This window comes from Lampetra fluviatilis, chromosome 9 (genome assembly GCF_964198595.1).
Source record: "Lampetra fluviatilis chromosome 9, kcLamFluv1.1, whole genome shotgun sequence".
Lineage (NCBI taxonomy): Eukaryota > Metazoa > Chordata > Hyperoartia > Petromyzontiformes > Petromyzontidae > Lampetra > Lampetra fluviatilis.
The window spans coordinates 7,677,675-7,821,853 of record NC_136283.1 but is presented as its reverse complement, the minus strand read 5'-3'; the positions used below and the strand labels follow the sequence as shown (position 1 = coordinate 7,821,853).

The following is a 144,179-nucleotide window of genomic DNA, read 5'->3' as shown; positions in this document are numbered from 1 at the left end:
CTGGCACCAGACAGCCTCCACTCTACATCCTGGCACCAGACAACCTCCACTCTACATCCTGGCACCAGACAAACTCCACTCTATATCCTGGCACCAGACAACCTCTACTCTACATCCTGGCACCAGACAAACTCCACTCTACATCCTGGCACCAGACAAACTCCACTCTACATCCTGGCACCAGACCAACTCCACTCTACATTCTGGCACCAGACAACCTCCACTCTACATCCTGGCACCAGACAAACTCCACTCTATATCCTGGCACCAGACAACCTCCACTCCACATCCTGGCACCAGACAAACTCCACTCTACATCCTGGCACCAGACAAACTCCACACTACATCCTGGCACCAGACAACCTCCACTCTACATCCTGGCACCAGACAAACTCCACTCTACATCCTGGCACCAGACAAACTCCACTCTACATCCTGGCACCAGACAAACTCCACTCTACATCCTGGCACCATACAAACTCCACTCTACATCCTGGCACCAGACAAACTCCACTCAACATCCTGGTTGCGAGTGAAATTTAGACTGTGACGCTGGCACACAACGGCTGACTCTTCTTCGAGTGGCGTCACGGGATGTTTAATGTCCACTGCGTCAGAGTGGACGTAATTTTGTGGCTAATACACCTGGAGCATTAACCAGGGCGGCCTTCCGGATTCGCACCGTAAACCTCTGCAACAAGCGGAAAAAGCCCTCCCGCTCGATCACCACCAGGCTTCCCAAGCTTTCTACTGAAGCATAACACAAAAGGCAATGCATCAAATAGAGTACATATGTGGCATACACGCATTTTTGTTTGTTCATTTCGTTTGGATGTTTTAATTAACAAGATATCCGAAGGAAATGTTGATGCCACAATTTTGTTTGTTTTGAAGTCTGAGAAGCAACTTGTCATCTCTCTTCCTCGGCACTGCGCGCATATCTTTTCCCGCAAACAAATTATTAGTTTTTTTTGTGATCCAAACCCTTGTGATTTATTTTGTTGTACGGTTGCACTCCGTTGGAAAATTATTTTTTTCAGTAACAAAATAATATATCCCTATTTAATAAGCACAAAGCACATGAAAATGTACTGTGATTATTCTGATCATCAAACTAACCAGCTAAGTAGAAAGATCACATTGGAAATAAATAAACGTATACATTACAACTTTGTACTAAAAAGGCTGGAAAAAATTGCCAATCGCTACTCAAAGCATCACAGCAGTGACCCCAATTAGTTTGTGTAACCCTGTGGCTTAGTGGACATGCACCCATCTAAAATTAGAAGAGCTATGCCTCCAATGTAGATGTGGTGCAACAATTAACTGCTAAATCTATACCAGACAGAGATATTGGTAATTAATGCCGACCAGCAGTCTTAGTTTTATGTGTTAAAGTCCCTTGCTTATCCAGATGACAGACCATTGAGTTGTATTATCACTTTTGCGACCACAACAGTCGAGGAACCACATGCCGTGGTTGTGTGACACGGTTGCAAGGTTCCGAATTCAAATCCCAGTAATTGGAGCCCCACAAATTCTGAAGACGTAACCCCTCTATAGGAATGTGGAATTTTCACCACTGACTGCCTCTACCATGTAAAAAAAATAGACTAAAACCACCACCAAACCTATTGGCCTCATCTTGTCACGAGACAGACATTCCCAATTGAAACTCTCAGAGCAAATAGTGGTTTTACCCAAAAGTCAGAGATATTTTCGAGTTCAAATCTCGGCCGGAGGTTGACCCTGCCCTTTTTCTGCCCGAGGTCGATACAATAAAGTATTGCGTTGTGTGGAAGTTAACAGCGGTTGTCCTGTGGATAGAGGAATGAGGAATTTCCACCACTAGCTCAGGACTCTTAACAGGAAATAACCACAGCCTCATGGACAAGTCCCCTGGTATCTATAATGACCACAAACATCTCATCTTATTTAATCATAAATACATCTCCTGTAAGCATGGTGCCACGACAATGCATTTAACTCTGGTTGGGCGAGAGCTCTCATTCATCATTCATGGCTACATAATATATACTGGATTGTGCCCATGAAAGTAATCACCAGGACCCACTTTGCTGAGGTTTTGAGATCCTGCGACAGGCCTGCATGGATGGCTACCATAGGCAATACAGTATTTATTGCTTCCAGATAATATGACAGTGCTGACACAGTGGGAGAGTGTGTGGAACATGGTGTCTTAAAAACACTCATAGCAATTAACGTTTATGTGTCCACTGCCACAAAGGAAATACTAAAAATGGCAAAGTTGTAAAGGCTGATGTCAACTTTTTTATGTTTATAGTCTCTGCCATGATATGCAAACAATGGGGTTCTACTCGAAAGGCATGAAGACAATAACATGTTCTGGACAATGCATGTTTACGCTGATGCGGGTTACACTAACCTAATTGGGGCCACACAAATTCTGTGTCAAACAAACCTATATAATGCTGTCAGAGACATTAAAAATGGAGATTGGTAGCTGTGAAAAAGTGGGTTGTGTTTTGGAGCTCTGTCTGGTCCGAAAGTACTGTATGTTATCAGTTTGCCTTTGTAGCACAGTTAATTGGTTTACAGAAAGCTATTAGGCAAGAACAATTGTGTGGAATTGGCTAAACACTTGTCACGTGATTTGCTTTTTTAAAGATAATATTGATTACAGCCAATCAATTTACAGTACTCGCATTTTGAGTGAAACAATGTAAACGTGTAAAGATAAAAGGAATAAAATGTGACGAAAGTGATTGATGAGATCACAAAGCATGCCCGTACATGTTGTTTTCCAGTTTTCATGTTCAAGCCTACATGAAAACATAGCTTTTTCAAAGCAGCGTTCATGGTGCATCACAAATAGATATGAAGCGTGTGCTATATTGGCATCAGACCGTTGGTAATTGCACCTCCAATGCAATCAACCGCTGTTGCATTTCATGCCCATTTTATTTCTTCTGACATCTTCGCTTTTAAACAAAGCCACGTCGAGACAACATTTATGGAACACTGGTGAAAGTACTCATGCGTGCATGTGTAACGATGTAAATAGTGCAGGAGACGGTTGACGGAGGCAACACGTATTTATTTATAACACTCTACAGTAACAGTCAGCTATACAGCCTAGGAACACAGCCTACGGCTACGCGTGCCTGACACCGGCTACGCTAGGTCCTCCGGCTATGTACTTCCTAGAGGAGGCTATCTGACCCGACCTAGCCAGGGTACGGGTCCCAACCACTGGCCCATCGGACCCGGCCCTGATAAGGACGTCGGGCCGGGGGTTCCCAGGGTCTCACCACTGAGCCACACAGAGTCCCGGCCCTGATAAGGGCGGCAGGGCTAGGGGTCCCAAGGTCCTACCTAGCTTGCTCCGTCTTCCTTCTTCACTGGCTCCTCTGCTCCAACGACTCCCTGAGCTCTCTCGCGCACCGCCTTATATACCCAACTGCCCCCCGAGGGGCGGACCTGTATGCGGACGTCGATGTAGCCACCCCACGCACGGACCGTGATGTAGACACCGCAACGTAATGGCTTGCTACACCCCGGTACTTACCACCTCTACATCTGTGCAAACGCTCTCTTACTCGCACTCTCTCACACACAGACATAAAGTAGCATAACGCTGGGCACGACGGCCCATTTTGTACCAATTCAATCATAGCAAATTCTCTCAACAAATGTGCCTCTTGATTGTCCAGACATTCTCAAAGATCGCCTCGACCCATGTGCATCACTGTGACTCACGCTTGCATTGCACAGGCATCAGCATTTAGCCACCATACATGCAGTATAACTTGAGATCATTGTTGTTTGCACAGTGGCATGATACTGCACTTGCTTTCAACGATACTTGTGAAAAGTATGTGCATTGCAACTCAGAATTAACATCGACTCTATGCCCAAGTGGTTTTCGTTACCATTAATTGTGCCTGGCATAGGGACCTTGAATGGCACACTTATGTGCGGAACTTTAGATAATAGCAGATGCAACACATATCTATTCATTTGGGTATAAGGATGAAAAGATTACAAATTTACATTTGTAAGCCTGGATAATAGAGTATTCTAAAGCTTTACATTTGGGCACCACTCTTATTTTCCCCTGCTAAAGATGTGAGGTCCATAAACAAACACTAAAGCATTGCATTATAATCACGTGACCGTATGTCGTGCATACAAATACTCACCAGGAGGATTATAGCAACATATATCGGCTTCATTGACTGAATTACGGATGAACTATTGTGGTGGTGTGGTCACATGGCGTTTCACACACTGTGCTACGACCCATCCACCCCAGCATTACACAATGCGCACGTGTGAAAGGGTGTGGTGAAGTTATATCCCGCGTATATACGCGGGCCGTGCAAATTTTGCACAATCATTGTTTCTCAACTACAGTCCATTCCCCACGGTACAGCGTTCCATGATTACCAACCATCAAATACATGCAGTGTGCAGTGGCTTTAATTGGGGGGTATCACAGGAAGGATTTGTAACCATGGAAATTGTGGACTGTGGGGGGTCGTGGGGACTAAAGTGAAGAAAGCCCGAGGCTTCTTAATACCAAGTTTTATTTCACAAGTAAAATGAAGCATTTCTAAACTTTAAGCTGGATTGCTCAGCGTAATTTAATTTATGGACATGTAAAACGATGCGATTTACTTCAGCCATAGTAATTTGCTATATATTTTTTTTTTATAATAGACGTGTATGAATGTATATGTTGAATTATAAATGGCATGGAAGGGATACTTTTAATCCTGTGATGATCGTAACAATGAGCCCACTAAAAAATGTACATAATGTTCCCCAAAAACGTGTGGCTTTGGTTATTACATTAATTGTAATCTCATATAAAACAATCAACCATTTAATTGGACCACTAAAAAACGAAATAACCCAATTTGCAAATATGAGCTGTCGTAATTCAACTGACACCTGCTCTCTTTTCAGTGGTTGGAGACAGAACGGTGCAATTGCCGTCACTTTTGAAATTCAATTTTTTTTTATCTTCATGAAGGCAGACCTGCATGTGCTGTTCGACTTATGAATCTCGTCTTTACATTCACGTGCTCTCGTAGAGCACGTAAGCGATTCAACAGATACGCCGAGAGGGAGAATTTATTTTACTGCACAATAACGACTGCAATAATCAGAGCAGTCGATATAATACATGGAGAGTGGTGTACCCCGTCCATTAAGCAGCAGTGCAGTAGGAATTTTGCATCATATAGCTGCCCTTCACTTTCACAGCTTCACATAATTTATTTTAATGTGATATATACATTAACATTTATTTTAATGTGATATATAGCTTAACATGTGTATATATACATGCGTGTGCATATCCTTTAGAGAGGTTCCTTTGAGTTATCTCTAGTGGAGGCCTAAGCAATTGTGGGTCTGTGCCTTCACATCATTATATATTTGTATGCATACACCACACACACTACATATTTGCATGCAGTTTATTATTCTTTGTGTGCATCTGTAGTGACTAACTCGGAGACAGTAAGACTCGGAAGCACTTCTTTTACTTAACGAGCACCATCGGGATAATACACACACTACGTGGGTACACGCTATTACTGTTGCTAGCCTACACACAACACTCTAACCGTCTAACACTGACGGCGCTGAACGGAGACAGCCAACAACTATCTAGCACCATTGGTACCTCATTTGCCAGTAAAAAAAATATGATAATTGTTTTTTTATCCTTTTATCTGCTTACCCCGAGCTCTCATACTCTGATGGTGCATTGTCTTTGAGTTGTGCGTCTTTTGGCGTCATCTGGTCCAACACCATGTGAGACTAGGCTCTAAGGAAAGCTGTCTCGGGTGTGGACCAATCAACTTCAAGGACAGTGCATACATTATCAGAGTTATGTTTTTTGTTTGCATTATGACGGCAGGTATTGTGGTCTATGCAAGCATGACTCCTCGTAACAAGGTGTCAGTTTTGTTGCCAGATAAAAGGGTAAAAAAAGGGCAATTATCAACTATCTAGCAGCGCAATGTCGAGTGAAGACGACAGCGACGATCGCGATGAAACGACAGCGACGATGGTGACGACGAGATGGTGACGACGACGTTCTTGAACAGAACGATGGGGATCTCACTTCCAGCAACAGCCACGAGCTCCCCCACAGGGACCCCTCTTATACTCCCCACGTGACCTCGCTCCGCCCTGACTACGCCCCCTATCCGCCCTGGCCACGCCCCTCTCCACCCAGGCCACGCCCCCTTTCCGCCCTGGCCACACCCCCTTTCTGTAACCTAGCGGGTTCCCGAGGATTCCTGATGGGCCCTCCTCTGTGACCTTTCCCCCCTAGGTGCCCCCCTCTCGCGTCTATCGTGGCCTGCTGAGGTGGGTAAGGCCATACACCGCAGTTACACTTTTCCGCCAGCAGCCAGCGCTATGCCACTACACATCTATGCAGAGAATATTGACTATTAACCTGAATGTGAACAGTGGTAGATGGGTAATGCGCATTAAATAATCCCAGCAAGGTTGAATGTCCTATCATGCATTCAGTGCTAATTGGTATTTGAATGTGACAAGGGGAATCCTTTATGTCGGCTTAGCCTAAAATGAGTACTATGCCTGTATGGGTATCGTCAGCAATATCGCTAGATAAATGTGGCTGGGTGTATGTGATGCTGTCCACACCACCCTCTCCATGTTCCCTCTTTCCCTTAATTGATACCAACAGCATTGGCTCAACATCACTGGTGAGTTATATATGAGCCAGTTCTTAGCGTTTTCCTGGGTTGCCTAAAATGAGCACCTGGTGCATTGTGTAAACATCAACACTGGGGAGAGAAAAGTGGCTGGGTATGGTGCTGGCCGCACCACCTGGACGGGCAATGTGATTGGCCTTAAAAGGTGAATGTTCGTTAACAGCATTCCCCCATTAGTTAGCATGTCAAAGGCTATATGGGGGACCATTGCCTTTGTGCGCATGTGTCCGTCATTTCCATCACCTCATTCTTCAGAAACCATGCATTTCCTATTAACTGTAACGATAACTGTGTGCCGTACCAGCCATGCTGGCTTCCATCTCTTGCGTGGAATGGATCCACGCTCACAGGTATGCGTTTATAATGGGAAGCACATGACGGTTTCACGCCATATGTTTAATGCCATACCTCTTCTGAGCCAGGTCTTGTCAGATCTCAGACGATTTTTGCGTTTCATGTGGTAAGCAGCACTGTACCTCTCTCTGCGAGGCACGATGCACGTAAAATTGGAGGGGGTTTTTTTTCTTCCACCTTCAGACAAGATGTTTCTCATGAGCGACACTCTTTTCTCTTGACATACTGAAGTGCAGGCTATTTGAAGAGGTGCTCCTTTGAAATGTTGAAGCAAGGTCTTGCCTGTTCTGAGAATGTACGGTATCTGGAGAGAGCAAAGTGATTTCCTTCGCCACATGGTTGTAAAATATTCACGTGCCTTTTATACTATCACCCAAAGATGTCAATTGGGATTTGTGGACCCAAGTTTATACCTCCCCTTATCCCTTGCATTTCCATAACGGTTACCTATAACTGAGTTGTATCAGCATTTGTTCTCTTCTTTGCGAAATAAGCATTCATAATGTAGCTATGCTGGCAACAGAATAATAATAATTACAGTCGAGTTCACTTCATCATCATATGAGAATTGAGGGGACACTAGTTTCTGTTGGTGGCTCTGAACCAGTGTTAGAAATTCCACATTCTCATGGTGGGAGCCAGTCTCTCCACATGAATTCATACTCTTAGTTCTTTCGGTAAAGTCACGTAGGTAAAAAATGTAATTAAAATTAATAAAAAATAAAAACAATAGTTTTCATTTCATTTTTTACCTACGTGACTTTAACGAAAGAACTAAGAGTAGGAATCCTTGCAGTCACGAAAGCCTCAAATCTAGAATCTCCACATGAACATAAAAAGGAGTTTATCTAGATAGAGACTGTAGCTCAATAAATGCCAAATGCTTCTGAGGAAGGGGAAATATTTAATTTGCTGTTGTAATTTTAACAACTGAAGAAGAGGGATGATGTTAACTGAATTATCCCATATATGTTTGTGCTACAGAGAAATAAAGTGAAGTGTCTCATGATCTGATACAATTTTATAAACCTTCCTTAGCAACGGGCAGAAATATTTCTAAAATGCTAAACCTTTTTTTGGACGATTGTGCAGGACCAGGGGCAAGGTTTAAATTAGTAATTAAATAGACAGACCAAGTCCATCTCTGCAGTAGATACAAATGATGTACTTTTATGACATTCACATATTCAGGGTGGCACAGGGGTAACACTCGTGCTCCACAGAAAGAAGGTACTGGGTTTAATTCCTGCCACGGGTGCCTTGCCATTGGAAGTTTGTATGTTCTCCCCCAGTTCTGCACGGGTTTCCTCAAGGTTCTTGTATTTTTTCCCCATAGGTCATATGAAACGTACAATGTAATTGATATTGACTAGACATCACAATGCTGAAAAATTACCTGCAAATTACTCAATTGGGATCACACAGCAGCAACAGCAACATTGCCTCCGATTGCGAAAACTTGGCAGGACCCTCCTGAAAAAAGAAGTCTTAAGACTTTGCGAGACCTTTCTGGGTAAATAAGCAAAATAATAAAACAAAACGAACAAACTAAACCCAGTGATTTATATGTGGACCAAATTTATGTGTGCCATCTCCTGGAACTTCGCAGTGATTTGTTGACAAAACCTGGTAGATGCAAAAGAGCAGAGTGCTTTCAGGGTTATTTGGATGCAGGCAAAAATATAAACATTCTTTATGATCTTGATTTGAAGTTTTCGTGACTGCAGGAATCTATACAGGTGGGACGGACGCTTGTGTTGCGCCCGAAACGTCGTGATTTAATTTATTTTATACCTACGTGACTTTACCGAAAGAACCAAAGAGTATTCTTTATGATGGTAAAACATTCGAATACAGCTGTGTCACCCGAGAAGTTTAACAATGTTAGTGGGAAACATGGGAGGTGGTGGAACATCTGCTATTCATTAGATACGTTGTACCAAACTATGAAGTTAGAATCTCTCTGACCCTACATGTTGGTACTCAAATATGGATCAGAAATATGTTCTTCTTCAGTGCAATACTCTATGAATGTATCATGAGCATAGGGACAGATTGTTATTGATTAATATATTGTTATATATCTAGTCAACATCAGCTATGGTCAATCCACTGCTGGATGAAGGCCTCCCCAAAGGCTCCGCCATCTCTAATGATCATGCGACTAAGAGTCCACCTTGCACTTGCACACAAGCTAATTTAATCGTTTGAAAATATACTAATTCATCAAGGCCAGTCGGTGTTTCTCTGTGAAGCTTCAGTCTTTTCGATCACCACATTATATTAAAGTTATTCTTGGCAAAATGTAAATTTCTATTTTAAGATTCAGAGGAAATCTTGATTTTAAAATGTCAAACTATGCAAGTTAATGAGACTAAATTGGACGACAGAAGCTCATGTTACGATATTTAAATGCACATCAGAGAATTACATTGTCAAATTCATAAAAACCTACGTAGTGTTTTTAAAACATGCTAACATAGAGACATCAACATTTAACACGTAGGCTTTCGCGACCAATATTATCCATAATATAGCTTTTTAGGTTTGATCGTGTACATATGAATGTGTCGTTATTTAAGACAGAAACAGAAGGACTTCTTCACAAATCTGGCTATCGCCTGATGATGCTCGTTGTAATTACTGGTTAAACGTCGTACTCTGATTGTAAATGTTGTGGGTTTACTCTCCAACACGCCGGTGTGCTGTACTCATAACGAATTAGCACGTTATGTTTACGTGACAAACCTTACTAATAGGCTGTGTTGGGTGGTGGCGGGTTTAACGACACATTTATATTTACGTGATCTAACCCAAAAAAACTCTATTATGAAGACATCAACATTCCTTATTTCAGAGCAGATAGTTGCGTAAACCTCACAGTAAATTGCACAAATTCATGGTGGCATGTGTGGTTACCTACTATCACCCTTTGCACAAAATATCTCCTTAGAGTTAATCGCGAGTCTGGTGAATGTGATCACGAGTTACATGTAGCAGCACGCACAAGCCCTTGTGAAGGCCAGCCTGGCTGTTGATAGCTATACTAATGAGCAGCCTTATGACATGCCTCCAATACTCCTGACGTTAGCACTGCCAGTTAAAAAAGAAAATGCTCCCACTGGGATAAGTGCACAGCTGCCATTTTGCAAAAGGTTTCTTTAGCTTTTGTTTTCCAACAGATTTATTTTTGCCCCTTGAGAGTGACAGACCTAATAAGCCTGCGGTGGGTCTGCTGCAGATAAACTGTGACCTTTTTTTCCTTTAACAAAATGTTACGAATGTTTGCTTATTGATTCTTAACAAAATATTATATCAGTACTGTCAGCATATAAGGCACATAAAGCTGAATCCTGGGCTCTAAGAACCACTTGTGAAGACGTTCTTGACTCTGGCAGTGGTGAGGCTGATTGTATTTGTAAAAATTGTATATGTATAAAACTAGTCTTAGCTTTGGATGATATAAACAACCATACGCATGCATTGTGCATGTATTTCACCTCGTAGATTGAGTCATTCTGCAGAAGGCCACGAGCATTAAATATTTCATTTTAGTTTCCTTAAAGTGCCAAAGAAAATCTAGTTTTTACCTGTCAAACTGCTTGTGCAGCAACTGCAAATTGGCTACCATCATAAGAGAGCCTGGTAACACAGTAATGTTTTACACATTTTAAAGGGTCATGTTCAAGCACATCCATAATTCATAATATGCAAATTTCGCTGCTGCTAAACCACAGAATGTATGTCATAATAGTAAAGCATCTCTAAGCATCTGTTTGAATGCCGATTTAAAATGTGATAATAACTACTCAAAGATGCAACCCTTGTTGATTGAATATATTTGGACGTGATTTTAGAACCAAGACCAGATGTTGAATAGAAATTAGCGAGCCTAATTACTAAATGTTTACATATAAATGAAATACCTAAATCATGGAATGCTTCAATGATTGCTATACTCGTAAAAGGTGACAACAATGATTCAAAGAATTACATAACTGGTGGCCTCTCATAACAAATATACACTGTTTCCTTTATGATCTCAAAGCACCACATCTTTTAGAGGCCAACTAACAATGAAAGCAAACTTGTTTGGAATTTTAAAAAAATCTGCCATTCACGAAATGCATACTGTCAATCAGATCCCATACTTATAAAAATATATATCATATTTCATGCATAGGAAACTGATGCAAACATTCAAACCCTTACTAACCAGTGTCCTAATACAAATATATATGTAGAATTTTTAAAAAACCATTTATACATATTCAACAGCACGACTGAGATGAAAGCAATGCAATAAAATTAATGAATACATTCCCACCAAGATTATGATGCAAGAAGATGCCTTCCAAAATTTGTATTGGAAATATAATCATAAGAGAGATACATGGTGAAAGTTCTAAGAGCAAGCCTAGTGACAGAAAGAGCAAGCCTAGTGACAGAATGGTGGCTAATAGCAGGACCACATCTTAGAGAATGTTCATGGAAAAACAAACTGATGAGATTAGTTCATCCATGGGGAGGCCTTCATGCAGCAGTGAGTAGAGAGCATGGCTGCTGATGATGAAGGCATGTAGTATGCCGTAACAGATACTCAAACACGTACTCTAAAAATATATGCCTTTAAACACATTTAGGATTAAGCCACATATCTAATATACGCACCCGTGTATATTTAAATTACAAGAATATGTACATTTAGAAAATTAGTGAACTATATTTAAAATTGTGCAGGTTTTGTGGAAGAGTGAACCTTTGCGTAATGGAATAAAGTATGCAATTTTAATTATAATCAGCATGCATGGTCAGAGATATTCAAATGGAAAAGCCATAAAAGGAAACTTAAGTTTTCCAAAGGAATATTTTAAATAGCTTTCTGGCTTAGCTTAGCCAAATATTATGCTTGTATATTGGATGATCAAACTAGCAATTTGTTCGTTTTGTCTAATTGTCTTTGGTCCGTCAAATTTTATGATAATCCACTCTCTATCACGGCAGCCACCATAAGTATTACTTGGTTAAATTAGGACCCAAACTGAGTTCCCTTCCTCCAAAAATTATCACCTCGCCACAGGAACCTCTGTGAGCAAATCACTGTTTTATATAAAACAGGCAACTGTGACTATTTTCAAACGAGTGTATTATTCTTATTTTTCGGTTTAAAGCTTTCGTGACTGCAGGGATTCATATTCTTGGTTCTTTCGGTAAAGTCACGACTGTATTATTATTTATTACTAGAAACAAACTTATGCTTCATCAGACTTTTTCCAAGATCACAGAGTAATTCCGGACAGCATTTGAAATCGTTTCGCTGAGAACCGAAGTTGTAATTTACATATCGAGTCCAAACTTCACATGTATTTTTTTTTGCAATTCCCCACTCCAGACGTTAAGTATGGGCTATGACATTTTCACGTCAGGTGCACAGAATTAATAACACGTATTGGGATTTGATAACTCACAGTATGTTGAGAGGGTACCACAGATTAATTCACCTTGCTGTTGACGTGCATCTTTGTCGTACACACATGTACCAAGCAGAATTCGACCCGTTTCACGATTTAGATCAATGTCTATCCTTCCCACATTGGCGCTTCGACTAGTTATGGATAATGCTTTTTATGATCTAATTTATGATCTAATTTATGATCTAATTTTCTGAGGCCCAGAAATGTCATTGCTTCAGAATTATTAGAGCAATGGAATATATTTAAAGATATTGAGCAGGTTTTGATGTAGGCCATTTCCCAGTTACATTATTTTGCATATAAGAATAAAATATAACATAACGCAGTGCACATTTGTGTTTGAAGCACTCAATTTATATTTCAATTGTGTAACTTACAGTTAAATCGAAATATAAATTACAGTTGCTTAGCAATGATTTGTCATAGCATTAGTAGTCACAACAAAAGTTTCAGGTGTTTGATATTATAGATTAATTACTACCCGGTTGTAAAACGAAATTTTGTCACGTAGGTGAAAATAAAAATAATAATAATAATAAATAATCATAAAAATAAAATAAAAATCACTTTTCAGACATATTCGAAAAACACTCTTAAATTCATGCCACACATAGTGGTAGTTTTCTTCAACTACTTTACTTCACTTGACTCCTGTGTCGTGTTCAAATCTTGTAATCAAAATTTAGTCTACTTCCTGTTGTCCAATCAATTCAAAATGTTGCACACCGCACTCAGATCCGGTGACAATGAATGTCTGTATCAAAATTGGCTTCAATTAATCAATTCATTCGCTACTATTATTTTTATATATATATTTGTGCAGGTAAAAAACGCCGTGGTCCCTAAACTCTCGAAACGCCTGGTCCGTGTGAACGAGTTACGGAAGTGATCAATTAATTCCAGTCAGCGTTGATGTGGGAGCAGGCGCTGCATCATTGACGTACTTCTCGACCGCGAGTTGAACTAAGTTGTGAATAAAACAGTCGTTTTTTTTTCATTCATTTTTAAAGGAGTTTTTATGTTGTTTATTCATAGTTCAAATGTACACCTGGGCAGTGACAAACACGTCAATGAGAAAATGCTCAGAATGTCCCTCTATGCTAACCACAATGTCCCCTGGCTCCTGCATATTGACAAATGGGGTCCACATGTTGGCTCTCTTTTGAAATGGGGAACAGATCATTACATTGGGGGAACCGGGTGTGTGGAATGTTGGGTAAGAAAGGCTCTCGAACCCACAGTGAGCCCAGAGGTACGCAGCCGGCAATGGAAGTCTTTGAGGGAGTTGGTGTGGCCCACTGGATGAGGCTATGTATGTTCTTTTACAAAATTAGGAACGATGAATAACATTTCAAATTAGCAGAGTAGCTTAACTCAGCCGAGTGATCACAATGGTCGTCTCGACTTAAGCGACAAAGAGCGTTATCCACTGACAGTCTGGTTTGTGTAGAGTATCTGCAAACCAGACTTTAATTGCATCAACTCCCTACAAATCACATTTGAAACTAAAATAGAGCGAATTATGCCGCACTACGCTGGGCGAAAACAGTCTTTAAAGTGTAAGCTTAAAATAGATGTTTTTTTTTATTTCAAAGTGCTTTGAAACTACACAACAGAAGGAACTCGGAAAATTGTGCTGAGATGTGGGCAGCTGCATTGTTTTACCCATTGATTTGCATTCTATTTGGGCTCATTAACATGTTAAAACATATCAACATCACTCCTTTTTTTTGTATGCAACTGCATGTGTTTGATTTTTGTACCACAAATGTCACCATGGGAATCTTGAGAACCAAAAGAGTCTCATGCCCGATGGTTTATGGATTGAAAATCCCCCCTCGTTTGAAATATAATAGAATAACAGATGAATGAAAAATAATAACAGGTGTTTCATACTGTCACTGAGAGAAAGGAAGATATTGACATTTTGGTTGACACACCTTCAGGAAATATCGATTTTTTTTTTTTACAAAGAAAGAGGGCCTGATTCATGTAGGGTTTGTTTGACACTTTACCAGAAGTTTTGCTTGAAGGGAAAATTTAACAAAAGCGAATTTGCCAAATTTACGTAACGGTTTTTCTCTGATTTGCCATGTTAAACGGGTGGACCCCATTCTGCAAAAAAGCCCTGAAGCCAATCAGGAGTTAGGGATACCCTAGTTGATATCAGCATGCTCACCCCAAGTGACAGGCTAAGCATAACCAATCAGGCTCCGTCTGTTTCACACATGTGCTCAAGTGTGTATGTGAGACTTGCTTTGCCTTTCCGCCAAGGTGCTAATTACGCACAATGATGATGATGACAACGATGTTGCTGAAGACATCGCCATGCCATGTCGGTCGTGGGGTTGTTGGAGCATACTTCACTCCACTGGATCTATGTTGGTTGGTGAAGAGTGGAGACCCGGGATCAATTTAAATTTAAATAGCTACTTGTATTAGCTATGGTCAGTAAACAAAGTTAAGTCAATAGCCCATAAGGTTGCACAGGGGGTCATTTGAATATGTGTACGCATGCATGCTTGAATGTGTCTGTATATGGGGGAGTGGTAGTGTAGCCTTTACTGCACTTCACTGCGAACCCGACGGCCCAAGTTCGATTCCCGCTCACGGCCAACACCAGTGACAATTATCTCAACCGGCTCTGGGCTTCCCCGAGGTCGATTCAGCCTCAAATCAGTACCTGGTGCGGTATGTAAACATCACCACTGGGGAGACAAAGGTGGCCGGGCGTGGCGCCGGGCACCCACCCCCTCGCGTGCCGTGCCGGCCTGTCATAGGTGCTGCTCGCTGTTGGGTGTTTGTGTAACGTGGGAGCCCGGTGTCCGTGCTCCTCCAACCTGAGCACGTGGTTCATAGTGCAGTGCTGCGCCCTTCTGCCACCACACTGATTCGTGTCTAAAAAAAGAAAAAAAAGAAAATCTGTGTTTTTGTACGAATGTGAGTTTCTAAGTGTGTGTTTGTGTATGTGTAGTGAGTCACTTTGGAGACACTAGTTAGGAGGCAGCAGCGTTTATTCTACACTATATAACACCGTTACACACGGGACTACAATATGCCTATCTATTACACACCGTTACACACGGGATAACTATGAACGGGTCAGAGCAGCCAACGTGCTGTCTCACCCACGACGTTGGACTTGGAGACGTAACACTTAAGTTCCACTTCACCTGTAGACAGCCCCGATATGCGATCGGGGCTTCCCTTTTATCGTACTTGGCGCGGCCTAGCTCCGCCCTCGGCCGCGCCCCCTTCTGGAACGTTTCCGAAGGTTCCAGGCTACCTTGCACGTGCCACCGACCCGGCTCCGCCCTTAACCACGCCCCCTTCAGGATCTCTCCAGAAGATTCCCGGCTACACTTCCCGTGTTCCCTCGGTCACCTTTGACCCCACATTCCTCACCCCGGCCCATCACGTGGTTCACCCGAGGCCGGTGTGACTCGTCCTCAAATGCCCCCTTCCGCCAGCAGCCCGCACCACGCTCCCGAGTGACCAATCACGTGGCATTCACTCGCTGTGCTGGCGGAGTGGCTGCTATCCCCTACTCTGTCGGTAGGACTCATCAGCCTCTCTCTCTGCTAGCACCCAGTACCACGCACCCTAGCGACCCACTGTGTGGTACTTGCATGGTGTGCGAGCCTCTATACCCATACTGTATTTCCTCATTCTACCGTACTTAGCGCTACGCGCCATCGTGATCCATTCTATATCACTACATGCGGATGGAGCAGTGGCGCACTGCCCTATGGATCTGGTGACTTGAGTTTGAAATCTCCTGCTTTTTGGGTCAGGTGACAGAATGGCGTTAGGACATGCCATTATGTGACCGAGCCCAATAATCAATTGTGAATCATAATATTGACGGTGAAAACCTACGTGCTAAGATAAGATTATTTGAAGACTCTCCAAACGTAATTTTTTTCCCTCAAGATGGTCAATTGGCTGAAATATCAAGATCTTACTTTCCCCTCAGCGACTGTTGAATATTTTTTTTAAAATATTAACCTGTTATTTTATAGGTTTAGAAAATCAGCGACTTCATGAATATGATTATCAAAGTAAACATCAAAGGTATCTTCGTGAAGGTGAACGATGCACGGTGACAGGCACATCACTTCGCGTGAGTGTCACCACTCAGCTAATAAACTGCCGCGTTCACCCCCTGTTACCATTAAATCCAGTGTCTGAGAATAGTTTCAATTCCACATGATCTAGCTTTAACATCATAATTTAGTACAGCAACCACGCAATTGATACTTTTTCCTTTGGAAAAATTGGCGCATTTAAGCGTTGGTTTTTTTGGTATTGGAAATATCGATCCCTTCACCATGGATCCCTGTGCGTAGAGTGCACTGCAAAACATTTAACCAGGCAGATAGTTTTTTTGTATAATATATTTAAGAAATAGTACAGGAAAATACATATACATTATTTAACTCAATTAGCAGTATGCATCTGCAAATTTGCAAATACATTTTCGATCGGTACTTTGGGAGAAATAAAATTTCCAAAAAAATTCAAAGCACTAATTTAATGGGTAATAAGTATGCATAATTATACTGGTAGGAACGAAGTGGACCAGACCACCAATAGATTAATGTGTCCGTCCGTCCGTCCATCTGTCCGTCTGTCCGACAAGATGGCCGCCCGCTCCCCCTGCGATCTGTGAACTAAACAAGATGGCCGTCGCTTCTGGCGCCTCACGGCAAAACTTTAAACTTCGCTTCAAATTTACTTTACTGAAACGCAGCACGTTTTTTTAACACAGATACATGTATTAACACAGAGACGAGATACATTTAATCGCCTTATTTGTGCACGAAAAGCACGGCGCGAGGCCTAATGCGGCAGGCTTCGCGAGGCCTAGTGCGGCAGGCTTTGCGAGGCCTACTGCGGAAAAGGCATCGCGAGGCCTACTGCAGAGAAGGCTTCGCGAGGCCTACTGCAGGGAAGGCTTCGCGAGGCCTACTGCAGAGAAGGCTTCGCGAGGCCTAGTGCAGAAGGCTTTGCTAGGTCTACTGCAGAGAAGGCTTCGCGAGGCCTAGTGCGGCAGGCTTCGCGAGGCCTACTGCAGAGAAGGCATCGCGAGGCCTACTGCAGAGAAGGCTTCGCGAGGCCTACTGCAGAGAAGGCTTCGCGAGGTCTACTGCAGGGAAGGCTTCGCGAGGCCTAGTGCAGAAGGCTTTGCGAGGCCTAGTGCAGCAGGCTTCACGAGGCCTAGTGCGGCAGGCTTCGCGAGGCCTACTGCAGAGAAGGCATCGCGAGGCCTACTGCAGAGAAGGCATCGCGAGGCCTACTGCAGAGAAGGATTTGCGAGGCCTACTGCACGGAAGGCTTCGCGAGGCCTACTGCAGAGGCTTCGCGAGGCCTAGTGCATAAGGCTTCGCTAAGTCTACTGCAGAGAAGGCTTCGCGAGGCCTAGTGCACCAGGCTTCACGAGGCCTAGTGCGGCAGGCTTCGCGAGGCCTAGTGCGGGAGGCTTCGCGAGGCCTAGTGCAGAAGGTGGTGGTGGGGGGTGGTGGGGTGGTGGTGGTGGGGTTGGGTGGTGGTGGAGGGTGGTGGGGGGGTGGTGAGGGCTGGTGGGAGGGGTGGTGTTGAGGGTGGTGTTGGGGGGTGTTGGGGGGGGGGCTGTCAACTGCGCGTCAAACAAACACCTTTAATTAACGTTACACTAGAACACAGTAATTTTTTCTTTAACTCCTCTATACCCGGTCGATATCCCTGTACCAGCCCACCCCGCAGGGTCCTGTTAATTGTTAAAGCTTGATTTGAAGCTTTCGTGACTGCAGGAATCCATACTCTTTGGTTCTTTCGGTAATTTATTTTTATTTTATACCTACGTAGAACCAAAGAGTATAATTGTTAAGTGTCATTTCATGAATATCTCTTGTGAGGAAATACATATATATTTTTAAGAGAATGATAACCACGATATCACAATACAAGGTATTTTAAAATGATGGACCCGATTTGAAATCGCTATATATCTCTGCAACCACGAACTGCCCATGAATGAAACTCTTACCACTTGAAAGTTCGAGGAATAGAGTTTCAAATGATTACCGCCAGATGCCTCTCCCAGCACAGAAACAGCCCTAGCCTCAGTCATTCGCAAGACGGTGACCCCGCAAGGGGCGTTTTGCGTTCTGCAGTTAAGCAAGACTAAATCCGTAATTGCGGTGCAGCGTGCGTTGCAACGGCGTTTTGGCATTGATCCGCCAATGTCAAAGAGCATTCGTCGTTGGTACCGACAATTTGAGGAAACAGGCTGTTTATGTAAGAGGAAGAGCACAGGGCGACCACGCACCACAGAGGAAAACGTGAGAAGAGAGGCGTTTGGTACGAATTAAACTATCGTCTCGATGTTGTCCGTACAGCCGGTGGAGGGCACATAGAGCATTTATAAAATGGTTAGTAAAACTTGATAACTCATTAAACCGTTTGTATCTTTTTGTGTAATTGTAACATGTTGCCATCGTGAAATATACTGCTTTGAAATTGTGCCCATAGTTTTTAAACACCCTGTATTTTCTTAAACAGGTCATATAATTATCATCAATTGCTATATCTTAGTATTGAACCGATGACAGCAACCAAATTAATTGATTGTGAATTCCAACTTTTTTTTATGAACGACATAACAGAACGCAGACAGGACACAGACAGAACGCAGACAGGACACAGACAGAACGCAGACAGGAAAAAACACACACGAGTCAATAACCCTGCCTTAAAAGAATAAAAGCAGAGCATCGGTGATGTTTTGGGCAATCGGCCTTCACAGCACGTAACCGGTTTTACAGACTGGTAATAAAGTAGTGAAATACCTGTGAATCTGTATACACATCGAGAAACTATGTATTATTGTGATGCCACATTATGCACTTGGGTATGTAATTCTATTTTTGTTTCTTAAACATGCGCAATTCTACTGATGCAGGTTTTACCCTGCTACCTGTTAGGCCTCTATACAGTACCGCATATTGTGTGCAAGAGTTAGTTACACTCGCCAGCATTTCTACAAAAGCCATAGATAGCCATTTAAAATTGCCAACAACCAGAGAGCCACAGCCACAGCTCTGCCGTTCACTGTGTTGTGCCATTGCGTGGCAATGAACCCGTTCGCGGCAGTGCCTCGGTATCCAGCAGTGCAGAAAAAGTGATAAAAATTGTACTGGTAAGAACCTCCTGGTTACACCAGCCCACAGGGGATTATTGTGTCCGACGTGCAGGGAGGGGAGGGAGGGGCTGGGTGGGGAGGGGAGGGTGGGGCTGGGTGGGGAGGGGAGGGGAGGGTGGGGCTGGGTGGGGGGTGGGAGGGGTGGGGCTGGGTGGGGAGGGACTGGTCACCCCGTGGTGCTCTTATAAAACTCAACGTTTAATCTACTCACGCCGGCTTGTGCCCGCCCTCACAGTCGGCCATATTTGCGGAATACACCACGCCACCGTTGACCCTGGACATTGACCGAGCAACCCAACGTTCCTACCAGCTCCCTCCGCAGGAATGTGTTTATTTTGTACGTGCAGCGCCTGACGCATTCTCCACGATGGGCCAGACACGTGGGTTCCATTAAGCACATCTGAGCACGTGTGCACTTGCCAAATAGTCTGAAACAAGACCGGTATTTTGTGAGGGCGTTGCTTTCACCATCCCTATATGGTTGGTGCTCAGGATTTTTGTTGGACACAAATGCAAGCGTGCTTAGTACAGTTTAACTTTGAAATGCGTTAAACAGAAAATGTGCCACTAACATTTCAACAAAAACATTGATGTGTGATTAATACCTTGGAATTAGATGACCAAACACCTTTACGGGGATTGTATATCCAATTAAAGTAAGTTAACCACCTAATTAATATCTCGACTTACTCGGGAAGGAGCCAAATAGATTAATTAGTTACAATTTACAATCTGTTTTTGTAAATAATTTTTGTATGTATTGAGACATAATTTCCACCATCATCATGATAAGTCCACTGCTGAATGAAGACTTCAAGCAGCTGCCTTCTCTCATAATCCTGTGATGAATTAACCCAACTAACACTTGCAAACAAGCTGATTGTGTTGCTCCATCTCTTTGGCCATCGTCCTCTTGGGTGGCACTCTTCCATTATTCTTGACAAGCAGTTTTCATCTCTGTTCGTGACTTGTACTGCCAAACCCCATTTACTTTTGTTAACAGTTAGAAATATGTCTTTAACCTGTACGGTTTTTTTTCATCCAAATGTTCCTTTCTGTCTCTCAATGTTATTCTGAGCATGTGTAGTAACATCGCGGAATGTCACTCTGCAGTGCCGGCCCTAGAGAGGCACGGCCTGCGGTGTAACGACATTGCGGATACCACGATGATGTGGGTGTAGTACTGGCCCTAGAGGGGCCTGGTGAGCACTGATGGATAGCGCTCGATGGCACCACGCTTGGTGTACAGTGCCAACCCTACAGGACTGGGTATGGGAGTGCCGGCCATAGAAATGAGGTTACTAAAGGGCATGGCACTCTGGTTGACCCGAGAGGACACGTGACTGGTTAAGTCTAGAAAGGGGCCCAAGTGCAGGCTAGCGGTGGTCACGTGGTTAGCATCCAGATCCTTCCTGAGGATTCTGGAAGGTGGTCGTGGCCAAGGGCGCAGCCAGCCACGCCGCAGAGAATGTAAGCCGGTTGTTGTTCATCCTGAAGAAACCTTCGTCTACGTTCTCCGTTCAACGAGTCTCCAATACGTGGACCTGGACCCATGCTGTGGTCCCGGTCCGTAGTAGCAGTTACGTTGTAATTAGTGTAGTTAGCCTAGTGGTCACCACCATTGGTTGTTATTCTGTTAAGGGGAAGTTACCCCGTGTGTTGGAGTTAAATAAATGTGTTTCCTCCAAGTATACGTCTGCGACTCAGTTGAACTCACTACACATGTAACGCACGGTGATTTTTTATACATGTTTAGGGGTTTTTTTCTGTTCATCAATGTCCATGTTTTTGATCCATATGTCATAGCATCCACAATGAAGTTGGTGAAGTTAGCCCCTTGACTTCCAAGGTGAAGATATGAAGTCGGAAACTCACACAGATGCCACTAGTTAACACGATCAACCCTTGCCATGATGATGCAAATCACTTAAATACCTATATCTTGATGAGTTACATTATTTACAGTGAATGTGGGATTGCTCGTAAAACGTGTTTTGCCAACAAATGGAAAGTCATATGACTTGAAAATTTACACCAATGGCAACAGGCCCATGTACATTTTGTTGAATGAGTCGAAGCTGTGGTGCATGGGTTCAAAGTTCCCAATATAATAAGTATGTAACGCCTTTGCAAGGCATGCTGGTCTGAATGATTGTACTGTCACAGTCTAACGGGCTAATAGATATGCAGTGTAGGTTGAGCTCACAATCTATCACAGGCTGATTTAGTTCAGGTTAACTATAACATTAGTGTTATCATGATGTAGACTATAATTGTACTAATTTCAATGTGGCTTTGCTCTGGTCAGTGAAGCAATTATTAACTCAACCGCAAGACGTGCTGTATATCACTCCAGTTTATTGGCAGATGAAATATGCATGTGAGTTTGTAGCCATGTAGGTTGTATTCTTTCATGTATATGCAATAATCACTTTTCAAGTTTCACAAACCTTGTATCATGCTATTTTGGAAGTGGCATAATTTAAATATTCCTAAACGTGAAGAAAATCTGAATTTCAAAATACTCAAAACCTTGGCTAGAAAGGTCCCAAATGGGACACAACAAATGCCATGGCCATGAGCGAGGCTGAGAATACCACGTGCATCAATATTGCATTCACAACATGTACAGAATAATTGAACCAAAGCTGAAGGTCTACAGGGGAAAATAACTATAACGGTACTTATTTTTCAGACCTAAGAAGTATTTTATTTAGCATTTATAATTCTGATTGTAATTTTAATAACCTGACTTTGAAATGATTTAATACCTTCCCAAAAAAAGGAGGTGCTCGTGAAACAGGTCACGTGACCTTCAGTGATTACAGGCTAACACCTGGAGCAACGTTTTTATTGTTCAGTGACGATGGATAGACATTAAAATGTTATTGTATGGACGAGCCTTTTGCCTGGCCAAGGACAGGTGTATTTCAGTAAATCTGAAACTTGCAAGCAAAAAGCAGACTGCGACGTGATATTCATTGCATCAATTCGTGTGCAATTTGTAAGGCCGCGGTGACACAGACCTATTTCATTTTAAGGTTATAATCCCTTGTTCATCACGACGTCCGTTTTACTTCTATGTCTCAATAGCGTTATGGAGATTGCGTGACGTGAGGGTCCTGCCTTTGTAATGAGGGTTGTAAGTTGACGCTAAGGAGGGGGGAGGAGGCGCCTCACCCCCCAATGTGGTGACGTCACCCGCTTATTAATATTAATGATGGGGGTGTCCATTAGGAAGACGTCACCTCTTCATGATTATTAATGTGGGAGGGGCTGTTTGATGTGTAGTGACGTCACCTGCTTATGATTATTAGTGAGGGGGGGGTGCCACATGTAGAGTGACGTCACCTGTTCATGATTATTAATGAGGGGGGCTGGCCAACGTGAAGTGATGTCACGTGCGGGACACACAGACAGTCTTGGCTCATTATAATAGGAAATAATGTGTGCAGCATCCTGGTAGCATGCTTTGTGGACAAAATGGCGGGTTTTTTCTTTATTAAGTCAATCATGAAAGCACGTTTTTATTCTTTTCCGCAATTTTATTCCGCTCAGTGTCATGCCATGAGAATCACCAATTTAGATCTTCAGCGAAGCAATGCAACCCGTCGAGATAGAGGATGGCCCACATACGTGGATATCACAGAGCTACCTCTGAGATACCTCCAAGTGAGCTCTGGCACGTACAATAGAGGCCAGCACTGTACATATGGACAGTTGATTAGATGATGGCATATGTGTTAATCGGAGCTGAAATTTCAGCCAAAATTTGGTTAAAAACTGAAACAAATTTACGTGATGGGTTTTTTGTGTGGACAGTCATTGGTGACTCGGCTGAGACCACTGGCTCACTGCGCTGGAGAATCCCAGTGTAATCACAGGCAGGTGCCTCAATGCACCAGTCAGTTCTGTACCCTGACCTCTGAGCCACCTCACCACCTCCGCATTGATGCATTTTTTAAAAGCAACCAGTTTTGGTTTTTATGTTTTTTTTATACAACATGGCCTCGGATCAAATTTGTAATATTCAACTCTGTTTGAAGCCATTCTGGTTCATGATTCCATGCACTATGTGAGAATTGGTCACAAGATAGAATCCAGCATGGTTCGGATCGGATTTAATACAAATAAAAATTAACTAAATCAAGCCGATAATTGACTACAAATACAATATACAACTCCTAACAGACATTTTATAAACTGTCCCATTAACAATGTAATTCTACATTTTCAAACCATTGAAGAGATAACATATTTCCCTGAAAGTACTGCACATTCCCGGGTAATAAACCACAATACATGCAACTCCCATGATGCTTGCATGGCAATAGGCTTGGCTTGACTCGTTCACGATAATTAGTTGAATTATGTATGCATATAATCGAGTGTCTTAGAATTATATACAGTCCTATATATATGATGAATTCAAGTCGTGTATGTTGCATGAAGGCGAATGAAAATATGGAGAGATAAGAAGAAGACTAGATTTAATAAGATGGTAAACATGAGGCAAAAATAATAGATTCTTGAATTGATTGGTGATCCTAAATTGTGCAAAATCAATGTTTTGTGAGTAGGATGCACCGTTACATGATTAGCGTCATATTTAACCATTTGGCTTCTCAGTGTTCTGCAAGCCAGGACAAGGTAAAGTCCCGTTTGCTCTTCTATATTAACTGTTTTAGTACTGCAGTTACTATATTTAGCTTTCTACTTTTCAACAATTTAATTATAATGATAATCATGATCCATTTGTTTTAAATGTATCGTGTGATTAAAAACGTTTTAATATTGAAATTACTGCAGTTAAATTCATTTTCTAATACGTTCACTGTATCCCTGAGAGAAAAATCAATATCACTTTTTTTATTAGAAAGGACATAATCCGATGCGATGACTACGTTAGAATCCGATTTTTATTCCGATCAATTAAAATTGTGGCATTGTTAAGACAATCTCCTGAACCAGCATATTTGATGGGTCTGGGGATCATGCAATTAAATCCGATGGTACACCCCGAGCGTACATACAGCTGTATGTATATATACATACATATACAGCTGTATGTATATATACATACAGCTGTATGTATATATACATACAGCTGTATGTATATATACATACATATACACAATCATAGGATGGAGCAGTAGTGTAGCGGTCATCGCGCTGCCCTACGAACTCGGCGACCCGAGTTTAATTCCTGCTCATGGCCAACAAGAAGTGACGATTATCTGAACTGGTCCTGGGCCTCTCCTTGGTCGACTCGGCCTCAAATGAGTACCTGGTGCAGTATGTTAGCATCACCGCTAGGGAGACAAAGGCGGCTGGGCGTGGTGCCAGCGACCCACCCCCTCGTGTGCCGTGTCAGCCTTCATAGGTGCTCGCTAACAGGACTTGGCCCAACAGTTTGCTAAGGATATACGGGTAATCTTTATCTTTATATATACAACTTATACATATATGTATATAACAATTGGCATGGCTGTTGCTTTAGTTACCATAGCCTGTCGTGGCTTAGTGCACCCAGCACTGGGGCAAGATCAAGAACGTGTGTGCAGAGTGTTTGGCCAGCCCTGGCTGCTGGTGTGTGAAGCCAGAGCCAAAGAGCATGCCACAAGAGACTAAAGTCCTGTGCCAGCTTCGTGTCTGGAGTTCCTTCCACTATCACGCACCATACATTTATATTGATAAATAAATCCGCTGCCATCAGTATCGTACATTTGGACAATTACCAACCAATGTTTTTATCGCACGTAATCATTCTCGCATGCATCTACAGGGCACGGTGTTCTCATTACACGTCTGGATGTCACAACACTCCTACAAGAAAAATACATGATTATGATGGGACGCATAATCTCTTGATCCTGCATAGTGCGTGGGCATGGTATGGGACGCAAATTGTTGTATTCAGCAGAATGTCTTGCTTCAGGGTTAATTCCGTGCAGGTCCAATTAAAGGCATCACCTGCTCACAGTGACGCACAGTCTGGCCGACTGCAGCGCTCACACCACAGACCTGTTTTGGGCAGAGCCTAATAGTGACTGTAAACAAGGCAGTAAGCACATGTCTTTGAAAGGAGTTAATTATTGTTATTCAGAGTTTCTGCCAGCTTTTCAGATGAAACCATTGATGACTTTCCAGCAATTAGGAAGGTACGCCATAAGTACCAACTAAATGTGTTTTTATAAGGCTTTTCAGCTTTTGAACAATGTAATAAACTGGATATTTACGTGGAAATGCAACCTCTTACGTAATTGATTTTTAAGAAGACAACCTATACAAATGGTGTGTGAGTCTCAAGCTCTCCATGAGCATCATCACTTTCATAATTATTCTCTGGCATTATCATACACCTCCATAATAATAATCACAATTATAGTCATTATAAATGTAATCGGTCCAGTATTCAGCTCAATTCACAAGGGTCTTGAATCATAATCTGAGTCAGCTTATCTTTTTAGTTTGTTTTGGTTTTTTGCCAATAACATTTTCCATTGTGTATTACAACAAAGACAGCTCTTACTAAATAAATAAACTACAGAGATTGAGGACAACCTCATTAATGAGCTGATAAATATCTGGACCCACGTCAAAAAAATGCCCTTTACATTATGCATGATGTTGCAATTCAGACGGTGGGGGGGGGGGGCAGTTAAGAGCCTTGAAGTGTGTTACCGCATCCTTTTTTTCTCAGCAAAGTGTTTCTCTTTTGTGTGATTTCGCATGGTTTTTTTTCCTCTCTCTCTCTCCGTGCAGAGCTGAGCAACAGACGCGCGCAGCAGAGTGGCTCCCGCAATCCGGCGGCGGCCAGCGCTCAATCCTCGCAGGACACGTGAACGCCCGAGTGGGCACCGCAGCCGTCGCCGTCAACGCGGATCCGAAGCGTGCCACCGGCACGGGAGATGCGCAAAAACACGCGTCCCGTCCGTATTTTTTTTTTACGAGCGACGAAGCCGTAGAAATTAAAGTGTGAATCGTTCCCCTTCACGAGGAACAGGGCGAGAGAGAGAGAAGCTGACAGCATTTTGCGCCGTTTTGAATCCCACTGTGGAACAAAGAGAGGACAACACCAGAAAAAGGCATCACTCTGCGGGAAGCTGCACATCGCGAGCTGGAGCGCTAATTATTATTCATGACAAAAAAATGCAACGTGAAGGGGGGGCGCCTGCCTAGGCGTGCAGCCTTTGTGCGGGAAGGTGTGTCTCCACGTACGTGACCGACTGACTGACCGACCTACGCGTGGCAAGCGGTGACAGTCGCCAGGCGGAGTGAGCAGCGGAGGAGGAGGAGGCTGTGTTTGAGCGATGGTTGTTTCACCTCGCGGAGAGTCATTCGTCTCGCTGTGACCCGAAAGCAACTCGGTACGCGATGCCTCTCCATCAGATATCCGTCATTCCTGCACGGGACACAGCCGCTTCCGCAAAGCCCAAAGACAAGGAGAGCCAGGTGAGTGCCGGCTACCTGTACACAGAGAGCTCGGTCTATGTATCTCGTCTGTGATGTTGCACAAAAGCGCGCGCGTGTGTGTGTGTGTGTCTGCATGCGTATATACGTGCACATTAAATATAAACCTAGCGGTCGACTGCTTGCAAGTTCTGCAGAGTGCAATTCCATTGCCACATTAAACAACTGTGTACAAATACTTTTGACTAAATGTTTGTATGCAAGTGAAGTATATTGAAGAACATGTTTTTGTACAAGTTTCATTTTTGGACATTCCATCAGTTGCACATGAATGGATGAGCCAAATGGATTGAAAACCGTTTCATCATTTGTTTAACTTTACATGTACCACGGTGGAGAGATGTTAACTACCTCGCCTCGTATGCAGGAGGACGTAGGTTCGATTCGGATCCTGGCACCTGGAAATTTGGAGTTTCATGTTCTTCCCATGGTCGTGTGAATTTGTGTCAGGGTCCTCCGGGTTTTCCCTACACATTTATAAACGTGTATTTATAGTATTTGGCTGCGGTAAATTTGCACGCAATAAGACACTTCGTTGAGCTATCAATTGTGGATAAGTTGCTTCTGAAAAATAGCTATATAGCTCAGTGGGCCTTACCTGGTAAAATAAAATAAAATGTTTATTTTTTTTATAGTGTACTATTAGTATTGTTATTCAGAAATGGGATCAATTAGCCCAGGCTTCATCAATGTTACAAGTTGGGTGATGCCTCGGTATATAAGGTGTGTTCATCACGGTAACTTACCTGCCAGTCATGGGCTGGTGTGGGGCTCTGATTACAACAGCAAACTTGACAATCAGAGCTGCCTTAATTTGCAAAAACTCAAAAGTATCGTTCAGACAATCATAAGTCTCTGACAAAGACAGGTTGCAGTAAGAGCACGGTGACTTGATTGTGCATTCTTAATGTAGTCTTCTTCTTCCACGTGTTTGGTCCCACTCAGGTGGGGTCTGATATCCTTGCCAACCTTCTTCATGCTGCCCTGTCCTGTGCCATCTCCATTTGTGCTCCTCGGTCCACCATCTCCGATCGCACCACATCACCCCCCCCCCCCCCACCTTTTCTGCCTTCCTCTTAATCTCTTTCCTTCCACTTGCATCACTTGAACCTTCTGACCCACGTCATTTTCCTGTCGTCTCACAACATGACCGAGCCACCACCAGCCGTTTCTCTCGCATCTTCTCTGAGATTTCTACCACCTTCAGTCTTCCTCTCACTTCTTCATTTCTCACCCTGTCCTTCCTTGTTAAACCCAACATACGTACTCTGTATGCAAATGTTTAACCCACCGTAGTGTCTAACATCAGTTTCTTGTATACCAATTTTAAAATAGTCTTATTCCCACAGCAGTGTGGATAAAATAAGAAACTGTTTATATAACGGTATACCGTGGAATATTTGCAAACTATTTCATTTACCCTCTTCACTGGTGTCCGTCTTTGGTATGGCATTGGGGGGGAAGGGGGTAGCAACAGTTTGTATATACGCCATAGTTGAATGTTTAGATTAATTACACTGGTCAACAAAAAAACATTTTTTTCTGGCCTGGACTTTTGCAGCTGTTTTAGACTAATTTCAGGGTGCTGATTCCAAATATGATCTCAGATTTGCTGTATCACATCTCATTTTTATGCTTTCGGCATACCCCATTTTCATTGATTTTACCCGAAATTAACTCTGTCACTTATGATTGCAAGTTGTTGCGAGTTAGTGACTGCTTTAGTGTTAAAATATGGTGCTGTATTTTTAGGATAGTGTGTTTATAATATAATTTTATGTAAATATCCACATTTATTTAATATTTTTCTTCTGAAGTTTTTATTGAAAATGCAATATTTAATATCTCAAAAACCTGATGTGATAGACAAAAACTGATGCCAGATTTGGAATAAGCACCCCAAAATTACCTTAAACCCGTTGGAATACCTTATGCCAGAAAGAGCGTGTTGACCAGTGTTACTTAACCAATCCAAGGTGGCAGTAGATTGCTGTATGGATTGCAGCTAGGATGTGCGTGGATGGCGGTGATGTGTGCTAATACCATAGATTCAGCCACGTGTTTGATCATTACTATACTTAAGCCTTTCAATGCACTCATATGATCTTGTGTTTGGTTCAAGGCAATGCAGAGTATACGATGTGTGCAATAAACACGTGATGTTTTACGAAAAAAGGTCACAGGCAAGCGCATGCTGACATGTTGCGATTATGTTTATTGCACATTTCGCCGTGGGTATCACCTGCATACAACATAGCCTCCAGGTCGTGAAGGCTGCTATTTAAACATTTGCCAAATTGTTGTTCCGTAAACAGCAGGGACGAATGTTTCCTTTTGAATACAATTGAATGTTTTTCGTATTATTATAGTGGTGCAGAATAAAAGTGTGCTTAGGCAATGTAAGCATGTATTGTGTCATTAGAACGGTATTCCAATTACTTTGTCACCAAGTAAAACAGTGACCATAGTTTTTCGAAAATATATTCATGAGTGTGGTGAAATCTATCCCAGGGTTAACTTTTTGTCGTCCTCACTTTTATAACACACAAAATACTTTGCCAATCACCGATACCAGCATTGACATTTCACTTCTGTTTACGATTAAAATCTTGACTTTTTATGGTTAGAGGTTGAATCTGCTGCTGAATACACACAATATATAAATGCACTGGGTCCAGTGTTCCATTTTTCTGATGTATATTAAATTTGGGCATGGAGATGTACGAATGTGGACCCAATTTGCCCATGAGCCAGTGCTGTCAGCCTAACATCGATTTGACCAAATATTGCAAACCATCTCCATGGCTTCCGTAGCACGTGGGAACATCCCTGGAGCGACAAAAGTGTCAAAAGGCATGAAGACACAATGTCTACCCCTGTGGTGTTACCTGAATTGGAGGCCTTGATGATGAGCCAATTAAATGTATTTTTTTATTCTTTGGGTCTTTGGGTAAAGCCACATAGACGTGACTTTACCGAAAGACCCAGAGAATATGAATTCCTGCAGTCACGAAAGCTTTAAATCAAGATTTAAATGTCTTTTGTATTGTTTTCTCTTCTGAGGGTACTGAATATGTCTTGGATGCAAATGTTTTCTCTTAATCTCTCCTGCGATGTATAATGTCCTTTCACTTACCATAAAATATACTCCCAGTGTCACCTAATTTATATTGATCGGTTGCTTGTTTAGCAAATCCTATAGCATTGGTCATCACCTTATCATAAACCGAGAAACTGTCCCGAGTGTTTTAGTTCTAGTTGTCCGGATGTGCTTTCGAGTTGTTTCACATCTTGTTCGGAACGATGTATTCGGTTTCCGGAAGAAGCTTCCAACACGTGGAGCGAAACGTCGGACATCGTGCCGAACTAAAAAGCGCAGTACAACCCGGAAACTCACCAGAGAGCGATGCAGCACAGTCGTGAGAACGAGTTGTTGTTGTTGTTATTTCAGTTCCTTCCGGTTAATTTGTTGCAATGTATCACATTTTAGCACGGTTGGCTACGTACGGTGCAAAGTAAGTTTAACATACATACATTTTTAATAAGAGTCCACATTTTTTTAACGAGTTTTTACTTTTTTTGGGATGGGGCAGGGTAAGAGTAAATTATGATATGATTTTAATGGTGCTGAAATGTAAAACAAAACCTAATCAACATTGTTTGGGAAAAGATACGTTTAAAGGATATCTAATTGTTTACATTAATTTTTAAAACTCAACAGTTTTGCAATACTGTATATAGATTTATATAACATCTAGAGACACTGTACGGATGCAGTGGGCATATTGATTTAATACAAAGAAAGAAGCAGTTGGTCATAGGCAGAATAAATATGGAATGTTTGAGCATGGACTTGAACCGGGCTGTGGAGTTGAAAGCACAGATGGCTAGGGGGAAGGGAGTTCCAGACTATGGGGTCAGTGGAGGAGATAGAGTGACCTCCCACTAAGAGAGGGTTGACTTGGGACTTTGACAGACAGACTTGGTTGCTTGAGTGGAGCAGGCATGGAGGGGAGCAGAGTGAGATGGTAAGGGAGACTAAGCAGGGGTAAGTCCATGAAAGATCTTGATGACTGAGAGTGCGTTATTGATATTAACCTGGATTTAGATTAGTCGCTTGTGGAGGGATCTTAGTATTGGGATGATATAGTCTCATTTGCATGTAGATATATTTTTATGTATATTGCCAGAAAGGGTAAGACCTATTCTTACTTTTTCATAGATAGACATGTATGTTGAACTTCTTTCGCACTGTACATAGTGAACCGTGCTAATCTGAGGTTCCGGCAATGTATGAGTGAAAATCCTGGCAGTGGTATTACATCTGAAATTTGCAGGTGAGAGATTTGATAAGGCAGTAGAGGAGAGAGTTGCAATCGTCGAGTTGGGATATGATTAAGGATGAGGTTCTCAGTGGTTGCTAAGGTAACGGCATTGTGTCCTGCAGAGTTGAGATGTATGGGAAGATAAAGAGACCTTGGGTTCAAAGAAAACTCCAAGGTTTCGTGCACGCTTTACCAGTGGAATGTCAGAACTTAGGAGGTGTATGCTCAAACTGGAGGCTGTGTTTATACGCTTTCATACATATTTATTCAGTTGATTAGATTCCAGACATATTGAACCTTCATGGGCGTGATCCCAGTAATGGTGCCAACTTGTTTTTAACTTTATGCCAAGCCTATGGTAATCTTCAAAAAAGCCTGTAGGTGCCTCGCTCAATGCACACTTTCTTTACAATTCGTTATATGTTCAGAAACCTGCTCGCAGTCATACCAAAACCAGTCATGCTGTAAACAACTTTCCCCATGTTTTCTATGCTGCGTATCTGCTTAGTGTTATCGTAATATAGTTACCATTATACAGTACAATACTGCAAGTAAATGCATTTTTATTCAATATTATATTCACGTAGCAAGGCATGTAATAATAAGAGTGTCTTGTGTTGTGGCTCATATTTCCCATCTCAGAGCTTGTAAATTTGATTTAAATACAGTGTAACTTTTTAGTAATGAAGAAAATAAACTTTACACTTTGTGTTACATAATTACATTCTAATGGTGTCTCATTTTCCATAATCAAATTCTGACATCTGGGGTATTTTGCCTCCATTTACAATACAGCAATTCTATCAGAATGACTTTAATAAGTATGTGTTTAACAATTATGTAAGTTATGTACCGTGTGATTTCAGGAGAAAAGAATGCATCATGAATGGTGCATGACCCTGATACTCAGGTGTCATTTTTCTTTTGCCACATTCTGCCCTTCGATGTCAGGCGAATCAGATGGCAGTGTGCTTGTGCAACTGTGCATGATAAGAGCAGCCAGCTCTTATGCGTTTTTGTCGTTGTTGTCAGGCGGTATGGAGAGACAAGTTGCATTTTTGTGAGAATGATCCATAAAAATGTTTTTTTTTTAAATTGTAGACCACATTTACAAATGCATGAAACCACTTCAATCAAGGCGAGATCTTGTTTTTTGGTGACAACACAAGTGGTGGTAGCCCAGCCAATGTTGCTTGTGTTGTTGACAGATTTTTGGATGACGAACGATTAGGAATTAAGCACATGTCATCAGTCAAATTAATAATTGTGTGAACTGTTAATCCAACACTCATGACAAGATATTGTTCATTATTCCATGTTTTAAAAGAAAGTTCTACGTTCGAATAAAAATGTTCTGTCCTGTCTTGTGAGCGCAAGGATTAAGCGAGTCATGCATCGCATAATCCACGTGTTAATATACAACATGCAGGACATTACATGAAATTAGCACTTTATTGTTTGTCGATGAACGAATATTGTTGCTGCATTCAAACATGTATTGAGTCTTGTTCATCGCTCTTGGCAGTCCTGAGCCAGTGGTGTGTAATGTTCACATTGCTATGCCAGGGAAGTCTGTCTATTGCCATTCAGCCCAGTGGCACTGTGGCAGAGCACTCGTTTGCATTTCAGAAGATGAGTTACAACCCCCATTTTAACTCACCATCCCTCCCTCCAGGATGAATATAATAAGTATAAACTTTGTGAAAAGTCAATAGCAGCAACAACAAAGCAGTGTCAACCATACAGTAATCATTAATGCGAGTTGGCCTGTGGCCGCATCTGCGGCACTAAAGGTATGCTGCTGCTGCCTCCTGCTGCATGTATTTGAGTCGATGCTTTTATGCATTAAATCAATATGGAAGTTCAACCTTCATGCTCCTTCCTGATTAAGCCCCGCCCCCTTCTTACTTAGGCCCCACCCTCTTCCTGATTAAGCCCCACCCTCTTTCGACTCTGTGCCTTTCCTTTTTAGGAGCCACCTTTTCCTCTTTAGGCCCCAACTCACCGGCATGGGATTGGGCTGGTTTGGGTCGTGCCAGTGATGAGGACAGCAGGTGGTGGTCGACAGGGGCAGTAGGTGTGGGTAGGATGACTTGACAACAACGACTAATATCATTCTTATAGAAATATAATAATACTTTATAATATTGCACATGAGACATACACCTACCAATTCTAATACAATAACTATGATGTAGTTATGACTTGACGTGGTTGAGACTGCAACTTTTCCTGTTAAAAATGTGCACTGTACTCTATAGTTATTGATAATATGAAAACAACACGGATACTTTTGCAATCATTGTTGCACTCATGTTGACTCGTGGACATTTTAATAAAATGAGACTCGCAACAAGGAAATACAAAAATACAAATAAATAAATTGGAATACATATCACAAGCAATACACATTATAGTGTATAAATCATAAACCCCATGTATGGGAAACTAAACTTTGATATGCATACAACATGGACGATGACTGCAAAACATATAAACATTGTAAAAGGATAACTTAGTGGTTTGATCATCTATGAGATTCATTTTCAAATTCAGTCGACATGATACCTTTCCAGCATTTCCAGTTGGTAAAAGCATTTTAGTATTCATTGATGTACCGTGCAACACATTTCCTCAACATTAAAGAACATTAAGAGTGGTTGGCATGCAAAAGATGCCCTTGGGTGTTTGTCCTTGAAAGTTACTGGTTCGGGCATTGTTCCACCGATGGCACTGTATCAGCTGTAGGCAAAGGGCCTGCGCTTTTCTGAGTGTCTTGTACTGCGTGTTTGCGTGTCGTCTCCATGGTGTGAGGGACCTACGGTGTGTAAAACCTCATAGCATGAATCCTGGCTACAAGTGCGTTATTACAATTCGTCAGCGGCTTAGGTAAAGGTTGAGAATTTTAACGTCCTTCTTTATTTGAAGACTTTTTTTAAATGTGTCATTTCATGAACAATGTTTCAATTAGTGTTTTTCATTAGTTCCGAGTTTTATTTTATGTCTTTTTTCATTGCCACTAATTGGCACAGTCGTAGCCATCCACAATCACAGCAGACAATTACCTCATTGGTTTATACTTTCTTCCATCATCACGAGCAATTAAAAAGTGCACGAGAGTGGGAAAAAAATAGGTCTGTAACGCGGCTGGAAATGTGTCATATCCACCAGGTATACATGACCCTTCTTTACCTCCATCGCCTTTTAATAATGTGTAGCTTTGCTCTGCCCATTGCTCTCTGATGTGTTTTTTCAGGTTGTACCGAATGTTATTCGGCACAGTATCTGACATTTCGTGTAATGCGTTGGCAGCTTCTTCAGGAAGTGAATTGAGCAGCTCACGTTCTCATTGATTATGTAGTAATGCTTATATAGTAATGATTATATAGTATGCATTATGTAGTATTTCTGGCTGGTGGTGTGTTATTTGCTTCATCTGAAACACGTGACCCTGATTGGTGGCCATTTCTGCAAAGTGGTCAGCAAATGTTTTGTATTTGACACTTTGTTGGCTTTCGAGGTACATATTGTGCGGTAAAGTGAATGAGTTTTACTTGAAAATATTCTCACCATAGTACCACCGTGACATTGTTGGCCAGGTTCTTGATGATACAGCTGAAACATATCATTACCAGTCATGTTCTATCTACTGCTAGGTGAAGGCGTCCCAAAGTCTTCAATTATGTCCCCCTTTATTGTAAATAGTCGCGTTTTCGCCAGTCACAAAACGCACATGTTGGGCCATATATCTTTAAATCCAGTCATATATTATGGTTACCGGAAAATGCAAAAACACTCCACATAAATATAATTTATGTCAGCACATCGCAAAAGTGGTTTATTGTCACGTTAGTCTGTGATTCGTTTTAATTGTGCATTTTTTTACATGTTTTAAACAGCTCTCAGATTTATTTCAACACTTCGTTAAAAATCAAAATTTAATAAGTATCATTTATGGGGTTTTAATTGGGTGTCTTTTAATGCGCGTGTGTGGTGAGACATTTCGTACAGGACAGAATAATTAATTGGAAATTCTGTAAATCTACATTGCGGAATATCTAGGCCATCGCAGATGGCATTGCTTTCTCACTGTTGAAGGACGCGTGTCAGGGATTCAGGGTACACGAATTGGGTGAAAGGCAGAGGCTCAAAGAGAACTGGCTGATCAATACCTTTATTCTGCGAGGTTTACACGTGCTTTACTGGGCATGTGGTTGAGAGCCAGTGTGGCCGGGAAAGTATAATCATGCTCAGCCAAGCTTCCTCTATCATAAAAGTAAACTATTGATAATTTATCTCGTAACACCTACGGCTTCATTTCATATTTATCTATTTTTGACTAGGGCATTCAAGAAGGGTTCAGCCATGCTCTCTGGTGATAATTATCTGTGGACCATAGCGTGTTTTCAATTAGGCAAGTGTTGGTCAGAATTCATGACTAATCTCGATTTTGTTAAAGGCGAAAGGATAAAATTGCAATTAAGATCCACTGAAAGGCAAATTTTAATAAGTGTTTTATTAGCATATCACATTGGTCCATGATTTTCTTATGCGTGTTTCACTTTTACAATAATTGAATGTTCACGTCAACATTTTCCAGCGAGTGAGCACCATGTGCGAAAAGCCACCGATATCATTGGGGTTTTATGCTTCATGCTGCATCATATTATGTAGACTATCATTCGGATTGTTACGTTACAGAGGACCATGAGAGATGGTAATTGCTTGGAGAGTCTTTCATCCAGCGGTGGAATGATCACAGCTGATGATGGTGACGGTGTTTCAAAATAAGGCCCAATCCTTCCTCCATGGTAATAGCAAGTGTAGCCACCTGCTGGAATGTAGATGTTACACCTAATGAGAATGGTTTGCGAAAATTATTTGTGTTTCAAGTGTATTTTTCCTAAAACTAACTCCACGCATCCTTTGGACGTGACTATCCATCCCACCCAGTCAACAAGGCAACACAACGTTTTATCTTATATCAAGCCCTGTCTCTCTCCACCCTTCTCTCGCCTTCTCTATGCTGCAAATCCACATTGATGTTGATGTCCTGCTTTGTCTCTGTTTATTTGTCTCTATTTTTCGATCCCCTCCTCTACCTCTCCCTCCCTCTATATTCCTCTCCCCCCTCCCCTCTATCTCTGCACCTGTATGGTGTGAAAGAGGATCAACATACATACATCTCACGACTTCCTTCCCGTGTCGGAGAGTGATGGCAGACACAAGTCTGTTCGCTATGACTCCTACGTCCGCGTGTACGTTTTCGCAATCCCCTTGCGTAAATGTGGTGGGGAATCGGAAATGTGACAAATCATGGTCTACGCAAGTTTTACAATTGTGGAAGCCTTGTGTGTACTCGGGCCCCTGGGTCTTACAGACTCAGATTCGTTATTATAACAGCCTGGCTTAATCAAATATGTGGCAATGATGGTGGTATAATAAAAAAAACATAAAAACGCTTACCTTAATGTGTTAGATATTGTACGATACTACAGTTGTGTTTTTTTGCACACAATATAATTGTCATAAATGCGGTATGAAATTAGATTGCGTCTAATTTACCATGCAAATCGGTGCTAAAATTCAGTGGAGTTTCACTCTATGAAACCATTGCTTAAGAAAGTAAGGACTGTGAGTGCAGCTGTGGCAGACTGAGAAGAACACTGTGGCCCAGAGGTCGCAAACGGGTTTTGATTCCTTACCCGGCTACCCGTACCTGGCCGGGTACGGGTAGCCGGGTATCGGGTAGGGTACGGGTATCGGGTACCCGATTGCGACCTATGCCATGGCCACAAGATATTGCCGGCTTCAGGTGGATTCCTGGCCATGTGCGTCACCAGTAACAAACACCATCTGAATGAACATGGTTTTGGTCTACCGTAGGTTTGACTCGGCATACATTTATTGCTTCCCGTATGTCTTACATGGTGCAACACTGAGGAGACTAAACTTGGTGTCGGCCACACCACTTACGAGTGTATCCTTTGGGCCCTTAAAAGATGCTCGCTAACATTACTTTGCCCGGGCAGTCTGCAAGGGTGAACAGTGGCTCTTTCTCTTTTTTATGGCGTGGTTTATATGGCGAGACAGTGACGCAGTGGTTTGCCCACTGCACCACAAACACGGCTACCTGGGTTCGATCCCCAGCTGTGGCTAACATCAGCGGCTACGCACTGACCAGCATGGTTAAATATGGTCACACAACCGCAATCCAGCAGTGGATTGACATAGCATATTGACATTGTGCACATGGCCTCAGTGCGCACACATTGCCATTTCTGAGTACGAAATACGGAAATGAGGGACAATAACGACGATAATGTAGATGATAATGACATCGTTGTGATTGTATTCATGTGATGATTAATGCACGTGGGGATGAGAAGTCCCTGGAGATGCGCAACGTGACCTGTTTTTCGTGCACTCAATTTATCATCCACACCTCGTGCGATCGCGGGCTACTGGGAACGAACGCGGCCCCGTCGTTGAACGTCTGCCACGGTGTCTCAGGATAGCGGCGGAGTTTAACGAGACATTAGCGATGCATTCAAGGGCCCGGGCTCTCTCTCTCTCTGCTTGCGGCAGGGCTCAGGGCGTGACACTCGCGAGCCACGGGGCTCTCCACCAGGCGGGCACAAGGTGACACGTGGTTCCCATTGGCACTGCCATGTGCAGCTTGGCACATAGGTAATTTGTGGTGATGCGGTTTTTTTTTGGAAGCTGGTTTTGCCACTAGTCAGATGATGTTCCCACAAGTTGCTTGGCTTACAATTCCACCACTGTCATGATACTTGCATCATTATTCTGTGCGTATATTTTTGCTTTATCATGTTGTATAGTATTATTTCTGAACAAAGCAGAAAACATCATGACTATACAGTACGTGCATGACCTTATGATTGCGTTCTATGCACATACATTTACAAGTACAGTCATTTTGTAGAATTGTTTTCCATCTCTTGAGGGAAAAAATAGAATTTCAATGGCCTGTTATGGTTTTACATTTGATCAAAATGTGTACTTTGAAATGTCACTACTGTTCTAAATATCAAGTGAAAGCTTTAACTGGGTGGGGGGGGGGAGAAATAAACCTATTCTATGAACTCATCTGCATCTTAGCACAAGTTCTATTGATTTTGAACATAGATAGAGATATATAACAATAAGCCTCCCAGGACCAATACCGTCCTTTTTATCACGGGCCCCATTGCCATTGAACGCTTTGACCCACCAGCATGAGATATGGTGTGTTTTAATTCATCTGCGCACCTGCTTAAATATCATTGATTTTTAGATAGTGTGATGTGTAACAATAGACCACCTGAGGCCAACATGAATTACAATGACAGTATACATGCTGACCCACTGCATGTTTTACCGTTGTGGCCAATAGCTGTACACTTTGAAACGGAGCATGATGTTTTGGTGGGAAGAGGCACGAAAGCAAAAGAACGAGAGCTAACACATTCCAAATGTTATAACGTTGTTAAGTTGAATATTTTTACCAACAGCATGCATTTTAATACACTTACAAAAAATTGCAGCATGCATTTCAAATGTCATATTCTAGCAATTTCAAAAGGTACCTCTTTTTTAAATCACGTGTGAAACCCATATAACTTACAGGATAATTACAAATAAAATGGATTTGTACAGCATTCAAATGCAACCGGATCGTATGGAACTGTTCAAAACAGTGGCACGTACGTCGCAGAGAGAAGTGAGGTAAGTGTATGCACACTTTCTCAAAGAGGACAGTCATACGTTATACAAAAAATAATGCCCATCATACCTATCGTGAGGTCATTCTTTATTTTTGGTCGTCCTTTTGCACTCGATTAAAACCAAACTGGATGGGAGTATCTTGTTTGAGAATAGAAAATTATAAAATATGTTCTGTAAATATTCAACATTCACCCCTGCTGATTTTGAGATAATTCTTAATTAGCATGTTAAAGAATGCATTTTAAAAGAAAGCGAACCTGATTTCGAAAATATGAAAGTGCTCGGGTATGAATCCTTTTGTTTCTGGTAAAAAAACTGCTTTTAAGATTACGATAATTCAACTTCAACTGTATTACAATAAATGGATGGATTACAATAGCTTAAACAGAAACACAATAAAAATGGAATTTGAGAGATTGCCACCATTATACGACATTTTCAAGTATTGAGTCTTTAGATTGTGTAAAAATATTCACTCTTATTACTGCTCTTGCACATTGTGTGCTTTTAATCGATTTCGCAGTGGAAGCTAAAATGTGCACAGCAGGCAGTGAGCGATTTTCCGCTGTTTCCTCGACTGGCATAAGTATTTCGGATTTTCAGTGACAATTATGCCCACTTAAGCTACATATAAACAGTAAATGTATACACTCAAATTGTTTTGTTAACAGGAAATATATCACCTTATTCTGGCTGAATTACTATTATGATTATCTGGTGTGGTGCTAACTCGCCCTCATTTAACTTTCAGGTCCTTTATTCTAAAACCATATCATCAATTCCTCAGCCTGCCTCTTGTGCCATACCTGTTCAGGTTTCCATTTACGATAGAAGGCTCCAGCTGAGCAAAGGGGATATTTCCATTTTAAATTACCCATTTTAAAGCATGCTCTGCATCATCCCCAGGACCCTACAAAATGAAAGATGTGTGTACGTGAGGGGACATCAGACGTTCTTGTTATGGAATGCCTGTGAATGAGAAGGGGAGGCTTTACCAGACGTGCAGCTGCCCAATGTGTAACTCTGTGGCTCATATCAAAATTACTGTTCAAAAAGTCTCACAGAGCTGCACCATATAGGCCACCAAAATGCAAGTGTTATCTTTATTAATCTGCTTACCTACTGGCAAACATTCAGTGCTTCCTTAATTTAAAGCTTCTTAAAGAATAATAGTTTTACTTTGTCAACCCTTAGCCGTTACTGTAATACAACAACTCTATTATAAACATATTAAGCGTGCATTGTGAGCACTTGAGGGTTTTAGAGGGAATTATATAATTTTGGTTGGGTGAGGAGGTCCTCCATTTTATGTATTCGTTTCATATGAAAGTTCATTTAAACTTTTCTCTTGGCATTGCTTCACAAAACAGATAAAAATAATAGTGAAATTGCGGCACATTTAAGAATGTACTTAGATTGTATTGCCAGAGGTTAGCGTTCGGTGTGAATTGTCACACTTCCCACGAGGCAGCTCCAGTACATTCTTGAACCCTTTAACCCTTGGGTCCGTTACACTAAAGTTGTACATTTATACGGGATTATAGGTTCGGTAGTAGGGTTTTACCTTTTTAAACTGGTACAAAACTGACACCTTTATTCAAGGCATCATTGAATAAAGGTGTCAGTTTTGTACAAGTTTAAAAGGGTAAAAGGGTAAAAACCTACTACTATATTTTGCCACTGGTAAAAGAGATCTCATAGGATTATAGGTTTGTTTCATCAAGGATCACTTGAGTGTCTTCTTCTCTTTGTCCTGCCATCAGGGGGTTGGGTGACTGCGCAATTGCGTACAGCACCATCTTCACCTGTCCCAGGACTGTGCCGAGCCCAGGCTGACAGAGCCCACAGTTGTTTTGCCACTGCAGAAGCTGATCCGTGCCACTTGACCGTCACGCTCAGTGAAGGAGCGTGTAGATGACACGGTGTTACTGAGTCCTCCTCGAGTGGTACTGGACCGTTGTCACAATGCGCCACACACCTGCTTGGACCCTGGTTTTAAAGTTACGCCAATCACATCATTATTTCGGAACAAACGAAAAAATATCGCGAATAACACAACCTTAAAACAAGTACACGTAACTTGTTTTGTTGACAATGGCCCTTCTTCACAGCACGTAGAGTGACTCTTTCTCTCTTGCCTCTCTGTTTGCTGTGGCAGTGTTATTGACAAATGTGCAGAGGGTTTTTTTGTATTTGTGCACTACAGCCAACGCAAAATCGCCAAATAAGATGTTGAGTTGGTTAAGAGGTAAGAAATCAATAAATGATTAAACCTTATGCCAGATGACATGCAGCTTGAAATAAACGTGAGGGGCTCTCGCATTCGCTCGAGGGCTTTATTTCTTGCCTCACTTCTAGGAGAGGCTTGCATAGCACTTTGATATTTAATTGAACAGATTAACAGAAGTAGAAGCATAAGCAACCAAATAATCAATAAATTATGAATTTCACATTGGCAGTATCTCACGAACAGGGTGTTTTGCGCTTGTAAATTAAAAGTTGATGCGATGTAAAGCATTACTCATGAAATAAATATATTGATTTAATTTATCGTTGGCTTTTCGGGAATTTTAGTTGCTCATATACATCAATGGAATGTGCATTACTTGGCAAACCTCAATGAGTTTGAGATCTCTATTTGTGTTTGGAATATTATGTGTGGGCAGAGCCCAGACACGTAGGTTTATCAAGCGGCATATATTTTTGAAGACTAACAACATCTGGATTTTAATGCGATTGTAAACAAAAAAATGTGTACTCCTTAAAAACATAAATGATGACAAAAAAGTGCAAGATACCATACTCTTGTCCTTTACATCACAATGCAAGCAAATCGGACCCTGTTTGAATCATTGTAGCACCAAGAAGAGGATTTAACGTCAAATACCAGTTTGGGTATTCCATCATCATCACCATAATAATAAGCAAATTTATTTGTTCAGCGACATATTTCAGAGACACTGTCGTGAGGCTGAGGCCTGCGGTAATGCTCGAGTGTGGACGTGCGGGTGAATATAATTGTCCATCAATAACTTCGCTCTGATTTCTTGTCCTAATGGATATGCAGTTTCTCCATGATTCAATGATATTTCACCGCATCCCAGGCAAACAGCAAATTGTGGAAACATCATCCATTGCCCGTCCATAAACAACTGCGTGTGTGTGCGCTGTTTGTGTTTTGTATTCGCGTGTTGTCTCAAAAGCGGTTCATGCAAGCCGTGTAGAACGTGTGCAATAACTGTGGCTCTTTGCAAAATCATTACCATGCTTTCTCGGAGTTGGTGTTTTTTTATGACATTGCAGCACCCTGCTGTGATGCAGACAATACGCTAAGCTGCACCTACAACCGTGAGTGCAGAAAAAACTGCACCTCGCAAGTTGAGTGTCGTTTGTATGCTCCCTGGCTCACCAAGAGTTGCTCCAACTTACATCATTTATTCTCATTGTATCTCCACTAGCAATCCATTGGCCCGGTGCATTGCCATTAATTCAACCACGACAGTGAATATTGCTCTTTTTTGCCAGACGAAGAGAGTGCACACCCCTTTCTGAACTATGTTACCGTCAGGACCCCGTAATCTGCAGGCATGCCTATTGAAATGGCAAGGGCTCATACCTCTCGAGTAAATCAAGTGATTACGGCATTGCATTACTACAATAATGTACGATCCACTGTTTTGCATTCCACATGGCACTGAGCCCTGAGGAGCTCCTCGAGGTGGGGTTTGCACTCTCTCGTGTGCACGGTTGCAAAGGAAAATGTGGACAACAAATAACATCCGTCGTATATTTAACATAGCTCCATCCTAATCAACGTAAATTTGAAGAACTAAAACGATAAATATAGATTTCTATTAACATCGTTTTTTTGAATTATATTAGAATACATTTTCCGATAATAATATTTATTTTAACCATTGTTATGCAGGGCAGCATGGAAGAGTAGGCCAAATACCCTCTAGGGAGGCTCTCTAGAGGCCACTCTGACAGAGACTCTTCTGCCAGCAGTGGCAATGAGCATTACATTGCAAGGCTGAACCTTTACCACGTGTTTGTTTGTAATGTAGGGACAGTTTTTATTTATTTCTGCACATTATTTTTGAGTGAAATGATTTTAGATTTGGCGCACACTCTCCTGCTCCTGCAAATAGCATCTGTTTTACCTTTAAAAGTGTCATGTGATGGGAATCAATCCATCGACTTTAATGCAAAATAAATCTCAGAGCCTAGCACACTGGCCAATAGGCCAATCAGCTATCCCCTAAGGCAGCATGCGCTGGCTTAGACCCAAGTAAGGCTTTGTAATTTCCTTTGATTTACGTTGTGAAAGATTGAAAGCAAATCTCGATTGAGACTTGCCACAGGACATGACTGGCACGGACCACTGCCTCAAGGTTGCCGCCTGCAAGGACATTTCACCCTCTGTAATCTTCGCCGCACTCGTGAATCACCTCCACGTGATTTGCAGGAGTGTGTTGCTGCAGTCAGAGAAAATTACGTACGCATTTTGCATGATACTATACGTAAAACTACCTCATGACATTATGGTATCGTGGCCTACTTCAACATTCGATGGGATAAACACAGGTTTTGAGAGGATGATCAAAAAAGGGAATCTAGAGCAGAATTGTATAAGTGATGCCACTGGTGGAATTTTAGAAGCAGTGTTCTTACATCATAATATTGCACGCAAGATAGGCAATACACCTAGATGTGTATATACCCAAGAAACATGATGAACAATTTCTGAATTGTTTACTTAAACTGCCATTTTCATCAAGTGCATTGTACCAGTCATTTCCCATCCCTGTCTCCAAACCCACTTGCTTTCACGACACATACTGTATCATTTTAATGAGCAACCTATTATGGCAATGATTGGCAAATTACAGGGCAACTCTGCTGCATACTGCATAGCTCTTAACCGAATCCTTGACAACAAGCTGATGGTTTAGTTGCTCTTGTCATCCTGGTAATTTGTGTTTCTCTGGGATTCTTGAATTACATTTAAGATAATGAGGAGTAATTGTATTTAGTTTTCCGATATATCTTGTGGAATTTTAACAGGCGCAAGTGCAGCCTCAAGATGGTGGGGGGCATCAAATGGGAAATGTAAGAATGGGGAAATGTAAGATATCAAAAGGAATTCAATAAAATGTAATCTCTGCTTTAGTCCTTGTCCAGGCGGTTTGAATGAAAGCAATTGACTGTTTAAAATAGATTTGAGGCTTTGTGCCAGATTTATAATCAATGGCTATCTGGAAAAGGTTTATATGTAGAACAAATATGTAATATAGTATAAACGTCCATTACAATATGTTCTGCTAATTATTTGTCAGTATATTAGTTTTTCAATAGGGTTTTAGTACTGGTATATTGTATGATATAGTAACAACATATAATACATGTCTGTTGCAATTATACATGAAAGGTTTATTTTATCTTTTAGCAACATGCAAAATGAAATATATTATGGATGTGCCTCTGATATTTAGATTTATCTGGAAAATCCAAAAATCGGATCAATATTAAAACAAATGCTGGGCGATCTTCAAAACGTTTATTTCAGTTAAATCCAAAAGTTTAACGTCACAGGAAGTAGTCACACATTACATCACTTCCGTGTTTTCCTACCAGGAGAGGTGTGATAATGGCATTGGTATATGTTAGCACGAAGACAAGTAACATTTTTACGTAATATAACGTTTAAAAACTCTGAAAACATATCCTAACTTGTCATTAGAAATATTTAAATCCGAATCTCATCCATTTACAGTAAATCATATAATTTATGATAAAAGATATCTAAAATATGTGTACATTGTCAGGAGAAAAGAGTACAATGACCAGTCTTAAAATCAACCCAATATACTCTCCTTGCCTTATATTCGTGGCCAACATGCAAAACTTCACTCCACATTGGCAAAGATGCATTACTTAAAAATCACAACACATTTACATTTCGATTTAAAGCTTTCGTGACTGCAGGGATTCATCTTCTTGGTTCTTTTGGTAAAGTCACGTAGAATTGAAATAATAAAATAATAAAAATAAAACATAATAAAATATTATTAATAAAATATTATTTTATTATTTTTATTTTTATTCTTAATAAAATATTATTTTATTATGTTTTATTTTTATTCTTAATAAAATATCATTTTATTATGTTTTATTTTTATTCTTTTATTATTTCCATTCTGCGTGACTTTACCGAAAGAACCAAGAAGATGAACACATTTACAGTTTACAACAGAGCTCACATAATCCAGGGTGATGTAAACCGTGGTGAAAAATGTCATGCCATCACAGTGCGCTGCGGATATTGGGAGGAATTAGCCGTACCATCTCCATTCACCTGATAAAGAATTGCAGATTTAAGGGGAAGTTTGGCACATTACTAAGGGCTCTGTTCATCCGTGAGAAATTCAGTTTTTTTCATGGCGTGCATATTATCGGTTCTGAATACACAATTAAGATACCATTACAGCTGAATGGTCCCTAATGCAGTACAGCTCTGCCTAATTCTGTTCCTATCATCCACAAATCCTGTTATCCACAATGGGGGTTTCCACCTCTCTTGGGGTACACAAACCGGGGAATATGGAAAAGAAATATTATTTCTCAGAGTCTCAGAAGAGGAAGGAACTACTCCGATATGCATTGTCTTAGTGGTATTATTATTATGCAATGGGCAAAAACAGGGACTTTGAATGTCCCAGCATGGCTTACAGATTTCTCTGGAAGAGGTGCCTGAAAAAGAGAACAGAAAACCAGGACAGCTGTCAACCCTAATCCGTCACCAGAATCTATCTACAGAAATCCCTCTTAGCTGCGAACAGATTGCCTCAACCATCCAATGCCGATTTCCAGATAACAGAAGTCTCACACGAGTGTCTGTTATTTACTTTGAATTCATAATAAGATTGAGATAGAAATGGGGTGAAATATGCTGGCTACTTGCTCTGGGCTCATCAAGGATAGGCGTCTCTTGGACTCGAGAACGCATGGCTATGGCTTACTTAAATAAAATAAATGTACAGTTTACTGTAGTGGCTGAAAATGTAATTATTGAATATGTGAACTTCAGCAACATGCACATAATTGAATCCTTTGGACATATGGTAAATGTGAAAAAAAACAATGAGACAATTACAACTACAGCTTATGCAATGTTGTGACATTACAATCATATATGAATATATGTTATCTTTTTCTTGAGCGTTTGCTGAAGTGTTCCTGGCAATACCTTGTGAATGCTGTTGAGCTCATCTACCCAACTGTGATAAATGAGTTTCATGAGCAATCCTTTCGTTAGCATTGTGCCTAAAGATACATCCAATTCTTTACAAAGCCCTCATGTTAATATGAATATATTCCTGGGCAATTCATGTTCATGTCTGCTCGGCACAAGGTACACTGAGGTGTGGTGAAGCCAGAACCACCTTCGTCTCCCTATGTGCTGATGATGCAGCGCAACACCAGGACCTCATTGCAGGCTGTATTAACTTTAACGAGGCACAGCAAATCTACAGGAGCTATTAATGGATATGGCCAGAAAGTATTTCTTAAAAATTTGGGAAAACTCATGAAGCACAAACATAGCTGCACACTGAAACAGTCATGGACACAAAGCAAAGATCACCATCAGCCATAATCTATCCACTTCTGGATGAAGGCCTCCCAATACTCTCGTCCTCCCTTGCGGTCCTGCGATTGCACAATCCATCTTATTCATGCACCACAGATTTCATCACTCCATCTCTTTCAGCGGTCGTGCTCTCGGGGGAAGGTTCTATCCTTTGCTTTGGCAGCCATTTCATCACCACATCTTCACGTTCACTGGCCATCATCCCTTATAGTGACTGTCTTGCCCAAGCACACTTGGGTTTCTTGCTTAAATATGCTCTCTCTGATTTGTTGTTTGTTCCCTGATTCACGTGCTCCTCCTCTTGTCGCTTAAGTGTAGTTCAAGCATGCACCTCTGTGCTTCTTGAGTAGCAAAGATAAAAGCATGGAAATTTCCTTTCGGAGTAATCCATCAGATATGTGCCCTAATACACATTTATATATATTTTCTTAAATATATTTGGTGGGTATAGACTGAAGCAATAAAAGCACGATAATACATGTTTTAACGTTTTCTGTCAAAAACAAAGCAAATAACCTTATATAATTCACTATAAGCCTTCTTATGACAACAGTAATTGTGATCAAATGTCTATTTGAATCAGCGAGCTCTACGTTTACGACCATTTTCCCACGTCTTTAAAGTTAATCAAACATCTAGTGCCATCAGAACAAGAAAACATTTGAATAACATGTTTCATTAGGAATGTGCAGATAATAATCTCTCTTATTTCCCCTGGAGAATTACTCAATTGTCCTGATTTTGGTTCGTAATTTGATTCAAGAATCTGTTCTTTTTTGCCATTGTAGAGTCCATGATTGAAAACTCATTTCTTTAAAACTGCTTTTTGTGTTAAGTTTGTGTTCCTTCTCCCGCACCTCCGATGAGCACGGTTGGCTATATACGGTGCGAAAGATGTTCAACATACGTACATACATACATGATGGTCGTGGGGTTGTAATTTTTGTTTTGACATACCTCACTCTGCTGGTTGGTGAAGGTGAGAAGGCCCAGGGCCTGTTCAGATATCTCTTGACACTGATGTTAGCTCCAATTCTTGTCATACATAGCGCAGCGCTCTAACCACTGTGCCTCTGCTCCATCCGTTTAGCGCATATACTGTGGGATAAATTGTATGAGCACGTGTGCTTAAATGAGTACATTTTATATACATATATATATACCCTCTATGTGCATTGTGCAAGGAGTTTGTTGTTTACGGTGGACTGGATTTCTGGTTGTCCTCTTGATTATGGCTCTGCATGTCTGTCCTATAAATTTAAATTCATCTTTGTACTACGTTAATTTCACAATAAGTTTTCTTCATCACCTTGTCAAGTTTAGGCATTCATAACTGCAAAGGTCTGACGCTTAATTAGCAAGTAAGGCAGTGCGAACATAACACTAAGAATGGACTGAGGAGAATCAGCACCTGTGACTATCCAATTAAACACTATTATTTGCATATTTCATACTTCGGTGTCATTTGAGCAATGGATATTACAGTCTATAATTATTTTCACGGAAAAAGTGGAAATAATGAATGTTTCCCGAGATATTTTTTATCCATTGAGACTTGTCTTAAAAATAACAATGCAATTGCATTCCATGTGTAGTGGATTCAACTGAGTCGCAGACGTACTCTTTAGAGGCAACACATTTATTGATACCAACACAAAGGGGCAACTGCCCCTTCACCAGATAACAACCTATGATGGTGGACCACCAGGCTAACTACACTAGTTACACTGGGAGTAGCTACAATGGACAGGACCCCGGCTTGGGTCCAGGTCCACGTATTGGTGACTCTTCTTGGACGTAGAACGTAGATCTACAGGATTACAACAGCAACGCTGAACCCCGGTCCCTCTGGGGACCCGGTTTACATCCTCACTGGCTGTGGCTGGCTCTGCCCTTGGCCACGACCACCTTCTCTAACCCTCTAGCAGGATCTCGCCCCGACACGTAACCACCCCCAGCCCCCACTTGGGGCCCCTGTGTAGATCTTACTCGTCACGTGCCTTCCAGGGTCAACCAGAGTGCCATGACCTTTATTAACCCCATTCATGGCCGGCACCCTCACACCCCCTCCTATGGGGGACAGCACTGCACGCCGAGCGTGGTGCCACTCGGCGCTCTCTGTCAGCGCTCACCGAGCCCCTCTACGGCTGGTACTCCACCCACATGTACGGGGTGTCCACGATGGCAACACATCGCTCGGAATCCCCTCCATCACCATCATCTCCCACCCTCACCGTGTAACAACACCCGCAAGCACAATAAAGGCCAGGTTCAGCCAATAGCCAATACGGCCTACCAGGTGCGACAACCAACTGACGGGGTGGGAGTGTGTGTGCATGGGGATCACAAAACCTGAAGAGTTTTTGATCGAGCCCACGTGGCCGGGCCTCCAGGGTAGGTGGGCTCGCTCTCCCTGGAGGTCCCGGGGGGAATATGCAAATGTCCCGTCGAACCCAGCTCCTCGCGAAGAGCAGTAGGCCGGGATGATGGGTTCTCTCCCGAATCCAGTGGAGACGGCGCAGGCGGCGGCTCGGGGGACGTCAGGCGCGCGGCACCTGAGGACGGGATCACACGACTACGCTGAGGACCAACCTCAGCGGGCACACACCCCAACTCGCCGGACACATCTGACATTCGGCGGTCTGGAGATGGAACGTACTCGCGTGGAGCGATGAAAGGCTTGAGGCATGAGGGATGTACAAACCAACTCCGCCGCCCCAAGCGGATCTGGACACACTGTGGTCAAACGACCCTCCCCCCTCTCTTACCTATATAGTCTCTTGTTACAGCTGCCCCTTTTGCCCACTTCAGCAATTGTTTCTTGGTGTGGTTGTCCCACCTGATGACGGGCGCTTGTGTTGCGCCCGAAACGTCGTGATTTCATTTATTTTCTTTTATACCTACGTGACTTTACCAAAAGAACCAAAGAGTATGAATCTTAAGTGTCCTACGCGCAAGTGCTTGCACGGTAGCATTAGCTGTGCATAAGCGGGTGAGAGAAGGTAAGAATGCCATTCGATGGTCAATCAAAATTTTCAGGGGCATCCTTCCCAAAAAAGCAGTCCCGAGCAAGCAATGAATAGCAAGGGACGTTGAAACAAGAACCTGTCACGTTAATTTAACATCCGCAATGCACACCTCCGCTGTTATTCTCCCAATAATGCCCAATGAGCCGCCGTTTGTGGCTAAGCACGGAGCTTCGACAGGGCATAAGGAACGACCCTGGCAATCTGTTGGATTATTTGCAGGCAGCTCACCCTGCTAGGTGTGTTATGTCCTCTAAAATGTGTATTTATATTGTGACCTCAATATACATATGTGTGATTGTATGCAAAATATTGCCGAGGGAGCAGTGGTGCAGTGGTTATCTCACTGCAGCTCTCAGTTCAGTTCCCTGGTCTCGCTAGCATCGGTGGCGTTGATATCTGAACCATCCCTCTTCACCAATGCACACTGATCAGAATGGTGGAGTATGATCAAACAACCCCCATGACACAGCTTGGGGATGCCTTCACCCTCCTCTCACCTCACTCTCGTCTGCCATGTGCCGTCTGCTCCAGCCGACAACCATGGCCGCCTTTCAAAGGCTCCAGTCAAGCTCCAGGCAATGGGAAGTCACGGCCCTCTCTGCTGCTGTCCCTCCTCTGCAGGATCTTTGATCTGGCTCTCTCCACATGGCTCTCTCCACGTGGCTCTCTCCACGTGGCTCTCTCCACGTGGCTCTCTCCACGTGGCTCTCTCCACGTGGCTCTCTCCACGTGGCTCTCTCCAATCCTATTTTCTTTTGTGTTCTCCTCTGCCTATCACTGACCTTGCCCATCTGTCCAATTGTCGTAATCAGCGTTGGGATTATATTCCACAGTACCCTGCTTCTCCTTAATCCTCCCACTCGATCTTACAAAAACATCCCTGGTCTCTCATAATCAACGTTTTTGGGTTTAGATCGCGTTATTTATAAATGTGTTGTAACCCTCCACCACCCGACACGGCCAATCAGTAAAAAAGTGTCACGTTGACAAAAGACAAATCGTTTGCTGCTTTAGCCCACCGGTGTGTTGAAGCGTGAAACCACAACATTTACAATTTTTTAGTACGACGTTTCGCTGGTAATTGCATCCAGCATCATCGGGCAATTCGCCAGAATGGTGAGGCTCTGCTCTGGCTCCCAGTCTCAAATAGAGCAGCAGCAGGGTGACGTCATCATTAACTCATCCCTGGTCTCTCTCCACCATCTACGAATGAGCATGGTTTATACTCGCCTGTACAGCACGTTGAGATGTGCTCGCATTTTGACACTCATCATAAAAGTGGATTGTATATGCAGAAGTGTGTCATGTACATATAATGACTATAATCCCTTCCTCAATTATATATTGTAAAATATTGCCACTCTACAGCAGAGTTTGGCTGATACAGCTATGTTCCAGTTCACGTCTTTTAATCTGTGTCGATTTTAACAAGGTTCGATTCTTCAGACGAAATCTGCAACTAGTCTGTAGCAAATCAGCTGGTACGCTGGCACGATGTGGATTATTACGTGATAGAAACGTGAGATATCGCAGCCGATTGAGGAGGCCTTCATCCAGTCATCGATTCATTGCGGCTGACGATGGTGATGATGAATAGGCCTGTGGTGTTTAGCGATTCTTACAGTCCGTGAAATTGAGTGGCTGATTATATTTTCTGTTATTGTAGAACGAGGCTACTTCTGAATGTTTACGTCACTCCTGTCTGTGGCCTCTTGGATCTGGTTTCTAAAATGAGCAGGTCATTGGCACTCCTCGGGGCCTGTGCCACACATTAACCCAGATGGCACCTAATGTAGAAAAGCGACTGCCTAGCACTCGTAGGCTTAGGCAGCTTTCAGCGAATTTGCAGGAGTGCAGGGCATATTCTATTATCACTATTTGACAATGGGCTCAGCTCTTAAAATCAGAATAATATGAACACTCACGTTTTAGGGTGACATAAAATATAAAATAAACAAAAGCCAGTATTAATTACCCATTAATCCGCCACTAAATGATTGAATGTTATAATTTGCATTGCAAGTACTTGTTTTTGTAAATGGAGATAATAGACGCCCTAATGTTTAAATATTGCACATTCACAATTCAAAGTAATGTGATGCATTTGTAGGTCATCTGATAATAAAATGAACAAACATTACAATTTTCAGACAGGCTCTAACACATTAACGTCAGCACATTTCAACACACGACGTATCGTGTTGGAGATGACTAATATGTAAAAAAAATCTGAGAGGATAATTAAGTGAATGCGTGTGCGAATGAAGGTGCAAAATATCGTGCTGGGCATTCAGGTTATGGTGATCTCAACGCACACTTGGCTTCATCCAGTTCATATCGTATGAAAGTTTAATGAGCTGGTAAACACCCTGTTGAGTATCATGTATAACCACCAAGGGAAAATAACCAAGAGCACATCGGGGCATTCATGTATAATAAAACAGATGGATGCTGTATTCAGGGAACATGTTTCATGTTTATGCTGTTTAATACGTTGGTTGGGAGTGGCCAATATAAAAGTTGCGGCTTCTACATTATATTTATCATGCTATCATGAATAATTATTTGACTGTCATTGTGAGGAACTCAATTACTACTGCATGTGTAAAACCGTTCCAAGTAAAGCTTATGAATGTCAATACAATAGAGTCGTTGTCAGTGCAATAAACCACAGGCTGGTAGTGCAGGTGTGCAAGGGACAGAATAGGACAGTATTTCCATTATACAATATGCACTTTGTCCCAGAAATTGCTAGGAAAATGGATTTCAGATGATATCGAGATTTTAATTATTTTGGTTGTATTTTATATTCGTGTGCATGATAAAAATGAACATTCAACTGTACCTTACAATGCTTTAATCCAGAAAATACAATATTTATGAATGTGTTTTATATTGATAAGAAATATCATAATAATTTTAACCATCGGTGTACCACCGAATATTTAACCTCGTTTTACAGATGTATTTTCCTTGCCTTTGTCATAAATTTTATTCCATTTGTGGTGTGAGCGTCATGGCACGAAACACCCATTGGGAATTCACACTGCCCATGTGTTTGAGAATGGCACCTGGAAGTAGACTTCGCAGAACAACCGTCAGAGCTCCCTACCTATTCAAATGTATTCATCTACACACTATAAGCCCCGCTAGAGAGACACGTTTGTCTTTATTTTATTTTCAACTGGAATACAGCCCAGATTTGGTAAAACCCTGCCAAGACAAAACGAGAGGTGGGCCATGCAGCCCTTGGTGACCGGGCTGAGACCACGTTCAGTGCTTTGACCCCTGAACTTCCCAGTCAACTCTCGTCTTACCATCTGTGCGACAGTTTTAACCAGCTGAGAGTGCGTGATACGCACGCGCACATCTTCTTGGTATCATGACTGAAAAGAGGTATGGAAATGGTGTATTGTATCACTCAGTATACTCTTGATTTGAAGCTTTCGTGACTGCAAGAATCCATGCTCTTTGGTTCTTTCGGGAAAGTCACGTAGGTAGAAAAATTTACAGATCACGACGTTTCGATCACCACACAAGCAATCGTCTTCAGGTGGCGATTGCTTCAGAAAACGATTGCTTGTGTGGCGATTGAAATGGCGTGATCTATTCTTTTTTCTACCTACGTGACTTTACCGAAAGAACCAAAGAGTATGCACTCAGTATACATTTCTCCACTTTGCCGTACGCTTCATTTTCTAATTCATACGGAACAACTGCACCTCCATAAGAAAGAATACATTTATTTAAAAGAAGAAAGAATATCAGCTATACTTTGGGAAGTGACAGCAATGATGTGTGAATTTATCTCGCCTGCGTGTGTGTATATGCTATTCTTTATAGCGTATTTTATGGGATTGCCATCATAGTGGTTCCTGTGCTGTGCTATGATCTCGGTGAAATAGGTGCAGTTGTAAAAACTGTTTAGCAGCATTCTCCATGCTTCAGAGCAAGCCGAATTTCGTACATGAACTGAGCCCGTGGATTAGTTCAACCTAGAATGGATAGATACGAAGTGCTAAAATACATGACGAAAGAGCACCGTGAATGATACGGTGAATGTTAAAGGCTTCGACATGATACAGGTAGGAACAACAGGTTCCACACTGCCCACCAGGGATTATTTGTCTGTCTGTCGTGCATATTTGTCTGTCGTGCACGAATGCGCTGTCCAACCAAGTTCCTACATGTCCACTCCGAAGGAACGTGTTTGGCTTGGCGAATCCATTGACATTTCCACTTGAGCTACTTTGGGCCATGACCCAAAGTAGCTCAAGTGGAAATGAATTGCTGTAAATAACAAATATAATTGCTCCCCTTTTCAATGCATGGTGAGGGCCACCTCGTGCCCGGCACAGGGCACTCCCACATGCACTCCGCACCTAAATTGGAAATATTTAACTCACGACGTACTTCTGTGTTAGTTTCCGCTGTATTAAAATGAAATCCGGGTAATTACAAATGATGTGTTTTACAATTTGCAAGGCCATTGTTTTTGGTTGCCCATTTTCTCCGATACCTTCTTATCCTCTGAAGAGCAGTGCATGAAGAATGACTCTTAAATGATGAACATTTTCCTCAATACAGATTAAGAAGGCCCCAAGTCTGTGTTGTCCATAGCTAAGGAAAGGGGCCGGTGATGTGTGCAAATGTTACCCTGTCTCTAGAAATACTGTCGATGTAAACACTACTTAAATAATAAGTCATATTTTTTAAAACTTTTTTTTAAACACACTTCAATGAAATGTACTAGTAATGGCAGAACTCCACGACTCCAGGAAGTGGCCCCGACGCTTGCCACAATGTAAGGGACCGTGGCCAATTACAGCCAACGTCAGTTGACCGTGGACAATTAGACCCAAGCCGAAACATAACATATAAAAATAATGTTTAAAAAAATATTTTATTATAATAGAATATGGTATTGTCATCAGTATGACATAAGTATACCAAAAGATTTGAGGATACAATAACGACAACAACAACAGAGTGAGTTAAAAGAAAGCGTGTAAAATACACGCACTCAGTAAGGAACAATTTGCAGAATAGCTGCACAGGCTAATGTTGCTCTTGTGATCCCATATCGCTTGAAGATTAACACGATGCAGATATTTATATATATTTTCCTGGCTTGGTTTGCAAATGCACAAGAATCCAAACTCAAAACTCAATCGATGAATTTGTTGACTTCAAAATTTACATTTTATGTATTCAAAAAGGTATGAATTAAATCGTTGTTTTTTTCTGGAAATTGATCATGTACATGAAAGTCGCTCGCTTTTCCAGTAGAGGGCAATCCATGGTAAACAAGGCAAGTAAAAAATTACCGACGCCATTGTTTTACAATTTTGTATCTTTCAAACTACACATGGTTCCACGTGATCAAGTCATGAATACATTTACAGACCTTTATCAACCCAGGTTATGAGAATATTCTTGTCTCATGTGGTTAAACAAAATACATTAGAATCCGCTGCTGGATGAATGTTAGTCTTGAGGTTTGACCATACTGAAAATCAGCATGTGGCCAATGCTGGTTAATCAAGAGGGAGCATCAGAGATCACTCATCGCGAATGTTTGACGTAGCTAGGAAACAAACTCAAGTTTATAGCTTCATAGCACAGGGCACTAAGCCACTAACTACTGCACAACTGCTCTATCCCAATGCATATTACTTAACCCATATGGTAATGTATATGTGCTGCTGATGTAATAACCCACAGCTGATGCATGTGGAATTTAATACCAGTAGCTTAAGCAAATGTTTTTTTATTTTAATAAAGGTGTTGCTTAAAAGACGATCCTTATAACTTGATTAATGTCTCTAAATGTACTCCGTGCTTGGACCATTGTAAGAGGAAGGACACTTAGTCTGCCCTTCTATATGTTCATTAAAAAAGGCAGACATTTATTCCAAAGCACTGCTGACGTCCATTTTGTCAACCAATCCAACCCATGTACTGCCATCCTCTCCAGAATACAAAAATCACATCCTCTGAAATAGTGAGTCCAGTTTCTGCACCACAGTGGTTACCCCCTCTGCCACCTTTATACAAAGAATCCCTACTGCAACATAAAAGAATCCACAAACATTTGTACGATCTGATGAGATGGTTTCACTTTGGATGTAAATTGCTCCTGGCATTAAGACAACTTAAAATGAATTAGACCAGCCAGTGAACTTTTTTAAAACGATTGACCTTGAAATAAATGAATTTAACATTGAATAAAAAGCTATGCCCTTAAAATATAATTTTCGATGTTAATTTTATACTGCTGAAAAGTGTCACCCGTTTATACAAAAAAACGAGTTTTTACTTTGATAATACCGTCATGGCATTACAGGCAGGCTCTCCGTAGGCAGTGTTTTGTGTCCCGATTGAGATAGGTGTTGGGAAGATGTAATCCCTCTGTTAACCTCTTACATGCCTCTTGGAAATTAAAACGATTACAAGGATTTGTGTGTGTGAAATATAGGTGTTTGCTTATAATTGAAAGTACAAATTGCTGTACATACTAAAAATATAAAACTGCAGTATATGTAGTGACATATTCGAGAATGCATTTGAGAAAACACATGAAAACATAAATCCTCACAATGCCCCACACACAGCTGTGTTGAAAAAAATGAATTACATCATTCATCATGCTTTGTTTAATATAATGCAAGATAATGAAGCAGGAAGTTTAGTTGTTCTATTCAGTCCTTTGGTTAACCTCGAATTTAAATACGATATTTATACAGCATGTACAAAATTAATGTGGGAGTGTAGCTATGCAGCTGTTGTTCCTCACAACACGGCTCCTCCAGGGGCAAGTAGACCATTGCATGAAGGGCATCATACAAATAAAAAAAATCTCCCACAAATGACCAGATTGGAATAAAATGTATAGCAACATTGCTCCCTTACTGGCAGAGTATATCTGGGAAACGTAGCCCCTTTGTAATAGCCCTGCGCTATCGTAATGGCGCGAATATCAAATGTACTAAATTATTCCTGATTTATGCACTCCATCCGGTTACCCGCGTAACCAGAAATCTGTGATGCAAATTAAACTCATGCTTCCTGGAGAAATTATGCACATGGACAGCCGGGCATTTATGTCCCCCCACCCCCGGCTGAATTTTCTATTCTGGGGTCTCGAACCCAGAAACTGGTTTACCTCCCAGACCAGGAAAAGTTTACTAAAAAGTTAGCCAGCAGGTCCGAATTTTTAAGCAAACATCAGTGACGAATGACCCACGTGCTTTCCGGGGGTCGTTTTCATTCACTCAGCAGTGGTCGACACGCCATTGGTGGTCGGTGGGACCTGGGGTCCACAAGTTTATAATCTTTACAAACCATTAACAAATACTTACCTGCTCGTTGTATGCCACGGTGGTGAGATGTTAATGACCTCACCTGATACACAGGAGGTCGTGGGTTCGATCCCGATCCCGACGTCTGTATATTTTGGAGTTTGTATGTTCTCCTCTGTGGTTGTATAGATTTTTCTCCGGCTCCTTCGGTTTTTCCCTCCACATTTAGAAACATGTGTTTAAAGTATTTGGCTGCTTTACATTTCCACGTGATAAGCCACTTCGCTGAGCTATCATTTGTGGCCAGGTCGCTTCTGATAGAGAGCTATATAGCTCAGTAAGCCTTACCTGGTAAAATAAAAAAAAGTTTCATAGTTTTAATAGTTTTAATTGTAAAGATTTCAAACTGTGTACGCTCCCCTCCCTCTCCCTACCTGCCTCACAACCCACTTTCCCCTTCCTTCATCCCCCACTGGCTTCCGTACCCCATCAGTAAATTTACCCACCGGACGCAGTGGCACTGAGGGCTATTTAGCTGAAGAGATTGGCCAGAGGGGGAGAGAACCCTACCCACGTACTTGCAGAGCCCATTCGATTATGGCGAGGTGGTCTCGTGAGCAAATACCACCACAATGTCCTCGTCCGAGAACTGTAGGGTAGCTACATGGCACTTTGCTGCTGGTCACCTTCATGAAACATCACAGGCTGTGGACACACTGCCCTGGAGGGAGGTCACCTTTGGGAGAGCGGCTCTGTCAGCAGTGATCAAGTAAGAGGAAGTGTTTTGGTAGTTGAGAGGCCGGGAAGTGTTGGTCTCTCCCCCTCCTCCACCATAGTTGCTATGACATCGGTTCACATAGAGAGAGGGTCATGTCAATTTGACAGCTGCCGACTGCTAAACTTGGCTGTAGTGCTCAACGTGAAGCCTGGTTCCCTGAGATGGACACGTTCACTCCCACCTTTCCTCCCCGCAGGAGTCTTTGTCCAAAGGAGAGTGAGGTGGTAGGGGGTAGTGTGGCTCACGGCTAATTTGGTAACAGTTGTTTTTGCAGTTGCCACTGGTTCATTATCCTTATGCTTTTCTGACTTGCAACCTGCCCATCTTCTTGACGTCGACATGTGACTAACGTAAGATGGGCAGAAGTTAAGTTGTGGCCTCGCCTTGCATGTTCACAATGCCCCCTGGGAGGACGTGTTTATTTTTGCGTCATGGACTTCTGGTGCGGTGGCCGCGGGCTGCAGTGCACATTGTGGGGAACGTGTTGATGGCCACCTTGGAATGCCAGGATTAAAGGGAACCCTAATGCCTTGTTTATGCGTACGCTAGTTTATTCGGAATATATCACCTATACCCCCATCCAATACTGAGCACCTTAATCTGTACTTTTAGTATCAAATTCTGATTAATATTATTTCCCCACAGCTTGGCATGTCATATGCCGAATTAAAGTTAATGAAACAAAAAAAATTATTAATACGGTATCTTCTGCAGTGTTTATGAAATAAATTGTGGCTTATACAAAAAAAATCCCCAATGTGGATCGACCAGCATTGTGATTATCAAATGAGGTGCATTTTTGGCCCGCAGGAAAGATCTGGTATTCTTGTACGTATGTGCCGTTCATTACGAACGCCAAGTGTTTTCTCAACCCTAACCAGCCACCGTTTATAATCATTCCCCAGTCATATCGGCATCAGTTAATGACCAATCAGTTCAAGAGTGATGGGCAGACAACCAGAAGGTGGGCGTCTTGAAGTGGTGCTCGAGGCAATGAGGGCGCATGTCAGAATACGTGTAAGTGCTGCAAAGTCAGAACAAGTGATTCATCGCTTTTTTTAAACATACAAACCAAAGGCTGACTCAGCCTATGTTGTTGCTTAGTGGGTGCATGCAGATGTCCAACAGTCACTCGTAAAATAAAATAATCTTACGTGGAGATAGTCCCGTTTCCATAACTGACGAAGGCATATTGTATTATATTAATAATTACAATATGCTACGCATTGCCGTGATTGTTTCTGTGAAATGAATTAATTAGATTATATTACATGGAGTATGTTTTGCTAATCTAACAGGGGGTTTGTCCTTAAATTGATATATTCAAGAGGTTAAAGACAGTAAGTTATAACTGAAATGTTTAAGTAAAAGAACCAAATTTAATATTATTTTTTTATGTTCTGTAAGAATATCTGTATTTTGTCATTTACAGAAGTGCCCTGTTTTTCATGATTTCCAGCAGATGGCTATTGTGGAAGTAAAATTAGCACGTATTGGGCTACTCTTGAGAATATGGCCATTGAATCACTTAGTCGCCATAAGCAGATGATACAGCAGGCTTAGCTGGGTGCTCGGCTCATTCAAGGTTAATCCAGCAGTGCCATTATTTCAACGAACCCATGATGACCAAAAAAATCACGATGACGCGACATTCGGGGCATAGGCTGAAGAGTAAATTGTTTATTTAATTCTGGAGTGAATCTTCCATGTGACAAAGCAATGAATACACTTTGACTATAAAAAAAAAATTCACGAACAAATCAATTTTAATTGTTTTGGATCACGAACAAAATAGTAATTTTACATTGGTGAGAAGTGGCTTGTGCAGCTCCAATGATATTGCCTATGATCAAGATTAATAGCGATTCTTAAACTACCTACCCTCTGTACCAAACACACCTTTAAGGCCTCAACCTCAATTATGTTTTAAATCAAGTGCCTTCTCACCGACAGCCCTTTTCACAGTCAACACTCAAAAGCAAAGTCCACTAATGCTGGCAGGACGTGCTGAGCCTTGCTTGCACAGAGTTTAACTTGTCACGGCATTGATCTGACGGCATGCTGCATTGATCTCGCTGGCAATTCCTCGAGCTGTATCTCTGCAAGCCACTTTTATCGCTATAATTAGCTGATCCCAGGACTAGCTGAGATTGTAGATAGTGGTTAACAGCTGTGTGGATTGTTACATCTGCCACGCCAGATAAACCGACAATGATTTGAAGCATAAGTGAATAAAAGCATGATTGTTTCGTCAATATCTCCCCTTCCTCACTTGTACAAATTTAAATTAACTTAAAAGCAAAGAACAATCACTGATATATTACTGCATACAAAAAAATCACTTGCGACATCTTGCAAAATTCAAGAAATTACCTCCTTCGTTAAAGCAAGACGACAAAACACAGTGTTGTTTACAAATCAAAAAGGAAACATGTTTGTATCTTGGCCGAGTGAGATTGCCCAAAGTGGGTTATACAGAACCTGAGGGTGTTAACATTCGCAGCATTTTACTCCACGTCCTTGTACTGCGAACTCTCCCGAGGTTACCGGCTGGGGGAAGAGGGTGTGGACGTCAACACCCTTGACAGAGACAGCAAGGCTGTGGCCAAGTTTATGAGGACCTCTCCCTCTTTAGCGTGACTGAGACAGTTCTGCTGCTGACATGCCTATCGTCTGAACCACTGTTCCATCGCCATTCCATCCACTCTCACACCTGAGTCCACAACGACCTCCAAATAAATACGTACTCCGTGGGTCCAGGTCTGGAGAGTTCTTCTGACATGACCATATTTTAAAAAAAAATTACATGATCATCTATATCTACATCTAGATGAAAGCCATCCTATGATGTTGCAATATCTCGTGGTCCCGTCACTCCTGCACCACAGTTGATGTCACTGATCCTCCTCTGTGATCGTACCTGGACAAATTTTCTCTTTAGTCATCTTCTCCGTTAGCCATCCTCACTCGTTGCGATCAATTCTACCCAAGCCCACTTCCCTTCTAACAGTTAAAATGGTATCCCTGATCTGCATATGTTTCCTGCTCAATGCGTTCCTCTTCCTGTGTCATAATGTAATTCCGAGCATGCAATCTCACCGTGCTTCTTTGCACACTTTTCAGCCTGCTGTTTCCTTATCTTAGTTACTGTCCATGAGTCGGCTCATATATCGTACTGAACAGAAACGCTGACTGAAAAAAAAATGCAATAACATTTGTATGCTGCTGTTCACCTTGGAGTTAATATTTCCCAAAGCACTCCATCGTTCTGTCGTTTATTTGTCTATTTATATTCCATCACATCCACATTTGCTTTTAGTAATCGACATAGGCATACATAGTCTCCTGTGCTTTCAAGTGTTGTCCCTCTAACAGGCATTTGATTTCGCTTCATGTGACATGAATGTCACTGTTTATCTTAAGTCAAACTCTATAGCTTTCATTTTGCAGTTCTTCAATAATTTCCTGGAATTCACTTGCATTGGTTGTTAAGGCAACTATGAGTGCATCAAATATACTACGGATAAAATGTAATCCATTTGTTTATGTATAACTCTCGTCTATTTTTATATATATATGTAACATCTAATGTAGCTGTATAGATCTTCTTGTTTTTTTCGGTAAAGTCACGTAGAAGGGAAGTAATAAAATAATAAAAATAAAACATAATAGAATGAAACAATTCTCACTAGTGAGAATTGTTTCATTCTATTATTTTATTCTACGTGACTTTACCGAAAAAACCAAGAAGATGAATCCCTGCAGTCACGAAAGCTTTAAATCGAAATTTAGCTGTATAGAGTTTTGATAATTGCATGCCTTTTTAAGTTTGGATCTCTGTTGCACATTCCATGCAATCTCTATCTAACACTTCCTTCTTTGCATAGGATTTTGAGGATTTCTATAAACTTGTTATTAAAGCTTTGGTTTGAGACAGATTGGATGACACCACCTGTCAAATTAAACCTTGGCAAAAAACCAGAGAAATGTGACGACGTTTTGCTTTGATTAGAACCTTCACTGGTAAAGGAATATATATATGTGTGCATGTGCATTTTGTATCTATAATAATACTGTATTCATACATTCAGAATCTATAATGAGTTTTGCCTAAAAACTGGTGATATTAAAACATTGGTGGTGTTTTCCTTCAGCAATAAATATACATGACGTTTTTTTTTTAAACCTGTTAATGTATCAGCATTTGTGCAATTCTGCAGCGTCAACAGTTTAAATACAAGTGTTATTGTAAACGTTAATTTAGTGTCTGTGTGTGTGGTAGTGTAGAGGTTAGCGCACTGCGCTATGAACCAGGCGACCCGAGTCCAATTCCTGCTCAAAACCACCAACAACAATGACGATTATCTCATCCAGTCCTGGGCCTCCCCTAGGTGGTTTCATCCTCAAAGGAGTAATTGGTGCGATGTGTAAACGTCTCCACTAGGAAGACAAAGGCGGCCGGAAGTGGTGCTGGCCCCCTTCCCCCTCATGTGTTGTGCCGGCCTTCATAGGTGCTCACTGACAGCACTTGCCCCAACAGTCTGTTAAGGTTTTACGGGGAATCTTTGCATTTGCATGTCTATATCACAGTCTCTTTACAATACAATCCACCTGTGCAGACGTGAAACACACGCGGAAAAGTTAAGTGGGCTCAAGAGCTCATTGTAATTTCGTCTCACAATCAGTATAGAGCATGGTGCCACACCAGTGAATACCTTCTCCTTATGCTCAGCCGATATTCTTTATCCTGGTTTCCAAAGTGCCTTCTGCTCTGCGATCAGCAGCTCATAATCGTTACTCCCTTGCGGCGACTGAGCCTGGCAAGCCTCTCGGAGAAGCGTCCACTAAACCGGGCATTGCCGCCCACACATGGGAAATGGTTTTGAGCGGTGGATCAGATTCCGTGGATGGCTGAGCTAAGAGCATCACATGTTGCATTGCGTGGGGCTTCCCACAGCCACAGCGGGCAGCAGAGTTGCCACCTGTCCTGGTTTTCTAAGAATGTTCTCTTGTTGAAGTAGCTGTGCTGCGAAATATCCCAGTCTTCCGAGGACATTGAAACTACAAGATGTCAGATGTTTGTCATTTGCATAATAATATGCCAGTCATGTCGTTATCCCTTCCTCTGATATTGTGAGATATTTGTCTTTCCTTGATATGTCCCAGTTTTTTTGTACCTCAGAGGTGGAAATTGTAACAATGGGGTATATTTTGACATTGCCGATTGAATGCCCGTGACTGCTTAATATAAATGTTATCCGCGATTACATCATGACAACACAATATTACAGTGTAACACTAAACATGTATTTTTTTACATTTTGATGCTATACATAGAGGAGGCCAGTACAGTATATCATAAAATTGGTGGGAAGTCAACAGTGATGGTTGTTTCAAACTGGCCCCTGTCATAGGAATATGGAGTTTGCACCACAGACTCAGGACTGTCAACAGAGATGAGCACCACCCAATGTGGATACTAACTTTTTTAGCCATAGCAGGAGTGGTGTTTTTCATGTTCACATGTGCACTCATAATTTGCTACACAATTGTGGACTGGAAAGCATACTCTCAACCATAGTTAACATAGAATCGTGATCTCGCAAGGCATATGACAAAGACTTGAATCATTCTCAGGTAGAGTTGCCACCTGTGAGGTACAACAAACCGGTGACACATCATGGGAAAAATCATATCTGACAGGAAGATGAGATAACTACATGGGGATGGATTGTCTTGATTGGTCTATTATTATACAAGTGACAAACTTTGCTACTTTTAATGTCCTGGAAAGATGGATTTCACAAGATAGCTGCTACCTAAAAAAGTTGGCGATTTTGCAAAATCCATGACAGGTGACAACCCTATATTCGAGTAGACCAAAGTGTTCCTAAAACACAGTGCCCAGGACCGAAGTACCATTTTGTATTCGTTCCCGGGAAACAAGAACCAAAAACACATCGGAAAACTTTACAGGGCAACCGCGAAACCCTGAGCAAGTGGTACTCCTAAACACAACTCGCATTCAGCGCAGTGACCCATGTCATGTTACCTTATCACATGCACCTTTAAAATTACACCGAGGCTGACGAACATTTGACTCGCTTTGGGGAACATATTTCTCGCGAGGAAACTCCTCGTAGCATTTTTTAAACGGAGTACACACCAGCCTTAAAGAGCACCGCATTTAAATTAGATTCCAGAGTGTTTAATTTGTGCTCCGTTACTTGTAATGACCTCTTTGTGTTGCAATTACCAAAGGTATAATGTTTTAATTAGAGTCGGTGTCTAAATGAGTGGTGCAGTGTCACGCAGGTTGAATTAAACCTGCACCGTGTACACCTCCCATGATATCATCGGTGTTCCCAACTAATTCACACTAATAGGGCCCAGAACAGTGTCGTAGGATGACCTTGTCAAGTCGATGCTTATGGTGTACGCTTTAAAAAATACCTGTTGCCAATTTCCGTCGTGTGTATATATAGAATAGGCACCTCCAATTAACATGATTGGCTACATAGGGTGTGAAAGAAGTTCAACAAACATACACATACACACACATACATAATCAAATGTTTGGAATTGTAATAATAATTTAAAAAATAATGGAATAAAATGGACAACCACAATTGTTTATAATTCACAATGTATACAAATTCTACAGTGGCTAAAGCACCCCTCCCTTTAACACACGAATAATATTGCTGTTTTTAAAATGCAGTGGTCATTTTATCACCAAACAATGAAACATTCAACGATTGCCGGTTCAATCTCCCGGTGCGGCAGTTGATACACTCCACGGGTTTCCTTACTTCCCAATACCTCTGTCCAACCAGCAGTTTAAATGGGTACCACCACATATCGTCGCCTGACAGGCCGCGTGTGTGGTGGGATAAAGTGGGAGTATCCCTTCCTCTTCCAGGATATCTGGCCAGTGTGGAAGAATCGACCAAACACATTGTCCTGCGGAGGAAGCTGGTAGGAACGTTGGGTTGCTCGGTCAATGTCCAGGGTCAACGGCGGCGTGGTGTATTCCGCAAATATGGCCGACTGTGAGGGCGGGCACAAGCCAGCGTGAGTAGGTTAAACGTTGAGTTTTATAAGGGCACCACGGGGTGACCAGCCCATCCCCTTCCCACCCATGTCCCACCCCTCCCACCCCCCACCCAGCCCCACCCTCCCCACCCAGCCCCTCCCTACCGTCTCCTCCCCACCCAGCCCCTCCCCACCCTCCCTTCTCCACCCAGCCCCACCCCTCCCATTTTTGGATGCACGACGGACAGACACAATAATCCCCTGTGGGCTGGTGTAACCAGGAGGTTCCTACCAGTAAAATTACCTCTAAGAGCATAGATGAGGCTCTCTTGAGCTCTCTCCTTTTCTCTCCATCTAGAGCTCCCTTCTGGAGGTTCTTCTGCCAGCAGTGGCATGAGCTCAGTAATTACAGAGCTGCACCATTACTATAATTTACATTTTCCAAAGTGTGTACAGTATTTGAATGAAATGTTGTTTCGTGAAATTATCTTGTGGAGCTCCTTCATGCCTCCTATAGCTTTGTTAATTGTTTCATGCAATTTGTTTTCCACGTGACTTTATTCCAAGGAACTAGGGGTGTTTCACCCAATTAAGCCTCCCAGACAGGCCCCATAATTCTCACACGGTTCACAAAAGCTGTCCTAGTCCATCACAGAATGCCTTCAACCTCTCCCGTTCTCACCATACGGTGTTAATTGCTGCCATTTGTTCAGAGTACAATAGCCAGCGTGTGTAAATGCCTGTGTTTGATGCAGGGGCGGATGGTACATCCAAATCAAACGAGGCACAGGATCACTACAGCACACAATACAATGTTTTTCGGCCTCTCTTCTCGCTTTCCACCGATTCGCGTTTCCTTTGGGTACAACCAACGTACACGTTTTATTTTCTACCGTATCTAAATGCAAATAGAGCAATAAGAACTTTGGTTACGTCTGTCAATTTGTGAACATTGGACAGATTACGGGGACCTGTATTTTCAAACACAAATGACACGGTACTTTTCCAGTCGCCATTTTTTTTAGAAGCAACCAGGCTTCAATTTGACTTTCCAAACATTAGCCAACAGTTGTTTCAAATGCAGTACTGATTACATTTGTAATGGGTTCGATTGAGGCACACTCGACTTGGAGGCAACACTATTTATTAACACATAACATCAACGTGAACACTATACATAAGGTGGTGACCACCTTCCTAATCTCACTAACACTCGGGGAACATTTTTCGATTTAAAGCAATCGTGACTGCAGGGATTCATATTTTTGGTTCTTTCGGTAAAGTCGCGTAGAAGGGAAATAATAAAATAATAAACTTAACAAATTTACATCATACATTTTTTATTATTTCCCTTCTACGTGAGTTTATCGAAAGAACCAAGAATACTCGGGGAACACTACACAGCGTGACCCAGGGCAGGTGACGGCTGCCTGGTCACGGACGACGATCGGAGACTCGAGGACTTCTCATGGCGTCTTCATTCCGGAGTAGAACAGCCCAGATCCCCGTTCACACCCCGCTTATAACCACTCCGGCGTGGCCGGCTCCGCCCCAGGCCACGCCCCCCTTCTCGATCCTTCGGGAAGGTCAGGGCCCCCAACCACGTGACCCCCAAGCTTCCCCCTGGGGCCCCTGGCCCCCCTTTATCCGGTCACGTGTCCTGTTGGGTTCACGCGGAGTGCCACGGCCTCACACGACCCCTGTGACACCCGCCTACAGCCCCCATACTGAGCCGACACGGTAGTGACGTCAAATATCCCTACACTCGTACAGTCCCGACATAGTAGTGACGTTATATGTCACTACAAATTGCTTCATGGTCTCGTCGTGTGCTATGACAGCACAACATTGCTTTGGTTAGGATGGTTAGGATGTGAACACATCCTAACCACAGCAAATGTAAGATTGCTGCAAGGCTGTGCTTTGTCCACGGTGTGCCACAGTGTGGACTGCTGTGGGTGATTCCAAAATACAACATTTAGAGTACTTACACTCACGCTGGTGTTTTGAGATTATGTTTCCAACTGCTGAGGCTATGTATGGATTGGAAATAGATGCAACCAAATTACACATTGGGGAATTGCAGCAATGGATATATCCTGCACTACCCAGATTATACCAGATAAGTCAATAGGCCGATAATGGCATTCCTACTTGTAATGTTTTATACAGTAATGTTGTTGAAAACCCTCAATTTATATATTTTAAAAAGTTGTATTTCCATTGCCTATTATAGTAGAACTCCACTCATCCGTGGCCTATTACCCACAACTCCTATTTTCCACAGGACCAAAATGATCTGCAGAAAATCCCTTCATCTGTGCTCTTATTCTGCATATTATCTGTGATCTCCATTTTAGTCGTTCATCGGTCATTGCAAAATGGTTTAACTGTTGCTTGTGATTTTTGTGAGATGATAGAAGTTGATCTGCAATTTCTCTGATCAGCTGTGGGTTACCCGCAAGACTTGAGCCCACACCGGTTCTGCGTGGCACACCCTGCCCTGGCCATGGGAGCGTGTGCCGCATTGGTGAAATGTCCATGCCTCTCTTGCACTATATGTATGTTGAACTTCTTTCGCACTGCACGTAGCCAACCGTCCAAATCGGAAGTGCACGGGAAGGACAACAAACTAAAAACAAAAAACAGTTCTAAAGAAGTGAGTTTTCAATTTAGATTTAAACATGCATCGCTCCAGTGGCTTCCTAACATTGGAAGAGCTTTCCAGACGGCCGCAGAAGCGCATCTGAAAGCGCACGTCTTTGTTCGATGGCTTGCGATATGAAGATAACCTGCAGATATTAGGATTTTGGATGTTAATCCTCCACATCACTCTCGATGAGAGTTGTCCAGTTAATGAACTTTAATTCCAGTACAGTACGAAACAAGGCAGTGATTTTCTATTCAAATTAACATTGAAGCAGTGCTCATCTCATATTTACAGCTCTGAGGCAGTTGTGGAAGTGGCACATTCCTATGACAGGGTTGAGTATATCCGGCTTTGCAACAGAGTCGTATTCATGTTGTTAAGCTTCTGAGAGAAGGATGAAGTGCTGAGTTGACCTCCAAACACGGTTTGAACTGGCAACCTTCCAATTGCGAGCGGCTAAATCTAAAGTTCAGCCGCCTGGGGATTGAATTCAAATACTGTACTCTAATGATAAAAAATAAAAACAGTGCTGTCTTAATGTTTCAATGTAATCTGTTATTCTGAGCCAAAGTGCCCTACATGTCAATGTGCCCTACATGTCTATATATAGGTTAGATGAGGCAATAAGCACATCAAGAGGCGCTGAATAGTGTGTTGTTAACACACTGCCTACTCTGTAACACATCTCTCATATGTGTTGCATGTAAAATTAGATATAATTCCACCCTGTAAACAAAATATAATTTTCTGAGCAGAATGAACTGCTTTTAATCTCTGTGAATGTTAGTGAGTAAAACAAAAGTCATGAAAACACATTCCTGCGGAGGGAGCTGGTAGGAACGTTGGGTTGCTCAGTCAATGGCCAGGGTCAACGGCGGCGTGGTGTATTCCGCAAATATGCCCGACTGTGAGGGCGGGCACAAGCCGGCGTGAGTAGGTTAAACGTTGAGTTTTATAAGGGCACCACGGGCTGATCAGCCCCTCCCCACCCAGCTCCACCACCTCCCACCCAGCCCCACCCTCCCCACCCAGCCCCGCCCTGCCCGACGGACGGACGGACACAATAATCCCCTGTGGGCTGGTGTAACCAGGAGGTTCCTACTAGTATTATTCAGAAAATGCATATACTTTCCTCCTGTGTGTATACAGTATATCGCTCATGCGAAACCACAATTGTTGTTGTTTTTGGCGTGTTTTACTTGTCCACAAAACATGAATTACCAGAGAGGAGCAACGATTCATTATGAGAGTGGCACGAATACCAAATGTGCTTATTATTTAACATGATGCATTGAATCGTTGGTTTGTATACCTGCATCAAATATTCTGTGGAAATCTGACGTTTCTCGATTCATATATGTTGTATGGAATGGGTGCACATGAATCCTCCAGAGATGGTGTTCAGTTCATCATTTATCATGCATCATACTGTATTGTTGTGGCCTGCGTGTTTTTGTCTTTCTGCATGTGGCACAGCAGTTAGCGCGTTATTCTACGAACCCGGCGACCCGAGTTCGATTTCCGCTCACCGCCAACATCGGTGACGATTATCTGAACTGGTCCTGGGCCTCCCCTAGGTCGACTCAGCCTCAAATAAGTACCTGGTGTGGTGTGTAAATATCGCCGCTGGGGAGACAAAGGCAGTCAGGTGTTGTGCTGGCCACCCACCCCCTCGTGTGCTGTGCCGGCCTTCATAGGTGCTACTCGCTAACAGCACTTGCCCCAACAGGTCTGCTAAGGCTATATGGGGGGGGGGGCTCTTTATCTTTGTGTTTGTATCTAGGCAGATGTGGCTGCAATTATTGAGCTCTACCAGGAACAGTTCAATTTTTTCCCGTAAGCGACCTTGGACTCTTTCCCCATTGTGTCTTGCATGAATGGCGAAGAGAAGAAAAATTTCGAACACTCAGTGTGTCAACCAAAACAACTTGTGTTGGGTACATGCGTATAGGGAATTAATATCGAGATACGCAATTATTGGCTCCTTTGAGATTTGACGGGTATTTTACAAATTGCATGTTGTTGTAGAATGTAACATGAGCTTTCCTCTACAATTAAAATAAATACAATAACAAATTAAATTAAACTGAAAAATACAAGTGAATTAATTTTTCAGCTGTCTTTTTGAATGAATTACATGTATAGTGCTTTGGATTTGAGTAAAGTCCAACTCTTGGAATATAAACTCTTGAATAAATATACTCATATGAGAAGCAATTATTATGCAGAATATTTTTGTCAAACATCAGCTCAGGAATTGGGATGTCACGAAGCTTAAATGTCTATAATTTTAAACATGTTTGTCTTTCGCCTACAATTACCACGCATGGTTATTTATCTGCACTAGGAAATGGTGCATGACAGTTGGTAGACAATGGATGTGTATGAAATATAAAGTGATCTGTAGTGCATCGTTTAGCTGTTTGAGAACAATAGCAATTATTCCAGGTCACGTCTTATTTTACTCATGCGACATTTCACAGGTGGCAAGATTTAAACGGCTTCTATAATTTCACATTTCCACTGAGCGGGCCACAATTCATGTGCAAAGTCAGTCAACGTGGTTATTTCCACTGTAAAGTGAGTGCGTACTGAGATAGGGCCAGAAAATGTATTGTCTAAATGGCTTCCTCAGGGCATGCAAGACCAGCAATATTAAATGTAACAGTCCTAAGGAATATTGGTATTCTTGTTGAAAGCAAAAAACTCTTCACTCAACCATACATGATCACCATTTGCAAGGCAAATTCGTATTGAGTAACCCACTTCAATTGTTCTGTTAAGCTGTATATTGCAAACTGACAAACTACGGTGACAAAACTGCCGACAACCATATCATTATTAATTCATATAATCTCATCGGATCTCGGAAGCTAAGCAGGTTTGAGTCTGGTTATTACTTGGATGGGAGACTAACTGGGTATAACAGGTGTTGTGGGCTGCAATGTGGCCATGGAGATACCAGAACATCAATGGATTATTGAATCTATCTCTGCACAGCTTTGAGTGACAACCCCCCTCGTATGCATGGCAGGTTTTATCCAGGTACTGCAGTTTCCGCCCACTTCTCAAACACTCATCAATGCAATTGGCTTCACATCCCAATGCAGCACCATCCTTCAGAAGAGTCTTATGACTCCACGAGGCATTGAAGGGTAAGCACAGGCCATTGTTTTTTTTTAATTTCTATTGTTTCAAAACACGGGCACGGCATACAGTGACCGAATTACCATGAGCACAATACGGACTTTTAATGAACAATTTCTTGATTAAATGCATCATTGCATCACAATCGACCCTGTTGCGTGTTCTATATAGATGGCTTGATAAAGGGAATTACATAAGTCGACATGTGTGTCTGTGTTGAACTTAATTCGCACCGTACGTAGCCAACCGTGATAATCGGAGGTGCGGGGGAAGGACAACAATCTAAACACAACAATCAGTTATAAGAAATTAGTTTTCAATCTAGATTTAAGCATGCCTTTTAGATTTAAGCATGGCTATGAGGAAATTTTGTATTTTGCACGGATATATTTGTGAAAGCAAATATTACTTTTTGATCAAGTCTTTTGGCTTTTTACAATGACATAAATTAGAAAGTAAAATATAAGTTAACGTTTTTTTATATAAATGCAAAAGCAATTGCACAAATTAATCCAAAGGAAACTGGTGCATGCACTGTAGATAAATAAGAGAATCGTTGTGAATTTTTTAAAGATTTGCTCACATTTAATTATTTTGGAGTGAAGCAGTCGCAGTCCAATTCAAGCAGCACTATTGACCCAGCGACGTGAGTTGGATTCCTGGCCAGAGCTGGCATCAGTGGTGATTGGTGTCTGAGCCTGTCCTGAGCCTGCTTTGTGCAACCTCTTCTGACCAGCGCGGTGAAGTATGGTCAGCGCCCATGAATGGCGGGTGCCTGGTGAGGCTTTCATCAATCGGTGGATTGAAAAAGTGCTGTAAAATAATATTACAGAGTTATATTACATTATATAATTATTGGTTTTTGTATTTAGTTTGTCCTTCCACCGCACCTCCGATTAGGACGGTTGGCTACGTACGGCGCAAAAGAAGTTCAACGTATATGTTGAATTCAAATACAGTACAAGCAGACTATGCCAAACACGAGAGATATGTTCCTAGAAAATGCCTTTTTGACAAAACCGCGTTCGACAAATAATAGACCTTGTTGGGAAAATGAAGTTCCATTCCTAGATCCGAAATGATCACCTCCTTCTTCTTTGTTTAACTAATTCGACATGATTTCCGCTCTTCATATCGTGCTCCAAGGATGTTGAGTCTCGATTTCTTGTGTGTGTTCACTCTTTATTTTTCAATGTGACCTCAACGCACAATCCCCGTCTCCATTACTTTTTACCGCACCTTGGCACTCACACCTAATGCTCGCCTCTAACACTGTCACTTGAACGTTAATGATTCGCTATCTCGACGTCCGTGTGACTGACGGTCTCAACGATTGGACGACTGGAAGATGCGTGTGGCAATATACGAATACTCTTTGGTTCTTTCGGTAAAATCTTTACCGAGTAAAGTCTTTACCGAAAGAACCAAAGAGTATGAATTCCTGCAGTGACGAAAGCTTTAAGTCAAGATTTATAATACGAATATTTGCGTTGTGCCGTCGTGCGTGTTGAATGTGTGTTACATAATTATCACAAACAAAAACCATACTTGGTAAATAAATCGTTCTCACAGTCGATTCATTCAAACCTCACAACGAATGCAGCACTTTCAAGGCACTGTTTTTTGGCGTGGACAAAATAATCTAAGCAGCATCAAACTACTTAAAGTCAAAACATCACCCCAATGTTCTAGATAAGAGCCATAATTAGGTAAACCTTGTAGAGCCTAAATGTGTTCGATAAAGCCGCGTTGGGAAAGGGTTTCCTGTACATAAAATAATATGAATGTGATACATATAAAAAAAAATTGTATACGTAAAATTTTCAGATTGTAAACAGAAATTGTCATGAATAAATAAAAACACAGACATACTAATATTGATTTGAAGCTTTCGTGACTGCTGGTTCTTTCGGTAAAGTCACGTAGGTAGAAAAATTAAAATAAATAAAAGAAGACATACTAGAACAGTACATACAGTACCGTATTGTATTAAAATCACTGGCATCTCAGTGATGCATTTCACAAATTAAAATAATGCGCAATTGTTCAGGTCTATGGTATTTGCATTTTGATAAATTGTCCTCTGACCTTTCCTCTCATTTATTCATGACTCCTTTTTCCCTCCCAATATTTCTTTGGGGCCGTCCATAAATGACGTCACGCGATTTTGAACGAAATTTCCCCCCCCCCTCGTCACACGGCGTCACAAAAAGTCAGACCCTCCTACAAATATGACGTCGCAAAGCTGTGCCCCCCCTCCCCCCAAAATAAACATGCTTCTAATCGCTTGAAACTATTGTAATGCGTATTTAATGTGCCGCTGCACTCTGATGTTGTAGGAGAAAACATTTATTAAAAAGTATATTTTATTAAGTAGTTGTGTATTTTCATGTGACGTCACATTTCTCACCCCCCCCCCTCGTCACACATCGTCACAAATGTCTGACCCCCCCCCCCAGGTGCGTGACGTCATTTATGGACGACCCCTAATAACTGTAATGAGTCAGCATTGCCAGCAATGACTTATAATCACCACAGTGGTGATGTCTGCCTCAATGTGTTTATTTTTACCATATCAGTTGTTTAGTATGTTGGCTTAATGTTTGTCTACAGTTAATGATACAGTACATGTATTCGTAACAATGGCGATGAATTCCTAACGTATCAGTCGTTGCATTGTCGGTGAAGCCATTGTCTTGAATGTATAACTGGTGGTGCATGTGCTCGAGTATTACGCTGTGCTACAAACCACACACCTAGGGGGTTGTTTATTGTCTCCTAATTAAACTATAGAGAGTGCGATTTACCCGTGCAGGAGCTTTCTAACGCGGTATTCCCATTCCACTCCTGTCACACACTGCCAGCATGCACGATCCCTACTGAGCCAACAACGTCTTTTAACAGTTCAAAGAAGTGTCACTGAATGCCTCAGGATTGGTGTGCGTTTAACATAATTTTGAGTCCCACGCTCGAAATGCAATGCTTGCTTTTGGAATTGGGCAATACGCCACACGAACAAAGAGTACAAGGATGTATATCATGGGACCTCCTTTGCCAGTACCAAAACATGAGAAGAGATTTTCCTCTTTTTTCTGGCAACAAAACAGGTGTTAAGATGTTAAGACACCAAACTGAAACCTTTACTAGGAATCATGTCTGCATTAACCACACTGCTTGTGGTCAGAATGCAAACAAAAAACATACTCTGATAATATATGCATTGTCTTTGAAACTGATTGATCCACACCAGAGACATCTTTCTTTTGAGCCTAGTCTCAAAACGGTGTTAGACCAGAGGACGCATGTGTTGCAAGCATGTGTTGCAGATCTCATATTATCACTTTGAAGCAAGGTAATTTTCCCGAACAATACGTAATAACAAGCATGCAAGTTCAGAGTAGTCAGGTTGTATAGTCTACGGTGTAGTCTTTGTAAACAACGGTGTCTCGAGACGCAGTGCTATGCGTACACAATCCGCACCAAAGATATTTGTGACCATTTCGCTGATATTTTACTTCATGGCGAAAATACCGTGGGAGCAAGCAAATTTGTTTTTCCAATACAGTGAGAGTCTTCATTTTACAGAATGCAGCAGTCAGTGCACTCACGGCTGCGTCAGTTTGCACCGAGTTGGCATTTCAAATCCCCCGATGCTGCCTGGTAGTTTAGTGGGGGGGGGGGGTTTAGCAAACACACCATCTGCTCTGAATACTGCCATGGTGAGATGGTTAGCACACCGAACTTGCAATCCAGAGTTTGCTGGTTTCGTTCATTCCCGACGCGACGGTTGAAACAATGGTGCAATTTCCGTGAATCACCTCAAGCAATTAACTTGATTGACAAGGAGGTCTTCCTGCCAGCAGGGACATGAGCACACCATTTTTGGGCTGCTTCTTTACCTTTTACCACCTTCACAATCTGCTAGGAAGTAAATATTAAAGAACCTGGTGTCATGCCCCACACCTTAGATCTCAAAGTTATTTTCTACACGAGTAAATTAAAAAAAGATATGTACCCTCGTAGCTATGGTTACCCAGGCCCTTCTTATACAATGGATAACAGATGACAATGGATGATTTATTATTCAGTTAAAATACAACTAAATTTACCTGCTGTGTGGCATATAGGCTTTTTAAGACATCAGCGTGTGTTCCTGCGTTATTTTTGGACACAGCACAATTTCCGCTCTTAATTCAACTTGCCTCTGCCATCCTTGAAAGTGGAACAAGAAAATAAGCAAAATGTACATCTTTCACACAATTTCTGAAGTAGCTATAGATTGAAAGAATGTACAGTCACACCCCCGATTTGCGTAGGGGTTCCGTTCCTGGAAGGTGTGACGAATATCGAAACGACGTAAATCAAAATCATTTTACAGGGTAGGTGGAGGCAAATCGCTGAGACAATGGATATGTGAAAAGACGGGTGATGCTATCAGCGATGTAAGTGTGCGTGGAGGTGACACAAATCAGGCCGTGGTATCAATAACGTGATGACGAATTTATGAAACGACGTAAAGGGGGGGGGGAGACGTAAATCGTGGTATTACCGTCCATGTACGGTAATATGAACTGTGGCATCAATAGAAATTAACAAACAAAAAAGCAGTTTCCCCTGCGGAAAATAGATAATGATGATATATCATATTCGGAACGTAATATGGGAAGGAGCGAGAGTGATGCATTAATAAAATGTTTTACTGGAGTTAGTTTGCTGCTAAACTGCACTGGGTTATATCAGCATGAAAACGTATTTATATGCTTATGAATGGATAGTGATGAGTCTTGATTTGAATTACATTTCCATTTATATCACGGCAAGTTATGGCAATATTTACCTAGCACATTTGGGTTTTTTATTTCAATTTTGTTTTGCAATGTTTACCGTCAGTGTTCGTACATTCTGAAATTGAGTATGCAAGGGATGTGTTCTGAACATCAGGATAGATACAAAATGTAATATAATCTGAAAATATATTTTCTTTAAATCCATAAATGGAAGGGCAAATTATCTCAGTGTAAAATCTCTTCCTAAAACATGGACGGCACATGTGTTTGAAATAGTGTGTGTGTGAGTGACATCTGAACTGGTCCTGGGCCTCATGTAGGTCAAAGTCAGCTTTAAGTGTGCACCTGGTGCAGTGTGTAAAACGTCAACATTAAAAAACAAAGGCAGGCGGGAGTGTCTAAACATTTTGTTGGACACCCTTATGAGTGCGGGCTATCAGGAATTCACCTCAATTTAGCAAAACTGGCTCCACAAATGGTTCCAGGTCTTTGGGTCACAGACCCCAAACTGCGTTGGCCATATCGCATCGCACAAGCTTTGCTCGCGGGCAATGCGGTACCGGTCACACCATCCCCTCTGTGCGCTTATCCCACAACACCTCACATCAGCGGTAAGTGATATCTGAGTCAATCCTGGGCCCTCCTTTACATCCCAGTTAGAATAACCTCCATGACCGGCACAGTGTGGGGGAGGCCTTCATCCAGCAGTGGATTGACACAAATATATACATGAGTTATTGTTATTTATTTTACAGTGGTTCAACTGTACCGATTATTTATTCAATATAGTGTTTAATTCCATTGACTCAGATCCTTATTATCATTTCATTCGAGTAAAAATATGTTGACCTATTTGTAGTTGATGAATACACACGTTTTGTTTTGTTTAGAATGTAAAATGTATGCGTGTTCCAAGTAATAACAATCATTAATTCATGTTCCACTGGAAAGGAGTGTAGTGATTTATGGCTATTAAAAAAACACTGGCATGTCACCAATAACGATTATGATAATATTGCCACAGCGCACAAAAATAATTACAGTTTCCACAGATAATCGTTATTTATACTCTGTCAACAATACCTACCAACGATATAATAAGCAGAATCATGAATTAATGGAATGATGATTATTTATTTCACTTACATATACAGTTATTGAAACATAATGTTGACGTTTCATTTGGTGGAAATATCAAGATAGCATCCACGATTAATTGTATCGATCCACTTTGCATTTTAACGTCAAATAAATATTTGTGGCAGACGTTTGGAATAAGGCACAGTACTCAGAATTCTATTGCCTATGAAAAGGGTAGCCTAGTTAGTCATGTTCTTGGTTCTTTTGGTAAAGTCACGTAGAAGGGAAATAATAAAATAATAAAATTAAACATAATAAGATTCTCACGACGTTTTGGCCACAATGCAAGCAGCCGTCCTCAGGTGTGGCCGAAACGTCGTGAGAATTTTGTGTTTTATTTTTATTATTTTATTATTTCCTTTCTACGTGACTTTACCGAAAGAACCAAGAATATGAATCCCTGCAGTCACGAAAGCTTAAAATCGAAAAAAAATTGTTAGTCATGCTTCACAGATCCACATCACCCCATCGCACAGCCAGATACAGGTATGCATTCGGGATTGCAGGGATATTTCATAAGCTTGTGTTTAAAAGAGCACCCTTCATGATTGTAACATCATGTTCTTCCTCTTATTACGTGGCCGCTCAACATATCTTCATCCAGTATATGTGTTAATGTTAAATAGTAAGCTGCAAAAACGTAAACCTCTCAAAACAAGACATTTTCAACATTTTATTCCGTTTACAGCATCACTCAGTCAAATTTCCTGGAAAGATAATGGTTGAGTCAGTCAATACTAGAGGTGGCACCTCAGTTCAGTTGCATCGGAGTGGAGTGAAATAATGAAGTGCTTAATCAAGCTGTTGAATTGTTAATGGTAGGTTTTTACCCTTTTAACTGGTACAAAACTGACACCTTTATTCAAGGCATCATGTTTGCAATGACCACAGCACAAGTAGTCAATAAAGCAAACAAAAAGAAGCAACTCTGATAAGGATAATAATATGCACTGTCCTTGAAGTTGATTGGCCCACACCCGAGACGGCTTTCTTTAGAGCCTAGTCCCCATTGGTGTAGGGCCAGATGACACCAGAAGGCGTACAACTCAAAAACAGTGCAATATCAGAGTATTGAGAGTTCGGGGTAAACATTTACACTATGAGATCTCTTTTACCAGTGGCAAAATATAATGGTAGGTTTTTACCCTTTTAACTGGTACAAAACTGACACCTTTATTCAAGGCATCATGTTTGCAATGACCACAACACAAGTAGTCAATAAAGCAAACAAAAAGAAGCAACTCTGACAAGGATAATAATATGCACTGTCCTTGAAGTTGAATGGGGACTAGGCTCTAAAGAAAGCCGTCTCGGGTGTGGGCCAATCAACTTCAAGGACAGTGCATATTATTATCCTTATCAGAGTTGCTTCTTTTTGTTTGCTTTATTGACTACTTGTGTTGTGGTCATTGCAAACATGATGCCTTGAATAAAGGTGTCAGTTTTGTACCAGTTAAAAGGGTAAAAACCTACCATTATATTTTGCCACTGGTAAAAGAGATCTCATAGTGTTGAATTGTTATTCATATGTTTAGTTATTCTGTTGTTGTAGTAGTTGTAGTTTGTAACGTAAAAGAACACAATACGCTGTGTATTATCGTGTATTGATTTCGTAATTGGCTTTTCAAAAATATATTGAACTTTTATGGGATTTTATTATTATTATGTTTGCTCCAAATTAACTTTTTGTACACTATTATACATTCATAATCAATACGGAAAATACTCAACTAAAATAATGTTGATTTATTATTCTCCGCGATAGAAAAAAAGACCTGGGAAAGCCAGGGTGAACGTGACAACGATTTAATGCACAACCCATTTTCAAAACGCAGAAACATCCAGGAAGTGTTCTATTTTCAAGTTATTTAACACAGTGAAGGTGATTAAACGTTTTACGTTTAGCCTTCTTAGGATTGATATACGGTTCTTTTTCTGGAAGTCTTTGCTGTTTTTTCCTGGTTTGTTTTGTTTGCGCATAATCACTTTAAGATGTTTCTTGTTCATGTTTTTGTTTGTTGCGGTTGCACCCGATTCAAGAGCCGAATGGCTCACAGGGCTCTACCAAATAAATGAAACTGAAAACTGAAGGTTTCTAAAGGGGCCTTTATGAGTCATGTGGTTATTTTCATCGTTTTCAAACAGACAGAAATTGCGTTGTTACCAGGTCCCAATAGCAGCTGCATTGCATCTTTGACATTCACTATTTTTGAGTTGTGCTCGAATTGAATACTATTTTCCTATGAAAATTTAAGCAAATGCCATATTAATAACTCATAAAGAATGTTTTTTATGCAGCATATTACAGCGAAATACCTTCAATAAATTATTTCAAGTGACGAGCACAGCAATCAATGTTGTACCTTGGCCTTAAGCTCAGTTTGTGCGTTTGCAATATTTTTAGTCTTAAAAAATTAATTAACACGCGGAATCAATTCAAACAATGCCTGCCAGGAGCACTTAAAAACATTTCCATTTGATTTGTTGCAGGATACCCTCAGACAATGAGCCCAGTGAATTATTGACTATTGTAGGCAAAGTGCCGCTCATTTTCATATATTTCAGATGAAGCCAGAACTTGTCACACTGTCCTTCGCATCCTAGTGCCCAACTACGATTTTCACCACCAAATCTCTTCCCCATCACATATTCATGCTTCTTCATAATGTCATTGTCCTATGGGAATCTGTCTCTCCTCTTATTACCTCTCTTCCTCCGCACCCCACCTCAAGCACCACCTGTGAAGACACTCCTCACCCCTGCCATAACTGGGCAAGCCCCTGCATACATTCTCTGTGTCACGTCTGTGATTGTTTTTTACAAAAATCTGCTGAATTTCACGTGACATTGTAAACACATCGTTACCTTTTCTGAGAAAAAAAAACAGATTCCGTACATATCAACTCCATTTGCCTCAGTGTTATGCCAAGTCGCACAAACCTAAGTACTTTTCATCTTCTTGGTTCTTTCGGTAAAGTCACGTAGAATGGAAATAATAAAATAATAAAAATAAAACATAATAAAATAATTCTCACGACGTTTCGGCCACAACGCAAGCAGCCGTCCTAAGGTGAAGAATAGGTCTGTCGAGAAGACAGAGTATGAATGAAACAACCCCAGGCTTGGAGCGTCTATTTAAGCTGGGTTGGAGGGGGAAGAGCGCCTTATTTCCATTCTACGTGACTTTACCGAAAGAACCAGGAGGATGAATCCCTGCAGTCACGAAAGCTTTAAATCGAAATCGAAGTACTTTTATTTAGGTCTACAAGCTTAATTATATTGATGCGTTCCATGATCTTATCTAAAATAAGGTTCCAGCTTATTTAGTCACCATTCGATGGACGTGCGAGTGTGTTGTTGTTGGTTTTTTGTGCTGTCCTCCACTCCGTGTTTTTTTAAGGGACTGGTTTTAAATCTATTGCTCCACAGGTGTAGGAATCGACACTGTGTGGACAGAATACAAAACTATCGCGGGTGCTAGATATAACTCTCTCGGCAATGTATTGCCACCAAAGTGAAAAGCAGCACCCTTGAAGGCAGAGCATGAAGAACTCAAATGCTTCCATAGATGTGTAATAACAGCTATAGTGGGTTCACGTGGGGGATTGGCTTGCCGATCCTGCTTGTAGCCAATAAGGGTCGAGATAGGGAGCGTGGGGCCGGCGTGATCACGGCATGTCATCAGGGGTGATTGGCCCAGCCATTGGGGCCCCAGCTAATGGGGATCCGGATAAGAGGCGTGGTCCCGGGAGTGACAGGGAACCATCGAGAACGGTCGAGATTGCCCATAAAGGATTGGCTGGGGGGACCACGTGACGAAGGGATTAAGAGGGAGGAGAGGGGGATGATCGAGAGGAGACGGGGAACTGAACGGGGTGAGAGCCACGCGCGAACGGGGCTCCGGGTGCCACGTGCGCGGTGGGAGTTGTGGGAGTCTGCCGCTCTCCGTTGTCTGCCAGCAACGGAGCGTGTGGGAACAAGTGTACCGTGAAGTGAAAATAAAGAAGACCGATTCCGAATCCGTCTCCGGAGAATTATTACAGATGCATACTTTTTCTTTTTTGTAACAATCGGGAAACGGCTGTGTAAAAAGTTCACCTGATAGCTCTTTTGCCAAGAGATGCCTCCTATGGTTTCATTGCCATCTGCCCTTCGTCATGTTAAAAAAGGCAGCATTGTTAAAGTATACACAGTGTAATACTGGTAGGAACCTCCTGGTTACACCAGCCCACAGGGGATTATTGTGTCCGTCCGTCGTGCAGAGAGGGGCTGGGTGGGGAAGGAGGGGCTGGGTGGGGAGGGGAGGGTGGAGAGGGGCTGGGTGGGGAGGGTGGGGCTGGGTGGGGAGGGTGGGGCTGGGTGGGGGTTGGGAGGGGTAGGGCTGGGTGGGATGGGGCTGTTCACCCCGTGGTGCCCTTATGAAACTCAACGTTTCACCTACTCACGCTGGCTTGTGGCCGCCCTCACAGTCGGGCATATTTGCGGAATACACCACGCCGCCGTTGACCCTGGCCATTGACCGAGCAACCCAACGTTCCTACCAGCTCCCTCCGCAGGAATGTGTTAAATGACTTAACTGTCCAGCTCATATGCAAGATGAAATCGCTCGTAACAATGTAAATGGAATGTAAGTGAAAATGCACCCATGGTTCATATCCAGTGTCAAGTGACCAAAACATAAATAATTAAAGGTAGCATGTTTATTCTGCACGTTAAAATGTGTTTGTTTTCACATTTGATTTTCATGTTAATCCTTCAGAAATTAATTTTATACATTGGAGCTAACTATTAATTCATTGGCCTGCCCTGCACAATTTCTGACACATTGCCCCATTTTATATTTATGCCACTATAATTATCACTATTAACTGGAGGCCTCAAATCCCAGATGTTTATTTCACAATAAATACCCAAGGGGATGAGCTGTATTTTAATAGCCTGCCTCTTAAATCTGATAGAATCACATTTGCTCGCATTTTTCAGAAAAGCAGAAACATCATGGGTGATGATTATTTAAAACAATTCAAAAAGGACTCAATAACATCCCCTGTCATCGCTTGAAGTCACGCAAGCCCTTTTGGACCAACGTGCTTTAACCTTAAACAATGCGAATTCAACCCCGATGAAGCCTTGGATAGCTGAATGGAACTCAAAGGAACTCACAAACACATTGTGAAAGATCCAACGCAGAAGATCCCTGGCTTTGATCCTCCACAAAGTTCATGGTCCACCTTAAATCACATCCGCACAAACCTTGGCAGATGCAGATAACTGATGCACAAATGGAAAATTTTAAATTATCCATTATGCAACTGCGGTGATGCAGAACAGACCATACAACATATAATGATGTCACAATGCCCGATCCACAAATATGAAGGAGACATTACAGCGATTCACTTCGCTGCCCCTGACACGGTTATCTGGCTTGACCAAGTGAATGTGAAATGATAGTTGTTGCTCTACATCTACATCAGCTATACAACTGAAGAAGACTAAAAAGCTAAATAATTAAAACCGTACAAAGTCTATTTATTTAAATCCGCGTGCATGGTGACTCATGTGCGTATTAAAAGCAACACAAGGTCCAGCACTAGTTAACATCTCCTGCGGTAGCACAATGACAATGTCATCTGATATCTACTTGTCGCCGTATTTTAAATGAATATCTACTGTCTCCTTGTGCCCAATAAGAAGAGGCTCGTGCATTTTCGTACATGCGGACAAAGTACTACTCTTCATCATTTGAGCCGTGAACAAAAATCCGATCAACAACATTTTGTTAATTATTTTCTATGTAGTGAAATTGGTCCATCATCACCCCGATCTCAACATTATAAGAGTGTCAGATAAGAATGGGGTTTTCCACACATTTGCAGGATGTCCTCATTTATTGCAAAGGCCCGTGCCATGTGTCGGTGCCATAGCAATGTGAAATGTGTCTCCAGAGCTGCCTCCCACAGTCACCAGGCTATTTCCTGAGTTGAGACATCTTTATCTGGGTATAACTTTGCTTTATTTGAATATTCTTTCAAAACACTTCCGGATTTAGTCTAATAACGTGTGACGCTGTGTTTGCCTAGTTTCAGATTTTTTCGCTTTTTTTATGCCGAATACATATCTTTGGAAAATCATTGAAAGCATTCATGTTCATTTCTTCCTTCTCAATATTTATTTTAGTCACAATGTTAGGATTCCAATGTGCAGGTGGTTAAAATGTGGTGCATTTAAAATATCTTTGCAACAGCAGCCACACAGCTGTGAGATCCAATGCAATTAAAAAATATAATGGGAGGACAATGTAACGTACATTGTCCACACTTTGCGATTTCAATGAATGGTGCTTGCCTAATCTGCAATGCATATTCTGCTTTGCTTGTAGGTATCTATTTAACGTTAATTATTTGCTCTCTACACAGAACCGTGCAGTGTGTATTTTTAGGCTGCATGACCTACTCTCATCTACCAGAATGCAGCGAACATCAGATATATTTTATATTTAACAGGGTCACTTATTTCATGCAGAATGAAATACACCATCTTATATTTTGTTGATTAAAGCATATATTTTGTTAATATCTCAATATATCTGCTGCTACATACACACGGTTGCTTGCATTTTATATATTTGTCATGCAGCCATTGTATTTGTGTGCTGAGCGCAAAGGCTTATTTACCTGCCCTGGAGAGTCTGTGTCGGTTAGCAGAGAGCGTGGAGGACAAGTTCATCAAGATACCATGACACTGGCAGAGTATTGGGCCCAAGTCCCTTTAATAGTGAGAGACTCCCTTTGCCTAATTTACTGAACAATGTATAGCTCATGTTGCAAGCTCATGTGTCTATCCACTCCTGTAGTATAGTAACAATTTGCAGCGTTTATCAGTCCGCTGCTGGATGATTTCCTCCCCACAGCTTGTCGGTAATGGGAATTTGGTTGACCATATTTTACCATGCTGATCAATGCTGAATGGTTAAGGATAACCCAGGATTATTTCAGATACCACGCATCACTGATGTTTCGCCGTGGCTGGGAATCTAACTCAGCTGCCGGGTGGATGTCTCCAGTTCCCACCTACAGGATCGCCCTGTTGTTGAAGTAGCTTAGCTGGGAAATCTGTAACGTTTTCTCAGGACATTCAAAGTCGCAGAGATTGTCAGTTAAGTAATAATCCACCACTCAATATAATCCATTTTTATTTCGTTCTCCCCCCTTTCCTGGTATTATGACAAAAAACATTTTCAATGATATATCCAGACTTTTATGTACCTAAAAGATGACAACCATATGGATAGTGAAGTACTGTACGCTAACCACTGCGCCACAGCCATCCGCTTTCAGCATATGAATGTAGAATATGTATTATATATATTCTAATATAACATTTTGTGATTTTTTTTTGGTTTAGGTCTGGGATTACTTTCCAATTAGGCAATTCTGTTAGCGTGCTTAAATTTACCGTCCTTGCTTTCTTGTGTTAACCGCTGAGGATCGTGGCGGGTTTCCTTTCTGTTGCTCTATGCCCCCTGTACCGTTCCCATTCTGCTGCAATTTGCACTGATGCCGACATTATTGAGGGCGATATCGGCACGTGAAATAAAGGTTGATTGTTTAGTAGTTTATCACAGACAAAACATTATTAAAGTCTCTGTGACGAGGGCACATTTATTTGAGCCCACAAAATAAATCCCGGTACTGATCTGTTGGCCACCCTGTGTGCTCAAAGTCATTGGGGATTTATTGGTTTAAAAACCAGAATCATATCTCGCCATTGTATGGCAGAGGGAGGGTGGCTAGAAGGCATCTAAATCACACTGCAACCAACACGACTACAATTAGCCATGCTGGAAATAATAAAATTACTATTGTCGGTCTTGCCGGATAACTTCCTCCACAGCTACACATGCACTGGATTCGTAATTTGAAATTTTCCATTCATGACACCAAAAAAGCTTTAGGGATTTTCATTGCTGCCCTTGTTGCCAATTTGGTAACGTCCATAGCTAGGTGACTTAACACAAATGCCACGCGTATTGCATGCTCTGCCAAAAGATGCACATGCATGCAAAAGAGGAAAGCTTAGCAGTTTATAAATGTCTGTATATGGCAGCAGTGAACCGTATTTGGCAATTGTGTTTCTTCTTGTGTATTTTTGGAAACAAATCATGGTCACATAATAGTGACAAGGGGCAGCCAAAAGACTAGTAGACTAATTTTTATGACGTCCTTTTCCTATGTCATGTGTCAACATCCACAAACCCTAAACAACAGCGTTTTTATCCCAGCATTTGTGCCAGGTTTTTTTTTAAACAAGCTATTGTTCACCAACCATTTTTATTTTTTATCAAAGGCTTGAAAATAATAGGAAAATGCCTGTCTGGCATAACATTACTTCACGCGAGAGTGGTCTTACAATAATATGCATAGTATGTGTGTATGTGTTTTTTTTTAATAGATGAATTGTTTATAAATTTCGTTATTCACTATCGCTGTCTGCACATTTGAGTTGGGATACACGCCCCGGATGGAGGGTGGGGGCAGGGTAGGGGGGGGGTGTGACGTCAGCACGCACGAACCCTGCTCCACGTGGGATAGTGCGAGGCGATGTCACCACGCGCACTTTTCCCAGCCAGCCAGCAAAACTTGTGTAATTGATTGCTTGTGTTGCAACCGAAACGTCGTGAGAATTTGTTTTATTTTTATAATTATATTATTTCCCTTCTACGTGACTTTACCGAAAGAACCAAGAATATTGCGTTTTTGTTGTTTGTTAAATACAGTACTATAGTACTAGAAGCTTGTGATGGCAGGTTTCAAAAGAATGTGATGATGGTTCACTCGCTTGCAAAATGAGAACGGTGCGTGTCAGGTAAACGCACTGCAGGTCAGAAATTGTTTTGACTCGTTAATGGAAATAAATACACAATAGTGAGTAGGCATTGAGATGTTTCCATTGTCGGAGTATTGACATTGTTTCATGTGTATTTGTTTATTTATATACGTGCCTTGCGTGCACGTATTGTGAACGAACATGTAGATTATACGTTTATATTATACACGTGCGCATACGACATGCACATCGTGTGTCACAGACAAAGATCCCCCCGTGTAGCCTAACAGACTGTAGGGGGCAAGTGCTGTTAGCGAGCAGCACCTATGAAGGCCGGCACGGCGCACGAGTGAGTGGGTGGCCAGCACCACGCCCGGCCGCCTTTGTCTCCCTAGTACACCAGGTACTCATTTGAGGCCGAGTCGACCTAGGGGGGAGGCCCAGGAACCGGTGTTGTGACCGCTGTCCACTGACGGCGCCACACGGCGACTAAGCGGCGTGTTTACATCTCAGCCACACACGACAATCGTCAGCTAAGCCCGAGCGGGCGAGCGGGTGGGTGTCATCAGACCGGGTGGGGTGTGGGGGATGTGTGTGTGGTGTGTGTGGGGTGTGTGGGGTGGTGTGTGTGGGGGTGTGTGTGGGGTGTGGGGGGTGGTGTGGGGGGGGGTGTGTGTGGGGTGTGTGTGTGGTGTGTGTGGTGAGGGGTGTGTGTGTGGGGTGTGTGGGGGGGGGGTGTGTGGTGTGTGTGGGGTGTGTGTGTGTGGGGTGTGTGTGTGGGGTGTGTGTGTGTGTGGTGTGTGTGGGGTGTGTGGGGTGGGTGTGTGGTGTGTGTGGGGTGTGTGGGGGGGTGTGTGGGGTGTGTGGGGGGAGGTGTGTGGTGTGTGTGGGGTGTGTGGGGTGGTGTGTGTGGGGGTGTGTGTGGGGTGTGGGGGGTGGTGTGGGGGGGGTGTGTGTGGGGTGTGTGTGTGGTGTGTGTGGTGAGGGGTGTGTGTGTGGGGTGTGTGGGGGGGGGGTGTGGTGTGTGTGGGGTGTGTGTGTGTGGGGTGTGTGTGTGTGTGGTGTGTGTGGGGTGTGTGGGGTGGGTGTGTGGGGTGTGTGGGGTGTGTGGGGGGGTGTGTGGTGTGTGTGGGGTGTGTGGGGTGTGTGGGGTGTGGGGGGTGGTGTGGGGGGGGGGGGGGTGTGTGTGGGGTGTGTGTGTGGTGTGTGTGGTGAGGGGTGTTTGTGTGGGGTGTGTGGGGGGTGTGTGTAGTGTGTGGGGTGTGTGTGTGTGTGGGGTGTGTGTGTGTGTGGGGTGTGTGTGTGTGGGGTGTGTGTGTGTGTGGTGTGTGTGGGGTGTGTGGGGTGGGTGTGGGGTGTGTGGTGTGTGGGGTGTGTGTGGTGTGTGTGTGGGGTGGGTGTGGGGGGGGTGTGTGTGTGTGGGGTGTGTGTGTGGTGTGTGTGGTGAGGGGTGTGTGTGTGGGGTGTGTGGGGGGGTGTGTGTGTGGGGTGTGTGTGTGTGGGGTGTGTGGGGGGGTGTGTGTAGTGTGTGGGGTGTGTGGGGTGTGTGTGGGGGGGGTGTGTGTGGTGTGTGTGTGGGGTGTGTGTGGGGGGGGTGTGTGTGTGGGGTGCGTGTGTGGTGTGTGTGGTGAGGTGTGTGTGTGTGGGGTGTGTGTGTGGGGTGTGTGTGTGGTGAGTATGTGTGGGGTGTGTGTGTGGGGTGTGTGTGTGTGTGGGGGTGTGTGTGTGTGTGTGGTGTGTGTGGTGTGTGTGTGTGTGTGGTGTGTGTGGTGTGTGTGTGTGGGGTGTGTGTGTGGGGGGGTGTGTGTGTGTGGTGTGTGTGTGTGGTGTGTGTGTGTGGGGGTGTGTGTGTGGGGGGGTGTGTGAGGAGGGAGGGGGGGGTAGCTGAGCCGAGCAGCACCGACGACGACGCTGCTGCTGCTGCCCGCTCGCTCCCAGTGACGTCACCGGGCAGAACAAAAGACTCGGCGAGCAGCTCGGGCTGCAGCAGTCGCAGCTGGGTTGGTGGTGCTGCTGCTGGTGGTGGTGGTTGTGGGTTGTGGTGGTGGTTGTGGTGGTGGTGGTGTCTGAGCCGAGCAGACGGAGGGGGGTGGTGGGGGGTGGTGGTGGTGGTGTTCGAGAGCGCATGTCGCAATCGATCACCCCACGGGCTGCTGCTGCTCTAGCGGGCGTCCGAGTTGTGGTGTGGAGGATGTAGAGTTGTAGTAGTGTCAGAGAGGAGTCGTGGTGTAGAGGATGCTACTTCGGGTGACACGAGGACGCGTCCCTAAGGCAGCGAACGATGCTCGGGGCCGAGGTGAGGAACGCGGCCGCGGACCGACTCGGCGAGAGTTTGAATGGGTGGGATGCCGGTGGTGGTGGTGGTTGTGGTGGTGGTGGTGCAAGTGTTGTGGTTGCCGGTGGTTGTGATGCCGGTGGTTGTGGTGGTGCAGGTGCTGTTGGTGATGCTAGTGCTGGTGGTGCTGGTGGTGCTGGTGGTGATAGTGCTGGTGGTGATAGTGCTGGTGGTGGTGGTGCTGGAGGTGGTGCTGGTAGTGTTGGTGGTGCTGGTGGTGCTAATGGTGGTGGTGCTGATGGTAGTGGTGCTAGTGCTGGTGGTGCTAGTGCTGATGGTGGTGCTGATGGTGGTGGCGCTGGTAGTGCTGGTGATGCTGATGGTGGTGGTGCTGGTGGTGGCGCTGCTGGTGGTGGCGCTGCTGGTCGTGATGGTGGTGGTAGTGCTGGTGGTAGTGCTGGTGGTAGTGCTGGTGGTGGTGCTGGTGGTGGTGCTGCTGGTGATGGCGCTGCTGGTAGTGATGGTGGTGGTGCTGGTGGTGATAGTGCTGGAGGTGGAAGTGGTGGTGGTAGTGCTGGTGGTGGCGCTGCTGGTAGTGGTGATGGTGGTGGTGATGGTGCTGGTGATGGTGGTGATGGTGCTGGTGATGGTGATAGTGCTGGTGGTGCTGGTGGTGCTGATGGTGGTGGTGCTTGATGGTGGTGCTGGAGGTGGTGCTGATGGTGGTGGTGCTGGTGCTAGTGGTGGTGGTAGTGCTGGTAGTGCTGGTGCTGGTAGTGATGGTGGTGGTGCTGCACCGTGGCTTTGTTTACAGGGGTTGTCTTGGCCGCTCTGCGTGGTTTTGCCTTCTCCCTACGCAGTCGTCAATGAGCTGGATTCATTTGTAAGCCTTGGCTGCGACTACGACTACTTGTGGCAGCGTCATCAATAATGTATTCTTTATTAAAATATACATTGTGAGACCGATGCGGTTATTTTATACAAGAGAGGTATCAAAAAGGCATAATTTGATCACATAGTACTATATTGCATTATGATTGGTATTATACATTATTTCATATTTTATTGTGAATGCAGTTACATGTATAACATGTTATCCTCACACTAAATCAATAAGAGTATGTATAGCGTGGCTATTTTGTGGCTTACCGATTCTGAAATGTTTAAATTTGCAATGTGAACTGAATTCTGAAGTTACACGTGAAGCTGTTTATGTTTGTACTGACTCTACACTGGTAGGTAGTTGTCGTACAGGCTGTTGTATCATGTCGGGACACGAGAAGGATTCATGTTGCAATTACAACAGCGCTATACCGTATATCCTGCAAATATTTCATATTCAGAACTCTATTTGGCATACGTCCTTGCCAAAAAAAGATACGGTCAAGTTCCTTTACACACACACTACTCATCCTCTTACTATTCATTGTGAAATATGATGTGAAAAAACATGGTGTATGTATGTTACTTAATGTGCATACTTCTCTTATATACAGGATATAGCCAGTTTGCAATCGTCTCGATTCCCACATAAAAATTAACCCTTTAGCCACATTGGGGAATTACGAGATTGCTGTGAAATAATCGTTTTCAACAAGTGTATAACCATTACGTTTCATTACCCATTAGACTACTAGCCGGCATCTCGTACATTAAACGTATCTGTAAGAACAGACATTGTTCAAATGAACATAAACCGTGCTTGTGTGGCTCCACAGTTACGTCGGTCTAAATCCCCTCTCTGCGAATTAGCCTCGTACGACCCTCCCATGGATGACTAAGGTGTGAACATATCGTCTCCACACACACAGTACTTTACAAATTATAATCGGACTTCTTCCCCAAATTGGGAACCTTGGTTCAACTGCTCCGGATGCAGAGCCACAAGACCTTTATCATCCGCTCCGGACAGGCGGTTAGTAGTATTACATATTGCGTAAGTGGCTGAAATTCAATATTCTCTGAGATAATTGCATCCGATATACGTGTGTGTGTGTGCGTGTGGGCTGACAAAAACTCCACGTTACCAAGGAACCATAACTGCTGCTGCCTTACTCCCTCTGATTATGACCCGCTATTGACATTCAGGGCATCTGTATTTATTCCTCCCCAAAAAGTCACAAAGCCCCTGGCTTTGATGTTGCGCGTGGCGGGAGAGTGCTTCGACAACGTCCCGAGTGCCTTCGACAGCTTCTGAAGTAGCGAAGGTTGCAAGGGAGATGCCAACCGAAGGGAAGAGCAGCAGGGGGTGGTCGTGTTGCTCGTCCATCAGCGAGCTGGGACAGCCACTTGAAACCAGAGGCGATGTCATCAGCACCAGCGGGTTCTGTGAACATGCCCCTGGCTGGGTTTTGCGTTCCTAGAAGAAACAAGGTGGGGAGGGGGAGAGGAGGGAGGGGGGGTGGGTGCCAGGTGCATTTACACAACAAAAAATGGTGAGGACAATTTGATCACGTGAAAGCCGGGCAGGGAAGGCTTAAGAGTGGGGGGAGGCTAGGCATGATGTGGGAGCTGCATACACCTGTCCCCCGCTAGGGCCAGGCACAATGATGATGTAACTGTAACAAAATATGCCGCTGTGCTGAGTAAATAGGCGCAGCAAGACGACGTCGGATGGAGTTGTGCTTGAGTGTCGACGTTTCACTGCCCAGCAATAAATGGCAGATGCAGTGCGGGTTCAAAATCACTGTTTTTATGGGTGGGTGGTGGGGGGGTTACAGTGTCTGTATTATTAAATCGAGTTTTGCCTTCAGTCCTCGTGTCCCAGTAATTTCTATAGGGAATTGCCAAAGGCAAAACATGCATTAACACCAAGAATGTCACTTCATTAGTGGCAAAGAATAGGCCATTAATATGCAGGGTCTCATTGTTTAATTAGTACTCCAGTAATAATACTCCAAACGTAGGTGTGGGTACCTTAGAGATTGTCAATAAGCTGTTAAATAAATAACATAAATCAATATGAATTCATCCTTATTTAATTGGCTGGACGGTATGCAATGTTACAACTTCGGAAGGTACTTGCGGTGTATAACATGCTCTCATATTATCGCCTTGAAGGTCAGGATGGGACTAAATTATGTCTGAAGCCAGAAGGCACATTTTTCCAATAATGTTAATGTGTTCTCTTTGGTTCTTTCGGTAAAGTCACGTAGGTGAAAATAAATTGTATTTATGAAAAAAAAAAAATTTTAAATAAAAAATAAAATAAAACTATTTTTATTTATTAAAATACAAATATTTTTTTTTTTTCACCTACGTGACTTTACCGAAAGAACCAAAGAATATGGATTCTTGCAGTCACGAAAACTTCAAATCTAGAATGTGTCTTTGTTTTGATGGGAGAGGGGACATAGAGTATTTAGCAAGGTGAGTAACCAGACGGAGAAATAAAATAAATAAAAGTGGTGTGCAGCCCAGACAAGAGGTAACCTCTGACACAATCTCTCCTTGGCCTTTGACATAAAGGGACATAATGAGCTAAGCTACTCTTTTTTTCTTTTCACCCGATCAACAAGCAGCACCTTGAAATGTAAAATGATGAATTGGGTTCCAATTCTCAGTGTGTCATAAAATATGTAAGTGTACCTCCACTTATTTTAGAACATGACAAGGGCAATGATCTCTTATACAGAAAATGGTGCATTGTACAATTAGCGTGTCACATCTGTCGTCAGATGTTTAAATAAAACCTTTGCACATCTGCCAGCGGCTGTGCTCATCATCAGGTGCGCAATCGCACACAATCCCGTTTGTAATGTATGAGCCTTGGGATAAGACGCCACACGCAGAGTGTAAATGCCTTAATGCCATTTCCTGCGTGAGAATAAGGTTGCGTAGTCCACCATTATTTACACGTCGCAAGTTATTCTCTGACATTTGTCGTGCTAGACACGTTGTTGTGAGCACGGGGGCACCAGCTCAGTTTCTGAACACTGGTGGCATGTTTCTTATACCAGAAAAGAGAATTACTTGTGTGTGTGTGCATATATACATTGCATGGATACTGACAATACAGCAAAGCCACATGTTTAAAAGTACAGCGTGTTCCTTACACAGGTGTGAGATTTCAAAAAAATCCTCAATGTATTATTCCCCATGCATGTTTCTCAGGGTCACCAAGATATATCTGTTGGTGACATTTATTGCTTTGTTAGGCAAGCAATGCAACAACTGCTGAACTAACAAAGCCAGGTTTCAAGGAAACTGTGATGGAAAGTTAGCTATCATTGACAGGCGTGAATACAAATGTGATTTTGCAAGTGAAAAAGTGCCGTTGTTTCACCTCGTCAAATATTTTAGCTTCTTTTCCAGACTCTGAGCATATGCATTCCAGTTAACATAACTTTAACTTCTGATGGCACACAACTAAACTTGCAGCAATGCAGGCGTTGCTTGAAGCTTGTTTGCATGAAAATATTTAGAAAAAATCATGGGCCTACACCTCTCCTATTGGCCACCACATTTATGGTGTCAAGTATCATTCCCTACTCTTCATTTACATTGATCCCATCAATGCTTCTGGCCTCGAAGATTTCCGAGTGCACCGCCACCTTGTAGCAGTGGTTCTGGGTCGAGGGCCTTTCCTTGAATGCTTTACATATCCAAAGCTGACCTGATCGGCCCCAGACCGCGACTCGCCACGATCACCAAACTTCCTTCTCGAGCAGTGTTTCTCAAATGTTTTTGGCCCGCGGGCCACTCAGCCGATGCAAACATTTACGAGGACCACCTAGCCCTCCCACCCCTGGTGACAAAAAGCATTCACTTTTTTCTAAATACCAGTAAATATAAAATTATTCATTTTACCGGAACATGAAAAATGTTTTTAATGCAGCTATAAGTTTTTTTTTAGAGTGGCCTTTAGACCTTAGGGTTAGCGTAGTTTAATCATGGTTGTTTACATTACTACATTTTAAAAATAAAATATGGTAAATAAAATATAAATCGATGTCCGAAACAAAAGGTCATATTTCCGGATCGGCCTGCATTTGCATCACAGCCCACGGACCACCTGGAGGACCGTCGTGGACCACTGGTAGTGTGGGAACCACGCTTTGAGAAGCAATGTTCTAGAATCTTAACGGCTGGCTCCACTTTTCATTGCTCTACGACCGCATCAAGTTCCACGGCGTCACTTTCGATTCCACCTCATCCTCCAACAGCCACACCAACCACATCATTGCATCTTCCAGCTACCACCCCAGGAGCCTCCGTCACTGAGGTCCCCTTGTCACCACTGAAAAAAACCCAACACCCTCACCTGCAGCATAGTTGGCTGTCACCTCAGCTATTGCAACTCTGTCCTTGTTCAGTCATTGTCAAGTAACCTCAAGTAACTCTAATGGTTGCACAGCAATAAATTTGGTGAAAGGCAGCTGAGACAGCCATGTAGAAAAGCCCTCTGAAGGGAAATTACAACAATACATTCTATTCACTGAATACCAGTCACCTATTTTTTGCTAAATGTTTCCCCCTGTTGACATTTGGTACCACAAACAATGCGTGTGTATTCCACACAGAAACCGTATGCCAGAGAGCGATGATTTTACTTTCCTTGAGTCTGATTGGAAAACACCGTAAAAATGTCAAATGGCAGCTCATTAAGGTTATCCTGCACCTAACAAGATGACGAAAAGGACATCAGGCTCTGTCACTCGGCAACCAGTGATGTCACGGCTAGTAAATTCCCATAGGGCTATCAGATTTGGCTGAATGAACCAAAGGCCAGATCAAAATGAAAATTCTGCCTATGTGCAACATAACTAGAGTTTTGATGTCCAGAACACTGTATCATGCAATAACCACAACGAGGCAGGCTATTTTGTTAATTATAATTCCAAAGCATGTGGGATTATAATGGATTGTCTGATGGATCCCACAATTTAAAACAATTGAAAAGGCATTAAAATATGGAGATCAAACAAAGCATTGCAGGTTACTACATTTGAAATATAGTGTATGACTACAAAACGCAAATACTCTATGACCTTTACCATAGGTCATGCACATATGCAATACAATTAGGGGTTCTATGTGAATAAATGGCAATACAATCATTGCAGAATAGTATTCCACTATCTTTAAGCCCAATATGTACCTGGAATGACTACATGAATGGGGGAAATAATATGGGCCTGTTCACATGCTACAATATTTTCAAATGCACCATTTTCCCCTGACAAAGGGTGACACGTGGGCATTTACCTCAAACATTTTTCACCCCATTCACTCCACTCGCCTAAAGGTGTCCAGGCCTCGGCGTGAAACGTGGGGGCAAAGGTGACAGATATTACGCTTTTATTTTCTGTGTCACCACGTGGTAAGGATGGTCAAGACTTTTTTTAAAGCTCTTTCTTTGCTTTCTGGATAGGTCACCGTTGTCATTGTCGGCATCATCTTATTTTATATTGGAGATGAAGTGATGATATTAGCCCATGTGCAGGAGGAGCAGGTGGATTGTTGCATTGTGAGACCTTGCGGGATAGCAACAACCTGGGTAGGATTTCATCCAGCAGTGGACAGATCATGGCTGATGATGATACGGTAATATATTTTTTAAAATAATGGTCATGCATAACAACATAACCCAAGATCACCAACATGCGGATTTCCAAACTGAAATCGAAAAGGGTTTCATTATAACCAGGCCAAATCACAAGGTCGAAACAGTAGTCGGCTGCTAATATTTCAGTTCTTCACCTGAGGACGGCTGCTTGCGTTGTGGCCGAAACGTCGTGAGAATTATTTTATTATGTTTTATTTTTATTATTTTATTATTTCCCTTCTACGTGACTTTACCGAATGAACCAAGAAGATGAATCCCTGCAGTCACGAAAGCTTTAAATCGAAATTTAATATTTCAGTAGTTAATTGGATTTCAGTCCTTTGTAAATCCACTGCGAGATGAAGGTCTATGATGAGCCAGTCATGGGGGTTGTTTGACCATACTCCATGTTGGTCGTCGGTGCCAATTGGTGAAGGGGAAGGCAGGATCGATTCAAATATAAGTATTCACTAATGTTAGCCATGGCTGTGAATCCAACTCGGTGCATAAACCACTGTGCCACTGCTCCAGGTGCTCTCTTAAATAAGACCGGATTGGTTTCTGAAAATAACACAATCGAGACTGAATCTTGTCTACTTATTTGGTGAATAATTCACCTTCCACGAAACAATCTTACCTATAAAAGCACTTACATTGCAGAATTAGTATAAAAACAAATGGAATATTTATATATTCACACCACAAAGATATGGCTCCAGTAAGTGAATCAACCTGATTCACCTGCTGTGTAAATTAGCCGAGCTTAAAATGAAAACGTGTAAGCTGAGGTTTCCCTGTAGCTGGTGTGGGATAGTTTGTGCGACAACACTTGACGTTGCTGTAGCTGACGCAAACCTTTTTTGAAAACAGCTATAAATATTATTCATAAGCGTATAAAGATGTTGACATTTAAATATAGTACAGTGCATTTTTGTTTAATTTCGTTTTGTTACAAAGGTTGGCAACCAATGAAGGTATTTTGGATACTAAGCACTTGATTTGTGTCGAGTTTCATTGCATGCATTTTCAGAATTCTGTCGTTCAGAAATTCCACAATTCATGTTTTATGGCACGATTCGCCATGCACAATTAGCGGAGCTACATTCTGTAAATAATACCACAGCCGGGAGAATATCGAGGAGAATCCACGTTAGACGTGCTGATGCCACGCACACCGCGTCCATGGATCAAGCTGACCAGACAGACTCCATCCGTGCTATAAAGTTTCTGTACCAGTGTGGAAAAAGTTATAAAAACTTGGCCATGAATCTGTGCAGAATGGGTTACCGGGCCCTCTCAGAGCTCCCCACACAAGCCACATACCCCCATATCGTGATTTGTGCCGTTCCACAATCAACATTTTTTTTATTTCACCAGGTAAGGTCCGCTGAGCCATATTTTTCAGAAGCGACCTGGCCAAAAATGACAGCTCAATGAAGTGGCTCGTCATGTGGAAATTTATAGCGGCCAAATACTCTGCAACGCATGATGATTCTAAATATGGAGGGAAAAGCCGGACGACTCGGAGAAAAATCAACGTGGCCAGAGGGAGAACACGCAAATTTCAAATATGCAGCAGCAGGCATCGGGGTCGGGATCGAACCCACGACCTCCTGTATACCAAGTGAGGTATTTTTAACATCTCGCCACCGTGGTACCCAATCATCAACTTTGCCGTACACCCCTCTCACTTTGGGCCATTCTACAATTGTACCATGGGGAGTGGAGGAATGGTTTCACTTTGATATGGAATTGGCCTACGTGAATTGCATTTTGCAGGAATTTTTCCATGTTTATGAATACCCGGCCGCCATTCTGCCAAAGAGTAGTATATTGACGGACAAAACAGCTACGTGAATTGGGTCCCGTGTGTCTTGACCTTGTTTGACTTCGACAAGTCATCGTGCATGTTCAGCCTTCCTGTTGTGGTTTTAAGAAACTATGGTTCATTTAAGACCAAAATAGAGTATATAAAAAATAAACCACATGATATTAATTATATGCAGAGGCTATATTCAGAGGACATTGACTTACTAACAATGTCTATAAGTTTGACACGTGGTATATAAGCCAATGAATTGTCAGCACAAATAGTTTTAAATCAAAGTTACTTACGTGTTTGGTGCTTCTCTGAGTAAATATGTTAAATGCACAAGAACTCCAGGCATGAAGTGGTATTTGCATACAATTTGGCCACTCCTTGCTGTCCTTACCTGTTCTATATGGTTGCACAATATAGAATGAGGCTAAGATGGTTATCAAATATGCAGCAGATGGTTATCTTAGCCTTATTGTCTAATTACAGAGTTGTATCCTGTTCAGTGGAGTGACATTTGAGCTTTTTTCTTTAACAGACACTTGCAGCAGAATCTTGTGACACAGAAATACAAAACAATAAATAAAATACACCAATGTCACCATCATCTGGGTGACGGCCTCGCCACCAATCACGGTCTTGTGATACCAATATGCATTTTTCTCCTGCACGTGAGCTCATCTCATTGCACGCTCATCCATCTTTAAACGTATTGTGACTTCCATTTGTTCTCTGATCCGTGTATTCTTCTTTCTGTCTCGCAAAGTAATTCCCAGCACACATCTCTCCATCCTTACTCGTCGGTATTTGTTCTATTTTCAAAATGTCCATGTTTCCAAACTATATGTCATAAAAAATCAATGTGCACTGATTCGAAATCTTCCACTTAAGGCACATTAGCATGTTGCTTTTTATTAGCAAATATAAATATCCCAAAACACTTAGTCCTGCTCTAACTCACCTATTTCATCATTTTGATCCTGTTCTGCCTCCAAGAATGGCCCATGATATACATACTCGTTTGTGTTTTCCAGTTGTGACCCTCCGACATTTTTTCAGTGAACTTGTTGAACATGACTTGTGCTGAAATTTTGTAGACTGATCTTGGATTTGATTCCGTGAAGGATAATGTAGTCTTCCAGTAGTTTACAAACCGAGGCCTTCAGAAAATGTATATGTATAATATAATTTATGAAGATAGAACGGCACTTAAATTGCAAGTAGAAAGTAGAATATGATCAAATATTAGTCTGAAGTCAAGCACGGAGTTGATGCACTATCATCAAGGCTATGTTACAGCAACATTAAATATTTCTCAATATTGCATTGAAGAAAAGTGCATTACCATGTATGGAAAATATATAAACAATTCATTGGGCCCTTCCTGTGGAAATAAATACAATCTCATTTTTTTTCACGAAGTCGTAATACTAATCAATGGATATTAGAGAGAGAAATGTATTGAAAAGCTTAACAAAAAAGGCTGCAATGTTCAAATAGCAAAACAAAAGTCACACAGCAAGAGAATGCACAGGCATGAGGAATGCTGGAGTATTTGTGGCACAGGACATGCTCAAGCATAACGTGTGTGTGTGTATATGTGTGCTGCAGGCCACTCTTTGTTATATTTCTTCACCTCGACCAGGTCTTCTAAGTGCAGGTGAAATACTGTTAATCGACCCGCATGTCCCATTGCCATTACACAATATTAATGCAGGGCGAATAGGGTAAGCACTGTCTACGGGCCAAGGAATATTGAGTGAATCTAAAAGGATATAGGGCGATCTGATTACAGTGTTGTGCCAACATTTAAGCCCTGTATCTCATTCATAAAATTGGCAAAATCCTTCGCTTACCTGTTTACCAGTGATGGGGTGAGTGGCTGGTGAATGAGGAGCACTAGGCATGACTCCACATACACTTTCATACAATGAGGTCATTCGAAGGCCATGTCAGCCAATCTCTGCTGGCTTAAAAGTCAATTTATAGCAAGGAGGATCATTCATTATCCTATTTAAATTCCCCATGCCAGAATCGGCCAATGGAAGTAATTAGTCAATGGTTGTATAACAATATTATAGTGCATTTCAACGTCTTATTTTAACCACACCTGATTTGGTGAAATGTTAATGATCTGTAATGGATCACTCTGCCTTGCCTAATGGGAGTGCATTGGCTGAGTCTGCATTCTCCTTCCCCTTAACAACCTCCATAGCCACGAGCACACTGGAGACAACCCGTCCGAGCACTCCTAGAAATACCCCACTCTCTCTTGCCTTTCCCTTTGTTGCCTAGCACACGCTGCAGGATACAGCCACGCTGCCATAAACTCCTCCCAACCCGATACCTGAACTCGGCGTTTGTAATGTTCATTCGTAAACGGGTGAAGATGTGACCTGTGCGCTAGAACGCAATGTGGGGGGGGGGGGGGTGCGCGTTATTTTTGTTTTGCAGTGTGATACCAGATGATGGGATAGAGCAGTGGGGGGCGGTAAGTGGTCCCGCAATTGAGAATTGTGCTCGCGTGACGGCACGGGCTCAACATCTGACCACCGCAAAGCACTTAAACAAGTGGGGCTCCATGCAATGTTGTATTCTCTCTCTCTCTCCAGTTTACAGTTTTGTCATTCAGAGGAGGGGTGGGGGGGGGTAGCCTTCCACTATCCTGGATTAACCTCGCATTAAGAAGCTTAGGACTAATTGTGGTGGAGGAAGATTGGCAATGACGTGACCTTGACCCCAACAGAATTTTGTTGACAAAACTACCGTAGACGCCTTTGCGAGCGCGCAGCTCTTTGCGCTCCCATTGGTTCACGTCCCCCCCCCTCTCACCCAGGTGGGTCGCTGTGGGTGCCCTACGTCGTGCGTGTGCCAGAGGTCGCAAACGGGTTTTGATTCCGTACCCGTACCCGGCCGCACCAGGGTCGCAAATGAGTACCCGTACCCATACCCGGCCGGGTACGGGTAGCCGTTCCCTACCCGTACCCTACCCGAAATGAGTGACAAGCGGTTACTCACCAGTGACTCACGGCCTACCCGTACCCGGCCGCACCAGGGTCGCAAACGGCTACCCGTACCCGGCCGGCTACCCGTACCCGGCCGGGTACGGGTAGCCGGGTATCGAGTAGGGTACGGGTATCGGGTACCCGGTTGCGACCTCTGGTGTGTGCCCATCGTTGCTTCTTTCTTGCACGATTCGGACGCAATGCATCACCACCCTCTTCTTTTTGTGCGTTTTTTTTTCTTCTTCTCAGCATTTCTTCCCACATCCCCTGCATTGTGCCACCTTTCGAGTGCCACGCTCTCACAGCGGCGTTCACTTCCTGCTCATTAAGTGTTGTCGAAATCCTCCTGCCCCCCAATTCTTGCCACGTTGTGTTTATGTTGACACACGCTTCCTGCAGTCAACATACACAACATTTTAGCTGCCACCTCCTCTCCCCAGCTGCAACTGGTCTCACGGCACCCGCTGGCCAAGCCACACACTTGACTCATCCTCATGCTTGAGAGCTTTGAGCCAGGAACAGATTATAGATCTTGCATTGCGAATCCGCTTTGCGATAGTGGAGCCGCACATCGTGGCATGGAGCAACCCAGAAATAACATCGCGGGGATATTTTCTCAGTACGTTATACGGCACTGTACGTAATCTGTTTTTTTACGCAGTTGCCCTGGTCGAAAGGGGACGAAACGTCATGTAGCCAGCAGCAAACAGCACTCTTAACGTTGTAATAGATAAGTGTGAAAACGTTTCTTAAATTGAGTTGGGGACGTAAGACGGTGAGAGGCAATTTTCGTCTTCATGTGAACAAACAAAACAACATAGCACTGTTACTTCATTACCTCAAATTTAATTACCTAAAATTAATACAGTGCCCTTTTTTATTTGCAGATCAAGCCGTATGTAAAATATCACCAAACGATGATGAAAAATGACCTTGAGAAGTCAGTTATTGAGTCTGGTGCCAGGTGGTACAATTAACTTTTAATTATGATGAAATAAGCCTTCCTATGTAACAAATACAAATTAACGTTTACTTTAAGCCAGTATTAGGCTATACATTCTACTTTTCAAGATGTACCCACGTTTGTGTGTGGATTACGTTGGAAATTCGAATGTATTGCATTGGCTATTGATGTCATTTTCATCGGCCAAAGTTAAGTGCGATACGTTCCAAAATCGCATTTCACGAAGTTTAATTTTACACATGTAATCACATCAAACAAATCCAAAGTATGCAAGCGGGCAGTTTGTGTAAGTGTTGTGTCTACTGTAAGCTTGAATATGCAGGTATTAACGAATCATAATAAAATAACATGTGACAAACGGGAAAGAAGCACATTAGCTATTAATTGGCCACACTAAAAAAAAGTAACGAGATGGTTTTTATTGTAAGAGTGAAATTTCAAGTCAAAACAGCACACACATCCCTAATCAGTGAATGTCGTTTGTCAATCACCTGTAAGCAACGTGGGATGACAACGTCCTACAGTAGAGGTGACACTATCCACAAGGCCGTCCAGCCACACGTTGTGTTTTGCTGCTTTGAAACACTTGAAATGCATTTCTTTTAATTTACTTGTTTTTAATAAAACTTCACGGGTCCGTTATAAATCATCTTTGGCTGAGGAGGCATGTGGCAGCTGATTTTATCCAGTGTTGCAGAGCGTGGTCCAGGAAGCAGGCCCGTCTTCCTGTGTCTCCTTCGCCAAACAATGTCCCGGAAATCACTAAGGGCAAAATGTCCATCTGTCAAGGCTTGGAAGTAAGATAGCGTTATTATTTATGCTGGGGTTAAAAAGATACCAGTATCGTACCTAATTATTCAGTTTGGCACATAATTGAAGCATTCCATCTTGGGAATTCGGATACAACAGCCACTGTCTCTGGTAATTAATTACTTGGGCACATGGGAAGATTCTTGCATAGGTAGAGCTGTTGTCTTTCATAATCAAACATTAGGTGATTCATTTCAGGCATGCCATTGGACCATCACACTTCTGTCAAATATAACTATTCTTCTTACAGAAAATTGAAAGCAAACACAGCCACAGTCCTTATTTTCTTCCACAGCATATGTGTAAAACTGCCTTTGTTCCCACGGACACAAATTCCTGAACGGTGTGCACTGGGCATGCAAAATATAGCATAATAACAGGAATTTTCTTGATTTCTCCTCAATTAGCCCAATGCTCAAGCATGGATCTTTCACTTTGTACACTGAAGTCTATCTAGTATTTTATCAAATGCCCGGGGCAGAAAATCATAACTTGTAGGACACACACACCTACTGTAGAGAGAACACAGGGTTGTAACATCAAGTGCAGGTTTATTCATTTGATTTTGTTATTTTGAAGACTGACCATTATTATTTCATTGCAGGTCATTGCTTTTTAATTTGCGTAGTAATTTAGATGTACAAACCACTCCACTACATCACTTAACAGTTCCAGTTAAATAGAAGGTAATGTCATTCACGTTATGTTTTACTTCACAAACGCTGTCTATTTTGGGTTTTGACAGATGACAGCTTCCAGACAGAGCTGAATTAAAGGCTGTATTGTATTTTTTTCCGTTCTGCTTTCTATTGGTATTCTATTTCATCCCTACATGCTAAACACTCATTAATGGAATTTACCAAAATCCCAATGCAGCACTCTCCTGAAAAAGAGACTGACGAACCAATGAGGCTTGGCTGGAAAAACAAAAGGGTACTGTTATTCATGTATTCGTGAAAGTGTTGGTGGACTGGTCACGTGGTAGTTAACACACTGGACTATGAACCAGTTGAACTGAGTTCAGTTACTCGCCGCAGCTCAAGTCAGTTGCGAGCGATATTTGCCACGGTCCTAGCCTCTACTTAACGAACTCGCACATTCCAGCGTGGTTAAGCATGGTCAAACGATCTCAATGACCAAGATGGCACACGGATTCGGCAGGGCTTTCATTCAGATATAGATTTACAAAGAGATGTAAAACGTCATTTGTGTCTTTTTTACCATACTTCACTAAACTTGTGGGTTGGCGAAGGGGCAGGAGGGCAAGACTAGTTGTGTAATATCATTTGGCACTTATTTTATCCGTGGCTGGGAAATCGAACTTTGGTTTGTAGCACAGGATGGTTACTTTCATAATGTAAGAGAAACATCTTTTTACATGCATGTTGTAAAGTTAAACATTGGTCATACGTGTAAGCTGAAAAGACATAGGCCGTAATTTAATATAAAAATTGAGCGGCTACGAAGCAACGCAAACTTTGTTGTTTAAGTGCTGATAAACAAAATGGACCCCCTCCGGTGGTTGGGGACTAACTTCAGGACAACTTGAACTGTGGAACCTCTCGACACGAATTCCCAGTGCATAGTGGAACAACGGAGGGACGTTGTCAAAAGCAACAGCCCTACCCAGGTTACAACACCGCTGGCCACTTGGGGCTGTCACTACTTGGCAATGGCCCGAATGGGGACAGTAAACCCCATAACGTGAAATAATCGGTTGTGTGAATGTTTTTTGTTTATCCACATCGCTGTATGTGTGCTTATTTTCTGGCACTTCACATGGCCTTAACGTGCACATAGCCTGGCACAAGCGCCGTGGTGACGTCACCGCGACTTAGTGGCGAATGACGGTTGTTGTTATTTTGTGGAGAAGTCGAGGGAAGCAGGCCATGGCGTAGGATGGTGGACTCGTACTCAGGGTGTATACCATTTTTTTTACCATGCCAGGCTCACTCAGCTGTATAGCTCTGTTTCTTCAGCAACCTGGTCACAAATGATAGCTCAACGAAGTGGCTTATCACGTGGAAGTTTAAAGCAGCCAAATACTTTAAATGCACGTTTCAAAATGTGGAAGGAAAAAACCAGAGGACCCGAAGGAAAATGCACGCTACCACATGGAGACCGTGTAAACTCTGACGACTCAGGGGTCAGGGTTGGGAACTAACCCAGGCGAGGGAGATAACATCTACCCACCACATGGCTCTCTGTGCTTACTTGCTTTCAGCTATTGACACAGCTCAGTCCTTGGCTTTATTGACATTTCCAGAACATGAGCACATCTGATGATAAAGTCAGGTGAAGTGGACATTCAAACAACTTACACTCAAGGAGCTTAATGAATTAGCATTCACTTGGATTTGTTTAGAGCCGGATATCCAATTAGTTCAGTAATCAATTACTCTAATAATTATTGGTTTGATTACACTGTTTAACGAAATATTTTTGTTTGTCCCTGGGTAGTAAGTGTTATTTTCTAATTGCGTATGCCTCAAAAGTATTCCCCACAAACTTTGCTTTTGTGACCAGGACAGTGATATTTTGAAGTGTACTTATTTTCAATGTTCAAACGTGTTAATTTGTGTCATTCCTTCACGTAAAGTCTTGGTCACAAAAGCAAAGCATCTTTCTTCCCGCATGTGCCGCTGGATGGAAGGTAATAAGCGGGGCTTGGTGACATCTTCGGCATAATCAGCCGTATCATGATGGGCATGGTTTTAGGGGGTTTTCTGCCTTTAGGAGGCAGAATGGAAGGGCGACCCACATTTTTTTATGCGCCCAAGTAATTGATCACAAAAAAGTACAGTACTCCATAAAAAAAAGTTTAGTTCATTCATCAGCTTAATCAAATAATTGTCCCAGCTTTGAATTTACATCTGCACTGATACTGATTTTCATAAATTGGAGATCACATATAGCTATTGAGCTAATCAAGCACTGGAATAGAACACCAAAAAATTGGTAGCAGTTATGAAGAGCACGTTTGCTTTAGAAAACCACATGGGAAAGAATATGAACTTGCGATTGATTGCTTTGCTCTGGGGTGATGTGATGCAGAGGCATGGGTGATCTTAATCAGGTTAATGGGGTCCCTTTTGGGAGCCATTGACTAGACCTCGAGCCACCTCTGAACCGTTTGCAGAGTGCCAATTATGTGTGTATAAAACAGGGCTGGATTCTTTTAGAATTTGTTTTGATGCTTTTGTAGAATTTTGACCGCCAGAATTTCCACGAAAAAACTATTCTGCCAAATTCGTGAAACAACTGTTTGTCTATTTAGTGTACGAGTATGATGTCACAAGATGTGTATACTGCACATGCTTTTTGGAGACTAAACACAAATTGCAAAATTGGTAAAAGAATAACTGCGAGTGTGTTATTCCGGCTCTGCATCGTTTAGGGACCCATGCACAGCCACAGGGGCCTCTTGTTGCCGCGCGCCTTTCTGCCGAGTAATCCAAGGGCTACATCTACAATAGAATAGAGGGCCTTGCCCTTCAGACTCCCCTCTGTGGGCTTGCCACTGAGAGTCAATGCCGCGTGACGCACCCTGCAGCCCAAACAAAGTAGCAGATTTCAGAGAAAAAATGCACAGGATCCACGCTCAAGCTATACATCCCAATGTTCTCAATTGATCAACATTCTTATTTAGCAATTGAAAAGCCTAAGCTAATTTTCTTTGCTCTCCAACACAACGGTGTGCTGTACTAGTAACGAATTGGTATATTCTGTTTAAAGGACAAACCTTACGAATTAGCTGTGTCGGGTGGTGGCGGGTTTAACGACACATTTATATATTTATGCGGTTTTACCCAAAAAAAAACATGTATTATGGTTGATATTGGTCGCGAAAGCCTACGTGTTAAACAATTTTTCTTAATAACAAAAAAAGTGAAATATTGGTAAATAACACTGCCTGATTAAACGTTATACATGACTGACATTTCAAGAAATGGCTCTTCTTTGCTTGCTGAGGGAACACTGCTAAGGAAAAATGGGCAGTGATACGCTATGTCCAATCCCAATTTGAGCGAGAGTCATTTGGCAAATGTGGACAATGACGCCCGCACACAGCGCCCCTACTCGCTTCGGCACGGTTCGAACGTAGCAATCAAAGCCCCCTCTCGTGAAACTACCACAGACCGTGCCTGTGAAACATTGCGCCTTTGTGTTAGCCAAGAACGGTGGCGCAAGTATCACATTTGATTTATAAATAAGTCTTATTTCCAGAAATGTCGCCACTGCTATGTTTTATTCGTTTATGGCAGTGATTTCATTTGTGCCTTTGCACCTCTGCCACAATTTTCCCTCCTCTGCTGGTTATAAAATTAAATAATAAAAATTAGGTTAATACAGTATTTTTTTACTTCATGGGCGAAAATCTGGGTCCACAGCCAGATGAACGGGATTAACACTTTTGCGTGACTATCATGTCTGTGTTACAGTTCTCCTGTGCCGGCTCCACAGCTGCTGTGTGTGTGTGGCTGCTGTGAATGCGTGTGCTGTATATGTATTGATGCCTCATGTCTTTATGTTGGCAGGGCGAGAAATCTCCCGGCCGCTCCACGAGCCGTTCGAGTAACATCTCCAAGGTAGGGTCACGGCCTTCCCAAAGACATGAAGATGCAGGTGGCAAACATGCCTTGGTTAAACATAGCGACGAAACGGCTTCTGTGCAAGATGTCAAAGTTGCATGCTTCAGTCTTGTTGTTGTTGTTGACCTGGTCTCCCCATGTCCTGTTTGTTAAAAGGAACCCCCCCCCCCCCCTAAGTTTATTGAGTGGCATGATATGCGGTCCCAATACGATTCAAGACGTGATTATTTTTGTTTAATTTGTACTGCCTAGTTTATATTGTCTGTCTCAGCCTAAATGTATAATTTGTTTATACAATAAAACCCCAGCTCTCTAGGCTCTGGCTGGCCAGATTCTGTAGTTAACAGGATCAAGGTGCCTAAGTAAAAAAAAATCTGCAATCTTAATGATGAAAAAAAATGGCAAAATAATAAAATGATGTGCATAATATATACTGTACCTTGGAATATTACATATAGTATATGCTTATTAAAATGCATTGGAACATGGTATAATGTGTATCACGTGTAGCATACAGAGTTAAACTGTATTAAATGTACCTAAGGCAATACATCTGGGTTAGTAGGGGTTTTTCTGGGAGGGATGATAAGGGATGGGCTTAAGTGGGGATTGGTGGGGGCAGTAACGCACCCTTACAACCGTTAGATAATTTGTGTGCAGGCGATCACAGAGATAGCTCGAGCCATGGAATAAACAATCCACATCGGGAGCACCGTGACCTGAGGTGGGGGATTTGCTCTTCAAAACGAAATCTTGTCTGCAAATAATATGGGGTTCAAAGGTGATTTAGTAACCAACCATGCACAAGCATCGATGTGAAGCCCTGCGTGTATAACACCTACACTGAGCATGGCAAGTAAATATTTAATACGAGCAACATCTTAAGTACAAAAGAAAACTAAAAAAATAATATTAGTCATTTGCAGAGCTTTGGCCATTCAATGATTTTATGAATTGATTATTTTACTGACTATTGGTTTGATTACGTGACTAGTCCGATAACGTGAAAATAGAACAACAACAAAAACCTTGTTTCCCCTACTGGATGGAACGTGATAGAAGGTGGCCCTTGTTGCCGCAATCGGCATCATCGGCCGCGTCCCGCTTGGAGTGGCTCGTAGGGGGGTTTCCTGCATTCGGAAGGTAGGATGTTTGGAGGCGACCACCATTTATTAAAGGGAGCACGCAATCAACGTTAAAAAGTAGACGATAATGATTGGTCAATTGAATCAAGAGCTCACAATTCAAACAAAACTGCAAGAGCTAGAGTGGATCATTCTGGGAAATATAAAATGTATTGTCTTTCATTCCACATCTTCACTTGTAAATAATATATTTCATATTTTGCCCAATTGATTTTCCCATACGTACTTTCAACGTGCAAATGTTAGACTGGTTTTATCCCTCTCGGGCTGGTCAACAGTCAGGAAAATTTAAAAAGTACTGCTGATTTACCGGATGTTATCGGTAGGTGCCCTCTCTTTACCATAGGCTATCAGAAATAAATGTACTGTACTTGTAAAAAAAACTCATATTTTGATGAAGGGGAAGCAATTTGGGCGAAAAATCACGTCATTCCATATCTCCACGTAAAAAATATAATGGATTTTGTCTCTTGGCCTTCCTGCCTTATATTAGCCTTCAGCATTCATTTAAACATACAAACTCCAGTATATTCTATATTCATGTGAGGATATATGAAATTGTATTTATTTAATATAATTAAAACATGTTTGTTTGTAAACAGATTCCCTTGCACTGGGAAAGACGTAATAAAATAGTATCCCTCCCCTTTATTAACCCACACTGACCCATTCACTTGTCATATCCCAAAAAATCATAATGGATCATAGTTGCTGACATGCAGCAATGCTATTCCGGGAGTCAATTATATTTAACCCTTTTCATTCCAACAAGTTTTTGGTCGTTGTGCAAGTTGGCACTGCAAAGTAAATGTCTCATTTTCAACAACATTCCACCTTCGTGCCAAGCTGCATAATGCCCAGATTAAGCAATGCTAATTTTTTTATGTTTTAAGCGGGTGACCCAGATTTCAGTTTTTAATTTCCATAGCTGTGACGTCAGAAAAATACCTCGTTTCTTAGTGTCACAACATCAAAGCAGCCCCAAAAGAGACTTTTAATCCTAATTTCCTGTCCAGTGCAATAACAAAGACTGAAGAGATCCGTGAGAATGAATTCTAGGCACATCTCAAAAAAGGACCCACAAATGTATCCCTCTTAAGCTGGTTGAGCCCATGGCTGCTAAAAATATCCCACGAACAAACATCAGTGCTGCCCATTCCTACAGACCAGATTTTCTTGTCACCAATAAAGACAAAGTTCACATTTTTTTGGGTATGGTGATTTAATTTGAATTACATACATGTGATTGGGAAGGAGAGGTGACGCAATGGTCCACGTGCTATGAACACAGTAACCTGAGTTTGATTCCCGGCCATGGCTAATATCAGTGGTGAGTGCTATCTGAGTTGGTTCTGGTTCCCCACACTGACCAGCATGGTAAAGTTACGATCCAACATGACTCACATGGCATGGGGAGGTCCTAATTCAACAGTGGATTGACAAAGGAGCTGTACATACACAGGCACCTTGGGTTACAATCCCATTTTATACTTTCGTAAATATTTTTTGCGGCATTTGTTTTTTTACATTTGATATAACGGTGCCTTAGCTGGCAGATATATACCAAAAATGTGCCACAGAGTGATTAAACATAACATTTACTCAACTATTGGACGAAACTTTTCTTAAACAAATTAAACGTAATGCCAATGACAGATTAATGTGGGCAGGTAAGCCATTTTTCTTGTTAAACATAGAAAATAAGTTAAATTGTCATCGAGAACTACCTGCAGTAGGACACCAAGTTCTCTTGCAAGATAAATGGCACACTAAGACAATACTGTTGAGCACATTTCTGGTAATCTTACCATTTCAGGCATTTGCTGGCATGGCTATTATTACATTACAGCTGCAAGTAGGTAGTGTAAAGCTCTGAGTTTGTATGCAGTCTACCACTGAGCATGTAATAGCATACACAGTTTTTTTCCTCTGTTATACGTTTTGAAGGAAATATTTACCGTAACGAGTGTAGCCCTAACCACACAACTTCCGGGGCTTGATTCATGCAGTCATTTTGGCCCTCACTCGGTTACTTTTTGGCGGAAAACTGCCATTTTTTGCATAACACAGACGAACTCATGAGGCAATATTCTGGTGGATTCACATTAGTCTGCCGAGAAGTCTATTAATTGAGGCCACAATGGCCATTAAATGCTCTATTGTTTTTTAAGCCGTCGTGTGCGAGTTCAGTCTGAGGCTGACTTGAAGAGCGCGTTTGCATGCTTATGAGACTGTTGGTCAAAGTTTGTTAAACTAAGCAAAGCCACGTGTCAGGGGTAGAAACCTCTAATAGGTCACATTTTCGATTTAAAGCTTTCGTGACTGCAGGGATTCATCTTCTTGGTTATTTCGGTAAAGTCACGTAGAAGGGAAGTAATAAAATAATATAAATAAAACATAATAAAATAATTCTCACGACGTTTCGGCCACAACGCAAGCAGCCGTCCTCAGGTGAAAACCAGGTCATTCAGACGCTGTCGCCTCGACAGACCTGGTTTTCACCTGAGGACGGCTGCTTGCGTTGTGGCCGAAACGTCGTGAGAATTATTTTATTATGTTTTATTTTTATTATTTTATTACTTCCCTTCTACGTGACTTTACTGAAAGAAGCAAGAAGAGGTCACATTTTGGCAAACGACCCTTCTTCATAGCACATCATCTATATGCCATATTTTTTTCCCGTTTAAGGCAGTGTTATTGACGGATGTGTTGATTTTTGTTTGTTATGTGTGCTTGTACACCACTTGTACAACGCTGCCAGTGCAGTGGCCCCAAATAATTTGTCGGGGGGGTGGGGGGGGAGAGGTAATGCTATTTCAGTCTTACATCAAAACCAGGAACCGAGTGGCACTGGCAAACAAGTTTGAGAGAACCGCTCGCAACAGCCTCGATGTCTGCCCCCCTACCACCGTGCTCTCACCGTGGTGGGCGGTGTGATAGGGCCTTCGCAGTAGCTGGTGCTGAGAGAGGCCGCTTCTGCCAAGCATCATTAGAACTTTGTACCGGCGTTAATTAGGATGTAGTGGCCTCAAATAAGTGGTGTCGTGATAGGGCGTCACACCAACATCGGCCCTCTGAAGCTGTGCCAGACTTTAAATCCAGTTTGACTGGATAAGATCACCAGAAAAAGCAGTGCCAGTGCGAAAATAAACTATTTTTTCAATTTCTAGGTAAACATTTGAAGTGAAAAAGGTTCCACTCTACAACAAGTGTAATCGTCTTAAGCCTGGCCACAGATTATCTGACAGCTGGAATGTGTGATTTCACCGTATTCTTATTGGAGGGTACAAAACCTTCAGCAGCGGTAGACTTGCGGTATTTGCCTCCACTCCTGCAGTATATGTATGTACGCTCCCTACAGGTTGCAAATGAAAGAAATACACTGGATTGAGTTAACATGCTATGTCTTTTGGTGATCTAGTCCGAGGATGTTACTAAACAGGAGGTGCTCTATGAATTTGGCAGGAGTTCTAACAAGTGTAAAAAAAAAATCGGCAGCTGGCATTGCTAATAATACTTTGGCAAAACACTTGCCTATGTGCAGGTGGCACTGGGCTCTTTATTTCTTACTAAACCTAGCACAAAAGACAAAGATCCCCCATATAGCCTTCACAGACTGTTGGGGCAAGCACTGTTAGCGAGCACCTATGAAGGCCAACACGTCACGCGAGGGGGTGAGTGGCCAGCACCACGCCCGACCGCCTTTGTCTCCCCAATGGCGATGTTTACACACACCACACCAGGTACTCCATTTGAGACTGAGTCAACCTAGGGGAGGCCCAGTACCGGTTTAGATAATCGTCAAAGGTGTTCACCATGAGCGGGAATCAAACCCGGGTGGTCAGGTTCGTGGCGCAGCGTGCTAACAGCGACATTACCGCTTCCCAACATAACACAGGCACACAACTCAATTAATGTCATGCTGACCTGTCTCATGTGGATGTTAATCCGCAGGCCCCTTTTGAAAACTGAGGCAAAAAATATTACACGAGCAGAATATTACATGATTAGCACCTCGAAAAAAGGTGCTACGTTTATCGGCTAACAGAATATAGCACATTGGGGTGCTTCCGTTGGGACGGAGGTGGCATTTTGCTGCACCACGTGTGCACTGCACAGTAATTTTTTTTGGCTCCTTTTGCTCGCCACGGCAGGATCTTTGAAGCTGTACAGGTGGGTGACATTCATTTGAAAGTGGTCTCTTAAATTGGGAATTCGCATAACTGGTTACCAGAGCTTGCCAAAATGGATCATTATTTACATTGGAATTCACATTAATACAAGTTTGAAAACCACAGCGGATATAAACACATTTTAATTCCTGATGAATAGCCAAGATAGAATATTTAATTTTGGTTAGATCATAGTGACTGCATAACACTGCATACCCCTGTGCATTTTCGATGCATTGATGAAAGTTTTGAATCGTTACATTGGATTTTTACTGATTCTAGAAACGTTGAGAAGACCCCAGGGGACTCCCTTTAATGTTGTGCTTGGCAATAGACCTGCCTTTTTTCAAGACACATGTGTAGGGGTGTTACGGAGGAGCTGTATGTGTAGGGGTGTTAGAGAGAGAGCCGTTATGCATGGCAGCTTATGGGAAACAAACACAGTGGGCGGGGCTACGTGAGTGCACGGGGGGGGGGTGCTCTCAACGACGTCCGCACCAGGCCCGGGGCCCCACCCCTCAGCAGGGGTGGAGTATAAAGGGGAATGTGTCAGAGGGCTCGGGGCAGAATGTTTAAGTAAACTCTTGAATACCGAAGACTGCCTAGCTAGAGCCCTGGACTCCCCTGGGACGCCGCCCTTGTCAGGGCCGCGCAGGACCGAGCCAGCGGCGTGGTCCCGTGAACCAGAGCCAGGACTCTGGGACTCCGGGTACCGTAGCCCGACTGACCAGTGTCGGGCCAGACAGCCTCCCCTAGCCCAGTAATTGGAGGATTAGGAGGCAGGCTAGGGGTAGCTAGCCGTGTGTTCCCAGCTATCCGGGTGAGGGGGCCGATACCCCCTCCAGTACTGTATGTCCCCAGTGACTGTTGTGAAATAAATACGTGTGCCTCTACTCGGGTGTCCACGCGTCCTCAACGGTACTACACATGGACAAGGAGGGATAAAAAGACAAACATACTGAAAGTAACTTAACATCGCTGAGGTGTGGCTATGAAGAGGCAGAGAGATGTTCCTCTGTGGGGCAGTTTTCTTAATGCATTTTCTACGCGAAAGTCAAGAGCTAAAGTGGTTTCCCGTTCAATTGAGAATGAGGCAGTGTTCAACCGGTGCTCAATTCAACTCCTGTTTACAGCCCTTAGCCAGTGGTGGAAATTCTTTATTCTCCACAACCCACAACTTCGCACTCACTTTGTTGACCCTGAAAGAGATGAATGACCGAGTTGACCCCAACCAGGATCTGAACTCTCAACTTTTTTTTATTTTATCCCACACGCTGTACCACCACTGCACCACCGGGCTGGTTATTTCTACGTACCAGGCTGCTATATCGTGTATAATACGTTTTTGGTTGCCTTCTGTGCCCCTACCGTATGGCTATTTATCAGTGCTTGTATTGCACTATGCACAGCATGTGAACTGTGAACCACATGAGCAGACATTGGAAGTGTTCACTGCCACGTAAGCAAGCCGATTTCCGTTTTTAGTCATCGTGTAATGGACTTCCACTGAGCAAAATGTAAACATTTAAACATTGGTTTGGAGGGAATAGTTGGTGCATTGTACACGATGCCATTTTGGGAAAGTTCCCATCACCAATTTAAACAAATGCTTTCCTGTGTATATTGGCTGCATGTCATTTGCAGATATCACTCACCTTCGTTTTAGCGCAAGTAATAACAACAATAAGTATAATATAATGGGCGCAAAACTCATGCAGTGAGTCGCTAAAGTGAGAAGTTGGAATTGACTTGCAATATTGTATTTATTTTATATACATACTATTCATGCATGCGTGTACTCGCACATATGCATATACAGAACCAACAAAGTAATTTTATACATTTTTGGAATGAGAAATTTGGGCCCTTTTCCATGTATTTTAAGCCTGCTATTTTGCAGTTTCCAGTGATCATGGAAATATAGACAAACTAAATAAATAAGGAATGCTTTCATTTAGGGATAGTCGCATTCCCAGTATGACTCTTATAAATAAATAAGGGGACACTTAGCAGGCACGCACATGAGTGTCATTCTAAAAATACGAAACACAGTGCATATCTTCCAGGGAGGTCACATTTCAGCACAAGGTGCATGGCTGCCCTGTGACTAGCACCTGCAACCGCAGCAGTACAGTAGGTGCAGCATCTAATTGTCTTCTTTTTTTTTAAACAAGGATATGAAAGTAGAATAAAAATACACATCTGCACACCAGTATGAGTCACTGCTGTGCGCATGCCTGGCCTGTGTCGAGCACTCACTGCCAAAGTTCTGTTGACAGTCACGCTTTTTTTTGTGTCGCTCAAAAATAAATGTCGGAACCCAAGAGAGGGGATGTGCAATAATCTTCGTGTGAGCGTTTGAGGTCACGCTGCTTTTTATATGCTAAAATAATATTGAATGCGTTCTTAATTTTGATTTGCTGGGAAAACCTGCACTTTAGTTTTGATATAATCAAACTTGCCTAGATACAAACAATGCTCTCCGTTTCGAACCTTGTAGGCGTTTTTTCACAGTTGTGTTCTTGCAGCGCTCCGATGCGTTTTCGGGTTGTGCCATGCATCGTTCTGCATGATGTCTGACGTTTCGCTCCGTGTGCCGGGATCATCTTCGGGAGCTGATTTCAGCAGTAAAAACATCAGGAACTGGTTTGAAGAAGCTCCCGGCGCATGGAGCAAAAGCTCAGACATCGTGCCGAGGTGCATGGCTGCCCTGTGACTAGCACCTGCAACTGCAGCAGTACAGTAGGTGCAGCAATAACACGTGCCATAACCCAAAAGCACATGGCAGAGTTATAATGCTTACTCTTGTATTATATTTGTTGCTTATTCGTTTTACAATATTTCACTCTATTCAGTCTTAACTCAAGATAAGGCTTTCAAGATGTTTCAGACAGCTGTAATCTTACCAGTTCTTTTTCAACTTGTCACAGGAAACTTATAACATAACATGTGTGTGGGCCCGATTTGTGCAGAGTTTGTTTAAACACTTTTGCATTCATTGCTAATGAAGGAAATCCTGCAAAAGTGATTCCGCCCAATTGATGTTGTGGTTTTTGCCCATTTTTTTTTGCGAGGAATAGCTTCCATGCATTCAGCAAGGCAAAATATTCCGTAGTGCATCAGTCGCCAGAGGAGTGCCAACGCGAATTGGGGCTGATGCCATGCAAACAGATGAAATACCACTTCTAAAGTTTGTCTAAAATAGCACAATCACTGAGATGCATTCATCACCGGATTTAAGAGTACATCTTTCCCTAATCCCAAGTGTACATTTAGACTGCTTGCCACTAAAATATACCCATTTCTAACCCAGCGTGACAACAGCTATGTGGAAACAAACCCGCGTGCAAAATAATGAAGGAAAATGCTTGAGTGTGGTGAAAATGAAATTTACCCCTGCAGACCCAGCATATCTGGGGAGTCCAAAGGACATGGCCGCTGCAGGTTGCCTCTAATTATTTTTGCGTAAATGCTTTGATTTGACAGGCGAGCAGCCCCACGTCGCTGACTGTCCCACGCAGTGCCTCTCGCGCATCTGTCAGCCCTTCCAACCAGGACATCTGCAGGTGAGCCAATGGGTCTGTTCACACACCCAGGGAAACAACATTGTGGTAAATCCAACATTGGAAAAGTTACAAAAAAAAATCACTCAGTTGGGATTATGCATAGCAATCATCACCCCCCTAATGGCAGACTAATGCCTGCTTGCAGGGCAGGTGTTGAGTCACCCGGTGCTACGCAGGGACAGCTGCCATTGTGGAGGGTACCCTTTCAAATGTTTTTTATGAGATCTGATGCCAGTCGCTTTTTGCATTTAAAGTGCCCTGTTTTTATTATTAAGTTGTAGCCAGTTGTTTGTTAACAAAGCCACCCAAAAGTTGCTTGGATAATTGTATATTAATTTTGGCATGCCTGGGAGCAATTATTATTTTAGATTTATGATAAGTCTGCCAATACATGCATGTATGGGCCTGTGGAGCATTTTACCTGCAATTGAAACAGGCTGTTGGTATGAATTTATTCATACTGATGCATTCTTGGAGCCAGATTTGGATGCAATTTTGCCCTACGGTGATGCATTACTTATGACCTTGCTTGCCTATTAGAGCCAGCATTAGTGATACAGGCATATCATCTTTGGGGAGAGGTCTTTTCAGATCTCACATACCAGCATGTGACACGAGCAAATTAAATAAGTGTTTTAATTTGAATGTGCCAAATAGTACATTATGCATGCGGCTAACAAAATTTCCCCTGGTGTTACATAGCCTCACAAGAAAAGTGCTATCGGCCAACATTTATGCGTGGAATCCACCATTTATATATTTGCCCAGGGGTTATGTTAGCAAGGGCACATTGGGATGCCCTACTGGGAAAGTGTACAAGGAAATATAATAATTAAAAGGAATTCATGACCTAATTTATATCTCACAAGAGGCCCATCGTGATGGATGTATAATTACTGGCAGCAGCAAACCTGAACTGTGAATACTGCATAGTCCCTTGATTTAGTAAACGATGCCAATGATTGGAGTATATTTAGCAGCTGAATGGATAACTCGCGTTGTAAGGCAACAGTATAAACAGCACTATCCCGAAGCCTTGGCTTTGAAAGTAGCTGTTGTGTACCCACATGCCTTTTTTTACACCGGCTTTGCAAAAGTAGGTGATTTTATCACACAGCTTTTCACTACATTACATTTTAACTGCATCCCATGTTATTCATAACGTTGGCTAACATTTAGAAACCTCTTACGATTAAGTAGTAAGTTGACACACTCAATATGAATGCTCACGGCACTTTAATTGAGCTGTTTTAAGTAAAATAAATTTCAGGTGCCATGAATCTGTACCAATCTACTTGCCATATGGAGTGGTGGCACAGTGGTTAGTATACCATGAATCTGGAATCCTGAGCGCGATATATGGCAATGGCTAACATCAGTGGTGAGTGATACATGTACCCATCCCGGAGGGCGTCATCAACCTGTACTGACCAACGTGGTGAAATATGGTCAAAAAACTCCCATGACTGAAAGGCTTTCAGGAGACGATCCAGCGGTGTATTTACACAGCTGCACATTATTTTCCTTTTTTTTATAATTTATATTATTATAAAAAAGCCCCAACATTCACCCTTCGAATTATTTGTGGCTCAGAGCGCAGATGTTGGAGGTAATTAAATGTTACGTACAGTTCAAAGTTATTGTCCGAGTCATTTTAAAAAGGGGTTGCATGCCATTTACTGAGATAGAAATGTTCTACACATGTACTGGTTTTGAGGAGCTTAATAGACATTAAGCAGTAGTAATCAGTGCATTTTAATTCTGCATTAGTAATACTTAAAGACATTCTGTGGAGACCTGAATTAATATGCGTAATGCTGAAGAAAAGTTTCAATATTAGCTGCTGAATGGTTTGTGTCAATTTATGGATTTTCATACCCGATGAAATAAGTGCTGGAGCATTTTTATTTAATAATATTTCACGAGACCCGAAGAAAGTGATTTAATATTAATGCCAACACCAGATGAATATAAATCGAGCTCCTAGGGTTAGGCTCAGGGAATAGAAGGAGAACAGTTGATAATCTCGTATTCCCTTGGTCGGCATTGGTTCTGGTGCGAGGTGGTTTGTATAATCCAGCCCAGTTCAGGTGGTTTTTTCACATCACAGGATTGTAAGCGATGGCAGCGTCTTGGTGAAATATTCATCTTGCAGTGGTTTGCTTACGACGGATGATGATTACATTTGTTCTAAAGTGCAAATGGACTGGTGGAGTAAAAATGTGACGACACAACGTGACTTGCCATTGCCTCGAATTGAAAGTGGAAGGTGCCTTCTCGATGGCGATAAATAGTGGGTTGATATCTGGTGGTGAAACTCAAAGCACGGCCGATCACTTGGAGGTAGACCTAAGAGAAAATACTGGCAAGGACACTTGAAGGCAATGTCATTCCCAACACTTATTTTCTACCTTAATTTTCTTATTCAGTGTATAAATGTATTAAGGACTACCTAAGAATGGCAAGCATTAACATTTCAACGCTGGAAGAGGATTGCAGGTGGTATTTAATTATTCTCATGGATCAACAGGTGTTTTAAAATAGGTTATACATGTCTTTAGACAGTTTCATCGATGAATGTTCATTCTCTCACCGCCACTGAATCTGCAATCTCATTTTGGGAAAACATGTACTTGCTGTGGACTTTTGCAATTTTCCTACTGCAGACCTTGCCAATGCATTTTGACTGTAATGCAAGTGGTCTTGCGCCGAAGCCAACCTTTGATAATTATAAATAATCTCTGCTGACCACACCCGATATGTGGAAAATTTAGAAGAAATCCTTAGGCGCTTCACCCTGTCTCCTTAAATTAGCGCGGGGTAGCTGTCTCCAGTGAGCGCTCATTTGCATATTGATGCGCGGTTGTCTTCCATTTCACCGTGCTGCCTGCCTGCCGTCTTCTTTATCCAATTATTTTTCCCTTCAGTTTTCAGCTTTCTCGATTTCACAACAAGCGCTTCTCTCTATCGCTGAAGACCGCATTGTCATTTGCTGTTCCAACTTTACAGCTTTGCATGCACCTTACATAAATAATGTATCGCTGCTGCCAACAGCACTGATGGAAATCTGAAATAAACAGCGTCTTAAATTTACAGAATTTCAATCATCTGTGGATTGACATTTAAAACTCTGAACCTTTTTTTGTATTTGTTTGAAATCTTCTGCACATCTTTTGCTCGGTCCTTTAATATCTTACTTTTTAACATTCAGTAAATCATTTTATTGCCCAAAATGGTTGTTTGTTAAATAGCTGCATTTTTTAGGTTACAAACTGAAGTATAAAAAAAGCTACGTAAGTTTAAACAACATCTAATATTTTATCGTCCATACCTGTACACCATTGCGTAATTGAAAATGCTGTACTGACAATACTGCAACATTGTTGCGTAAAAAATGTAACTCCACTTAGCAGCTTGGAATAGGCGATCAGAAGGTCGCATGTAGTAGTGTAATATGTGGGCATTACCACATCTTCTGAGACGTCTGGCACATATGGAAGAGGCCAAATACCCTCTACATGAGCCCTCTAGAGCGTCCTTTAGTGGAGGCCCTTTCACCAAATTGGCATGACCAAGCATTAGTCGTCTTGCACCTTTATCATTTTACTTTAAGACAATTCCTACCGACGGTTGTGAAAATTATCGCCTCTGAGTTAGCAATAACATTTGGCAAAACATTGTTTCATTTAGTGTAGAATGGAATGGATTTATATTATCCCTAGTCATTATTCTCCATTACTTTTCTTTCTTTTTTAACTTTCTTCTTTTTTTGTTCTCCTATCTTTTTTTTCCCCCTCCATCTTCTTCTCCTGCTCCATGTGTGATCGTGTGCAGATGAAGTGGGTTTAGATGCAGGAAAAGTCATGCAGTCTCAGACCATTTTCCCAGCGAACGCTGTGATGCAAAAACCAAAAGCTTCAAAAAAGAAGCAAAAGGAGAGTGTTGAGATGGTAAATGTTAGAAGCAGTCCTAAAACGACATCGGAGTGTCGCAGTGACACCCGCAAGCAGTCTCCTGCATTCATCTCAGAAACCTCACTGCGTGCAAATGGCAACGCTTTAGAAACATCAAAGCGTTCTCGCCAAAAGAAGTCAGAGGAAAAGGACAAAAAGCCACAGGTACGCAAATCCTCCGGGCAAAGCGCATTGCCACAAATTGCAAAAGGGGACAAACGGCAGAAAGCAGATCGGCAGCGGGCGGCCGTCGGGGGTCTCTGCGACTCCTCAACGTCGTCCTCCTGCGATCACGAGCCGAAGAGGTCGTCCAGAGAGACGCGGAGGAAACGGCCGAGCTCTCAGCGGGGCAGCGGAACGTCCTCGGAGCGTGGCACACAGACGAGTGTGGTCATTCGGGAAACCCCCGTGCGGCCCGTCATCAAACGTCCGGTGGCCGGTGCGTCGCCCGTCTCGGCAGGCACCCGCAGTGAGTCAAGCAGCCTGTTTCACACAAGCAGAGCCAACTCGCATCAACGCATCACGCACGTGGAACCAATCCAAGTGAAGCCGGCTGCCACCTTGCGTAAGCAGTCCTCAGTGCTGACGCTAGAGAGCTTGGACTCGGAGTCGTCAGAATCTCACGGTGTCGAAGATGACTGCGCGAACACGGCTTTAAATGCTGCGGCAAATAGGGCAACGTACCGAGACGCAAAGATAGGGTGTGTTACACGCGGCAGTGAGGCTAAACAATTACAGATCACTCCAAAAAACATCCGGCGTAGCAGCAACAGCAGTGATGATGATGACGACGACGACGATAGCGAAGACGACAATGGCAGTGAAGATGAAGGGAAACGCAGCAGTGACGATGATGTTTATGAAGAAACGCCTGCGATGGGGGTGCAAAGGAGGAAGCAGAGAAAAGCTGTTGCTGCCAAGGTCTCCGAGCATTCCGACGTGTCGAGCGGCAACTCCTTGACAAGTGGTCACTCGTTTCAACCGAGCATCAGGAGGAAGTCCTCCACTGTCAGCTTTGGAGATCTGTGCAGGTCAGGAGTTTTTCTCAGGATTTGTAAGCCATTAGGTCTTCCGGGCTCACATACACAAGGAGCCTTTGCCAGTAGACTCGGAAGGGAAAGAACAGTTGAGAATCGGGATATTTTACGGCCGCGCTGGGTGTCGACATGAAGTGATTGTTATTGTTCACAAGTTTTGGGGGGTTGGAGAGAAAAAAGGCACGAGTGTTTTTGGCTCATCCTCTCCTGTTCTCAAAAAACATCCTGTGTGAGATGGTGACGCACTATAAATGCATGTAGTCATTTCGCCTCGGTCCAAAGGATTTGTAGGGAAACCTGAACACGATGATCCATCACGCATTTTTTTTGTTTGGACATTTAAAAACTATTGTTCGTTGTTCCACTGGACAGGTTTATGTGCATAATGTATCCAAGTTCTGTCAATAAACTGCGAGGTTATCAAACTTGACACCCTTTAGTATTTTCCCATAGTTTCATGTTTTGCAGTCGGTTATGGCCTTTATATGAACAGACATAAACACGAAGGAAGAAGTTACTAAGTTTTTCATGTTTTATAGTCCTCTTAAATTTTGACCAAGTTGACCCATGCAAATGTGTGCGATATCTTCCACCTGCTCATACATTTATAAAAACCCTCCCCTCCCATGTAAAAAGCAGTGGCATATAAAGGTACATTAATGCATGAATCGAATATTCTTATCACACTCATGATACATGTGTCCAATATATTTAAGAATATATTTGGAATAATGTCCATTCATATATACTGTTCATGAATAGTGTTTCACATGAACTTTGCGGCCATGGTGTATTCTACTTGCAGCACAATGGCAAAGAAAGAGAATGGATTATTAAATCAAATCGCAAATCCACATTCTGACAATCCGATCACGATGGGGGTGAATCGTGACATGCCTAGCGGATACTGATCGGGAAATGGGTGCAGTTACGAGTGCAGATTCACAATGTTCGCCACAGAAAAAGATTGCCCAACAACACTTCACTAAGGCTTAGATTAGATTTAGTTAATAAGAAGCAAAGCGAAGAGTAAAGTTGAAAAGCACTGCCTTAAGCTGGCCAGTCACCCAAGCCACCCTTTGTTAATAAAACCTCCACGGATCTGAGAGTAATTGGGGCCACGCTTGTGAGAAATGCAGGGACATACTTATCAATGGGACCCTATGCTCTGCCCAGGATGCTCAGAACAGTTACATGTAAACATGTACATCCGTGTTGACAGGAATCTATAATACAGCCTAGGAGTTTTTTTTGCCCGTAAGCCAGTGTTTTATTAGTCTTTCCATTAAATGGCTACAGAAAATCTGGAAACAATCCAAATAGGTTTCCCTGCCAAGATATATGAATTTATTTTCTCAGAAAACCTTTGCTTGACCTCTTGCATGTAACAGAACTGTGGCTCCTCCTGTGTCTGCTACATTTCCTGTGGCTTGTTATTCACAATCCCTAGCTTTGCCTTGTATGGCTTCTTGCATTTGTCAATGCAGTGACATTCTAAGCTTCATTTCTCATGTGGCACTCAAATAAAGAGATATCACAAACGTCGTACTATTTGGGTGGCCAACTTGGAATGTATAACTACAAGATGTTCAAATCAGCTTACTATGCAAAATCATAATTAATTAAGAATAGTTAGATCTCAGCAAAATAAATGTCTTACTTTGTCATATGGAGAGATTGGCATCTGCCACAGTCATGTGGAATGTGCGTCATTAGCTTACGGCTGCCACTGGAGACGAGCTGTGTGCCACAATGCCAGGGAGACACTTTGAATCAAGTTTTACTTTTTATGCATGTGACATTGGCAAAAATTTAAGTGGCCTTCACTCAACCACGCCACGAATAACAGTAGGGCCCATTCTTGAAACCAATGTCACGGGACATGCTGTATTAGAAAGTGGATAAGACAGCCAGTGTAGCTTTTGATGAGCAGTGCCCAAGTTTAAGCCTGCTCCAATGCAGCTCATCATTTTCTCTGCTGACTTGGGCTTGGCATTAAAACATATCATTTTGCTTAAACAGTTGTGCGTAGACTAACCTGAAATAATTATCAGTCAAATATAGCTATGACTTACAACTGTGATTGAAACACAATGTTTATTCTTTTATAAAAAATGCTACAAATATTCTCACCACAGCAGACGATTATTTATACAGTACAGTTTGAATATGTTGAATTTATTAAATGTATGTATATTTAACTTATTTTGCACCATACGTAGCCAACCGTGCTAATCGTAAGTGCGAAATAACAAAGCAGTGATAGTAAACATTTGAGCTAGGAACATTTTGCACCGATTTGCATGTACGAAAAACTTTCGTTGCCACCAAAAGAAAAATACATGATATCGATTAAGACTATTATTATCATCCCCACGTCATGAAGTCGAGGGTTGACTTTGCAAGCAAGGCCACGTTTCCCAGGCAAGACTCGAGGCAAATTTGACTGACACGCTTTATCCAAAGCAAACGTCTTGTTAATTTCCTTCCTTGTTTCTCATGAGTGTTTTACAGAATGCCGTGACCCCACATTTTAAATCGGCAAGTGCTTTGTTTAAAAAAAAAATATGTACCTTGATGAACGTGAGTGGCGTGTATCACTTAAACCTGAAAATATTGGATCCATCCAGAGTTCAGAGGCTTACAGGTTTGCAAGTATTGTGATTGCAGTAAATAGCTGTGAAATCACATACAAAGCTGAAGTTCTCAGCCACTCTAAGATAATGATGAGAAAATTAGGAGGAAAAGACAATGATGAGATTTTGTAGGAAGAGGTTCACAAAAACAAGATTAAATTGAGCCAGCATTTCAGTATTCACCGCAGAGTAATAATCAATTATGCCTAATATTGCAGGCCACAATAAATTAGTCTGTGAGAAGAATTTGGAGTGCATGTCTGGAATGTTTGTGGACTGCCTATATATACTTGTGCTGATATCATACATGCATTAATGCAACCCTGCATGCATCCTTATCTCTCAATGTTTTTTTGTAGTTTTTTTTTTCCAATTTGCATGTCCATCAATACCCATTCACGCTTCTCTATATTCGTCATCTTTCTATGGTCCATCCATTTATCTGTTCTTTCCGTTCATCTATTATTGTTTCATATCTCTGTCTATCCATTTGTCAACCGTACTGTCCCGGGCATTTATTTATCTTCATCCGTCAGTCTTCATGTCTGCCCACACAGCTTCCTTATCAGTTCAGCTGTCAATCCACCTGTCTGTTTTATCTAACAGTTCATTCACCTGTGCGTCTGTTCTATTTATTATTTATTCATGTAGCCATTACATGATCTCAAATAGAACTTGTTCCCATTATATTACATGGACCTTGTTGACATGAATGCTGTCTTGGGGGGAACTTTAGCTTCCTATGATATCCTTTTGACATTAATGAAAATACAGTAAGCTAACCTTCAAGCAAAGAGCCAGATAGACCCACGTCCTTCCTACGTGATGGCATGCTCTCAGACTTTTTATTCCCAGCAAAACCACAAATGCTTGAGATGGATTTCTAACTGTTAAGCCTCGGGGTGGAGGCATGATGGCAACCAGTTTATACGACCGAATCTTTGTTAATTAATTCAAAAAAAGTTAACAAACGTAATATATTGTTCATGCTTCAGTGTTATAGTGTCGGCTTATATACACGAGGGCTGTTTGAAGCTTTCTTTAAACGTGTCTTGATGAAAGTGTCAAGGTGACGGTGTCTTAGTCATGAAGCCTTTGCCAATGGAGGCTGTTGGATCATTGTTTATTCTTTCACAGAGAGGTGTTCTCTGAATGTCGACCTTGCCACCCTTAATGATTGATACATTTTATTTATCCAGGTCAGAAACCATTTCGATTTTCGATCTTTTTCGTTACATAAACCTAAGCAATGGTTTTATAAAAAAAAAATCAGTTCACAATTTTGACCAAATGTCATGGGTTAATTTAAAAGTAGCATTATGGGGTCAGTGGTAACATATACAGCATCGAAAACAATGGCACGGGTCTTAAACATCCTGAGATGTCCCGCCTATAGCAAATGGGGATACTTTGGCAATGCCTTATAAAAAGGAGCAGATGGCTGCAGGAATATAGGAGCTGACTTTGAGCAAATTCTTTCAGCGGTGGGCATGCTCCCCAAAGCTATTTAAATGCCCGCTCAAAATTCCCTGGCTAAATCGTCAAAACGGATTCACCTGTTCATGCATTTATTCATTTAATTACTTTGTAGACTCCAGTTATGGTATGTTCTGATGAAATTAGTCAGCCTTGACATAATTCCCAAAAGAGAACTTTGTTTGATTGCTTAACTTAAATAATTTGTAGCAATGGTCTGGTAAAGCACAGCCAAAACGTCACCATGATGCTGGCATACAATGGCCTTTCTTCAAGCAAGCTTCTGTAATTCCCTGAGGCTAGCTCAACACACACACAAACATGCATCATCACTGGGGCTCAGAAGTGTGCTGAAAGCAGTGGACCTTGGACTTTGAGGTGAGTGCATGCCACCTGAGATGTAGCAGGGGAGGAGCTCATGGCTGTTTCACTGCGTGAGTACACGGCAGTGAAGAGATGTTTTCGCCCGTCGCCCAACGCTTTGCCGTCGCTTGTGTTGGACGCCATGCATATCTGCATTGGAGGGAATCTTGCAGAAACAAATACCCACGAGAATACATGACTCCCACCAGAATACGTGTACGGGACACCGTGTAGCGTGTACGTTCTGCCATTAGGCGATGTGTGGCTGGCACAGTGGCACTGGTGAGAGCACATCCTTTGGAGTGAACATCAAGTGAAAATCAATTGTCACTGCTGCGTTTTCCAATCGCGCGTGCTCTGTGTATTTATTGCCGCGCTTATTCCATCGAATGGATTATCATTGGCTTGTGGAGTTGATACAGTGAAGCTTCTCTTCTATCAGTTTTCAAGTGGTGTGGTGGTTCTGTTTACTCATAATTAAACTCACAGATAACAGTTGTCAAACATTGCACCTCTCCTGGCCTTGACATTCGTTGAAGACACTGGTATAGCCATTGACCAATCAGAAAATTAACACCGATGTGCACATCTCCTTCATCAATGAAAATCAAAGACAGGCCACAATGCGAATGTGCATTTAGGCCCTGAACATATTGCCATCCTCACGAGCAATTTTTTTTTTAATCTGTGAAAATAACTCTGTTTATCCGTGATATTTTTAACATATTAAGAAATTAAGAATTGGTATAGCGTCAATGTCCCTCAACTGTAGCTTTCATAGATACAGCAGCGCCAAAGGTCAAGTATTTGATCATACTTCACCGTGCTGGTCAGTACGAGTTGGTAAAGGCAGGGAACATAGGCAACACAGCATATTTTGCTTACCGTGGAGCCTGACCCCCAGCCTGCACATTTTATGCCTGGTGGCTGCCCATCCAAACACTATTGCTGAGCTCATATGCGTTGCAATTGGGGCATATTCCAGGTGATTTGTTCATAGGCGCCTAGGCATTCTCTCATCCACAGGAAATTGGAAATCTTTTTTAATGAGATAAAAACCAGGTGCTCCTAATCGCCCCTATTTGTCCACCGCAGTCGGTTGCATTGCAGCCTCCCTGTCAGGGCTGTGACACCCATTGATAAATCAAACCCCACTTACCCATGGAACCCAATACTTGTACAAGGATGCAGTTATATGATGAATTTACCACCTGCCACAATCACTTCTGGGTAATTGCTCTTGTGCGAATTAGAAGAATCAAGCCGCAGATAATGGGAATTTTCACAGATTTATTTGGACCACAGATAGACATTCTGGATAAAATGGTCACCTACAGGAAGAGTTTAACTGCGTTGTTTAAGCGCTAATGCTTTTAGTTGTTTCATTTTAGAGACATTCTAATTTTTTGGTTCTTATGATAGCCATCCTTAGGCATAAAAAGACAGTGAATAACTGACTCATACTGATGATGCTGAATAAGAATGGAACCATTATGCAGCTGAAACATTTCCATTGCTGTATTGATTTTTGATGACTGCTTTTATTAGCTGAAGTCTATTGGGGGCTGTGTTAACAACGTGCACTATGAGCAGGTGAGACACAGCGTTGACAGCATTATAGATGGTGTTTGCCAACTCCTTTGTTGTGCACGGCTAGCAATGCAAATGAACATAAGCCTACTGCCCCATTCGCTCGTTGATATCGCACACCCCCATTATAATGTGCTACAGTGAGCTATTGTATACTGCAGCCATTGCAACCGCTCCCATTCCTTCTATTAAAATATAAAATACTAGCATAAGTACCCGGCGTTGCCCGGGTGAAAAATATATTTCTTAATAACCTTACATATATACACAGATGGGCTGCTACCCCTGCCCCCCCCCCCCCCAGGCACGATCTCCTCGGCCGCTGTGCAGTAATATGTACGGCCTATAGTGTGGTGGGGTGTCGAGGCCTAGTACCGTGCAGAGCCTCCGGCCTCGCCTAGATTGCCCACCCGGCTGAGACTGGGTACCGGGGCCGTTACCCCCCCCCCCCCCCGCGCTACAATAATACTGTCTAATCGCTATAATTGTATAATCTACCGACCCTATAATAGTAATTGCACACATTGTGGTGGGGGGGGAGTGAAGAGGACGTGAAACTTTGATGAATTTACCTCAGAGTCGCGTGTTAATGCGTGCGCATATTTTTAACGGGAATTAAAAATGGCGTCCACCCCGCAGCGAATGCGTCGCTACCCGTTGCCAGGGGCAACCGCCGTCCAATGAAACTGCGTATGGTCCGGCGACACACAGACAGACAGACAGATTTGCGATTTTATATATATAGATCTATGCTGTGCGATAATTCTCAGTGCTTTCTAGACTGTAAAGTTTGAACAAATTAATCAAGGCTCGCCATACCTTGTGACACTTGAGTTTAATGCAACGCCTTGTTCAGGTTTTCCCCAATCCTCACTTCACTTTTATCAAAATTGGTGCAATTCACAAAACATATACTTTGTTACCTATGTAGCGACCGGTGTGCTTTGTGTGACAATTTTAGGTGGGGTGAGTATTTTGATATTGCACATGGAGTAAATTCCTGTATAACAAAGGTGACATGAGAATTTTAGTTACTGAGAATGCGTGCCTACATTATATACCATTCGCAGATGAGAATGCAGTATACATGTGCACGGCCATGATTTGACAATTCATTATACTATTCAAAAGCTACACAGCCATAGCCTATTGAGCAAAATGATGGCATGCTCCAATATCAAGGACATTGAGGCAATCAGAATTGACGTACATGATATTGTATAGCTTAATCAGTAGTTAGCATAGAAACATTCAACCCACTGGTAAGTTTATGAATCGTCGTGATCCAGGATGACAATTATAATAATTAATAATTTTTACATTGTTTGGCACTGTAGCACTTCTAGTGACTGCAGAGGTGAATCGATTGCCATACAGCAAAATGATAATCATACTCCAATAATCCTCAAGTCTCTAAAATTAGCGGATTACCCATGGTTGGTGACTCCTCCCGTAATCCGTGGGACAACTGATCCTGAAATGATGGATTTCTGGATCACTTCCGGGAGGGACTAATCCCTGCCGTATAGTGGGGTATACTGCATCGGCAGCATCTGCTGATTATTAGATTTTTTAAAATAATTTTTCTTAAAAGCGCTGAACATTGCAAAGGGGCTGCCGGTCAGTGGTTAGTGGCACTGCTCTGTAACCACAGCGACCTGAGCTTGATTACTGGCCAGGGCCAATATTGGTGATGCATATCTGAATTGGTCCCGGGCCTCTTCGAGGTTGACCCAGTCCAACATGTGCACCCACAGTACGTTGTGTAAACATCTTAACTGGGGAGACCAGGTTTGCCTGCAATGGTGCTGGTCGCCCCCCACCCCCCATCCGTGAGCTGTGCTGGCCCTCATAGGTGCTAGTTAACAGAAATTACCCCAACAGTCTGTTAAGTATATACAGGGGACATTTGTCTTTGTTATTGCACCATTCCCGCCTTGAATAATTCTTCACCAACAGAGGTGGGGGGGGGATCTTCTCTCCACCTACTCACATTTCGCTGCTGTGCCCGTGTTGCGCCAGGATCTGCCACTGCGAGGGTGAGGAGGAGAACGTGCTCATCACGCCGTGCCACTGCACGGGCTCGCTACGCTTCGTGCACCAGAGCTGCCTCCAGCAGTGGATCAAGAGCTCGGACACTCGCTGCTGCGAGCTGTGCAAGTATGACTTCATCATGGAGAGCAAACTCAAGCCCCTGCGCAAGGTGTGTGCCACTTGGCTTCGGCTCGGTCCCAACGAGGGCGATCCGCCTTCGTTAACCCATTCAGGGACCAGATGGGTTGGGGGGGGTGAAACGCCGGTGCAGCGGCGTTTACCGGACGGAGACTGAGTCACTGGCTGCCTCCCCCATTACCGACACGGTGTGGGAAGGCCTTCATCAATTCGTGGATTAACACAGGGCTGTATTTCTTAAAGACTGGTATGGTGAACATTAAAAAATAAGATGTTGTGTTGATTGTCGAAACATAAGAATACATACAGTATTGTATATTTAATAACACAGCGATGTTATATTTTTTATTACATGCTACTCTGGGCCTTGTCATGACCTAAACATCCATTCCAAATACAAGTTACATTTTATCTTCATATAATGGCGATCATACTTTTGAAAAATACCTCAATCTTCTTGTCTAAAAACGATTAATTTCTAACGTATTGTGCCTGCTAACAATGCAGGTATGGCATTATGGAGAGCATATTCACGTGCACGCAAAGTAATGTTTCACGGTGTTGACTGTCAATAACCCACTGCGGTACTGGATACCAAGCAAGTCTGAGAAGCACACACACACACACATTGCCATACACTGATTGGGCAAGTGGTGTTTGCGAGTGCCTATTGAAGGACAACACTCTACATAATAATGGGGTGGTGTGGCCAGGATCACACCCGGCCACCTTTGTCTCCCCAGTGCTGCTTTGTACACACTGCATCAGATACTCATTAAAGGCTGAGTTAACTTAGGGGAGGCCCAGGACCGGTTGAGATATGCATCACCGATGTTGGCCATGAGTGGAAATCTTATTCCAATCGTCAGGTTCGTAGCAGGGTGCCCTAACCACCGCTACCGTTCCCCACGCACGCGCGCACACGTGCATACAAACATGGCTCAGTGGGCATGATTGAAAATGATACATATTCCTTTCACCTTTATATTCAGTGGACAGTCCACCTAAAACCACTTCACAAGTGATCTTTATCCGCGTCATTACTTGACATTCACCTCTGTCAAGCATTGTGGTTTTAGCCATTGCACTTGGCATGAACTTAATTAGTTTTTTCTTTTCTTCGCTCCTCAAGTTCAACCAAATCTGAAGCTCCAGTGTAATGACTTTCCGCTGTACCTTAATACGCATGATACAGAAGGTTAGCTTTGCAGCCTGGTGAGCTATGAAATATCTGGAAGTCGCCAACTAAAAATCGTTCAGAGATGTCATGTTAACAGTGGAGCTAGCACCTTTGAAGGTACATACAAACCAGGGCATGTCATGGGAATAAAAATATCTCACGATTCCTGAAGAGGGGAGAACAGCATTTAAAGACATTGTCTTGAGGGATGTATTATTTAGCAACTTCTAATATCCTGGGAACAGCTGCTTCAAAAAGAGAGCTATCTTTTTGGTAACCTCTGCTATGTACGGGTTACCAAAAAAAATTCCAAAAACTTAAACAGACACAAAATCCGTGATTTAATCCCATCTGTAAAGGATGTGATTCCTGACATGCAATACCCTGGTGTCTACAAACTGAGTTGTGGCTGCGGCAGTAGTTACATTGGGGAAACGAAATGACATGTCTCGGACCGCGTTCGTGAACACAGATCTGAAACATGGTAGGACCAATACCTCTGCCGTTGCCGATCATTGTTTTAACAATGTGGGCTCACACGAAATGTATTTTTTCAAGACGGAGGTACTCTGCAAACCTACCGGCTACCTTCAGAGATTTGTTCATGAAGCCATCCAGATATATAAACACAGACACAACTTCAACCGAGAGAATGGGTACAAACTGAGCAATCATTGGAAGGACGTTATTAACCAGGTAAAGTCTTAACTGACTGTGATGTTTCCATCCTACCTGCCTATGTCAGCTGTTATTTCCGACTCTCTGTGTCTCTCTATACCTCTCTCTTAGATCTCTCATGCTCACCCTCCTTTTCTACAATTACATGCAAATTTCTCACATTAGCATCATCCTAATCTCTCAAATTAACATAGCCACTTCCGTGCCCTCTAATTTCTCACATTAACATCATGCTAAGCTCTCATATTAACATAGCCACTTCCGTGCCCTCTAATTTCTCACGTTAACATCATGCTAATCTCTCACATTAACATAGCCGCTTCTGTGCCCTCTAATTTCTCACATTAACATCATGCTAATCTCTCACATTAACATAGCCACTTCCGTGCCCTCTAATTTCTCACATTAACATCATGCTAATCTCTCACATTAACATAGCCGCTTCTGTGCCCTCTAATTTCTCACATTAACATCATGCTAATCTCTCACATTAACATAGCCACTTCCGTGCCCTCTAATTTCTCACATTAACATCATGCTAATCTCTCACATTAACATAGCCGCTTCTGTGCCCTCTAATTTCTCACATTAACATCATGCTAATCTCTCACATTAACATAGCCACTTCCGTGCCCTCTAATTTCTCACATTAACATCATGCTAATCTCTCACATTAACATAGCCACTTCTGTGCCCTCTAATTTCTCACATTAACATCATGCTCATCTCTCACATTAACATAGCCACTTCTGTGCCCTCTAATTTCTCACATTAACATCATGCTCATCTCTCACATTAACATAGCCACTTCTGTGTCCTCGTCTATAGGAGGCCGCTTTCCTATCTTACAGTTACATGCTAATTTCTCAAATTAACATCACTAGCCCCGGCTACTTCTTTATGACCCTTGGGCTACACCCATTTAAAACCTTTTAAAACAGTCTGCCTCAGCAGCAGACCATGCTTTCCCACCTGATGACAGACGCTTGTGTTGCACCCGAAACGTCGTGATTTATTTTAATTTTATTTTCTACCTACGTGACTTTACCGAAAGAACCAAAGAGTATGGATTCCTGCAGTCACGAACTTCAAATCAAGGTTTTATGTATACTTTTACTTTTCATGAATGTAACTGAAATCACAGTAATGCAATGTCTGTTTCATTGCACAAAACTCATTACACGTTCTACAAAAGGTTTGGACATTTGGAGTAAAAATCAGGTCAGACGAGCCACGAAGGGCAGTTATATTTCTAATGAGACCAAGACCTTTTGAAAGAGCTCTGTCATTCATCAAAATTCATGCTGTAGTTCATGAACAGGATTCAAACAAAGGTTAAATCGTACCCTAATAACATAAGTACTCTAGATTGTATGAGAAGTAAATATCACATTGCCATTATCTATAGGCCTTTCCATTACAACACATTCATATATAGCTACGCAATGCATGCTGCACTATATATTTAAGTCGGCGTACGGTGCGAAATAAGTTGAAAGTACATATATTTTAGTATTTTGTGGTGCAAAAAAGAATGGGTTGGAGAATACAATTGGTATTAATGATAAGATATGAGAGTATAAAACGTAAGAAGTGGATTAAAAGGCATTACAATCCCACAATGCTACTTAAGTCTACTTATACCCTGCTCTACAGTATCTGTTTGAGATGCTGACATCACAAGTACCCCGTGCGCAAGCTAATGTAGCCACACAAAGCTTTACACTGATCGCCAGTTGATGTATGCAGCTTCAGGTTGTTTGCAGACTGCTAAGAAGGTGACCTTGACAGCCATCAAAATTACTTCTATTGCAACATATTGTAACCTTCTGAAAATAAAAAGAACTACGGCAGCCTTAGCACTGAATAGAAACCAACAAGAAAGCTGAGAAAGTTGAATGTGCAGCCCTGAAATTACTTGCTCTGGCCACTGCTGGAGGAAGAGAATCTACTAGAAGGAGCTGTTAGGGGAGCTTCGGACAGCCTCGATCGCTTATTCCACCTACTCTTCCACACTAGACAGACTTTTTGGAAGAGGTAGCAAGTACCCACACTTTACCCCACCACACACTACCTGCTGATTGACTGTGGTGTACTTATTTATATACTTCTGGGTGGACAGAAGGTGGGGTGGGGGGTGGGGATTTAAGAACACTGCCCGATATTTCAACTGCCACGCCGGGACATCAAACTGCTGGCGACCTCTGAATTGTCCAGAGGTCGCCAGTTTGAGGAAATGGAGCAAAAAATACGGTAATAGTTTAAACCAGTGGTGCTTAACCTTCACTGCAGCTTTGTACCCCTTTGGTTCTCAATCGTTAAAACATTCATAATGTTAATAAATACATGTGTTTGAAACAAAGTAGTTGTACTTACGTGCCCATGCTTAATTTGTGTTTCGATGATTTACCTTCTAAAAAATATGGCCATGTCTCGCATCCCCAGGGGGTGCGTGCATCCCAGGTTACAAACCACTAGTTTAAACACTTTCTTATATGCATTTGTTTTTGTTCATTCATTATATGCCAGCTTAATATTGCACGTAAAAAAACTACGGGAACTCTAATGTGCTGCACTGCCTGATGTAACACGACTCGTATTATTACTGCATTCCTACAAACGCTTAGAAACCAGCTCAGTCCAGTTTGTGAACCAGGCTGATGAGCATGACCTAAATTCCGACAGCAGCCTGACCAGCCAAGTGAGTAGGGTTTGCCACCTGTCCTGGTTTTCTCAGGATCATACTCTTATTGAGGTTGCCATCCTAAGAAATATGAGTTTTCCTGGGACATTAAAAGTCCTTGTTTTTGTCATTTGCATAATAATCCACTTCGCAAGGCAGTACATTTATATGTGGTTCTCCCCTATTCTGTCATTATAAGATGTTCATCTTCCCTTGATTATGTCCTCGGAGGTGCCAACCCTTCAAGTGAGTTGTAACTCAGCAGTGTATCTCACTTTGCCAAGGGGTAGCGAACCACTTCCAGCAAGACCATCATGCGATACAGCTGTGATTGTCACAGTCAACGCAGACGAGACATTCGCTGTTAATGGCATCTCTCGTGCAGATCAACGTCAAAGCCTTACTAAATATTCAACTTGGATCAAACTTACAAAAATCCTAGATTATTGCTTGGAATAACTCTTTCCGAGGTATGCATTAAACCTAGTTAAGAGTGTAAAACATAAATATAGCATGTGTTCTAATCTAGCTGACCCGATGTATATGCAGAAAGGCTGCGATGCCCATTACTTTTGTACCTACATTTTTTGACTTTACCGTACATTTTTTTAAGGGGGTGCTAAGTCTTCAGCCCCCCTCCTCATGCTATGCACTGTATACCAGGGCATCTGGACAACCTGCTCATGGGATTCTGTACTTTCTCCTGCAGTGGGAGAAACTGCAGATGACCACGAGTGAACGGCGAAAAATAATCTGCTCCGTCACATTCCACATTATCGCCATCACCTGTGTGGTGTGGTCACTGTACGTGCTCATCGATCGGACAGCGGAGGAGATACGGCACGGGCAGGAGAACGGTGAGAGTCGTAATCATAGATGTCTCGACCAGTTTTGCAGACATTGAGTCGTGTGGGAGAAATGGCAGACTACCTGAATTCCAGCCTGTTTAACCAGTCTACTTGAGAATAATTCTGCAGATGAAATGTGAAAAACAGTCACTGTTGGTGATGGAGTTACTTGTTTCATTTTCAGCATAATATATCTTTAGTGGATCAGCATTCCTACTTTAGAATTTAAAAATAAATACATTGGTCTATGGTTTAACGATTACATCACATTTTACCAAACTATGACAGCCAGCTTCTCTAGACGTAAGCTACTCTAAACGCACACAGTATATACAAAAAACAGCCATTTGCAGGGGGGGATGCTGCTGATACATATTTACTATTCAAATTTTGGCAGATGAATTGGCCAGCGGCTACTTCCTTTGGCAGTATGGTAGGTTTCATTGTGAAACCGCCTGTAGAAAATTCCAGAAAGTTATTGTCTGCTGTAAAGGGGACAAACTCGACGATGTAACATAATTTTGACAAGAACATCGTTGTTTTTGATTTTTGACAAGAACATCTATATTTCAGATATAACACTGATATAGGAGTTACAGTCGTAACAACTGTTGATACATAGTGATTATTACCCAAGGCTTCATTGCCAATGAGAATAGATTAAACTCATTCGGCTCATGCATTTTCAAATAGAGTGTATTGAAATGATGGTATTAGTTATTTTATTTGACTGCACTGTTTTTATTATACATTTAGCATTGTTCAGTTGGCAGCTTTGACAATGCGAATATCCCGTGGCTTGCAAATCCTCTTATCGCATGTCTTAGAATGAAGCAGTCATCCGCTTCTTATTCTATTGTATAGCTGATGTAGATGCAGAGCAACAACTACAATTTCACATTCAGGTGGTCAAGCCCAGACAACCAGGGCAGGAGCAGTGGAGTGCATCGCTGCGATGTCTCCTTCGTATTTGTGTTATACATTGTATGGTCTGTTCCCGGATGACCACAGACACACACTGGACAGTTTTTAATATTCCATTTGTGCATCAGGTATCCGCATCTGCCATGGTTTACACGGATGCAGTTTAGGGTGAACCATGAGCTTTGTGGAAGATGAAAACCAGGGATATTCTGTGTTGGATCTATCAAATGGTGTTTGTTTGTGAGTTTATTTGACCTCCATTCAGCTTTCCAAGCCTCATCGGAGTTGAATTCGCATTGTTTCAGGTTAAGCGCATGGGTCCCAAAGGGCTTGCGTGACTTCAAGTGATGACGACGGAAGTTATTAAGGTCCTGATGAATGGGAAGGGGCGACTGTTTTTCTCGATTCCCAAGACTTCCGGGAGGGTTGCAGCATTACGCCGGATGGGTGGCGGAGAGATGTGTGCCAGGATGGGCAGCCAGGGTGTTGGGGTCGACTGCCATCAAGTGATACAATAATGTAAATGTTTCATTAATGTGAATCAGATGAGATATTTGCACTCAAGCAATCAACCAAAGAAGCTGATCTGTGTCATTTAGTTGAGGTGTGTGTGCTGTCATTATTTCAGGCATCTTGGAATGGCCGTTCTGGACCAAGCTGATTGTGGTGGCCATTGGGTTCACGGGAGGCCTCGTCTTCATGTACGTGCAGTGCAAAGTGTACGTGCAGCTCTGGCGCCGCCTCAAAGCCTACAACAGGGTCATCTTTGTGCAGAACTGCCCCGACACGGCACGCAAGAAGAGTCCAGACGACCGCACCATCGCTCTCTTTGAGCGTGCGGGATCAGAGCTCAAGGAGCCCGCCACCGTCGTCTACCAATCAGAGACGAGCTTGCAAGGCCCCAGGGCAGAGGGCCTTCCCATGTGAGGCATCCACCACATAAGTTGCCTGATGCGGTGGTGACTTTTGTTTTTTGTCGAAAATGTGTTTCCACGTCGAGCTTGGAAGGAGAGCGAAGTTTATTAATAGATGTGTGTTCGATTTTTAAATGAATGTGAGCGACTCTTTTTATGGGGTTTTTTTATTTAACTATCAAGAAGAAGCCACAACGGAAAACACATCACAATGTCAGCACAGTGGTCTAATAGGTCAGAAGAAGGCAATTGTGTTATTAAGGCTACATGGAAGTATAGAGAGCTCTAAAGTGAGACGTTTATTTCGCTGTACATTTATATATGCTGATCAGGAAATGCAGTGTTTGGCAAACCATTGTGACTGTTGTCCCAGGACTTGGCTATTTTTGAGGCCAAACAAGACCTAATATGGAGGGTCGAATTTACACGAAGATTGTGAGGGGGTGTGGCAAATGTAGTGGGAAGTGATGAGGGGCCTGTGAAGTGCATCATGGATTTTGTCCTGTATGGAGTGAATTTAAGGCTCTTCAGATCTACAGCCGACCACATTGTGAGTAATGGACATCTACTGGCACCAAGCAAAAGCAAGACAAGGAGCATATATTTCCTTAGAAGTTATGTTAAAGGCATGACTTTGAAATGAACACACGCATACATTTGTTATTTGGAATTATGTGAATGAGTCAAAGCTTGTACAGTTAACTTGATTCAAAGCATTTAATGCTTTAAACATTGTTTCAATGTCTAGTGGCTTTTCTTGGTTTTGTACTGCTTATAACAGTGGTCAATCTATCATCAAAGTGATGAACTTTACATGATTTCATGAAGCTAAAGTAGTTTCATTGCAATTTCTTAAACATACCACAAACAATCAAAAAAGACCACTCACCTTCCTGTTTTCCATCTGTTCAATTTATGCACTTTTTTCGCATCAAAACATTACATGAATTTATTTTCGGTGGCTAAATGTGTACATTTGCATTTATGTTTGATATTACTGCAGTGTTTTATATTGTTTTACAACAAGACAGAGGCTTGTTCGTAGTAAAGATGTTGTTAGGTTGTCTGCCGATCTAAAACAATAACAGTTCAATAATCCTAGCACTATATAAGATGTCAACCTTTGCATACAGTAATTATGTAAAATGTGTACATTTGAAAAAAAAATCTAGCCAAATATTTTATTTATTGCTTAGAAAAAGGCGTAATTTACGTTGCTGAAAATAATAAACATGTTAGGTTTGATATGTCCAATCAAATGTATGAAATCTTGACTTAAAGCTTTCGTGACTGCAGGAATTCATATTCTTTGAGTTTTTCGGTAAAGTCACGTAGATATCGAAAAACCCAGAGAATACAAATATATGAAACCAAGTTATGCATACACCGAGGTATTCATTCAGTTGGGTTTATTTTGACTGTACGTGTTACTTTTGAGGGAATGAATTTAAAATAAATTTCCAGTTTTATGCGTGTTTTTATTTCCTTTAACGGGTGTTTCCCTACCAGTGTGATTTTGGTTGTTGTGCACACAGCCTGTGACATCTGTATATATGTACAACTTATGTCGGACCCGACGTAGCCAATCGTGCTAGTCGGACCTGTCACAACAAACACTTATGACAACATGTCCAGCAATGCTTGACTGAACAGATACTGCAATTTTCATGGGGACCTCGTGTGTCATTAAGATGTCAGACACTTAATGCATTGGGGCAATGGCTTCAGCGTTCCAGTCTTGCCCCCTCGTCAGTACCTGGGGCTCCCCCAACCACGGTGAAGCTAATGATTCAACCAGAAGTGACCGAATTCTGTTAGCTCCATCTCAACCAATCCCAGTCTCAAGCTTACAAAGGATAAATAAATAATAAGCCACTTTAACTGAGGTTGTATGTGCTTTTTTTCTTTTCTTTTGATCAAATGCAGTAGCAATATTCCATAATATTGAGCCATGAAAGCAATGTGCAGACTCAATTGCAGTGGCAGAGGAAAAATAGAATCTACTTATTTTATGAATTCTCATTCTTTTTGAAACTACTGTTTGCCGACCTCCACACAATACATTTTTAAAGGAGTCTTATATTGTATGAGAGCAACTGTGGCATTGGATAGTTTTAATACGACAACATTTTTACTGTATAATATTGCAGCACGGATGCATACAAATCAGAATATTTGAGGCCAGAATAACACTTGGCTCACGAGTGAGATAATTTAGATATCAAAAGTGCACATTTCAGGTTAGGCTGGCAGCTCGTCATCATCCCTACGGGGATTGTACAATCGGTAGCGTCCGGTGGCCAGAAAATGTGTTATGAACAGATTGGTCAATTGGTGCTGTACTCATACTCTTAGTTCTTTCGGTAAAGTCACGTAGGTAAAAAATGAAATTAAAATTAATAAAAATAAAACAATAAAAATCACGACGTTTCGGAGGCAACACAAGCTTCCGTCTTCAGGGGAAACCGTCACAGCAAAATATCTGCACCTTATATAGTGATATCAAAAGTGCACATTGGTGCTGTGTTTTTTGGGTTCTACCGCACATTGTTCGGCACGATGTCCGACGGTTTGCTCCACGTGCTGGGATCTTATTCGGGAAATTAAATACAGTACTAGTGTACAGTTCCTGAATACGCTTTCATCATTAAAACAAAACGCAGCACAACCTGAAATCAAATCGTGGAGCTATGCAGGACAACCACGGAACACTATGTTGTAGATTGGTATCGACTGTAGCAAAACACAGGCTCACGCTCTGACCATGTTACATTAACAGTCCCCTTATTATCCACATATCCAACGACTTACTATTTACATATCAATACCATCTAACGGACCATCTTCAATCCTTATTTCAGCACCATCTCTCTCGTAAGGGGCTTCACCGCACGGTTAAAAACAGTCTTTTAAAACGTTTCTTAAACGCAGAGATGTGAAATTGACGTTACAGTAAACATAGAACGTTGGTCTCATGGTTTAAAGCACATGCCAACGTGGGTCCCAAATTGCATGTTCACTGGGTTGGTGCTGGCTGATTTCAGGACTGGCACCTTCCCACAGAGTGCTGGATCCATGCGTTTTGGATCTGCCAAGAGTCAATGGATCCTGTTTGGTTCCTGCAAGCTCCGACGGCCAGCATGCTCAATGTCCCTTAATAACGGCCTGGTCCATGAACTAGCGACAGTATCGTCAGCTTATCTTCTCGGACACGCACCTTCCCACAGAGTGCTGGATCCATGCGTTTTGGATCCGCCAATAGTCAATGGATCCTGTTTGGTTCTAGGAAGCTTTGAGGGCCGGCATTACCACGTCCATTAATAACGGCCTGGTCGATGGACTCGTGACAGAATAACCAGCTTCTATTCTCGGCCATTGACAGGGTGGCTCTGAAACGGCTCGGCCCTCTTCGCTCAACCCCCAGCCACCTGTAGTTTAACGGAGAACTGAGAGGGTTGACAAAACGAGTCAGAAGAGAGGAGCATCGCTGGAGGAAGTCCAAGGTAGTCTAGGATTAGATGACCATTGTGTATCATCAGGGGTGCACGAAAACAGCAATTATGTGAGCTAAGAAGAATGCCTGTTGATTAGTATGTTTTGTGAAATTTGTATTTTAGAAATACAGGCATTAACGTACGTGGAGGAAACACATATTCCCATTAGATTTTCTGATGACGGGCAATTTAGTAATAGTAACAACCAATGGAAATGAAACGTGGGATATGGTTGAAAAACTAAATACACTTTGCTCAACAATTGAAGGTGGTTGCACACAAATGCAAAACACGTCATAGCGGGTTTTGAAGGCTTAAATAGGATAAACAGTAATTTAAATAAATAGGCAAATAGCAGATTGGAACACATTCTTCTTGTGCTGTTTAAATTTGGTCCAAAGCAAATAACATTTACAATACACTCAGAAGCTGCTGTAAAACTGCATACAAGCGTCATCATTCTGATTACTTTTTTTTATATGCGTTCACATGCTGGGTGAAGGTGCTGAAATAATTTACTGTAAAACAAACAGCAATTTGCTCTCGTGCATCTTAAAGAGTCCTGTCCCACTTCTCACTTCCAGCTGAACAATTTTTTTCATGTTTGGACATGCACATTCGGAAAATGACATGTTTTATTTTGACTGCAGTAGTTCCCTTATCACTGGATATGCATGACCCAATTGTTGAAATTCATTGTATCACCACATAACGATTCAGCTGTATGGCAATACTGTAAGTTACAATTTTTGCTTCAATTTGATGATAGGACACTGGAAAGTTATATATCACGTCAACCAGTCATGGTTATGGACATCATAAAAAAGGCCTCTGCTTGATAATTAATTCATCAGCTAAAATTCTAATGAAAATCAGCAGCTGTGAAATCATGTATGTTTATAATGAGCTCGTAAACACAAATTATATGGCAATCAGCAACTAAATGTTGTAGCTAGTTCATGTATAGCTCTCTACAGTTTGGCAATACATCATTTATTTGATCCGTTCCATGTCGGGTTGACTTTGCAAGTGACATAGCAAGGAATTATACTACATAACACAGTTGAGAGCTTCCAAGGATGCACCTGGGGTGTGCTCATTCAGAGGTGTGCATAGCGGTTCAGGCAAGGCTGAAAACATACAAGTAAAGAAGGCATGGACATAATTCTGGGCAAGCACATGTTTTACTGATTTAATGTCATCATTATCACATCTAATTATATGCAATCATCTATTCAACAAGCAGCGTGGAAAGAGGGTTTCACCCATCACTTCACACAAGATCAACTACACCTGGCACACATAATTCCCTATAATGTGGCAATGATGCCAACACGTTATTTCAAGTCATGCCATGGAAGCATGTATGCCATTGAAATTAAGCGCGGTGTCCATTTTATGTCTGCACATCATAATAAAGTACAATCAGGGTTATGAGGATATACAGAATTTAAAATGCAAATGCAGAAATGATCAATATAATCTATTCGCGAGAGACAATAACATTAACAATAAACAGTACTGCACAGCCATTTTTCAATGCACCGTTGAAGGCCACCCCAAACAATATCGGTCATGGGAGTTGTTTGACCATACTTCACCACTGATTTGAGTTACGGATGGGAATTGAACTCCTGTAGTCTGTCACCCCTCTGTAATACACGTTATTTACAGTAGCGTGAAATGCAGGACTATACTTGGTTTAAGAGTAGAGAATATATGAATGAATAATGTATGGTCACGATGCAGGTGATTTACAAGTAGTCTTGAAACAGACCTCACAAGTGTGCAGTAAGAATAACAGGACAACACTTTGTATAGTTCAAACATGAGGACAGGTTGCAAGTGTTCTTTGAGCCTCAACCCCTTTCACCCCTTCATTACACTCAACCAATATTTTTTTTACACAACCCATACTTTTCTGTTGGAGCAAATAAAGGAAAAAAATTACTAAATATATTTTCAAAGCCCATTCCCAAACCTTATACACCACTGATTCGGAGACAATTGCGTGAACATTAAAACATTCTTTTGTCCCGCGTAATTACATCCCACCCCCCCTACCCACCATGTATTTTGCTGTCGTAATTGTTACCGTGTTTCAACAAAGACGACGGGGATTTTCATGCGGCATGTGTGAACCAAACCCGCCTGTTGCTACGACAACCGCCCTCGCTGTTTCGTGCCCCGTGAATCCCAAGGGTGTAGAGCCAAACATCCCATAACAAATGAAATCAGCCCATTTCAACTTGTGCCATTTGGGCCACTCACCGCAATGTACCACTACAGAACCCAATGTCAATTCCCCCCCACCCTACTGGTATATGGGAAACACTGAAAACATAGAAGGCTCACATTTGCTTAAATGGGTACATTGCACTGCAGATCAGTGAATGATTTGCAGTGGTGCTCTTAGATATCTGCTGGAAGCAGTGCAAGCCAGAGAGTGCACTTCACACTGAACAATGAAAATGCTGTACAGTACATCACTGAATGGATGCTTGCTGTCTTTCACAGGGTCATTTATGAGGCATGTTTGACAAGGTATTACAAGTATTAAAGAGATGTAATGGGTGATATTGTGTCTGTAAAGTTAGTCTTGTCTTTATTGATGTGTGCCGTCAACAATGGCATTTAAAATTTTACATTGTAAAAATCTTGCACTTTTTTAATGCATTTATGGTCAAGGCAATTTCTACGAGTGATGCACATATAACGGGATGTACATTAGGGCTTTAAACATGCAATAATGTAATAATGATTGGTCATTACAATAATTTAGATTTATAGAATGCAAATGCACTATATTTTAGCTTATTTATTGCAGCATTAACTTAGTCATAAAAATCAGGAATGCATTGCATAGTTACGTGAACAAAACAGACAGCAATTTTGCATGCATGCAACTCTAATGGCCTAATTTATGCCCGGCAATGTTCAAGTGCAGAAATTGCTTCAGAGAGAACGCACGTACATCACGTAGAGCTTTAGCTCAGCACAGTGTGGTGCGTGGCGTAGGTGTTTTGTCGGAAAGCCATTGTCAGGTCGTCCGGTTCCTGACGTCATCGTGAAGCTGGATATATTCCCACGGGAGGTCAGGCAGATTTGTCCACTGAGTATGAATGCTGCCTGGCCAGTGGGGTTTCTTTTTGTGATATTCCAGCATCGTTGGGGCCATTATTTACATACAAATCTACAGAGTGATTAAATTATCTTCCTGAACAGTTTCAACCAGTGACATTTTTTTAAAGTGAAAATGTTTGCAATATATGAGCGTTAATTATGACACAGCTTGTGTTTTCGGAATGTGTCACTGCCCAGCCTTGAACCCCAACACAGCCCCCATCTCCCCAATGCTCGAATTGACTTATATTTTTACTTTCTCCACAATCCTTTTTTTGCGTTCTCTCCATCGCTTGGCCTAACTGCCTCGTTATCTTAAACTAATTTTCTGACTTGCCCTCCACATCATTACTCCTCTTCCACAGAACCATTGCTCTAGTGTTTCAACATTTTCTCCACTTCCACGTATCCTCCACCGTCATTCCGTTCCCAGCATCGGATATCCTCCCCCGATTTTACATCATCATTGTCCCCTTCTCATGCACAGCATCTTGAAATACGATCGCATTTGTCCACTGTGTCATTTTACTTCATGTATAGTTTTAAAATGCTCTTTATTTTTTACAATATATTTTATTTAGGACTTGGTTTGTGACAGCTTAGTCAATTGGATCTGCAAAGGCTAGCCGTGATGTAATGTGATAATGCATTACTCTTCCTAAGATATAGGAATAACAATACAGTAACTATTTTTTTACTATACTGGGAATGCACAAAGTACCAAAATACAGCACATGTGTTGTCAAACAAGGAGGCACGCTTTCAATAAAGTTGTTGGCAGCCACATTGCAAGATTGTTTATCCAATACAATTTTCCGAAAAAGATCCAAATATAAACGGAGATATTTGCCAATATTTGGCCTCAGATTTCCTGACGATAGATACAATAACGAACACAAATTTATTGAGCACAAATTTGCAGAAAGATGTAAAGTAGAGCTATATATATGGGCAAAAGAGAAGGGAAAGTTCGATGCAAAAAGTTATATAAACAACTGAAGATACAGTATTTGTTAGAGGGACTCACCTGGAGAACACATGAGAGTATGTGTACCTAGGGCAGCTTTAATAGGTTGCCTGGGTTAAAAATTATGAATAAAGTGGATAAGAGTAGGTTGGAGTGTGTTTTATAAACTGAACTTAATGAAAACAATTCCACCTAAAGAAACCTTTTTAAAAATCAGAATCTTTATTTATACTAGAGGAATCCAATGAGTTTTCAAGCTCTTTTTCACAGATGTAGAGTAGTTAACAGATGTCCAGTAGTTTATCTTATCTGCTATGACATACGTGTGCAAAGAAGGGAGAGATGAATTCTTGAAATTACAATCAAACATAGAGAGCAAATGAAAAATACATACTTCGTATTGACTGACGAAACAAGTGGGCTTAGTCGGGACACGTTGCTAGAATAGATTACGGCTAGTGATCGAGACAATGGAGGGAATATACATAAGGGGACGTTCACCGCACAGATTGAGTGCTTAAATCAGCTGGGGTACAGGTGGCAGATGGATTGTTGCATCACAGGAATGTGAGACATGGCGAAGTCTTGGAAAGGCCTTCATCCAGCAGTTGATAGATCATTTTTAATTTTAGAACTTTCGTGACTGCAGGGATTATTATTTGTTTCTTTCGGTTAAGTCACGTCTAAAGATAAAATAATAAATTAAATTAAATAATAGAATACGACGTTTCGATTGCAACACAAGCAATCATCATCAGGTATAATGAAATAGCGACATAAAATTTAACCAGAAAACTATAGATAGACATATTAGCAGACAGATATCACCAAGATACATAGCGAGAGCAACACAGGTAACAGAGAGGGGTGATCGTCTCTGTGTGGTGGCCTTAAATAGACAGAGGGGGCGGAGGCAGAGAGAGGGAGGAGGGTTAGAGAAAAAATTAGCATATCAATGAGTGGTCAACAGACGTGGTGCTGCGAATGCGATGGCACGGCAAGCAAGCCTGAAAATCAGGAGGACACACTAAAATTAAATAACCTAGTAAAATATCGAAATGTAATGTAATACAACACAGAGGGTCGGTCAACACACAATTAACGCATAGCCTGGTTGATTACGTATTTCAAAGATTGCTAAGTTAGAATTTAAGTGTGAACAATCTAAAGAGAGGACACAGGCAGAGAAAACAAGTCGCCAGAGAGAGAGAAAAAAGATAAGCTTAAAACTTCCCTGTAGAAGTGGTTCAATCTTAATTTTAGAACTTTCGTGACTGCAGGAATTATTATTTGTTTCTTTCGGTTAAGTCACGTCTAAAGATAAAATAATAAATTAAATTAAATAATAGAATACGACGTTTCGATTGCAACACAAGCAATCATCATCAGGTATAATGAAATAGCGATAGATCATGGTTCAAGACATTCAGTTAACAAATAAACAAAGCATGCGTGGTCGATAAGTAGGTGCATACATGGTTTCGACCGCAAGGCATATGGAGTCACTTTAAAACAATAAACATGTTCAGTTGGCCCTGAATGTACCAATGTAAAGCACAGGTAAAAAAAGTGCTGCCTCTCATCCATTAAGTCAAATAGAAGAGTGCAAAATGGCTTAAAAA

The 144,179-nt window shown here is 42.2% G+C and overlaps 1 protein-coding gene across 3 annotated transcripts; it reads left to right on the top strand.

Annotated features, from left to right (window-relative positions):
* The first annotated feature begins 26,544 nt into the window (after nucleotides 1–26,544).
* Nucleotides 26,545–136,448, top strand: LOC144934180 (E3 ubiquitin-protein ligase MARCHF1-like). 3 transcript variants are annotated; one of them, XM_078859737.1, is made up of 6 exons: nucleotides 26,545–27,209; nucleotides 105,583–105,633; nucleotides 114,440–114,519; nucleotides 127,597–127,777; nucleotides 132,997–133,144; nucleotides 134,688–136,448. In XM_078859737.1, the coding sequence occupies exons 1-6, from the start codon at nucleotides 27,132–27,134 to the stop codon at nucleotides 134,984–134,986; spliced, it is 837 nt and encodes a 278-aa protein (XP_078715863.1). In that variant the 5' UTR covers nucleotides 26,545–27,131; the 3' UTR covers nucleotides 134,987–136,448. The 3 variants fall into 3 exon arrangements, with proteins under 3 accessions (XP_078715863.1, XP_078715864.1, XP_078715862.1); XM_078859738.1 differs by lacking the exon at nucleotides 26,545–27,209 and adding an exon at nucleotides 87,520–87,923; XM_078859736.1 differs by lacking the exon at nucleotides 26,545–27,209 and adding an exon at nucleotides 118,354–119,503 and having other exon boundaries at nucleotides 105,615–105,633.
* Nucleotides 136,449–144,179: the final 7,731 nt, after the last annotated feature.

Coding starts and splice junctions, on each gene's coding strand:
- LOC144934180 (XM_078859736.1), top strand. CDS start 118,383: ATGCAGTCTCAGACCATTTTCCCAGCGAACGCTGTGATGCAAAAACCA. Junction 119,504..127,596: donor AGCTTTGGAGATCTGTGCAG/GTCAGGAGTTTT, acceptor GTGTTGCGCCAG/GATCTGCCACTGCGAGGGTG. Junction 127,778..132,996: donor AACTCAAGCCCCTGCGCAAG/GTGTGTGCCACT, acceptor TTTCTCCTGCAG/TGGGAGAAACTGCAGATGAC.